The 140,919-nt window shown below is 39.0% G+C and overlaps 13 protein-coding genes across 24 annotated transcripts; 7 read left to right on the top strand and 6 right to left on the bottom strand.

The window, feature by feature from the left end:
• Positions 1-20,432: 20,432 nt before the first annotated feature.
• LOC124051993 (GTPase IMAP family member 7-like) lies at positions 20,433-21,821 on the bottom strand. Its single transcript, XM_046375838.1, has 2 exons — positions 21,775-21,821; positions 20,433-21,655 (listed from the first exon to the last, which is right to left on the bottom strand). The coding sequence occupies exons 1-2, from the start codon at positions 21,800-21,802 to the stop codon at positions 20,865-20,867; spliced, it is 819 nt and encodes a 272-aa protein (XP_046231794.1). The 5' UTR covers positions 21,803-21,821; the 3' UTR covers positions 20,433-20,864.
• Positions 21,822-21,946: 125 nt separating this feature from the next.
• On the top strand, positions 21,947-28,877 carry LOC124051992 (GTPase IMAP family member 8-like). 2 transcript variants are annotated; one of them, XM_046375836.1, is made up of 6 exons: positions 21,947-22,023; positions 23,741-24,284; positions 24,701-24,739; positions 25,153-25,190; positions 25,656-25,736; positions 25,961-28,877. In XM_046375836.1, exons 1-6 carry the CDS (start codon positions 21,999-22,001, stop codon positions 26,599-26,601), a joined length of 1,368 nt encoding a protein of 455 aa, XP_046231792.1. In that variant the 5' UTR covers positions 21,947-21,998; the 3' UTR covers positions 26,602-28,877. The 2 variants fall into 2 exon arrangements, with proteins under 2 accessions (XP_046231792.1, XP_046231793.1); XM_046375837.1 differs by lacking the exon at positions 24,701-24,739 and having other exon boundaries at positions 25,961-28,875.
• Positions 28,878-36,897: 8,020 nt separating this feature from the next.
• LOC124051994 (GTPase IMAP family member 7-like) lies at positions 36,898-38,622 on the bottom strand. The gene is made up of 2 exons (XM_046375839.1): positions 38,512-38,622; positions 36,898-38,393 (listed from the first exon to the last, which is right to left on the bottom strand). Exons 1-2 carry the CDS (start codon positions 38,537-38,539, stop codon positions 37,603-37,605), a joined length of 819 nt encoding a protein of 272 aa, XP_046231795.1. The 5' UTR covers positions 38,540-38,622; the 3' UTR covers positions 36,898-37,602.
• Positions 38,623-38,683: 61 nt separating this feature from the next.
• LOC124051990 (GTPase IMAP family member 8-like) lies at positions 38,684-45,410 on the top strand. 3 transcript variants are annotated; one of them, XM_046375833.1, is made up of 7 exons: positions 38,684-38,759; positions 39,556-39,651; positions 40,473-41,016; positions 41,433-41,471; positions 41,918-41,955; positions 42,421-42,501; positions 42,726-45,410. In XM_046375833.1, exons 1-7 carry the CDS (start codon positions 38,735-38,737, stop codon positions 43,364-43,366), a joined length of 1,464 nt encoding a protein of 487 aa, XP_046231789.1. In that variant the 5' UTR covers positions 38,684-38,734; the 3' UTR covers positions 43,367-45,410. The 3 variants fall into 3 exon arrangements, with proteins under 3 accessions (XP_046231789.1, XP_046231791.1, XP_046231790.1); XM_046375835.1 differs by lacking the exon at positions 39,556-39,651; XM_046375834.1 differs by lacking the exon at positions 41,433-41,471.
• Positions 45,411-53,623: 8,213 nt separating this feature from the next.
• On the bottom strand, positions 53,624-55,237 carry LOC124051936 (GTPase IMAP family member 7-like). The gene is made up of 2 exons (XM_046375739.1): positions 55,205-55,237; positions 53,624-55,080 (listed from the first exon to the last, which is right to left on the bottom strand). Exons 1-2 carry the CDS (start codon positions 55,230-55,232, stop codon positions 54,290-54,292), a joined length of 819 nt encoding a protein of 272 aa, XP_046231695.1. The 5' UTR covers positions 55,233-55,237; the 3' UTR covers positions 53,624-54,289.
• Positions 55,238-55,375: 138 nt separating this feature from the next.
• Positions 55,376-62,314, top strand: LOC124051933 (GTPase IMAP family member 8-like). 2 transcript variants are annotated; one of them, XM_046375735.1, is made up of 6 exons: positions 55,376-55,451; positions 57,159-57,702; positions 58,119-58,157; positions 58,604-58,641; positions 59,107-59,187; positions 59,412-62,314. In XM_046375735.1, exons 1-6 carry the CDS (start codon positions 55,427-55,429, stop codon positions 60,050-60,052), a joined length of 1,368 nt encoding a protein of 455 aa, XP_046231691.1. In that variant the 5' UTR covers positions 55,376-55,426; the 3' UTR covers positions 60,053-62,314. The 2 variants fall into 2 exon arrangements, with proteins under 2 accessions (XP_046231691.1, XP_046231692.1); XM_046375736.1 differs by lacking the exon at positions 58,119-58,157 and having other exon boundaries at positions 59,412-62,313.
• Positions 62,315-69,758: 7,444 nt separating this feature from the next.
• On the bottom strand, positions 69,759-71,302 carry LOC124051935 (GTPase IMAP family member 7-like). Its single transcript, XM_046375738.1, has 2 exons — positions 71,259-71,302; positions 69,759-71,130 (listed from the first exon to the last, which is right to left on the bottom strand). Exons 1-2 carry the CDS (start codon positions 71,284-71,286, stop codon positions 70,340-70,342), a joined length of 819 nt encoding a protein of 272 aa, XP_046231694.1. The 5' UTR covers positions 71,287-71,302; the 3' UTR covers positions 69,759-70,339.
• A 94-nt stretch (positions 71,303-71,396) lies between these two features.
• Positions 71,397-75,460, top strand: LOC124051934 (GTPase IMAP family member 8-like). The gene is made up of 4 exons (XM_046375737.1): positions 71,397-71,506; positions 72,308-72,839; positions 73,321-73,358; positions 73,989-75,460. The coding sequence occupies exons 1-4, from the start codon at positions 71,482-71,484 to the stop codon at positions 74,630-74,632; spliced, it is 1,239 nt and encodes a 412-aa protein (XP_046231693.1). The 5' UTR covers positions 71,397-71,481; the 3' UTR covers positions 74,633-75,460.
• Positions 75,461-80,309: 4,849 nt separating this feature from the next.
• On the top strand, positions 80,310-87,614 carry dnajc25 (DnaJ (Hsp40) homolog, subfamily C, member 25). Its single transcript, XM_046374954.1, has 5 exons — positions 80,310-80,723; positions 82,502-82,654; positions 84,173-84,543; positions 84,668-84,767; positions 85,906-87,614. The coding sequence occupies exons 1-5, from the start codon at positions 80,376-80,378 to the stop codon at positions 86,026-86,028; spliced, it is 1,095 nt and encodes a 364-aa protein (XP_046230910.1). The 5' UTR covers positions 80,310-80,375; the 3' UTR covers positions 86,029-87,614.
• A 2,074-nt stretch (positions 87,615-89,688) lies between these two features.
• Positions 89,689-103,865, bottom strand: LOC124051520 (spindlin-Z). 3 transcript variants are annotated; one of them, XR_006841837.1, is made up of 8 exons: positions 103,710-103,865; positions 95,890-95,995; positions 95,033-95,081; positions 94,700-94,835; positions 93,909-94,026; positions 93,225-93,458; positions 91,974-92,924; positions 89,689-91,559 (listed from the first exon to the last, which is right to left on the bottom strand). XR_006841837.1 is itself a non-coding variant. In XM_046374956.1 (7 exons), exons 2-7 carry the CDS (start codon positions 95,927-95,929, stop codon positions 92,725-92,727), a joined length of 777 nt encoding a protein of 258 aa, XP_046230912.1. In that variant the 5' UTR covers positions 95,930-95,995; positions 103,710-103,865; the 3' UTR covers positions 89,689-92,724. The 3 variants fall into 3 exon arrangements, 1 of the variants encoding a protein (XP_046230912.1); XR_006841838.1 differs by having other exon boundaries at positions 89,689-91,404; XM_046374956.1 differs by having other exon boundaries at positions 89,689-92,924.
• A 1,829-nt stretch (positions 103,866-105,694) lies between these two features.
• On the bottom strand, positions 105,695-114,403 carry zmp:0000001301 (acyl-CoA-binding domain-containing protein 6). 4 transcript variants are annotated; one of them, XM_046376130.1, is made up of 19 exons: positions 114,218-114,403; positions 113,542-113,630; positions 113,284-113,353; positions 113,146-113,188; positions 112,604-112,682; positions 111,407-111,495; positions 111,162-111,308; positions 110,967-111,018; positions 110,724-110,824; positions 110,470-110,555; positions 109,256-109,337; positions 109,085-109,170; positions 108,906-108,993; positions 108,480-108,528; positions 108,240-108,330; positions 107,779-107,879; positions 107,438-107,541; positions 106,566-106,670; positions 105,695-106,193 (listed from the first exon to the last, which is right to left on the bottom strand). In XM_046376130.1, the coding sequence occupies exons 2-19, from the start codon at positions 113,601-113,603 to the stop codon at positions 106,084-106,086; spliced, it is 1,545 nt and encodes a 514-aa protein (XP_046232086.1). In that variant the 5' UTR covers positions 113,604-113,630; positions 114,218-114,403; the 3' UTR covers positions 105,695-106,083. The 4 variants fall into 4 exon arrangements, 2 of the variants coding, with proteins under 2 accessions (XP_046232086.1, XP_046232087.1); XM_046376131.1 differs by having other exon boundaries at positions 107,438-107,522; XR_006841945.1 differs by lacking the exons at positions 105,695-106,193; positions 106,566-106,670 and having other exon boundaries at positions 108,193-108,330.
• Positions 114,404-116,672: 2,269 nt separating this feature from the next.
• On the top strand, positions 116,673-131,368 carry mfsd14ba (major facilitator superfamily domain containing 14Ba). The gene is made up of 12 exons (XM_046375074.1): positions 116,673-116,986; positions 121,113-121,211; positions 121,751-121,813; positions 122,198-122,325; positions 122,762-122,876; positions 123,548-123,766; positions 124,160-124,273; positions 124,690-124,761; positions 125,150-125,262; positions 126,251-126,348; positions 126,756-126,919; positions 127,505-131,368. Exons 1-12 carry the CDS (start codon positions 116,912-116,914, stop codon positions 127,775-127,777), a joined length of 1,533 nt encoding a protein of 510 aa, XP_046231030.1. The 5' UTR covers positions 116,673-116,911; the 3' UTR covers positions 127,778-131,368.
• Positions 131,369-131,861: 493 nt separating this feature from the next.
• On the top strand, positions 131,862-140,597 carry LOC124051575. 3 transcript variants are annotated; one of them, XM_046375073.1, is made up of 8 exons: positions 131,862-132,705; positions 133,616-133,735; positions 133,825-133,886; positions 133,968-134,184; positions 134,325-134,438; positions 135,297-135,839; positions 137,064-137,180; positions 137,414-140,597. In XM_046375073.1, exons 1-8 carry the CDS (start codon positions 132,576-132,578, stop codon positions 138,019-138,021), a joined length of 1,911 nt encoding a protein of 636 aa, XP_046231029.1. In that variant the 5' UTR covers positions 131,862-132,575; the 3' UTR covers positions 138,022-140,597. The 3 variants fall into 3 exon arrangements, 2 of the variants coding, with proteins under 2 accessions (XP_046231029.1, XP_046231028.1); XR_006841849.1 differs by having other exon boundaries at positions 131,864-132,705; positions 133,825-134,184; positions 137,414-138,360; positions 139,666-140,597; XM_046375072.1 differs by having other exon boundaries at positions 131,864-132,705; positions 133,825-134,184.
• Positions 140,598-140,919: the final 322 nt, after the last annotated feature.

Below are 140,919 nucleotides of genomic sequence, written 5' to 3'. Positions count from 1 at the left end.
GGTTTAAAGAGGTGTTGACGAAGCTGTTGATCAATTTGGAGACTGCTGTTCAACTGTATTTCATTATACAAAAGGTGTTTCTGTAATTAAGTCTATCTTCACTGATATAAATTGGTTGGACAAAATAATGGAAACACAATATATTTTATAACCACTACGGACTTCAAGTTTAAAAAAAAAACAAAAAAAACCCAACATACCCTTAAAGGAAGACAGTAGTTATTGCAGTGCAGTTGTGTTAGAGTGAATTAGTTTTTGCAAGGTTTAACTTAAAAACTTTGCCAGTTTTTTTGAGCACATATTAGAGGTGGACTAGATCTAATGGTAATTCAAGAACAATGCTGGACCACTTGTACGGCACATTATCAGTCAGTTCACAAAGGCAGAAATAAAAACAGATGTGGAAAAACATTCTTACAGGCACCTGAATTGTTTAACAGTATAGTTTAGTTTTTGTGAAAATTAAAATAAAGACAAGATTTTTTTATTTTTTTTTAAATTCATTTTTACTTTTTAAAGAGTTGCAGACAGCCTGCGCGCACACAAAAAAATAAACAGTTTTGGTCCTTACGTGGGCAGAGCGCTCTTCTCTACTCGTTCCTGCTCCAGCTGCATCTTCTGCCCATATTCTCTCTCTCTGATCTCCCAGACATTCTTCATGATGGAGGCGTTGCAGCCGACCACCTCAGGGTTCTTCTCACTAGACATCTTCAAATTCCTTGCATACACAGATAAAAAAGATGAAGAAACTTGTGAATAATTATTATTATGTTCACATTTTATGTCATTTTGGATGCTGTGTCATATTCTGAACCCTGTGGACGTGGAGGTGATCTACCTTATAGTGGTGATCATCCGCTGTGAGATGCTGCAGGCAGCTCTGCTCATATATACTGTTACTCCAAGAGTCATTAACCAGCTGTTAAATGTTAGGGGCTGTCCTAAAAATATGACACTCTCTAACACACACACACACACACACACACACCTTCTGCTCCAATCTGTGTAGGTTTGCTTCATGCAAGCAACAGCACAGTGAACCAAGCAGACGGGCCATAACAGAACCTAGTTATGCATGTAACATATGTATACTATCTATCTATAACAATCCCATAACTCATAACATGTGACCTTTAATTTTTTAAGCAGATGAATTTACTGCAAAAAAAAGAGAAAAATAAGATATCCTATGCCTGATGTGATATTTGTCACATTAACACTTCTTCAAATGCAGGTTTTAACTTTATGCAAAGGAAGTTGACCTTTGTCTGGAAGAAAAGAAGAAAAAAATGGTGAAAAAGTGATGCAGTGGTGGGGTCAGAAAGTTAAGGATAAATGTCTGTAGAGGAGAAGGTCATTGAAGTTTCAGAGATCTTTCTTAAGCCACTTGCTCTAAGAATACTGATAAAAATTAAGCTCTGCTTGAGAAAACCTCACTTAAATTTTCTGAGAAAGATGTAGGTTGCTCATTTACTTGAAGTTTATATTAAGCAAGCTACTCACTAGCTTTTGCCCTTAAAAATGGCCATAGTGACAATCGAGAAGTAGTGGTGGAGAAATTTGTTCATTGTTACCTGATTTTATTACCACTAGGGGCAGGAAGAAATGCACGAAATGCAATTCTGGCATATTATCCCGTTACAGAGTTGTTCTGGCTTACATGAACAAATAGCTACCTACATCCACATTAGGACTTAAAATTTTGAAAGTTTAAGCTTAAAAGTTGATCAAGTTATATCACTGTAATAGCAGCTACGTCTATGACAGTATCGCAGAAGCATAAACAAGGTTTGGTGTCTTTGTTTCAGTACATACAATACAGAGATTTCCTGTTACATTTTCTTCACAAGAATTTTCTGCAGGCTCAGTACTCCAAGATACACCTGTCTTTTGAATGATATAAAATATTGATTTACGTGCCCCTAAAGCAGATGTCTTTTCCTGGCAAACTATCCTTAGATATGCTAAGCAAAATTTATTAGTCGCATAACCAAAATACTCTGCTGATGGTGGTTGATGAGAAAAAGTGAAGTAAGCCTTAAACTTTGCTAGGGACTGTGAATGTCTACAACAAATTTCATGGAAATCTCATTAGTACATTGTGAGATCTTAATTTAGCGCCTTCATTAGTACAATGTTAAAGAAGGTTCTCTAAGCCTGAACTGGAGCAGTGTTGTCATACATGTAGCTCATACCCTAAAGCTAACACCTCCTGTTGTAAATATGTAAGCCCTGTAGAATGGCATGCAGGGAATGTCTGCCCTCTGCCCTAAAACAGGGACACGCTGACATTAACCACAGCCTCTTTTCTGTTCTACCAGAAATATTTATTGCAATCATCTGTTTGACTCAATCACAAGTCTTGCTTTATTACATGCTTTTTTGGGCTGTTTATAAGTGACTTTATTTATCTGGAGATGTGCAGATCATTGTATTGTTAGTAGTTTCTCCTGTGTTGAATAAATGCAAATGTCTAAGGGACACAAAAACATTTACTGCACCTACTGTTAGGGTGTGATCAGTGACACCTGACTTTCCCTCACTGCTTGGTTGTCTGCCTGGTTTGAGGTGTGAAACTTTGTTCCTCACGTCCGGTATGCAGATCCCTTCTGAGAATGGCATTTTCATATTTCAATGTCCTAAAATAAAATAGGTCGCCTAAAATCAACAACAACAAAGCTTACATCCACAGCTAAGAAATAATTTCAAGTTCAGTAAAAATTAATGAGACGGACTTGTTTGCACCATGACTGGTGGGTTGTCTGCTGGTTCAGCAATTTCATCAAGATATCCAAATGTGTTAAACAGTATTGGATTAACTCAGATATTAATAGTCTCCAAAGAATAAATGCCTTGCACCACCAACAGGTCAACGTCAACGAGGTATTTTAGTTTTATTGTGTATATAAGCTGTTCCAATCAGTCAGCTATTAGCAAAAAGGCTCTAAGTCATCATCTGATACATCTCCTATGTCTTACTGTGGTTTCTTTTGGAGTTTCCTGTTTTTTTATTATTATTTTTTAATTATTTATATTTATTTACACATATTATTTCTGCAGGTCAGTAAGTTTGTATCATAAGTTTGCATACTAGTATCCTGGTAATGATGATTTTTTTTTTTTTTTTTTTTTTGAGTATCATGGCTATGTATTGTACATATAAACTACTTCAGTACCCTTTGAGAAGTGATGTGGCATGTCATAACCTTTTCCAGGATTCTGAACCATGTCATACTGGTGAGAAATTAAGACACACCGGCAGGCAGACAATCATCACAATCAAAGACACACCCCAAATACTGTTATGGTCATGTACACAGGGACATGAATAACTAGTTTTCACATGTTCCTAGTAAATTCCATATCCATAGTTAAAAACAGAAGAGGCTCAAAAAAGAAAGGACTCAGGAAGTTAATACTGTTACATTTTATGCAGCCTAGTCCTCTAATTCATTATACTGACTTGAATTTCCTTAACGGATAATTAAGTGCTGTAATCCTTCATTTATTCCCTGACATGGACATAATTCAAGTGGCAGCAAATGAAGTTGAAAATATGGACTAAACTGATAACATCAAGGTGAACCTTAATAAATAGACTTTTAGACATTTAGACTCAGTTTGAAAACTGAGTCTAAATGCTTAATGTCTATTTTACATTTAAAGCTTTTATATTAAAGTTTTTATATTTGTATTTCAGCAGGAGGAAGTTTAAATACAGTCACTGAAATGCTGATGGACTGTCAGTGTGTGCTTTGATACTGAGTGTTTGAATGAGGAAATGTGTGTCAGAGAGCTGCTTCAGCCTCTGAAGAAGGAGTTACTGAGAGTTTGTTGAAGAAAATCTGCCAGCGAGCAGGTCAGCTTCACAGAGTGCAATATATTACAGCAAACACATCCCGAGTTTAAGTTATCTCTCTTTCTGGAACAAAACACCCAAACTTGAGCCCATCTCATGCTTAACCTACTCAACGGTTTTCACATAACCCAGTTTCTGATATAGGGTCCAGGATACTAACTCACATGTGAACGCAGTCACTGTGGCAGGTGAGTATAAAGAGATGTGACTTCATCTAGAGCATCCAAGGTATGTCTAAAGTATGCAGAACTGTGATGAGAACAACATTCTGGGAACTCACTGTCTCAGCTGGGTCTACAGCTGTCTCTGAGGGCTCGTGCGGGACCACATGTTATTTAGCAGTGTGAAAATGATAAGAGATGTGTGTGGATGATAACAGTGTCATCGGCCTCGTCTGACATTTTTTTCTGACAGTCTCTGCTTATCATCTGTGTCCTGAAACTTGTACAGATTTCTTCTGTGATTTCTCTCCATTTTGAAGACAGTTTGTTGAGGTTTCTTATCCGGGCACGCATGTTCACTAGGATTTTCATTCAAGAACGGACATCTTTTGTGTCAAAAAGTATCCACATAATGCTGATCAAAGCTGGAATTACATGACAACAAAGTCTAAGGTGAATCGTCACACAGCAGGAGGATGGTATTGATATTCTATCGTAGGCTGTGTTTATTGAACTGCATTGCATTTCATCAGGCAAAGCAATGGAAGCACAAGGCACAACAAAAATATGTTCAAAACTCATATTACAAGATGGTGATTAAATCAGAATCATCTAAGTCACAACACAAAATAATAAGATACTGTCTAAGAAATGTTTTTGTTTTGTTTGTGGTTGTTTTTTTTATTTAGTTTATTTTTTTATTTTTACCTAGTCAGACAGACATCAGCATGTTGTACCTAGCTATGTATGGCTAACTCGTATCCTCAGTGCAGGGGGTGAGTGAAAGGAAATATAAGCTTAAAAAGGAGACTGAACAGCATGTTCAAAAGTGTGACCCATCTCCTCATACACTGGACCTCCAGGCTGCTTTACAGCACAGACGTTTGTGTGATAGACGGGTATACTGGCAGCATATGGTGGCGGTGCTGGCGGTAAAAATAGAGCCATACGGTCTGTACACGTCTCATCTGTGACACTCCGTCATGTTACATGTATACATTTCAGAGGAGAGCATATGAGTTATCCTAAGAATTTCAACACGAAACATTCAAAAGATGTTTTACAGATGACTAACACTATTTTTCCACAATTTAAGAGCCACTTAAGTATTCGTGTTTGGTGAATTGTGTATGTTATACAGTTATACAGCAAGTGACAACATAGAAGCACATACAGTACAATAGTTGTATACCAAACACTTATTTTTATAATTACAATTATGCTATCCTCATGTGTTTATATACAAGTATACTGTTGTGAAAAAATTCTAAAGATGCTGATGCTGATTTGTCAATGCAGTCATGCAGGTTATAAAGTACTTATTTGCATTCTTAACATGGGACCACTAAAAAAGTGGAGGGTGGTTTATGAACATTATGATTTTATAGTACATCTTCCCACCCAATTATATCATATGCATGTTATTCATAAAACAATTTTGAATAATCAGCTTGCCCCACATTAACAAGCCCATGTCATGGAAAACTGCACACTTGAACTGTGTAACTAATTCCCCACTGTCAGTCTGTGTTTTGTATGACAAAATATTAAGACACACCTTGATTGAACAGATTTCAGAGCCCTGTCAATAGCCAATGCTGTAGCTCTCTGTCTCTGTCAAGGCCAAATCTGACCTGGCAACTCATTTTTATTTGGTTGCAAAATTGAGAAATGTGCAATACCTTTCTTTGATTTGTTACAAATATACAGAATCCAGCTGCTTGATGTAAGTATACCCTTCACAGCTTTTTAATAACATATAGCCAATTCTACCAGTGGCATTCCAAGTCATTGAAGCTAGTAACATTAGTAGTAGCAGACAGAAAAAAAATGATGCAGCAGTGAAAGGCAGCTTTATAGTGACTGACCAAATCAAATCAATCAAAGTATTTTTCAAAAGGTGCATTTTAGTCCCAGTGTATACAGAAGGTATGCTGAACAGCTGTACAGTTGAATGTTGGCTTCAGCTGAAGGTTACTGGTTGAGTATATGCAGAGTATATGTCAAAAAGGATTAGCAAATTATTGGATTTTGTTTGATATTTGTTCTACAAAGCTATAACTATAGTGTCTTAAATTTCTCCAGTACATGTTGCATCATCTTAACTTTGGCTTCATTTATGTCTGTGGTGTCAGGTTACACCTGTCCAGTCATTTAGGTGTAATCTCTGCTGTCTACACTGTTCAGTTGTGTCTGTCCTGCTGTTATTGTTAAAATGCATTCAGCTGTAAAATATAGGTTACAGGAACTAAGACTGTGTTAATAAACATATTGATTTACTGGCAAAAGGAATTTATATGTCTGTGGAATAAGATGTTAGTTTTGTTCTGGCAAGAGTGAAACAATGTGAAACATCCTGCTGAACGGCTCTTGTTTTATCCTTTATGTACAAAAGGTCAGGGGCATTGAAATGAAAGAATGAAGATGTTGGCAACCAGATCGCAGATAATTTTTTTTTTTTTGAATTTTGCATTTTGCAATCTTTATGCTGTAAACAATTTAAGTTCAGATCCTGAATAAAAGCAAAATGTGTAAAAATAAATCTTTATGAGTAAAAGTTCATTCTAAATATTACTTTTCTACTAAACAGAGCAGTTTGTCTGAATCACAATACAGCTTTCCTTAATTACTGGCCTAAATACTGTATTGCAGTCAGTTGCATTTAGTGTAATAGTAACTACATTACATATCAATAAAGATCATGATTTACACAGAGTAGTTCCTGAAAAGCAATCTACCATATTTACAGTTATTGAGAATTGAGCATTTTAAGAACAACGAAGTGTACCAAATGTTTTGTTTTTATTTCCTGTCTAGTGTGAATGTGCTGCTTTGTGTAGACTGACTCATAGTATGCTGCTTTTGATCACCTCATGCCAGCATTTTAGCACACTGACAAGTTTACAGTCAATAGCAAACTCAATTTTTTCCCTACATCAGCATTTTGCTTGCCCCCAAAGGGCCAGTTGTAAATCGTATAAATGTATCTGCTTGTTATATTACATAATTGTAGCTTCATTCTCTTATTATTGATTCTGTAACAACGTAATGATCAATGACTAGCTCTGAAAGCAGAAGTCTAGCAAAATCCCTTAGCCATAAACTAGTGAGCAACATCAGGCACAGGGGTGTTTGTGTCAACATGTTTGAATTCAGTTCAACCTTTGACTGAACTCAGCAATCTGGTCTCTTCTTTTGCCCCTGTCCTCCCTGTACATTCATGAAGTATATTTCCCTTCAAGTCAGTAGTCAATTTTTCAATGTGAAATATTGTATATGTAATATTACAGTATTACATACATATACAACTGACAGAAGAGGTCTGGCCAGCACCTCGGCAGTTCACTGCTGCAGTAGGCTGAGACGGAAGAGTGAACATAAATAGACTTTTTTAATCCCAAGAAGTATTCACGAATTTCACAGCCAGAATACCTGGCTTTGGAAATACTGCATGTCATTTGCATGTATTTGTGTCTTTGTATTGATGTTGTTTGTAATCCATCCATCCATCCATTTTCTATACCGCTTATCCGTCAGGGTCGCGGGGGAACTGGAGCCTATCCCAGCTGACTACGGGCGAGAGGCGGGGTTCACCCTGGACTGGTCGCCAGTCAATCGCAGGGCCAACACACAAAGACAGACAACCACACACTCTCACACTCTCACCTAGGGGCAATTTAGAGTAGCCGATTAACCTAATGTGCATGTTTTTGGTATTGTGGGAGGAAGCCGGAGAACCTGGAGAAAACCCACGCAGGCACAGGGAGAACATGCAAACTCCACATAGAAGGGCCCAGACCGGGATTCGAACCGGGTACCCTCTTGCTATGAGGCGACAGTGCTAACCACTGCACCACCGTGCCGCCCTTGTTTGTAATCACTCCACACAAAAAATCCGCCGTGTGTTTGGTGTGAACACATCGTTAGTATGATGTAAGGTTATAATTTACTGTTTTGAGCAGTGGGGTGAAGTTATGTCCGAACAGCTTTGACCACCTAGAGAAATATTAATACCTAAATATGCATGTGATGTGATATGTACATAAAAGAACGTAGAACGCAGCGTGTGAGCTACCACATTCCAGCTGTTACCAAGTAATGAACGGATGGAAGATTTATGCAGCTGACAAAGGGCAGGAGGCAGGGTACGCACTGGACCGGTCGCCAGTCAATATGCAAACTCTGCATATCCAACCCGGAACTCTCTTGCTGTGAGGCAACAGTACTAACCATCACACCGCTGTGCTATCTGCCATCTTCTATATATATTGGTATATGTTTTAGGAATATTATTTGCAGTTTTGCAGTTTAGTTTTGCAGTTGCATGCAATTATAAGATTGTTCATTGATAGTGGTTACGACATACTGAAAAAAATCTCAGCACAAACCTAAGTAGAGCTGTGCATCTGGAATGGCTGATGTGTATTGAAAGTCATGTTCACACAGCACAGTATCACAGCATTTTGTGAAATAGAAACTTTAATCTATAGGATTCACGTACATGGGCACAAGCTGTCCTTTTTTCATGATAGCTGGCAGTTAAAAATAGAGAAATCATGTGCATGTTCACAAATCCGACAGATTAAATGATGTTAACTGATTCTGGTGTGGCAGTCCTAGATATTGTGTGACCATTTTCTCGAGTCAAAGGGAGATCTCATCTGACATTTTGTTCATTTTTAAATTACTCTGGCAAATTAAAAGCCAATGTGTCATGCCTGGTGTTTTTTGGTTATGCTTTGTCTTTTGATTTCTGTCCATGTGCCATGTTCCATGTTTGTCTTGTGCTTCCATGTATTATGTTCAAGGTTTTTGTCATGTCCTGTTTTATTTTGAAAGTGTCTCTTCCCCTGTGTGTCCTGTTTTCATGTAGCTTTGCTTTTAGTTTTCCTGATTGCTTTCTCCCTCCTGATGTGTGTCACCTGTGTCTCGTTGTCTTGTCTATTTAGTCCTTGTGTTCCCAGTCACTGTTGTCAGAGCGTCTGTGTTTTTTCCCCCACGTCATGTCAGGATCTTTTTGCCTTGCCATGCCATGCCATGCCATGCCATGCCATGCCATGCCATGCCTTGCCATGTTTTTTTTTGTAGATCTTCTGCCACAGTAAGAGTGCGCTACTAAGTTGTTTTTTGTTATAATTAATAAAAGACAATTGTTTTTGGACCTCCACCTTGCCTGCCAGCCTATTTGACTCTGCATCGGGGTTCAGCTATTTTCTGCGTCAGCGACGCTAACCCAAACGTGACAGAACGCTCTGACCACAATGAACCCCGCAGAGTCTCCGTTTTGGGGCACCAGACTGGCAATCAGGCCCCCTCCCAGTCTGGGCCACCTCTGGAAGTTGCACATGCACCGCTTGAGGTCCAGGGGAGGTCTGCACCCAGCGACAGGCTTCCCACAGCCGGTGCAGACTCCGCAGACTGAGCCGCCTGCCGTCACGGAGGTCACAGTTCCTGTCCCTGTTCCTGCTCCGCGGACCAGGCCGCCTGCCGCCGCGGAGGTCACAGTTCCTGTCCCTGTTCATGCTCCGCGGACCAGGCCGCCTGCCGCCACGGAGGTCTCCGTTCCTGTACCTGTTCCTGCTCCGCGGACCAGGCCGCTTGCCGCCGCGGAGGTCACAGTTCCTGTCCCTGCTCCGCGAACCAGGCCGCCTGCCGCCGCGGAGGTCAAAGTCCCTGTCCCTGCTCCGCGGACCAGGCCGCCTGCCGCCGCGGAGGTCTTTGTTCCTGTCCCGGCCCCACGGACCAGGCCACCCGCCGTCTCAGGACTCCAAGCTTCAGCTGATGGACCGCAGCCCACTGTTCCAGGACTGGGTTCACCAGCACCCCAAGCTACGCCAGGGCTCTATGCTTCAGCTGATGGACCGCAGCCCACTGTTCCAGGTCTGGGTCCACCAGCACCCCAAGCTACGCCAGGGCCCCATGCTTCAGCTGATGGACCGCGGCCCACTGTTCCAGGGCTGGGTCCGTCTGCCTTCACGCCTCGTCTCACCCGGTCTCCTCGTCAGGTCCCCAGGTCTCCACGTCTCGTCAGGTCTCCACGTCAGGTCACCAAGTCTCCACGTCTCGTCAGGTCTCCACGTCAGGTCACCAAGTCTCCACGTCTCGTCAGGTCTCCACGTCAGGTCACCAAGTCTCCACGTCTCGTCAGGTCTCCACGTCAGGTCACCAAGTCTCCACGTCTCGTCAGGTCTCCACGTCAGGTCACCAAGTCTCCACGTCTCGTCAGGTCTCCACGTCAGGTCACCAAGTCTCCACGTCTCGTCAGGTCTCCACGTCTCGTCAGGTCTCCATGCCTCGTCGGGCCGCCACAGAGGCGGTTCTTTGTTCGGCCGTTGGCCCTGACCCAGCACTCGGGCAGACCGCCTGAGGCCTCATGTTGGGTCCTGGCCCAGCATTTGGGCAGACCCCCTGACACGTCACACCCCACCTGGGTGTTGAACTGGGGCCGCCCGCCTGAGACTTATTGCCTGAATGGCTGTGTCACTGACTATGTTCTTCCTTGATTTCATGCCCTTTGGTTTTTCCCTCCTTCCTGGTCCCCCTCCACCTGCCCAGCCTGGTTTAGAACTGTTTTTTTCTTTTTAAGGGACATCTGGGATCTGTCCCTTAAGGGGGGGGTTCTGTCATGCCTGGTGTTTTTTGGTTATGCTTTGTCTTTTGATTTCTGTCCATGTGCCATGTTCCATGTTTGTCTTGTGCTTCCATGTATTATGTTCAAGGTTTTTGTCATGTCCTGTTTTATTTTGAAAGTGTCTCTTCCCCTGTGTGCCCTGTTTTCATGTAGCTTTGCTTTTAGTTTTCCTGATTGCTTTCTCCCTCCTGATGTGTGTCACCTGTGTCTCGTTGTCTTGTCTATTTAGTCCTTGTGTTCCCAGTCACTGTTGTCAGAGCGTCTGTGTTTTTTTCCCCCACGTCATGTCAGGATCTTTTTGCCTTGCCATGCCATGCCATGCCATGCCATGCCATGCCATGCCATGCCTTGCCATGTTTTTTTTTGTAGATCTTCTGCCACAGTAAGAGTGCGCTACTAAGTTGTTTTTTGTTATAATTAATAAAAGACAATTGTTTTTGGACCTCCACCTTGCCTGCCAGCCTATTTGACTCTGCATCGGGGTTCAGCTATTTTCTGCGTCAGCGACGCTAACCCAAACGTGACACAATGAGCAAACTCGTATATTTTTATCATTAAATATTATTATTACTATTATTAATATCTCTTATATATCACTAATAGATAGATTTAAATCACTGTACTATAGCATAATGCTGAAATATACTTTGGATCATGAACTGTGAACATGAACTGTATGTAAATCAGCCATTTTTGAAAATGTTGGAATGTGTTAAGAGCTGAGTTTTTGGTTTGTTTTTTTTTTTTTTTTTGGTGTTTGGAAAGCACCTTTTCAATTCTTATCACATAACCTGTGTTTTACCAGCAGACAACTGTATATATATATTTTTTTTTCCTCAAGGATTTCTGTTTTTTCAGTGCATTTATTTCTCTTGTGATGCTCCAAGGCTACCAGTTCACCCTGCTTCCTCTCTCTTTGTGATAAGGTAGGCTAAACATGTCTCGAACCCACTGATATCCATCTTCTCATCTTACTCTGGAGAAAACACAACTTCCCAAATGTTAGACTGTTTCAGCTGATGACTGTATTAAAAGGACTCATCATTTGTTAAATATTTAATTTGTTAATAATTTTTGTTTACAATAACATTTTTTTGCTTTACCATAACCACTAACTGGATGTGCTGATGATTACTGGGCACTGCTAATGTTTTAACAATTATATCTGTGTTTCTGATGTTTTGGATTAATTTTACTGCTGCAGATTTTTCAGGATGAACTCATTCAATCTAAAACAACACATCATATTTTCATTTATTTGTAGTGCAGCTATCCTATGAGAACCATGTATCTCTAAAAAAGTTGCTTGAGCTCAGTAAAGCAGACCTGTTTTCAGCTCAGCGATGATGCATTTTCCAGCTAATCCAAGAAGATTTTTAAAGAGTTTATTCAGCTTCAGAAGGAGAAGAATTTTTTCAGCACATCAACAGACACTACCTTCTTCTGTTTATCAGAAAAATCCAAATTCAAAATCAATACATTTGGCAATATATGGTTTTCACTGAAAACAAAAAGTAATCTGGAAATAACTAAAGCTGTCAAACAAATGTAGTGTGTAAAAAGTAAAAGAGTAAAAAGAATGATATCTGCCTCTGGGATTTAGTAAGAACAGAAATTCTCAAGTAAAGTAAAAGTATCTCAAATTTGTACTGAAGCACAGCACTTGAGGAAATAAAAAACAGAAAAACAAATTTTCCTCTATTTTCTTTTTGTTTTCTTTTCCATTACAATATCATGTTTTGTCGTTTTTGTCTGATTTGTTTTATAGTGTTACACACATTTCAGAAAGGCATTGTGTCTCACATTATCAAACAACTACCCACATCCAGCAGAAATACAGTGCATCCAGAAAGTATTCACACCGCTTTGCTTTTTTCCACATTTTGTTTTGTTACAGTCTCATTCCAAAATGGATTAAACTAAATTTCTCCCTCAAAATTCTACACAAAATACCTCATAATGACAAAGTTAAACAAGATTGCTTGATTTTTTTTTTTTTTTGCAAATTTATTAAAAATGCAAAACAAAAAATGTAGCATGTATTCACACCCACACATTCACACCGTGACACTCAGAATTGAGCTCAGGTGCCTCCTGTTTCCATTGATCATCCTTCAGAGGTTTCTGCAACTTGAGTTCAATCCACCTGTGGTAGATTCAGTTGATTGGGCGTGATTTGGAAAGGCACACACCAGAAGGACAACCATTTCTGCAGCACTCCACTAATCGGGCCTGTATGGTAGAGTGGCCAGAGGGAAGCCACTCCTAAAATGCATATGGAAGCCCATCTGGAGTTTGCCAAAAGGCACCTGAAGGACTCTCAGACCACGAGAAACAAAATTCTCTGGTCTGATGAAACAAAGATTGAACTCTTTGGCATGAATGACAAGCGTCATGTCTGGAGGAAACCAGGCACTGCTCATCACCTGACCAATACCATTCCTACTGTGAAGCATGGTGGTGGTAGCATCGTGCTGTGGGGATGTTTTGTGGCAGCAGGAACTAGGAGACCAGTAAGGGTCGAGGGAAAGATGACTGCAGCAATGTACAGAGACATCCTTTGCTGACCACCTGCTCCAGAGAGCACTGGACCTCAGACTGGGGTGAAGGTTTATCTTCCAATGGGATAGTGACCCTAAGCATACAGCCAACATCACAAAGGAGTGGCTTCAGGACAACTCTGTGAATGTTGAGTGGCCCAGCCAGAGCCCAGACTTGAACCCTATTGAGCATCTCTGGAGAGATCTGAAAATGGCTTTGCACTGACGCTCCCCATCCAACCTGATGGAGCTTGAGAGGTTCTGCATTGAAGAGTGAGAGAAACTGCACAAAAATAAGTGTGCCAAGTTTATAGGATCATCCTCAAAAAGACTTGAGGCTGTGATTGCTGCCAAAGGGGCTTCAACGAAGTATTGATCACAGGGTGTGAATACTTATGTACATGTAATAATTTTGTTTTTTTATTTTTAATAAATTTGCAAAAAAAGTTCAAGCAATCTTGTTTCACTTTGTCATTATGAGGTATTTTGTGTAGAATTTTGAGGAAAAACATTACTTTAATCCATTCTGCAATGAGACTGTAACATAACAAAATGTGCAAAAAGCGAAGCGGTGTGAATACTTTCTGGATGCACTGTTATACAACATGACGATCCCATTGATAGAGTCAATTACTTGTGAGCTCCTTCGCTGTTTCATTCTTGGTCCTTTATAATTTCCAGATATGTCGCTTAATTCATTTTTTTACCCACTTGGGTGCAGCATAACACTGAGAACATCTTTCACTTGTTAGTTGTCATAGAATTACTGTGAGTTGAAAGCTCCAGGAGAGAGATAGATCGTCATTTAACCATTTTGAATTTTTCAGCACTTGATCTAAAGCAACACAATGTCTCTGATTCCACATAGTGGACAGCGGAAATGATATTCATCTCCTTTGTGAAATGTTCCATATTTATTAAAATGTGCATGCACTTCAGGTGATGCCAGTTAATGTGTGAAGCATTAACAACTCACATGATTTTCACCAGCTACTGGCAACAAGAAGAAAAGCCTGAATAGAACGCAGAATTCACTGAATGTGTACTAAGGTCCAACATGTCATCTCTCATCTCTGTGTGAGCTGTGTTGGCTGATTTCTAGCAGCAATACCAAAGCTCCCATTCACCTCATCTGTGTGGGAGGCATGGAGTCTGCTCAGTCCTGCTTGCATCTTTAATTGTCATTATTATCAACAGTTGGTGAGTCTGTGGCAAAATTAATGTATATTCTGGGACAGAGTTAATTAGTAACAGTCTGGAGGATTGTCATATTCTGAAATACTGAACTAAATCAACAGAAGGGAAAGGTAACAAAACATTCTTTGTGTTCAGAGAAATTCAAAAGGTGAGCTTTTAGGAACCAAGGGATCACTGGCAAAGTTTCACTAGACCAGGTACAGGAGTGAATTTGGATTACATTTGGAATAAGGCAATGTTTTTCTGTTAGAAGTGTCTAAATATGGTGATATTAGTTCATGAGGCTAGTGAAAATAGCATAAAAATATAAATGCACTAATTAATAAATTGTGTTCTTAAACTGGCCATACATTCATGTTCACAAATTAACATAGCATTACATCAAGCACTATTGTTAGAATTTAATAGGTTTAGGTGATGTCAGATAAAGAACGACCACAAATATCACATCTGTCAGGCCATGGCTAATCATAACTACGTAAGCCATTTGGATTCACTGCTGTTGTTCTTTTATTTGGGTATACTTAACATACTTCATACTTTGCCTGTTTCAAGTTTGAATGAATTAGGATTTTGAGCTTGCATTTGCAGACAAAGTGCTACAGGACACTCTGAAGAAGAAAGACAGCAAAATAAACTGAGGATATACACAAGAACAAAGAAGAGACTACAAAAGGCACTGAAATTCAAAGGATAAAATGGAATGTATAGTTTGTAGAATATTAAGATGCTGAAGTGAATTTCATCTGTGACTGTTTGTGCATGTCTACATGTCACTTTAGTCTGACAGCTGCCTCTGAAACATATTTCACAATCAGAAAACACAAGAGCTGTTCAACAAGATAGTTCACATTTCAGTGTGGCAAAGCTGATTAATTGTCACAAGGTCTCTATCATTAAGGCTTGAAGTTTACTATCCTGACATTAAGAAGGTTTCTCAATCCGCTTCTAACTGGAAATGTAGTAGGACTACATTACATGAATACATAATGTTCCATAGATATATAGGAAGTAAAGTTAATGGGAGAGCTGCATCTTTTTTTCGATAAAAACTATACTATACATATTGTACTATACTATATTAACTGTACTGTAATACTCACATCATTCAACCAATTTCACTGATGGCTGCCCACCCACAGCTGGCATCTGGCTTTGGTTTCTGCCTTCTAAAAGGAAGATTTTTCCTTGCCACTGTGACCAAGTGCTTGATTCCATTTGTAAAACCAATAAAAGTGGAAAAGATCCAAGGGGTTAGGGTTAGGGACAAACAAAATAAACAACAAAATAAAAACAATCAACAAAATAGTAAGTAGTAAAACAGTTATTATTTTAAATACATTGGCAAATTGCTTATTGCAGCAATTATTGCCTAATGTGTGTCGAGTTGCTAACTAACGGCAGAGGTTTTTGTACTCCACATAGATGGTAAACAACTTCTTGAAATTGATTAAGAAATGTTGTTATAGTGCGCCTGATGAAGGAAATAGCTGTCATCTAGTGTGGGCAGGGGAAGTCCCCTGATCTTCTGAGACGTTGAATGGCTCTGAAGAGTTTTCTTGTATATTTCCCATTGTCCAAACATCAGTCCTTTATCCTGACAAGAAGCAATGAATATGGATTGATACAACTTAAAAGAGTTATCAGGTGTGTATTTTTTTCCTGTAAATGTGTGTTTGTAACAAGAAAGCTATTTAACTATTTAGGTGTGACAGATGCCTAACCGGCAGGTGTTGTTGTTGCTTCTGATGATAGATGCCTGTTAGGCAAAACTTCCATCTCAGTTACAGGAAAGCCATTGTCTGACAGGTTCTTCAGCCACTTATTATGAATCCAGGTTAGTTCATCTTTTCTCACTGTGCTGTAATGTTGAGAATGTCCATGTGATGTGTATTTGTAGAGCAACTCATTGATGTTTTTCCCTTAGATCTGCAGCTGCAATAAAAAAAACACTATGACGAAAAAAGTATTAATATGGAACGCAAAAAGAAAAAGTAGAAACCTAATTCATGACATTCCCATATTAATAAAACAATTACCTGTTGATGATAAACTACGCCCTCGAATTCTACTAGAACCTCCCGGCATATCTGCTTCCTGGGCAAACCCAGCTATGGTAAGACCTGTCTGACAGGTTCTTCATCCCCTTACTGTAATGTCATGCTGTCATGTTTCCCGCCTTCAGTTTAGTTACTCAGTTCTCATTTTGTTCTTCGCCCATTGCAGTAATGTCTGGAACATCAATGTGATGCATATTTGCAGAATATTTTTCTGTTCTAGCAGTGATAAAAACTCGAATCTATGACTAAAAGTATATAAATATGGGAATGCTCATTAAGAAGAAGAAATCTAAAGGCAAGTTGCCTTTATACTTTGTCATTCACTTCTCTGTTAATTTTTTTTTTTTTTAATTCTTTCTTTTTCTGTATTTCCTTTACAATTTTAGGGCCCATACCAGATATCATTTTTTAAATACTCGAAACATCTTAATTTCAATAAAGCTTCTTTTTTTTTTTTTTTTTAAATATGCATTGTGTTTTTTCAGCAATCTGTTTTCTGGTCTGGCTTTAAAATCCTACCTAGCAGCATTTTCAGCTGTACACGAAGCAGGTCGTTCACTGTTTAACCCGAAACCTGGCAGCTCTCAGCCTTCACAAGTGCATGTTTCATTTAAATGCTTGTGTGTGAGTCTTGAACGCAGTTTTAGTTTTCTGACACTCACTACAGAAAAAATCTGATCACAAAGTAGTTCCAAACATATCCATTTGCAATAAACAAATGTAAATATGACCATCATGAACTCCAGCAAGAGTGAATGCCGCTCATGCACTATTCTATGTCACACAAATTCATAACATTGTATTGTATATGTAATATTTCGTTGTTGGTATTCAAAGCATGAAGCTCAGGTTAAATGCACTTCATTACAGATTCAGTGGTGGACCTTATTGTATAGCCTAATGAAAAGTCAAAGTCAAAAAGACAGCCCCTGGTTTGTCAACAGACTCACCCCAAGGTATCATGGGATTGTCAGTGGACATTAATGATCATGCTAACAACATCAACGACTGTTGTCAACATGGATGTTCAGTAAAACATTGCAATAGGAAAAAAACAAATATTCTGATTGGTATAAACGAGGAGCAGACCTGATGCAGGTTTAACTCTTGTGCACCGCAGAATTTGCGGTTCAAAGTCTGTGACAGTAAATTCCTGTATTTGTATGTTTCTCTCAAACAGAGGTAACATTGCGTCTTGGCCCTTAAGCAGAGATGCAGTGTTACACACCTGCTATTGATAGCTATTTCCAGTGTCACTTGTGCTGCATTCATGTTTCCTAATTTTTACAGATAAATGTTTCAAACACATATGGGAAATTCTGTCATTGGTCAACACAATCAACATGATTCTGCTGCTGCTTTATGTTCCACTAAAATTTCAAATAATCTGTTCTAAGGAATTTTTTAAACAATAATTCTCTTATAGTTTTTCTAAAATGTATGAAGGGTTTAACCCCTTTAGCCCATTTGTACCAGCTTTCCCATGTCTTCAGTGATAGGCCATGAGTGATGTCTTTGTCAGTAAGAACACTGTGAAACTGATAATGATTCAGACCTCTGGCTTGGATGAAATTAACTATTCTGAGTAGCTCACTACATTCTTAATGGCTTACTATACATTGCTTCCTGGTGCAAAATACAGTGAAATCCAAACATTATGCCCTCCATTTGTACTCGGTACATTATCTCTGAAAAACCCAGTCCACCTGTCCAGACCTCAAAAGAGAGAGCTCGCTATTGTGATGTACATCATCTGCACCCATTCAACAAAATCCACAGGTGCATTCAAAGTTACAAATAAATATGGTCTGTTGAGCGACATCTGTAATGCCCTTGCTCTAATCAGTTGCAACCAAAAGTGCAAAGAAATTACACAACTTCAAGCTTAATTTCTTTTCTTGTCAGAATGATGTTGGCTGTTGTTGGGACAGACTATTGCTGCAGCTTTCAGCATATGTGTCTTCACAAACTCATCCTCAGAGTAAGTTTTAATGCTGACACTATTTTGTTAGCAATGAGGCACAGAATCTTTCCTAAAAACTAAACACCGTTGTTTCCAAAAACCCTGCCAATAATTTGTCTGTTTTGTTTCGTTTTGTTTTCAGTTCCTAATTCTTCACAGAGGAAAATGTGTGTACTAATAGAAAAACTTACAAGGACAACTGAAAACAGAAAAGACACTGTGTGAACAGTAACCTGCTGCTGGCAACGTTGTGTCACGTAGCCTTTATGTAAGCATATGGGATCTCAAAAGCATAGTTTCGTGATGGATGCTAGAACATCCGTCTCACTTGCAGTAAGGACCCCGTCTGTCAGGTTCATCAGCCACTTACGATAAATAAACTGTGAAGTCATGCTGTTCCTTTCTTTCCTTTCTTTCCTTGCTCTGGGTGTGTTCATGACTGTAATGAGGAGAGGTGATGCACATTGGTGGAGTTTAATGCTCCCATTGGCATTATTCCCTTAAAATTGTAGGTGTGAGAAAAAAGCAGCCCTTTGATCTAAAATGAAATTAATATGGGAACACTAACTGAAAAGAGGAAACGCTGCTATAATGCTGTTACACTTTGTATTTCATTTTCTCTGATTCTCGATGTTTTCTTTTTCATATTTCAATTCTGAATTCAGTCAGTCCCATTTAAGCTTTTAATTAAAGATTTTCAATGGTAACCACATCCCCAAATTCTCAGTGTAGTGTGATACAGATTTATTGGTTATGTTTTTCCCCCTCTCCCTAATGTAAACAGCCATAATCTGATTTCAGAGGTGATTTCATTGTTATTCTGTTCTTATCAGACCTTCATCTATTGAAACATCTATCGAAACATCCATCGACCAGCCTTGAAATCTTTGAAGAGCTATGATATGAGATATGCAAAGCCCCAAAGGTGGGAAAGGCCTTGGGGGAAGAAGGAAGAGTGTCCAGAGTGTACCATTTCTTTCTTCTGATCACGAATCAGAGAAACCTGATGAAACTCTTGGACTCTTTACAGTGAGCCCAAAAATGTTACTAATGTGGTACATCAGCACAGACTCCCCACCAGAACTCTGTGCTTGTATGATGCAGTAGTGGGCCTTCCAGTGTGGCACCAACTTTATGCAGCTCACATTTGCTTAATCACAGCTCTTCAGTGGAGACTTTCCTCTTTGATATTGGAAGATTTTCACATTAAATCTCTATTCTTTTCAAAGTGAATGATACTCCTGACATTGCAAGAGGCACCCTGTGGGACGTAAGGGAAGTCTACTTGTGGACACCGTCTCTTCCTATATCTATTCATTTGAAAAGAGCACAACTGGCCAGGCTGGTCGGGGTCTCAGATCAGCTCCTAAAGATTGATACATAATACATTACTACCCCGACCCCTACACTTTACAACCAATACCTTAAGCTTCACACTGAGTTTGATCTCTTGTCAATATCTAACACTGAAAGGCAGTGTTACTTTGGGAGAAAGAGCAGGTAAACCTCTCACTCACTGGGCCATGACTGGAGTCTGCAATCCTTGAGGCGCACTGAGGAGTGGAGTGGTCACAGTCGTCTGGAGATGATCAAATATTTTCCCAATTGGTCCCCAAAAGTTTGGGCCGTATTTTAACTTGTGTGAAGTGTTCCTCACATCTGTAAATGAATATCGCGTGTTGTTTCCTGAAATCTCTTCCTCAGATGATGAATTGAATTATGATGAATTAATTAATTGGGATTAATTAAACTTGTCATGCGACATGACATACAAATGTCGCACTTTTTAAATAAATCTATAACTTACTAAATCTAAATGAATCTATAAATAGGATTATGAAGTGTTGATAATGATTCCAGTTATGCACTCATGAACACTTTACACATCAACTGCTGGACAATGGACAATCAAAAAAAGGTGCGAATATTCCAGAACAGGAAGAGCACCAGTGACCTTATTTCAAACGTACAAACAGAGATTTTATGTATAATATGTTCAAGCAACACCTAATAACAAACACTGTATGTGGTCAAATATTTGGCTACTTGCATATAGTATATCTCTTTATTGTTAAATTACATGAAAAAGATTTAGAAAAAACAATAATTAGAGAGGATCATCATCCAAGAAAAAACAACAAGCAAATTCACACACTGACAAACCTGATACCTTTTGGTGATTTTACTGGACAAAGAAATAACTGACAAGTAAAATGTCACTGATCAGTCATTTATTCAGGACTAATCAATGACCACAAATGACCAATTAGGTTACTGTTTAATCACAAATACAATCACAGTATCTATAGTTTATTTGCATTAAACGTGTCTGATGAAAACCGGCATGTTTTTCTAGGCACTTTGGTGACAAAAACATAACAAAAGAACTAACCCGTAACTTTCCATCTGGACTGTAAAATACTTGAGGTGATGGAAGTGATGGCTATTTTTCATCAATCAACAGGACTCACATTGGAGTAGGATGTGGCGACGGAGTGGTCCAGGTCGTTGATGTTGTCCTGTGCGGTAGCAGCTAGTATGGCCTGAAACAGAAGGACCCTCCGCAGCAGCTCGGACATGAAGGAGAAGTCATAAACCCCCTCCTCTGCTTTGTCTCTTTCCTTTGTCTGCTGCTGCAGAGTCTGTTCTGCCTCTTCATACATTTCTTCACTGAAGTGCTTCCCTCCATTTGCTGCCACCATCTCATCTATCCTCTTAATCAGCTGAACCACTTGCCTTCTGTCCCTCCTTTTCTTGTTGTTGAAGACATGGTAGCGGTTACCACACCTGTTAATCACCTCTCGAAGTTTTGGGTGGCCTGTTTGCACATAGTCCCGAATGCTTCTGCCCTGCAGCTCATCCCCACGCGTGAATAGAACAATCATGTATTTTGATGCCTCGGGTCCAAAGATTTTCTCCAGGGCTTGGACGCAGTTCTCTTCCTCTTTGGTGAATCTGCCAATCTGGATGACTAGCAGGAAGGCATGAGGGCCAGGAGAGGACACCTGGATGCATTTTGCAATCTCCTTCTTTATGCTTTCTGCACTTTTAGATGTATCCAGAATCCCTGGTGTGTCAATCACATGGATCTTTCTGTGACTTTTGACCCGTTCTTTCTCACAGCTCTCTGTCACAGACTGTGCACTCGCTGAAGAGTGGAAAACCTTTCTACCAACAATGGTGTTACCAACAGCACTCTTCCCAACTCCAGTTTTTCCAATCATCACAATCCTCAGTGGAGGACCTGCAAATATATTGTGAAATACAAAAGTATTTTAACAGGTGAAAAAAAAACAGCACAGAATTAAGACAAACATTGTCTGCATTGAAAGGAGTTGAAAAGGACTGAAAAATCTATTTCACCTGCAGGGATTGATGAGCGGTTACCCATCGCTCTCTGACGTTGATTTTTTTTGGAGAGTGATCAAAACAGAGCTCACAACTGTTTTTGTGTGAAGCAGTTTTCAGCACTCCTCCCACAGGGCGGATCAGCCTATATCAATGGGACGCAGTCTGACAGACTTCCAAACTGATCCAGAGAGTCCAGTGAAACCTGCCTGCTGTCTGTGCTCCACTAAGAAACTAAAATGCATTCCATCAGACCTCCACCACGTAAGTGATACTTATTTCTTTTTATTTTTGATAAACAGTCTTGGGCATTTTGTTTTGCAGTTGCATGCAATTATAAGATTGTTCATTGATAGTGGTTACGACATACTGAAAAAAATCTCAGCACAAACCTAAGTAGAGCTGTGCATCTGGAATGGCTGATGTGTATTGAAAGTCATGTTCACACAGCGCAGTATCACAGCATTTTGTGAAATAGAAACTTTAATCTATAGGATTCACGTACATGGGCACAAGCTGTCCTTTTTTCGTGATAGCTGGAAGTTAAAAATAGAGAAATCATGTGCATGTTCACAAATCCGACAGATTAAATGATGTTAACTGATTCTGGTTTGGCAGTCCTAGATATTGTGTGACCATTTTCTCGAGTCAAAGGGAGATCTCATCTGACATTTTGTTCATTTTTAAATTACTCTGGCAAATTAAAAGCCAATGAGCAAACTCATATATTTTTATCATTAAATATTATTATTACTATTATTAATATCACTTATATATCACTAATAGATAGATTTAAATCACTGTACTATAGCATAATGCTGAAAAATACTTTGGATCATGGTGCTAACTTTCATTTGACTAGGCAGCCACTGTAACAAAACAATAGTGCATTAGCTTAACCAATTATAAAATCTTATTTGGTATTTCTTTACAAGTGGATGGAAATGCACTTAATGTCCTCTTTTCTACAAACATGAACATGTCGTACACACCATACATTATACACACTATATACACTCTCTTTATTTATTTGTTTTGTTTTTTTGCCTTTACTTAATAGGACTGACAAGCACAGTCAGGAAAGGGGGGAGAGAGCATGAGTGGGGAGGATATGCACAACACGACCATGGGTTGGAATCGAACCCTGGTCAATGTGGTGAGGACGGGGGGGGGGGGGGGGGGGGGGGGGGGGCACTCGACCATATGAGCTATCAGTGCTCCTATTGAAACCCTCTCAGTCATACACACTCTGTTTATATTGAGTGTTGCTCAACTAATTAAAGTGGGTCTCATTCAAGAAACACTTATATGCACAGATTTGGCCTTAATTTGTGTATATGATCAAATTAAGTCAAGTTCATTCTAAAATCACAAAACTGCATCAAAGAGTTTTGCAATCTGCACAACAAACAATACCTTCTTTCCTTAGAGACTTAATTCAGATGAGAAAAACGTTTGCAAAGCTGGTCTTATTTTTAGATTTTTTGAAACCTCTATCATTAACATCCATATTTACATCAGCTAGGAGTCCTCCTCATCGAGACATTTACTCTATGGCTCCACAAGAGAACAAAAGCTTAACAACATTGCCATATTTAAAACTGAAGAAAAATTGTAAAATATCAACTCAAGCACTGCCATATGATCTTATAGTTTAAAAATATTTGTCATGTTTTGGTCTCCTGTTTAAGTGCCTAAAGTCATACACAATCAAAAGGTATTTTGAGTATCAAATTTTTGCAAAAGTTTGAAAAGTATGAAGTTTGAAGTTTGAAGGATTATTAGCTGCAAGCTTAAATTAGGCATGAACAAGCTTGACACCGGTAGAGCAGGGCTTCCAGCATTTCAGTGGCATGTAAACTAGCCCTTAGATTTTGTACCACAGCTATGCAAATGCCTCAAAATTAAAATTGTGCATTAAAAGATATCACTGTTTTTTCTGTTTGTTTTTTGTTTTTTTTCTCTCTCTCTTTCTCTACAGCATATCCTGAACACTTTACTGTTGCTCTTTTTGGAAAGAGAGTTTTGTTAAAGAACATCATTGGAAATATGATCCTCTGTGATGGAAACTATTTTGTCAAAGAGTCAAACAGCTTTGTCGTGGAAAAGAACAACTCATTCAAAATCATCAATACTCCTAATTTCTTTGATGAAGAATGTCTGCATCCAGACCAGCAGATTATTGACTTCATGGCATTATCTTACCCTGGACCTGATCTGTTCATACTGGCAATAGATTCAGACAACACCCAAGAAGAAACAGTGGTGGCTCAAATCAGTAAACTTCAGCATATCTTTGGAGAAAACATCACAGCACATTTGGTTGTCACGTTACCAAACATTGAAAGCTTTCATTCACTTGGTCATCTGAAAGACCAGTTCAAGACCCGGTTGGCAACCGCCAATGAAAATCTGTCCAGTGATTGTAAGAAGTGGTGTTTGGGTCATCGTTCATTCCTGTATGACTACAAAAACTACAGTAAAGATGTTGTGATAAGAAGAAGGACAGTCTTGGAGAAGAGAAGGTAAAAAATTCATTTCATTACTGTTTCTCACCACATTTTCTCATAAAGGGTGTCTTTCATCAGAATTTGTGAAAAACTGAAATGTTCCTATGGTTTTATAATTAGTATTGTAAGATAAATGAGTATATACATCATACATCGTATGCAGACTTTTTTGTCTTGAAGAGAAATATGTTTCACAGTATGTCTAGCAGAGTTTGAAGGTTTACGTACCCCTTAATCAATAATCTATTTGTAAGTTCATTTGTTAAAATCAATCAACAAATTACGATAAATACCCAATCAGTGTTATGTTTTTGTTAAGATGAAGAGTTGCTTGTTATTTATTGTTCACTCATTTATTGCTCAAATTAATTTAGTTTAAAATAAAGCATTATCTATCCATCCATCCATTTTCTATACCGCTTATCCATCAGGGTCACGGGGGGGGTGAAGCCTATCCCAACTGACTACGGGTGAGAGGCGAGGTACACCCTGGACTGGTCATCAGTCAATCACAGGGCTGAAACACACAGACAAACAACCACACACTCATACAGTCACACCTAGGGGCAATGTGGAGTAGCCAGCTAACCTAATGTGCATGTTTTTGGGATTGTGTCAGAGTACCCGGAGAAAAGCCACCCAAACCAACGCAGGTACAGGGAGAACATGCAAACTCCACGCACTCTTGCTATGAGGCGATAGTGCTAACCACTGCACCACTGTGCTGCCCTACAGCATTATTGTGCTCAAGATTTCCAAAAAGTCCAATTTCGGAAATCCACTCTTAGAAATACAGATGAGCATAAACTAACCCAAAGTAGAATGGGCTGTAGCTATCATCTCTACAGCTATCAGCTTATAATGATTACAATAACTTTTTCAGGTCCATTGACTATCCTCTGTATCACCATGGGGGATCAGGTAAGTCTCTGGTTTAATGTCTTGTTGTCGGTTGTAAAATTTTGCCGTGGTGAAGCAGCGAATCATTAGAAAATACTAGCCTGATTCAAAACATGGGCAGAGGTTAATACCATGCTATGTGTAATCTTTTAAATTAGGTCAATCAGTTCACAGCAGTTACAGGGCTCTGCCTTCGCTGTGGCCTGCCATTGATTCTTTTAATGGACAAAAATTACAGACTTTAGTGACTATGATTTCAACTCTGAGAGATGAAATGCACTGGGCAAGGGAACTGGCCCCTTTGGAATAAAAGTGCTGGTTCTAAGAGATCCTGTAGGTTACCTTTTGTATCCATAGTTCTAAATCTGATGCTATCCAGATAAATCACACATTTAACCAATAAATTCCTTTCTGTGAAAAAAGTGTAAGGTGCTATGGAATTTTGTTTTAAATGGGATCAAGGAATTTACATTTACATTTTTATAGATGCTGACACCACAAGTCCACTACATACCTTTTCTGCACCTGCTGGAGCTGGACTTCAGCAAGACGCAAGACATCACATTGGTATGCTTTGGGAGATAGAGCACATATATAAGAGCGTAATATGACAAATTAATATTTCAGATCTCTCTGTGACCGTGTCCCTTTGTTAATAAAACATCGAGAGACAAAACTGCTGAGATAAAGTGCATAAGGTTATCGGCATTCCCATTTTTAGTCTGGAATCATTTGATTAAAATTTTCTTTACCAAAAACATTGATAAATTAGCTATAACCTTATTCTCCAGGTAGCAGTGCCAATGGAGTGCCAGAAAACACATTTAACATTGTTCTGCTGGGACTAACAGGGACCGGAAAGAGTGCATCTGCAAACACCATTCTGATTGCTGGGAACCCTGAGCTGGATCCCAGGCAGCTTTTTAAATCTCAGCCAAGCTCCTTGCCGATCACCACTCAGTGTGAGGTCAAAATGACGGAGAAACCTTTCGGGGTGCCAGTAAGAGTGGTCGACACTCCCGATTTCTTTCATGATGAACTCAATAACTCAGAGCAACAGATAAATGAGTGCAAGAAGTACCTTCAGCAAGGTCAGTGTGTGGTGTTGCTCGTGTTACAGTTGGGCAGGTTCACGGATTATGAGCAAGGAATATTAGAAAGGCTGGAGGACAAGTTTGGCTGGACGATCAGAGACAGCACAATCGTTCTGCTGACACATGGAGAGGACCTGAAAGGAGACCTGGAACAGTTTATTAAAGCATCTGCTCCCCTCAGGAACCTTGTTGAACTGTGTCACCATCGTCATCATCTATTTAACAACTCCTCCAGGGACTCTAAGCAAGTCATAAATCTCATCAAGAAAATTCCAGATTGTAAAAATATTTTCCCAAAGTTTATGAAAAGAAGTGGCACACAGTGCTGTGTGTGTTAGCTCTGTTACAGCTGATTGGCGGATTTAAGTATTCCACAAATACAGCATTGCACTCCTGTAACGTTATCATTCTGACAATTCATAGTTTAGAAAAAAAACTTAAATTAATGCAGCGGAACAGTAAATATTGCCTTTTTAGTTTGACACATTTGTCTTCTTTGTCAAAACCTGGTGTCCACTCTCATCCCATCTTTGTAAACTCCACCTGCCATCAACCTACTGTCGAAATATTTTTACAGAGCGCTCATGGAGCTAAAGATTTATCAGGCAGCCTACTCCAAACAATTTCACTGTATGAACCAAGGCTATGCATGTCATTTTTGAATGTGTAACCGTACACACAAAAATAACTAACCTTAGATCCTGACTGACCTTGTCAGCATGTCAGGAGATTTTAACAAATCAAAAAGGTTAAGATGGCGTGCCTTGTGCATAAATGCGCACAGCATCTCCCCTCAATGAGGAGACAAATCCTGAAGTTTCACCTAGCTGCAACTCATTCACAATTAATTGATGGATTGACCACACTGCTTGTTCTTATAACTGTGATCTGCATATTGCTGGTGTTCACATTACCCCAGTTCTGTCTCAGATGCATTATGTTACTAGCGCTTAATAAAACCTGCAGTAGATATATGGAATGGGACCGAGAGGTAAACTTCTTTCTAACTCCACACCCTCGAAATCCTTTTTACTTCAGCCCCCACTGAAAAATTATTAGTCTTCACACTGTTTCCTCTACAGCCACAAAAGACATTGTACAACATTTTCACATATGCTGCATTAGCCAAGACCTGTCATAATATGATGTGTAAAATTGGATGTAAAATTATTTTGTGGCAAGTTCACGTAATCCTCTAATTTCTTTAACTTCTGTTTTACTGTATCATTGTGCTAATCTTTTATTGTTTTTCTTCATGAAAATGTCAGTTTCATCCCTATGTACGCTACAGAGACAGGCCTAGAATATTTATATTTCTACACCTGTCAGTTAACAAGAAACTGTATGTAAATCAGCCAACTTTGAAAATGTTGGAATGTGTTAAGAGCTGAGGTTTTTTTTGTTGTTGTTTGGTAAACACCTTTTCGATTCTTATCACATAACCTGTGTTTTACCAGCAGACGACTGTATATATATATATATATTTTTATTATTATTATTATTTTTTCTCTCAAGGATTTCTGTTTTATCAGTGCATTTATTTCTCTTATGATGCTCCAAGGCTACCAGTTCACCCTGCTTCCTCTCTCTTTGTGATAAGATAAGCTAAACATGTCTCGAACCCACTGATATCCATCTTCTCATCTTACTCTGGAGAAAACACAACTTCCCAAATGTTAGACTGTTTCAGCTGATGACTGTATTAAAAGGACTCATCATTTGTTAAATATTTAAATTGTTAATAATTTTTGTTTACAATAACGTGTTTTGCTTTACCATAACCACTAACTGGATGTGCTGATGATTACTGGGCACTGCTAATGTTTTAACAATTATATCTGTGTTTCTGATGTTTTGGATTAATTTTACTGCTGCAGATTTTTCAGGATGAACTCATTCAATTTACAACAACGCATCATATTTTCATATATTTGTAGTGCAGCTATCCTATGAGAACCATGTATCCCTAAAAAAGTTGCTTGAGCTCAGTAAAGCAGACCTGTTTTCAGCTCAGCGATGATGCATTTTCCAGCTAATCCAAGAAGATTTTTAAAGAGTTTATTCGGCTTCAGAAGGAGAAGAATTTTTTCAGCACATCAAGAGACACTGCATTCTTCTGTTTATCAGAAAAATCCAAATTCAAAATCAATACATTTGGCAATACATGGTTTTCACTGAAAACAAAAAGTAATCTGGAAAGTGGTAACTAAAGCTGTCAAACAAATGTAGTGTGTAAAATGTAAAAGAGTAAAAAGAATGATATCTGCCTCTGAGATTTAGTAAGAACAGAAATTCTCAAGTACAGTAGAACTATCTCATATTTGTACTGAAGCACAGCACTTGAGGAAATAAAAAACAGAAAAACAAATTTTCCTCTATTTTCTTTTTCTTTTCTTTTTCCATTACAATATCATGTTTTGTCATTTTTGCCTGATTTGTTTTATAGTGTTACACACATTTCAGAAAGGCATTGTGTCTCACATTATCAAACAACTACCCTCATCCAGCAGAAATACAGTGCATCCAGAAAGTATTCACATTCCACATTTTGTTTCGTTGCAGTCTCATTCAAAAATGGATTAAACTAAATTTCTCCCTCAAAATTCTACACAAAATACCTCATAATGACAAAGTTAAACAAGATTGCTTGACTTTTTTTTTTTTTTTTTTTTTGCAAATTTGTTAAAAATGCAAAACAAAAAATGTAGCATGTACATAAGTATTCACACCCACACATTCACACCATGACACTCAGAATTGAGCTCAGGTGCCTCCTGTTTCCATTGATCATCCTTCAGAGGTTTCTACAGCTTGAGTTGAGTCCACCTGTGGTAGATTCAGTTGATTGGGCATGATTTGGAAAGGCACACCCCAGTCTATATAAGCCCTCACAGTGCATGTCAGCCTTCAAGAAGGATGATCATCTCTGCAGCACTCTGCTAATCAGGCCTGTATGGTAGAGTGGCCAGAGGGAAGCCACTCCTAAAATGCATATGATGGACCTCAGACTGGGGTGAAGGTTTAACTTCCAATGGGATAATGACCCTAAGCATACAGCCAACATCACAAAGGAGTGGCTTCAGGACAACTCTGTGAATGTTGAGTGGCCCAGCCAGAGCCCACACTTGAACCCTATTGAGCATCTCTGGAGAGATCTGAAAATGGCTTTGCACCAACACTCCCCATCCAACCTGATGGAGCTTGAGAGGTTCTGCATTGAAGAGTGGGAGAAACTGCACAAAAATAAGTGTGCCAAGTTTATAGGATCATACTCAAAAAGACTTGAGGCTGTAGTTGCTGCCAAAAGGGCTTCAACAAGGTATTGATCACAGGGTGTGAATACTTATGTACATGTAATAATTTTGTATTGTTTGTTTTTAATAAATTTGAAAAAAAAGTTCAAGCAATCTAGCTTCACTTTGTCATTATGAGGTATTTTGTGTAGAATTTTGAGGAAAAACATTAATTTAATCCATTCTGGAATGAGACTGTAACATAACAAAATGTGCAAAAAGCGAAGCGGTGTGAATACTTTCTGGATGCACTGTTATACAACATGACGATCCCATTGATAGAGTCAATTACTTGTGAGCTCCTTCACTGTTTCATTCTTGGTCCTTTATAATTTTTCACTTAATTCATTTTTTTGCCCACTTGGGTGCAGCATAACACTGAGAACATCTTTCACTTGTTAGTTGTCATAGAATTACTGTGGGTTGAAAGCTCCAGGAGAGAGATAGATAGTCATTTAACAATTTTGAATTTTTCAGCACTTGATCTAAAGCAACACAATGTCTCTGATTCCACATAGTGGACAGCGGAAATGATATTCATCTCCTTTGTGAAATGTTCCATATTTATTAAAATGTACATGCACTTCAGGTGATGCCAGTTAATGTGTGAAGCATTAACAACTCACATGATTTTCACCAGCTACTGGCAACAAGAAGAAAAGCCTGAATAGAACGCAGAATTCACTGAATGTGTACTAAGGTCCAACATGTCATCTCTCATCTCTGTGTGAGCTGTGTTGGCTGATTTCTAGCAGCAATACCAAAGCTCCCATTCACCTCATCTGTGTGGGAGGCATGGAGTCTGCTCAGTCCTGCTTGCATCTTTAATTGTCATTATTATCAACAGTTGGTGAGTCTGTGGCAAAATTAATGTATATTCTGGGACAGAGTTAATTAGTAAGTATCTGGTATCTGGTATCTGGAGGATTGTCATATATTCTGAAATACTGAACTAAATCAACAGAAGGGAAAGATAACAAAACATTCTTTGTGTTCAGAGAAATTCAAAAGGTGAGCTTTTAGGAACCAAGGGATCACTGGCAAAGTTTCACTAGACCAGGTACAGGAGTGAATTTGGATTACATTTGGAATAAGGCAATGTTTTTCTGTTAGAAGTGTCTAAATATGGTGATATTAGTTTATGAGGCTAGTGAAAACAGCATAAAAATATAAGTGCACTAATTAATAAATTGTGTTCTTAAACTGGCCATACATTCATGTCACATCAAGCACTATTGTTAGAATTTAATAGGTTTAGGTGATGTCAGATAAAGAACGACCACAAATATGACATCTGTCAGGCCATGGCTAATCATAACTACGTAAGCCATTTGGATTCACTGCTGTTGTTCTTTTATTTGGATATACTTAACATACTTCATACTTTGCCTGTTTCAAGTTTGAATGAATTAGGATTTTGAGCTTGCATTTGCAGACAAAGTGCTACAGGAAACTCTGAAGAAGAAAGACAGCAAAATAAACTGAGGATACACACAAGAACAAAGAAGAGACTACAAAAGGCACTGAAATTCAAAGGATAAAATGGAATGTATAGTTTGCTGAAGTGAATTTCATCTGTGACTGTTTGTGCATGTCTACATGTCACTTTAGTCTGACAGCTGCCTCTGAAACATATTTCACAATCAGAAAACACAAGAGCTGTTCAACAAGATAGTTCACATTTCACAGTGTGGCAAAGCTGATTAGTTGTCACAAGGTCTCTATCATTAAGGCTTGAAGTTTACCATCCTGACATTAAGAAGGTTTCTCAATCCGCTTCTAACTGGAAATGTTGTAGGACTACATTACATGAATACATAATGTTCCATAGATATATAGGAAGTAAAGTTAATGGGAGAGCTGCATCTTTTTTCGATAAAAACTATACTATACATATTGTACTATACTATATTAACTGTACTGTAATACTCACATCATTCAACCAATTTCACTGATGGCTGCCCACCCACAGCTGGCATCTGGGTTTGGTTTCTGCCTTCTAAAAGGAAGATTTTTCCTTGCCACTGTGATGGTGCTTGATTCCATTTATAAAACCAATAAAAGTGGAAAAGATCCAAGGGGTTAGGGTTAGGGACAAACAAAATAAACAACAAAATAAACAACAATCAACAAAATAGTAAGTAGTAAAACAGTTATTATTTTAAATACACTGGCAAATTGCATATTGCAGCGATTATTGCCTAATGTGTGTCGAGTTGCTAACTAACGGCAGAGGTTTTTGTACTCCACATAGATGGTAAACAACTTCTTGAAATTGATTAAGAAATGTTGTTATAGTGCGCCTGATGAAGGAAATAGCTGTCATCTAGTGTGGGCAGGGGAAGTCCCCTGATCTTCTGAGACGTTTAATGGCTCTGAAGAGTTTTCTTGTATATTTCCCATTGTCCAAACATCAGTCCTTTATCCTGACAAGAAGCAATGAATATGGATTGATACAACTTAAAAGGGTTATCAGGTGTGTATTTTTTTCCTGTAAATGTGTGTTTGTAACAAGAAAGCTATTTAACTATTTAGGTGTGACAGATGCCTAACCGGCAGGTGTTGTTGTTGCTTCTGATGATAGATGCCTGTTAGGCAAAACTTCCATCTCAGTTACAGGAAAGCCATTGTCTGACAGGTTCTTCAGCCACTTATTATGAATCCAGGTTAGTTCATCTTTTCTCACTGTGCTGTAATGTTGAGAATGTCCATGTGATGTGTATTTGTAGAGCAACTCGTTGATGTTTTTCCCTTAGATCTGCAGCTCCAATAAAAAAAACACTATGATGAAAAAAGTATTAATATGGAATGCAAAAAGAAAAAGTAGAAACCTAATTCATGACATTCCCATATTAATAAAACAATTACCTGTTGATGATAAACTACGCCCTCGAATTCTACTAGAACCTCCCAGCATATCTGCTTCCTGGGCAAACCCAGCTATGGTAAGACCTGTCTGACAGGTTCTTCATCCCCTTACTGTAATGTCATGCTGTCATGTTTCCCGCCTTCAGTTTAGTTACTCAGTTCTCATTTTGTTCTTCGCCCATTGCAGTAATGTCTGGAACGTCAATGTGATGCATATTTGCAAAATATTTTTCTGTTCTAGCAGTGATAAAAACTCGAATCTATGACTAAAAGTATATAAATATGGGAATGCTCATTAAGAAGAAGAAATCTAAAGGCAAGTTGCCTTTATACTTTGTCATTCACTTCTCTGTTAATTTTTTTTTTTTTTAATTCTTTCTTTTTCTGTATTTCCTTTACAATTTTAGGGCCCATACCAGATATCATTTTTTAAATACTCGAAACATCCTAATTTCAATAAAGCTTCTTTTTTTTTCTTTAAATATGCATTGTGTTTTTTCAGCAATCTGTTTTCTGGTCTGGCTTTAAAATCCTACCTAGCAGCATTTTCAGCTGTACACGAAGCAGGTCGTTCACTGTTTAACCCGAAACCTGGCAGCTCTCAGCCTTCACAAGTGCATGTTTCATTTAAATGCTTGTGTGTGAGTCTTGAACACAGTTTTAGTTTTCTGACACTCATTACAGAAAAAATCTGATCACAAAGTAGTTCCAAACATATCCATTTGCAATAAACAAATGTAAATATGACCATCATGAACTCCAGCAAGAGTGAATGCCGCTCATGCACTATTCTATGTCACACAAATTCATAACATTGTATTGTATATGTAATATTTCGTTGTTGGTATTCAAAGCATGAAGCTCAGGTTAAATGCACTTCATTACAGATTCAGTGGTGGACCTTATTGTATAGCCTAGTGAAAAGTCAAAGTCAAAAAGACAGCCCCTGGTTTGTCAACAGACTCACCCCAAGGTATCATGGGATTGTCAGTGGACATTAATGATCATACTAACAACAACAACGACTGTTATCAACATGGATGTTCAGTAAAACATTGCAATAGGAAAAAAAAAATATTCTGATTGGTATAAACGAGGAGCAGACCTGATGCAGGTTTAACTCTTGTGCACCACAGAATTTGCGGTTTACAGTCTGTGACAGTAAATTCCTGTATTTGTATGTTTCTCTCAAACAGAGGTAACATTGCGTCTTGGCCCTTAAGCAGAGATGCAGTGTTACACACCTTACCTGCTATTGATAGCTATTTCCAGTGTCACTTGTGCTGCATTCATGTTTCCTAATTTTTACAGATAAATGTTTCAAACACATTTCTGTTCACAATTCTGTCATTGGTCAACACAATCAACATGATTCTGCTGCTGCTTTACGTTCCACTAAAATTTCAAATAATCTGTTCTAAGGAATTTTTTAAACAATAATTCTCTTACAGTTTTTCTAAAATGTTTGAAGGGTTTAACCCCTTTAGCCCATTTGCACCAGCTTTCCCATGTCTTCAGTGATAGGCCATGAGTGATGTCTTTGTCAGTAAGAACACTGTGAAACTGATAATGATTCATACCTCTGGCTTGGATGAAATTAACTATTCTGAGTAGCTCACTACATTCTTAATGGTTTACTATACATTGCTTCCTGGTGCAAAATACAGTGAAATCCAAACATTATGCCCTCCATTTGTACCCGGTACATTATCTCTGAAAAACATCTGCTTTTTTTTCCCAATAACTGTAACAAGACCGACAGCATGGGCCCAGTCCACCTGTCCAGACCTCAAAAGAGAGAGCTCGCTATTGTGATGTACATCATCTGCACCCATTCAACAAAATCCTCAGGTGCATTCAAAGTTACAAATAAATATGGTCTGTTGAGCGACATCTGTAATGTCCTTGCTCTAATCAGTTGCAACCAAAAGTGCAAAGAAATTACACAACTTCAAGCTTAATTTCTTTTCTTGTCAGAATGATGTTGGCTGTTGTTGGGACAGACTATTGCTGCAGCTTTCAGCATATGTGTCTTCACAAACTCATCCTCAGAGTAAGTTTTAATGCTGACACTATTTTGTTAGCAATGAGGCACAGAATCTTTCCTAAAAACTAAACACCGTTGTTTCCAAAAACCCTGCCAATAATTTGTCTGTTTTGTTTCGTTTTGTTTTCAGTTCCTAATTCTTCACAGAGGAAAATGTGTGTACTAATAGAAAAACTTACAAGGACAACTGAAAACAGAAAAGACACTGTGTGAACAGTAACCTGCTGCTGGCAATGTTGTGTCGCGTAGCCTTTATGTAAGCATATGGGATCTCAAAAGCATAGTTTTGTGATGGATGCTAGAACATCCGTCTCACTTGCAGTAAGGACCCTGTCTGTCAGGTTCATCGGCCACTTACGATAAATAAACTGTGAAGTCATGCTGTTCCTTTCTTTCCTTTCTTTCCTTGCTCTGGGTGTGTTCATGACTGCAATGAGGAGAGGTGATGCACATTGGTGGAGTATATGTTTAATGCTCCCATTGGCATTATTCCCTTAAAATTGTAGGTGCGAGAAAAAAGAAGCGCTTTGATCTAAAATGAAATTAATATAAGAACACTAACTGAAAAGAGGAAATGCTGCTATAATACTGTTATACTTTGTATTTCATTTTCTCTGATTCTCGATGTTTTCTTTTTCATATTTCAATTCTGAATTCATTCAGTCCCATTTAAGCTTTTAATTAAAGATTTTCAATGGTAACCACATCCCCAAATTCTCAGTGTAGTATGATACAGATTTATTGGTTATGTTTTTCCCCCTCTCCCTAATGTAACCAACCATGATCTGATTTTGGGAGGTGATTTTATTGTTATTCTGTTCTTATCAGACCTTTATCTATCGAAACATCTATCGACCAGCCTTGAAATCTTTGAAGAGCTATGATATGAGATATGCAAAGCCCCAAAGGTGGGAAAGGCGTTGGGGGAAGAAGGAAGAGTGTCCAGAGTGTACCATTCCTTTCTTCTGATCACGAATCAGAGAAACCTGATGAAACTCTTGAACTCTTTACAGTGAGCCCAAAAATGTTACTAATGTGGTACATCAGCACAGACTCCCCACCAGAACTCTGTGCTTGTATGATGCAGTAGTGGGCCTTCCAATGTGGCACCAACTTTATGCAGCTCTCTTTGGGGTTGCTCAGTCACAATGTGCTCAACCAGAGCCTGGCTGACCGCAAAGACAGTTCCCTGCCTCAGACAACACATACCTCTGGGTAAAAGGGGGTAAACTGTGTGCTGGTATGTCTAGATGTGTTAAAAGCAGTTTGATTCACATAACTGTCCTATCCACACATGTGCAAAAGCAACATCTTCAAAAAGATAGTGAGCTAATGTGTGAGCTGCATGGTTTGGCAGGGCATACAGGTTAACAAACTTAGTGAAGAAGACCTCCATCAAACTGCACCTTTCCCCCGCGATGTCACAGGCAGCTCCACGTAACCCAAGCAGACTCACCCAGCCACCAGTCACCTGACTTTCACCATCTTCATTTCTCATGTTTCTCAAGCAAGAAAGGCTGAAAATGCGGCCAAATCTCTGCCACGGTCCAGACTTATTCTTTCTCTGCACGTGTTAGCAGGACTCCTCTAACACTCCTGCCACACAATAAACACAGGACGGTCAGTTACACAAGTATGTGCCAGAGCATAGTGATCTCAGATCATGCCCCCATGTCAGATGACAAACATCTGCTTAATCACAGCTCTCCAGTGAAGACTTTCCTCTTTGATATTGGAAGATTTTCACATTAAATCTCTATTCTTTTCAAAGTGAATGATACTCCTGACATTGCAAGAGGCACCCTGTGGGACATAAGGGAAGTCTACTTGTGGACACAGTCTCTTCCTATATCTATTCATTTGAAAAGAGCAGAACTGGCCAGGCTGGTCGGGGTCTCAGATCAGCTCCAAAAGATTGACACATAATATATTACTACCCCGACCCCTACACTTTGCAATCAATGCCTTAAGCTTCACACTGAGTTTGATCTCTTGTCAATATCTAACACTGAAAGGCAGTGTTACTTTGGGAGAAAGAGCAGGTAAACCTCTCACTCACTGGGCCATGACTGGAGTCTGCAATCCTTGAGGCGCACTGAGGAGTGGAGTGGTCACAGTCGTCTGGAGATGATCAAATATTTTCCCAATTGGTCCCCAAAAGTTTGGGCCGTATTTTAACTTGTGTGAAGTGTTCCTCACATCTGTAAATGAATATCGCGTGTTGTTTCCTGAAATCTCTTCCTCAGATGATGAATTGAATTATGATGAATGAATTAATTGGGATTAATTAAACTTGTCATGCGACATGACATACAAATGTTGCACTTTTTAAATAAATCTACAACCTACTAAATCTAACTGAATCTATAAATAGGATTATGAAGTGTTGATAATGATTCCAGTTATGCACTCATGAACACTTTACACATTTTAATAATTTTATTTATTAATTTACTTAATTTATTTAAGACAGAGTTTACAGGTCAAAGATAAATGTCCATTTGATGCACCATGTAGCTTCAAGATATTTCACATCTGCAGTCTCATCTTTGTCATGGACATAATCAACTGCTGGACAATGGACAATCAAAAAAAGGTGCAAATATTCCAGAACAGGAAGAGCACCAGTGACCCTATTTCAAACATACAAACAGAGATTTTATGTATAATATGTTCAAGCAACACCTAATAACAAACACTGTATGTGGTCAAATATTTGGCTACTTGCATATAGTATATCCCTTTATTGTTAAATTACATGAAAAAGATTTAGAAAAAAAAATAATGAGAGAGGATCATCATCCAAGAAAAAACAACAAGCAAATTCACACACTGACAAACCTGATACCTTTTGGTGATTTTACTGGACAAAGAAATAACTGACAAGTAAAATGTCACTGATCAGTCATTTATTCAGGACTAATCAATGACCACAAATGACCAATTAGGTTACTGTTTAATCACAAATACAATCACAGTATCTATAGTTTATTTGCATTAAACGTGTCTGATGAAAACCGGCATGTTTTTCTAGGCACTTTGGTGACAAAAACATAACAAAAGAACTAACCCGTAACTTTCCATCTGGACTGTAAAATACTTGATGTGATGGAAGTGACGGCTATTTTTCATCAATCAACAGGACTCACATTGGAGTAGGATGTGGCGACGGAGTGGTCCAGGTCGTTGATGTTGTCCTGTGCGGTAGCAGCTAGTATGGCCTGAAACAGAAGGACCCTCCGCAGCAGCTCAGACATGAAGGAGAAGTCATAAACCCCCTCCTCTGCTTTGTCTCTTTCCTTTGTCTGCTGCTGCAGAGTCTGTTCTGCCTCTTCATACATTTCTTCACTGAAGTGCTTCCCTCCATTTGCTGCCACCATCTCATCTATCCTCTTAATCAGCTTAACCACTTGCCTTCTGTCCCTCCTTTTCTTGTTGTTGAAGACATGGTAGCGGTTACCACACCTGTTAATTACTTCTTGAAGTTTTGGGTGGCCTGTTTGCACATAGTCCTGAATGCTTCTGCCCTGCAGCTCATCCCCACGCGTGAATAGAACAATCATGTATTTTGATGCCTCGGGTCCAAAGATTTTCTCCAGGGCTTGGACGCAGTTCTCTTCCTCTTTGGTAAATCTGCCAATCTGGATGACTAGCAGGAAGGCATGAGGGCCAGGAGAGGACACCTGGATGCATTTTGCAATCTCCTTCTTTATGCTTTCTGCACTTTTAGATGTATCCAGAATCCCTGGTGTGTCAATCACATGGATCTTTCTGTGACTTTTGACCCGTTCTTTCTCACAGCTCTCTGTCACAGACTGTGCACTCGCTGAAGAGTGGAAAACCTTTCTACCAACAATGGTGTTACCAACAGCACTCTTCCCAACTCCAGTTTTTCCAATCATCACAATCCTCAGTGGAGGACCTGCAAATATATTGTGAAATACAAAAGTATTTTAACAGGTGAAAAAAAACAGCACAGAATTAAGATAAACATTATCTGCATTGAAAGGAGTTGAAAACGACTCAAAAACCTATTTCACCTTCAGGGATTGATGAGCGGTTACCCATCGCTCTCTGTCTTTGATTTTTTTGGAGAGTGATCAAAACAGAGCTCACAACTGTTTTTGTGTGCAGCAGTTTTCAGCACTCCTCCCACAGGGCGGATCAGCCTATATGAATGGGACACAGTCTGACAGATTTCCAAACTGATCCAGAGAGTCCAGTGAAACCTGCCTGCTGTCTGTGCTCCACTAAGAAACTAAAATGCATTCCATCAGACCTCCACCACGTAAGTGATACTTATTTCTTTTTGTTTTTGATAAACAGTCTTGGGCATTTTGTTTTGCAGTTGCATGCAATTATAAGATTGTTCATTGATAGTGGTTACGACATACTGAAAAAAATCTCAGCACAAACCTAAGTAGAGCTGTGCATCTGGAATGGCTGATGTGTATTGAAAGTCATGTTCACACAGCACAGTATCACAGCATTTTGTGAAATAGAAACTTTAATCTATAGGATTCACGTACACGGGCACACGCTGTCCTCTTTTCATGATAGCTGGCAGTTAAAAATAGAGAAATCATGTGCATGTTCACAAATCCGACAGATTAAATGATGTTAACTGATTCTGGTGTGGCAGTCCTAGATATTGTGTGACCATTTTCTCGAGTCAAAGGGAGATCTCATCTGACATTTTGTTCATTTTTAAATTACTTTGGCAAATTAAAAGCCAATGAGCAAACTCATATATTTTTATCATTAAATATTATTATTACTATTATTAATATCACTTATATATCACTAATAGATAGATTTAAATCACTGTACTATAGCATAATGCTGAAATATACTTTGGATCATGGTGCTAACTTTCATTTGACTAGGCAGCCACTGTAACAAAACAATAGTGCATTAGCTTAACCAATTATAAAATCTTATTTGGTATTTCTTTACAAGTGGATGGAAATGCACTTAATGTCCTCTTTTCTACAAACATGAACATGTCGTACACACCATACATTATACACACTATATACACTCTCTTTATTTATTTGTTTTGTTTTTTTGCCTTTACTTAATAGGACTGACAAGCACAGTCAGGAAAGGGGGGAGAGAGCATGAGTGGGGAGGATATGCACAACACGACCATGGGTTGGAATCGAACCCTGGTCAAGGTGGTGAGGACGGGGGGGGGGGGGGGATACTCGACCATATGAGCTATCAGTGCTCCAATTGAAACCCTCTCAGTCATACACACTCTGTTTATATTGAGTGTTGCTCAACTAATTAAAGTGGGTCTCATTCAAGAAACACTTATATGCACAGATTTGGCCTTAATTTGTGTATATGATCAAATTAAGTCAAGTTCATTCTAAAATCACAAAACTGCATCAAAGAGTTTTGCAATCTGCACAACAAACAATACCTTCTTTCCTTAGAGACTTAATTCAGATGAGAAAAACGTTTGCAAAGCTGGTCTTATTTTTAGATTTTTTGAAACCTCTATCATTTACATCCATATTTACATCAGCTAGGAGTCCTCCTCATCAAGACATTTACTCTATGGCTCCACAAGAGAACAAAAGCTTAACAACATTGTCATATTTAAAACTCAAGAAAAATTGTAAAATATCAACTCAAGCACTGCCATATGATCTTATAGTTTAAAAATATTTGTCATGTTTTGGTCTCCTGTTTAAGTGTCATACACAAAGTCATACACAATCAAAAGGTATTTTGAGTATCAAGTAATTTTTGCAAAAGTTTCTAAAGTATGAAGTTTGAAGTTTGAAGGATTATTAGCTGCAAGCTTAAATTAGGCATGAACAAGCTTGACACCGGTAGAGCAGGGCTTCCAGCATTTCAGTGGCATGTAAACTAGCCCTTAGATTTTGTACCACAGCTATGCAAATGCCTCAAAATTAAAATTGTGCATTAAAAGATATCACTGTTTTTTCTGTTTGTTTTTTGTTTTTTTTCTCTCCCTCTTTCTCTACAGCATATCCTGATCAGTTAACTGTTGCTCTTTTTGGAAAGAGAGTTTTGTTAAAGAACATCATTGGAAATATGATCCTCTGTGATGGAAACTATTTTGTCAAAGAGTCAAACAGCTTTGTCGTGGAAAAGAACAACTCATTCAAAATCATCAATACTCCTAATTTCTTTGATGAAGAATGTCTGCATCCAGACCAGCAGATTATTGACTTCATGGCATTATCTTACCCTGGACCTGATCTGTTCATACTGGCAATAGATTCAGACAACACCCAAGAAGAAACAGTGGTGGCTCAAATCAGTAAACTTCAGCATATCTTTGGAGAAAACATCACAGCACATTTGGTTGTCACGTTACCAAACATTGAAAGCTTTCATTCACTTGGTCATCTGAAAGACCAGTTCAAGACCCGGTTGGCAACCGCCAATGAAAATCTGTCCAGTGATTGTAAGAAGTGGTGTTTGGGTCATCGTTCATTCCTGTATGACTACAAAAACTACAGTAAAGATGTTGTGATAAGAAGAAGGACAGTCTTGGAGAAGAGAAGGTAAAAAATTCATTTCATTACTGTTTCTCACCACATTTTCTCATAAAGGGTGTCTTTCATCAGAATTTGTGAAAAACTGAAATGTTCCTATGGTTTTATAATTAGTATTGTAAGATAAATGAGTATATACATCATACATCGTATGCAGACTTTTTTGTCTTGAAGAGAAATATGCTTCACAGTATGTCTAGCAGAGTTTGAAGGTTTACGTACCCCTTAATCAATAATCTATTTGTAAGTTCATTTGTTAAAATCAATCAACAAATTACGATAAATACCCAATCAGTGTTATGTTTTTGTTAAGATGAAGAGTTGCTTGTTATTTATTGTTCACTCATTTATTGCTCAAATTAATTTAGTTTAAAATAAAGCATTATCTATCCATCCATCCATTTTCTATACCGCTTATCCATCAGGGTCACGGGGGGGGTGAAGCCTATCCCAACTGACTACGGGTGAGAGGCGAGGTACACCCTGGACTGGTCATCAGTCAATCACAGGGCTGAAACACACAGACAAACAACCACACACTCATACAGTCACACCTAGGGGCAATGTGGAGTAGCCAGCTAACCTAATGTGCATGTTTTTGGGATTGTGTCAGAGTACCCGGAGAAAAGCCACCCAAACCAACGCAGGTACAGGGAGAACATGCAAACTCCACATAGAAGGACCCAGACCCGGATTCGAACCTCGAACCCTCTTGCTATGAGGCGACAGTGCTAACCACTGCACCACTGTGCTGCCCTACAGCATTATTGTGCTCAAGATTTCCAAAAAGTCCAATTTCGGAAATCCACTCTTAGAAATACAGATGAGCATAAACTAACCCAAAGTAGAATGGGCTGTAGCTATCATCTCTACAGCTATCAGCTTATAATGATTACAATAACTTTTTCAGGTCCATTGACTATCCTCTGTATCACCATGGGGGATCAGGTAAGTCTCTGGTTTAATGTCTTGTTGTCGGTTGTAAAATTTTGCCGTGGTGAAGCAGCGAATCATTAGAAAATACTAGCCTGATTCAAAACATGGGCAGAGGTTAATACCATGCTATGTGTAATCTTTTAAATTAGGTCAATCAGTTCACAGCAGTTACAGGGCTCTGCCTTCGCTGTGGCCTGCCATTGATTCTTTTAATGGACAAAAATTACAGACTTTAGTGACTATGATTTCAACTCTGAGAGATGAAATGCACTGGGCAAGGGAACTGGCCCCTTTGGAATAAAAGTGCTGGTTCTAAGAGATCCTGTAGGTTACCTTTTGTATCCATAGTTCTAAATCTGATGCTATCCAGATAAATCACACATTTAACCAATAAATTCCTTTCTGTGAAAAAAGTGTAAGGTGCTATGGAATTTTGTTTTAAATGGGATCAAGGAATTTACATTTACATTTTTATAGATGCTGACACCACAAGTCCACTACATACCTTTTCTGCACCTGCTGGAGCTGGACTTCAGCAAGACGCAAGACATCACATTGGTATGCTTTGGGAGATAGAGCACATATATAAGAGCGTAATATGACAAATTAATATTTCAGATCTCTCTGTGACCGTGTCCCTTTGTTAATAAAACATCGAGAGACAAAACTGCTGAGATAAAGTGCATAAGGTTATCGGCATTCCCATTTTTAGTCTGGAATCATTTGATTAAAATTTTCTTTACCAAAAACATTGATAAATTAGCTGTAACCTTATTCTCCAGGTAGCAGTGCCAATGGAGTGCCAGAAAACACATTTAACATTGTTCTGCTGGGACTAACAGGGACCGGAAAGAGTGCATCTGCAAACACCATTCTGATTGCTGGGAACCCTGAGCTGGATCCCAGGCAGCTTTTTAAATCTCAGCCAAGCTCCTTGCCGATCACCACTCAGTGTGAGGTCAAAATGACGGAGAAACCTTTCGGGGTGCCAGTAAGAGTGGTCGACACTCCAGATTTCTTTCATGATGAACTCAATAACTCAGAGCAACAGATAAATGAGTGCAAGAAGTACCTTCAGCAAGGTCAGTGTGTGGTGTTGCTCGTGTTACAGTTGGGCAGGTTCACGGATTATGAGCAAGGAATATTAGAAAGGCTGGAGGACAAGTTTGGCTGGAGGATCAGAGACAGCACAATCGTTCTGCTGACACATGGAGAGGACCTGAAAGGAGACCTGGATCAGTTTATTAAAGCATCTGCTCCCCTCAAGAACCTTGTTGAACTGTGTCACCATCGTCATCATCTATTTAACAACTCCTCCAGGGACTCTAAGCAAGTCATAAATCTCATCAAGAAAATTCCAGATTATAAAAATATTTTCCCAAAGTTTATGAAAAGAAGTGGCACACAGTGCTGTGTGTGTTAGCTCTGTTACAGCTGATTGGCGGATTTAAGTATTCCACAAATACAGCATTGCACTCCTGTAACGTTATCATTCTGACAATTCATAGTTTAGAAAAAAAACTTAAATTAATGCAGCGGAACAGTAAATATTGCCTTTTTAGTTTGACACATTTGTCTTCTTTGTCAAAACCTGGTGTCCACTCTCATCCCAGTCTTTCTAAACTCCACCTGCCATCAACCTACTGTCGAAATATTTTTACAGAGCGCTCATGGAGCTAAAGATTTATCAGGCAGCCTACTCCAAACAATTTCACTGTATGAACCAAGGCTATGCATGTCATTTTTGAATGTGTAACCGTACACACAAAAATAACTAACCTTAGATCCTGACTGACCTTGTCAGCATGTCAGGAGATTTTAACAAATCAAAAAGGTTAAGATGGCGTGCCTTGTGCATAAATGCGCACAGCATCTCCCCTCAATGAGGAGACAAATCCTGAAGTTTCACCTAGCTGCAACTCATTTACAATTAATTGATGGATTGACCACACTGCTTGTTCTTATAACTGTGATCTGCATATTGCTGGTGTTCACATTACCCCAGTTCTGTCTCAGATGCATTATGTTACTAGCGCTTAATAAAACCTGCAGTAGATATATGGAATGGGACAGAGAGGTAAACTTCTTTCTGACTCCACACCCTCGAAATCTTTTTTACTTCAGCCCCAACTGAAAAATTATTAGTCTTCACACTGTTTCCTCTACAGCCACAAAAGACATTGTACAACATTTTCACATATGCTGCATTAGCCAAGACCTGTCATAATATGATGTGTAAAATTGGATGTAAAATTATTTTGTGGCAAGTTCACGTAATCCTCTAATTTCTTTAACTTCTGTTTTACTGTATCATTGTGCTAATCTTTTATTGTTTTTCTTCATGAAAATGTCACTTTCATCCCTATGTACGCTACAGAGACAGGCCTAGAATATTTATATTTCTACACCTGTCAGTTAACAAGAAACTGTATGTAAATCAGCCAGCTTTGAAAATGTTGGAATGTGTTAAGAGCTGAGGTTTTTTTTGTTGTTGTTTGGTAAACACCTTTTCGATTCTTATCACATAACCTGTGTTTTACCAGCAGACGACTGTATATATATATATATATTTTTTTTTATTATTATTATTATTTTTTCTCTCAAGGATTTCTGTTTTTTCAGTGCATTTATTTCTCTTATGATGCTCCAAGGCTACCAGTTCACCCTGCTTCCTCTCTCTTTGTGATAAGGTAAGCTAAACATGTCTCGAACCCACTGATATCCATCTTCTCATCTTACTCTGGAGAAAACACAACTTCCCAAATGTTAGACTGTTTCAGCTGATGACTGTATTAAAAGGACTCATCATTTGTTAAATATTTAATTTGTTAATAATTTTTGTTTACAATAACGTGTTTTGCTTTACCATAACCACTAACTGGATGTGCTGATGATTACTGGGCACTGCTAATGTTTTAACAATTATATCTGTGTTTCTGATGTTTTGGATTAATTTTACTGCTGCAGATTTTTCAGGATGAACTCATTCAATTTACAACAACGCATCATATTTTCATATATTTGTAGTGCAGCTATCCTATGAGAACCATGTATCCCTAAAAAAGTTGCTTGAGCTCAGTAAAGCAGACCTGTTTTCAGCTCAGCGATGATGCATTTTCCAGCTAATCCAAGAAGATTTTTAAAGAGTTTATTCGGCTTCAGAAGGAGAAGAATTTTTTCAGCACATCAAGAGACACTGCATTCTTCTGTTTATCAGAAAAATCCAAATTCAAAATCAATACATTTGGCAATACATGGTTTTCACTGAAAACAAAAAGTAATCTGGAAAGTGGTAACTAAAGCTGTCAAACAAATGTAGTGTGTAAAATGTAAAAGAGTAAAAAGAATGATATCTGCCTCTGAGATTTAGTAAGAACAGAAATTCTCAAGTACAGTAGAACTATCTCATATTTGTACTGAAGCACAGCACTTGAGGAAATAAAAAACAGAAAAACAAATTTTCCTCTATTTTCTTTTTCTTTTCTTTTTCCATTACAATATCATGTTTTGTCGTTTTTGTCTGATTTGTTTTATAGTGTTACACACATTTCAGAAAGGCATTGTGTCTCACATTATCAAACAACTACCCTCATCCAGCAGAAATACAGTGCATCCAGAAAGTATTCACATTCCACATTTTGTTTCGTTGCAGTCTCATTCAAAAATGGATTAAACTAAATTTCTCCCTCAAAATTCTACACAAAATACCTCATAATGACAAAGTTAAACAAGATTGCTTGACTTTTTTTTTTTTTTTTTTGCAAATTTGTTAAAAATGCAAAACAAAAAATGTAGCATGTACATAAGTATTCACACCCACACATTCACACCATGACACTCAGAATTGAGCTCAGGTGCCTCCTGTTTCCATTGATCATCCTTCAGAGGTTTCTACAGCTTGAGTTGAGTCCACCTGTGGTAGATTCAGTTGATTGGGCATGATTTGGAAAGGCACACCCCAGTCTATATAAGCCCTCACAGTGCATGTCAGCCTTCAAGAAGGATGATCATCTCTGCAGCACTCTGCTAATCAGGCCTGTATGGTAGAGTGGCCAGAGGGAAGCCACTCCTAAAATGCATATGATGGACCTCAGACTGGGGTGAAGGTTTAACTTCCAATGGGATAATGACCCTAAGCATACAGCCAACATCACAAAGGAGTGGCTTCAGGACAACTCTGTGAATGTTGAGTGGCCCAGCCAGAGCCCACACTTGAACCCTATTGAGCATCTCTGGAGAGATCTGAAAATGGCTTTGCACTGACGCTCCCCATCCAACCTGATGGAGCTTGAGAGGTTCTGCATTGAAGAGTGGGAGAAACTGCACAAAAATAAGTGTGCCAAGTTTATAGGATCATACTCAAAAAGACTTGAGGCTGTAATTGCTGCCAAAAGGGCTTCAACAAGGTATTGATCACAGGGTGTGAATACTTATGTACATGTAATAATTTTGTATTGTTTGTTTTTAATAAATTTGAAAAAAAAGTTCAAGCAATCTAGCTTCACTTTGTCATTATGAGGTATTTTGTGTAGAATTTTGAGGAAAAACATTAATTTAATCCATTCTGGAATGAGACTGTAACATAACAAAATGTGCAAAAAGCGAAGCGGTGTGAATACTTTCTGGATGCACTGTTATACAACATGACGATCCCATTGATAGCGTCAATTACTTGTGAGCTCCTTCACTGTTTCATTCTTGGTCCTTTATAATTTTTCACTTAATTCATTTTTTTGCCCACTTGGGTGCAGCATAACACTGAGAACATCTTTCACTTGTTAGTTGTCATAGAATTACTGTGGGTTGAAAGCTCCAGGAGAGAGATAGATAGTCATTTAACAATTTTGAATTTTTCAGCACTTGATCTAAAGCAACACAATGTCTCTGATTCCACATAGTGGACAGCGGAAATGATATTCATCTCCTTTGTGAAATGTTCCATATTTATTAAAATGTACATGCACTTCAGGTGATGCCAGTTAATGTGTGAAGCATTAACAACTCACATGATTTTCACCAGCTACTGGCAACAAGAAGAAAAGCCTGAATAGAACGCAGAATTCACTGAATGTGTACTAAGGTCCAACATGTCATCTCTCATCTCTGTGTGAGCTGTGTTGGCTGATTTCTAGCAGCAATACCAAAGCTCCCATTCACCTCATCTGTGTGGGAGGCATGGAGTCTGCTCAGTCCTGCTTGCATCTTTAATTGTCATTATTATCAACAGTTGGTGAGTCTGTGGCAAAATTAATGTATATTCTGGGACAGAGTTAATTAGTAACAGTCTGGAGGATTGTCATATTCTGAAATACTGAACTAAATCAACAGAAGAGAAAGGTAACAAAACATTCTTTGTGTTCAGAGAAATTCAAAAGGTGAGCTTTTAGGAACCAAGGGATCACTGGCAAAGTTTCACTAGACCAGGTACAGGAGTGAATTTGGATTACATTTGGAATAAGGCAAAGTTTTTCTGTTAAAAGTGTCTAAATATGGTGATATTAGTTTATGAGGCTAGTGAAAACAGCATAAAAATATAAGTGCACTAATTAATAAATTGTGTTCTTAAACTGGCCATACATTCATGTCACATCAAGCACTATTGTTAGAATTTAATAGGTTTAGGTGATGTCAGATAAAGAACGACCACAAATATGACATCTGTCAGGCCATGGCTAATCATAACTACGTAAGCCATTTGGATTCACTGCTGTTGTTCTTTTATTTGGATATACTTAACATACTTCATACTTTGCCTGTTTCAAGTTTGAATGAATTAGGATTTTGAGCTTGCATTTGCAGACAAAGTGCTACAGGTCACTCTAAAGTAGAAAGACAACAAAATAAACTGAGGATACACACAAGAACAAAGAAGAGACTACAAAAGGCACTGAAATTCAAAGGATAAAATGGAATGTATAGTTTGCTGAAGTGAATTTCATCTGTGACTGTTTGTGCATGTCTACATGTCACTTTAGTCTGACAGCTGCCTCTGAAACATATTTCACAATCAGAAAACACAAGAGCTGTTCAACAAGATAGTTCACATTTCACAGTGTGGCAAAGCTGATTAGTTGTCACAAGGTCTCTATCATTAAGGCTTGAAGTTTACCATCCTGACATTAAGAAGGTTTCTCAATCCGCTTCTAACTGGAAATGTTGTAGGACTACATTACATGAATACATAATGTTCCATAGATATATAGGAAGTAAAGTTAATGGGAGAGCTGCATCTTTTTTCGATAAAAACTATACTATACATATTGTACTATACTATATTAACTGTACTGTAATACTCACATCATTCAACCAATTTCACTGATGGCTGCCCACCCACAGCTGGCATCTGGGTTTGGTTTCTGCCTTCTAAAAGGAAGATTTTTCCTTGCCACTGTGATGGTGCTTGATTCCATTTATAAAACCAATAAAAGTGGAAAAGATCCAAGGGGTTAGGGTTAGGGACAAACAAAATAAACAACAAAATAAACAACAATCAACAAAATAGTAAGTAGTAAAACAGTTATTATTTTAAATACACTGGCAAATTGCATATTGCAGCGATTATTGCCTAATGTGTGTCGAGTTGCTAACTAACGGCAGAGGTTTTTGTACTCCACATAGATGGTAAACAACTTCTTGAAATTGATTAAGAAATGTTGTTATAGTGCGCCTGATGAAGGAAATAGCTGTCATCTAGTGTGGGCAGGGGAAGTCCCCTGATCTTCTGAGACGTTTAATGGCTCTGAAGAGTTTTCTTGTATATTTCCCATTGTCCAAACATCAGTCCTTTATCCTGACAAGAAGCAATGAATATGGATTGATACAACTTAAAAGGGTTATCAGGTGTGTATTTTTTTCCTGTAAATGTGTGTTTGTAACAAGAAAGCTATTTAACTATTTAGGTGTGACAGATGCCTAACCGGCAGGTGTTGTTGTTGCTTCTGATGATAGATGCCTGTTAGGCAAAACTTCCATCTCAGTTACAGGAAAGCCATTGTCTGACAGGTTCTTCAGCCACTTATTATGAATCCAGGTTAGTTCATCTTTTCTCACTGTGCTGTAATGTTGAGAATGTCCATGTGATGTGTATTTGTAGAGCAACTCGTTGATGTTTTTCCCTTAGATCTGCAGCTCCAATAAAAAAAACACTATGATGAAAAAAGTATTAATATGGAATGCAAAAAGAAAAAGTAGAAACCTAATTCATGACATTCCCATATTAATAAAACAATTACCTGTTGATGATAAACTACGCCCTCGAATTCTACTAGAACCTCCCAGCATATCTGCTTCCTGGGCAAACCCAGCTATGGTAAGACCTGTCTGACAGGTTCTTCATCCCCTTACTGTAATGTCATGCTGTCATGTTTCCCGCCTTCAGTTTAGTTACTCAGTTCTCATTTTGTTCTTCGCCCATTGCAGTAATGTCTGGAACGTCAATGTGATGCATATTTGCAAAATATTTTTCTGTTCTAGCAGTGATAAAAACTCGAATCTATGACTAAAAGTATATAAATATGGGAATGCTCATTAAGAAGAAGAAATCTAAAGGCAAGTTGCCTTTATACTTTGTCATTCACTTCTCTGTTAATTTTTTTTTTTTTTTAATTCTTTCTTTTTCTGTATTTCCTTTACAATTTTAGGGCCCATACCAGATATCATTTTTTAAATACTCGAAACATCCTAATTTCAATAAAGCTTCTTTTTTTTTCTTTAAATATGCATTGTGTTTTTTCAGCAATCTGTTTTCTGGTCTGGCTTTAAAATCCTACCTAGCAGCATTTTCAGCTGTACACGAAGCAGGTCGTTCACTGTTTAACCCGAAACCTGGCAGCTCTCAGCCTTCACAAGTGCATGTTTCATTTAAATGCTTGTGTGTGAGTCTTGAACACAGTTTTAGTTTTCTGACACTCATTACAGAAAAAATCTGATCACAAAGTAGTTCCAAACATATCCATTTGCAATAAACAAATGTAAATATGACCATCATGAACTCCAGCAAGAGTGAATGCCGCTCATGCACTATTCTATGTCACACAAATTCATAACATTGTATTGTATATGTAATATTTCGTTGTTGGTATTCAAAGCATGAAGCTCAGGTTAAATGCACTTCATTACAGATTCAGTGGTGGACCTTATTGTATAGCCTAGTGAAAAGTCAAAGTCAAAAAGACAGCCCCTGGTTTGTCAACAGACTCACCCCAAGGTATCATGGGATTGTCAGTGGACATTAATGATCATGCTAACAACAACAACGACTGTTGTCAACATGGATGTTCAGTAAAACATTGCAATAGGAAAAAAAAAATATTCTGATTGGTATAAACGAGGAGCAGACCTGATGCAGGTTTAACTCTTGTGCACCACAGAATTTGCGGTTTACAGTCTGTGACAGTAAATTCCTGTATTTGTATGTTTCTCTCAAACAGAGGTAACATTGCGTCTTGGCCCTTAAGCAGAGATGCAGTGTTACACACCTTACCTGCTATTGATAGCTATTTCCAGTGTCACTTGTGCTGCATTCATGTTTCCTAATTTTTACAGATAAATGTTTCAAACACATTTCTGTTCACAATTCTGTCATTGGTCAACACAATCAACATGATTCTGCTGCTGCTTTACGTTCCACTAAAATTTCAAATAATCTGTTCTAAGGAATTTTTTAAACAATAATTCTCTTATAGTTTTTCTAAAATGTATGAAGGGTTTAACCCCTTTAGCCCATTTGTACCAGCTTTCCCATGTCTTCAGTGATAGGCCATGAGTGATGTCTTTGTCAGTAAGAACACTGTGAAACTGATAATGATTCAGACCTCTGGCTTGGATGAAATTAACTATTCTGAGTAGCTCACTACATTCTTAATGGCTTACTATACATTGCTTCCTGGTGCAAAATACAGTGAAATCCAAACATTATGCCCTCCATTTGTACCCGGTACATTATCTCTGAAAAGCCCAGTCCACCTGTCCAGACCTCAAAAGAGAGAGCTCGCTATTTTGATGTACATCATCTGCACCCATTCAACAAAATCCTCAGGTGCATTCAAAGTTACAAATAAATATGGTCTGTTGAGCGACATCTGTAATGTCCTTGCTCTAATCAGTTGCAACCAAAAGTGCAAAGAAATTACACAACTTCAAGCTTAATTTCTTTTCTTGTCAGAATGATGTTGGCTGTTGTTGGGACAGACTATTGCTGCAGCTTTCAGCATATGTGTCTTCACAAACTCATCCTCAGAGTAAGTTTTAATGCTGACACTATTTTGTTAGCAATGAGGCACAGAATCTTTCCTAAAAACTAAACACCGTTGTTTCCAAAAACCCTGCCAATAATTTGTCTGTTTTGTTTCGTTTTGTTTTCAGTTCCTAATTCTTCACAGAGGAAAATGTGTGTACTAATAGAAAAACTTACAAGGACAACTGAAAACAGAAAAGACACTGTGTGAACAGTAACCTGCTGCTGGCAACGTTGTGTCACGTAGCCTTTATGTAAGCATATGGGATCTCAAAAGCATAGTTTTGTGATGGATGCTAGAACATCCGTCTCACTTGCAGTAAGGACCCCGTCTGTCAGGTTCATCAGCCACTTACGATAAATAAACTGTGAAGTCATGCTGTTCCTTTCTTTCCTTTCTTTCCTTGCTCTGGGTGTGTTCATGACTGTAATGAGGAGAGGTGATGCACATTGGTGGAGTATAATGCTCCCATTGGCATTATTCCCTTAAAATTGTAGGTGTGAGAAAAAAGCAGCCCTTTGATCTAAAATGAAATTAATATGGGAACACTAACTGAAAAGAGGAAACGCTGCTATAATGCTGTTACACTTTGTATTTCATTTTCTCTGATTCTCGATGTTTTCTTTTTCATATTTCAATTCTGAATTCAGTCAGTCCCATTTAAGCTTTTAATGAAAGATTTTCAATGGTAACCACATCCCCAAATTCTCAGTGTAGTGTGATACAGATTATTGGTTATGTTTTTCCCCCTCTCCCTAATGTAAACAACCATAATCTGATTTTGGGAGGTGATTTCATTGTTATTCTGTTCTTATCAGACCTTCATCTATCGAAACATCTATCGAAACATCCATCAACCAGCCTTGAAATCTTTGAAGAGCTATGATATGAGATATGCAAAGCCCCAAAGGTGGGAAAGGCCTTGGGGGAAGAAGGAAGAGTGTCCAGAGTGTACCATTTCTTTCTTTTGATCATGAATCAGACAAACCTGATGAAAAACCTGATGAAACTCTTGGACTCTTTACAGTGGTACATCAGCACAGACTCCCCACCAGAACTCTGTGCTTGTATGATGCAGTAGTGGCCCTTCCAATGTGGCACCAACTTTATGCAGCTCTCTTTGGGGTTGCTCAGTCACAATGTGCTCAACCAAACCCTGGCAGACTGCAAAGACAGTTCCCTGCCTCAGACAACACATACCTCTGGGTAAAAGGGGGTAACTGTGTGCTGGTATGTCTAGATGTGTTAAAAGCAGTTTGATTCACATAACTGTCCTATCCAAAGCAGCATCTTCAAAAAGATAGTGAGCTAATGTGTGAGCTGCATGGTTTGGCAGGGCATACAGGTTAACAAACTTAGTGAAGTAGACCTCCATCAAACTGCACCTTTCCCACGTGATGTCACAGGCAGCTCCACGTAACCCAAGCAGACTCACCCAGCCACCAGTCACCTGACTTTCACCATCTTCATTTCTCATGTTTCTCAAGCAAGAAAGGCTGAAAATACTGCCAAATCTCTGCCACGGTCCAGACTTATTCTTTCTCTGCACGTGTTAGCAGGACTCCTCTAACACTCCTGCCACACAATAAACACAGGATGGTCTGTTACACAAGTATGTGCCAGAGCATAGTGATCTCAGATCATGCCCCCATGTCAGATGACAAACATTTTCTTAATCACAACTCTTCAGTGGAGACTTTCCTCTTTGATATTGGAAGATTTTCACATTAAATCTCTATTCTTTTCAAAGTGAATGATACTCCTGACATTGCAAGAGGCACCCTGTGGGACGTAAGGGAAGTCTACTTGTGGACACAGTCTCTTCCTATATCTATTCATTTGAAAAGAGCAGAACTGGCCAGGCTGGTCGGGGTCTCAGATCAGCTCCAAAAGATTGACACATAATATATTACTACCCCGACCCCTACACTTTACAATCAATGCCTTAAGCTTCACACTGAGTTTGATCTCTTGTCAATATCTAACACTGAAAGGCAGTGTTACTTTGGGAGAAAGAGCAGGTAAACCTCTCACTCACTGGGCCATGACTGGAGTCTGCAATCCTTGAGGCGCACTGAGGAGTGGAGTGGTCACAGTCGTCTGGAGATGATCAAATATTTTCCCAATTGGTCCCCAAAGGTTTGGGCCGTATTTTAACTTGTGTGAAGTGTTCCTCACATCTGTAAATGAATATCGCGTGTTGTTTCCTGAAATCTCTTCCTCAGATGATGAATTGAATTATGATGAATGAATTAATTGGGATTAATTAAACTTGTCATGCGACATGACATACAAATGTTGCACTTTTTAAATAAATCTACAACCTACTAAATCTAACTGAATCTATAAATAGGATTATGAAGTGTTGATAATGATTCCAGTTATGCACTCATGAACACTTTACACATTTTAATAATTTTATTTATTAATTTACTTAATTTATTTAAGACAGAGTTTACAGGTCAAAGATAAATGTCCATTTGATGCACCATGTAGCTTCAAGATATTTCACATCTGCAGTCTCATCTTTGTCATGGACATAATCAACTGCTGGACAATGGACAATCAAAAAAAGGTGCAAATATTCCAGAACAGGAAGAGCACCAGTGACCCTATTTCAAACATACAAACAGAGATTTTATGTATAATATGTTCAAGCAACACCTAATAACAAACACTGTATGTGGTCAAATATTTGGCTACTTGCATATAGTATATCCCTTTATTGTTAAATTACATGAAAAAGATTTAGAAAAAAAAATAATGAGAGAGGATCATCATCCAAGAAAAAACAACAAGCAAATTCACACACTGACAAACCTGATACCTTTTGGTGATTTTACTGGACAAAGAAATAACTGACAAGTAAAATGTCACTGATCAGTCATTTATTCAGGACTAATCAATGACCACAAATGACCAATTAGGTTACTGTTTAATCACAAATACAATCACAGTATCTATAGTTTATTTGCATTAAACGTGTCTGATGAAAACCGGCCTGTTTTTCTAGGCACTTTGGCGACAAAAACATAACAAAAGAACTAACCCGTAACTTTCCATCTGGACTGTAAAATACTTGAGGTGATGGAAGTGATGGCTATTTTTCATCAATCAACAGGACTCACATTGGAGTAGGATGTGGCGACGGAGTGGTCCAGGTCGTTGATGTTGTCCTGTGCGGTAGCAGCTAGTATGGCCTGAAACAGAAGGACCCTCCGCAGCAGCTCAGACATGAAGGAGAAGTCATAAACCCCCTCCTCTGCTTTGTCTCTTTCCTTTGTCTGCTGCTGCAGAGTCTGTTCTGCCTCTTCATACATTTCTTCACTGAAGTGCTTCCCTCCATTTGCTGCCACCATCTCATCTATCCTCTTAATCAGCTTAACCACTTGCCTTCTGTCCCTCCTTTTCTTGTTGTTGAAGACATGGTAGCGGTTACCACACCTGTTAATTACTTCTTGAAGTTTTGGGTGGCCTGTTTGCACATAGTCCTGAATGCTTCTGCCCTGCAGCTCATCCCCACGCGTGAATAGAACAATCATGTATTTTGATGCTTCGGGTCCAAAGATTTTCTCCAGGGCTTGGACGCAGTTCTCTTCTTCTTTGGTGAATCTGCCAATCTGGATGACTAGCAGGAAGGCATGAGGGCCAGGAGAGGACACCTGGATGCATTTTGCAATCTCCTTCTTTATGCTTTCTGCACTTTTAGATGTATCCAGAATCCCTGGTGTGTCAATCACATGGATCTTTCTGTGACTTTTGACCCGTTCTTTCTCACAGCTCTCTGTCACAGACTGTGCACTCGCTGAAGAGTGGAAAGCATTTCTACCAACAATGGTGTTACCAACAGCACTCTTCCCAACTCCAGTTTTTCCAATCATCACAATCCTCAGCGGGGGACCTGCAAACACAAATATATTGTGAAATACAAAAGTATTTTAACAGGTGAAAAAAAACAGCACAGAATTAAGATAAACATTATCTGCATTGAAAGGAGTTGAAAACGACTCAAAAACCTATTTCACCTTCAGGGATTGATGAGCGGTTACCCATCGCTCTCTGTCTTTGATTTTTTTGGAGAGTGATCAAAACAGAGCTCACAACTGTTTTTGTGTGCAGCAGTTTTCAGCACTCCTCCCACAGGGCGGATCAGCCTATATCAATGGGACACAGTCTGACAGATTCCAAACTGATCCAGAGAGTCCAGTGAAACCTGCCTGCTGTCTGTGCTCCACTAAGAAACTAAAATGCATTCCATCAGACCTCCACCACGTAAGTGATACTTATTTCTTTTTGTTTTTGATAAACAGTCTTGGGCATTTTGTTTTGCAGTTGCATGCAATTATAAGATTGTTCATTGATAGTGGTTACGACATACTGAAAAAAATCTCAGCACAAACCTAAGTAGAGCTGTGCATCTGGAATGGCTGATGTGTATTGAAAGTCATGTTCACACAGCACAGTATCACAGCATTTTGTGAAATAGAAACTTTAATCTATAGGATTCACGTACACGGGCACACGCTGTCCTCTTTTCATGATAGCTGGCAGTTAAAAATAGAGAAATCATGTGCATGTTCACAAATCCGACAGATTAAATGATGTTAACTGATTCTGGTGTGGCAGTCCTAGATATTGTGTGACCATTTTCTCGAGTCAAAGGGAGATCTCATCTGACATTTTGTTCATTTTTAAATTACTTTGGCAAATTAAAAGCCAATGAGCAAACTCATATATTTTTATCATTAAATATTATTATTACTATTATTAATATCACTTATATATCACTAATAGATAGATTTAAATCACTGTACTATAGCATAATGCTGAAATATACTTTGGATCATGGTGCTAACTTTCATTTGACTAGGCAGCCACTGTAACAAAACAATAGTGCATTAGCTTAACCAATTATAAAATCTTATTTGGTATTTCTTTACAAGTGGATGGAAATGCACTTAATGTCCTCTTTTCTACAAACATGAACATGTCGTACACACCATACATTATACACACTATATACACTCTCTTTATTTATTTGTTTTGTTTTTTTGCCTTTACTTAATAGGACTGACAAGCACAGTCAGGAAAGGGGGAGAGAGCATGAGTGGGGAGGATATGCACAACACGACCATGGGTTGGAATCGAACCCTGGTCAAGGTGGAGGACGGGGGGGGGGGGGATACTCGACCATATGAGCTATCAGTGCTCCAATTGAAACCCTCTCAGTCATACACACTCTGTTTATATTGAGTGTTGCTCAACTAATTAAAGTGGGTCTCATTCAAGAAACACTTATATGCACAGATTTGGCCTTAATTTGTGTATATGATCAAATTAAGTCAAGTTCATTCTAAAATCACAAAACTGCATCAAAGAGTTTTGCAATCTGCACAACAAACAATACCTTCTTTCCTTAGAGACTTAATTCAGATGAGAAAAACGTTTGCAAAGCTGGTCTTATTTTTAGATTTTTTGAAACCTCTATCATTTACATCCATATTTACATCAGCTAGGAGTCCTCCTCATCAAGACATTTACTCTATGGCTCCACAAGAGAACAAAAGCTTAACAACATTGTCATATTTAAAACTCAAGAAAAATTGTAAAATATCAACTCAAGCACTGCCATATGATCTTATAGTTTAAAAATATTTGTCATGTTTTGGTCTCCTGTTTAAGTGTCATACACAAAGTCATACACAATCAAAAGGTATTTTGAGTATCAAGTAATTTTTGCAAAAGTTTCTAAAGTATGAAGTTTGAAGTTTGAAGGATTATTAGCTGCAAGCTTAAATTAGGCATGAACAAGCTTGACACCGGTAGAGCAGGGCTTCCAGCATTTCAGTGGCATGTAAACTAGCCCTTAGATTTTGTACCACAGCTATGCAAATGCCTCAAAATTAAAATTGTGCATTAAAAGATATCACTGTTTTTTCTGTTTGTTTTTTGTTTTTTTCTCTCCCTCTTTCTCTACAGCATATCCTGATCAGTTAACTGTTGCTCTTTTTGGAAAGAGAGTTTTGTTAAAGAACATCATTGGAAATATGATCCTCTGTGATGGAAACTATTTTGTCAAAGAGTCAAACAGCTTTGTCGTGGAAAAGAACAACTCATTCAAAATCATCAATACTCCTAATTTCTTTGATGAAGAATGTCTGCATCCAGACCAGCAGATTATTGACTTCATGGCATTATCTTACCCTGGACCTGATCTGTTCATACTGGCAATAGATTCAGACAACACCCAAGAAGAAACAGTGGTGGCTCAAATCAGTAAACTTCAGCATATCTTTGGAGAAAACATCACAGCACATTTGGTTGTCACGTTACCAAACATTGAAAGCTTTCATTCACTTGGTCATCTGAAAGACCAGTTCAAGACCCGGTTGGCAACCGCCAATGAAAATCTGTCCAGTGATTGTAAGAAGTGGTGTTTGGGTCATCGTTCATTCCTGTATGACTACAAAAACTACAGTAAAGATGTTGTGATAAGAAGAAGGACAGTCTTGGAGAAGAGAAGGTAAAAAATTCATTTCATTACTGTTTCTCACCACATTTTCTCATAAAGGGTGTCTTTCATCAGAATTTGTGAAAAACTGAAATGTTCCTATGGTTTTATAATTAGTATTGTAAGATAAATGAGTATATACATCATACATCGTATGCAGACTTTTTTGTCTTGAAGAGAAATATGCTTCACAGTATGTCTAGCAGAGTTTGAAGGTTTACGTACCCCTTAATCAATAATCTATTTGTAAGTTCATTTGTTAAAATCAATCAACAAATTACGATAAATACCCAATCAGTGTTATGTTTTTGTTAAGATGAAGAGTTGCTTGTTATTTATTGTTCACTCATTTATTGCTCAAATTAATTTAGTTTAAAATAAAGCATTATCTATCCATCCATCCATTTTCTATACCGCTTATCCATCAGGGTCACGGGGGGGGTGAAGCCTATCCCAACTGACTACGGGTGAGAGGCGAGGTACACCCTGGACTGGTCATCAGTCAATCACAGGGCTGAAACACACAGACAAACAACCACACACTCATACAGTCACACCTAGGGGCAATGTGGAGTAGCCAGCTAACCTAATGTGCATGTTTTTGGGATTGTGTCAGAGTACCCGGAGAAAAGCCACCCAAACCAACGCAGGTACAGGGAGAACATGCAAACTCCACATAGAAGGACCCAGACCCGGATTCGAACCTCGAACCCTCTTGCTATGAGGCGACAGTGCTAACCACTGCACCACTGTGCTGCCCTACAGCATTATTGTGCTCAAGATTTCCAAAAAGTCCAATTTCGGAAATCCACTCTTAGAAATACAGATGAGCATAAACTAACCCAAAGTAGAATGGGCTGTAGCTATCATCTCTACAGCTATCAGCTTATAATGATTACAATAACTTTTTCAGGTCCATTGACTATCCTCTGTATCACCATGGGGGATCAGGTAAGTCTCTGGTTTAATGTCTTGTTGTCGGTTGTAAAATTTTGCCGTGGTGAAGCAGCGAATCATTAGAAAATACTAGCCTGATTCAAAACATGGGCAGAGGTTAATACCATGCTATGTGTAATCTTTTAAATTAGGTCAATCAGTTCACAGCAGTTACAGGGCTCTGCTTTGGCTGTGGCCTGCCATTGATTCTTTTAATGGACAAAAATTACAGACTTTAGTGACTATGATTTCAACTCTGAGAGATGAAATGCACTGGGCAAGGGAACTGGCCCCTTTGGAATAAAAGTGCTGGTTCTAAGAGATCCTGTAGGTTACCTTTTGTATCCATAGTTCTAAATCTGATGCTATCCAGATAAATCACACATTTAACCAATAAATTCCTTTCTGTGAAAAAAGTGTAAGGTGCTATGGAATTTTGTTTTAAATGGGATCAAGGAATTTACATTTACATTTTTATAGATGCTGACACCACAAGTCCACTACATACCTTTTCTGCACCTGCTGGAGCTGGACTTCAGCAAGACGCAAGACATCACATTGGTATGCTTTGGGAGATAGAGCACATATATAAGAGCGTAATATGACAAATTAATATTTCAGATCTCTCTGTGACCGTGTCCCTTTGTTAATAAAACATCGAGAGACAAAACTGCTGAGATAAAGTGCATAAGGTTATCGGCATTCCCATTTTTAGTCTGGAATCATTTGATTAAAATTTTCTTTACCAAAAACATTGATAAATTAGCTGTAACCTTATTCTCCAGGTAGCAGTGCCAATGGAGTGCCAGAAAACACATTTAACATTGTTCTGCTGGGACTAACAGGGACCGGAAAGAGTGCATCTGCAAACACCATTCTGATTGCTGGGAACCCTGAGCTGGATCCCAGGCAGCTTTTTAAATCTCAGCCAAGCTCCTTGCCGATCACCACTCAGTGTGAGGTCAAAATGACGGAGAAACCTTTCGGGGTGCCAGTAAGAGTGGTCGACACTCCAGATTTCTTTCATGATGAACTCAATAACTCAGAGCAACAGATAAATGAGTGCAAGAAGTACCTTCAGCAAGGTCAGTGTGTGGTGTTGCTCGTGTTACAGTTGGGCAGGTTCACGGATTATGAGCAAGGAATATTAGAAAGGCTGGAGGACAAGTTTGGCTGGACGATCAGAGACAGCACAATCGTTCTGCTGACACATGGAGAGGACCTGAAAGGAGACCTGGATCAGTTTATTAAAGCATCTGCTCCCCTCAAGAACCTTGTTGAACTGTGTCACCATCGTCATCATCTATTTAACAACTCCTCCAGGGACTCTAAGCAAGTCATAAATCTCATCAAGAAAATTCCAGATTGTAAAAATATTTTCCCAAAGTTTATGAAAAGAAGTGGCACACAGTGCTGTGTGTGTTAGCTCTGTTACAGCTGATTGGCGGATTTAAGTATTCCACAAATACAGCATTGCACTCCTGTAACGTTATCATTCTGACAATTCATAGTTTAGAAAAAAAACTTAAATTAATGCAGCGGAACAGTAAATATTGCCTTTTTAGTTTGACACATTTGTCTTCTTTGTCAAAACCTGGTGTCCACTCTCATCCCAGTCTTTCTAAACTCCACCTGCCATCAACCTACTGTCGAAATATTTTTACAGAGCGCTCATGGAGCTAAAGATTTATCAGGCAGCCTACTCCAAACAATTTCACTGTATGAACCAAGGCTATGCATGTCATTTTTGAATGTGTAACCGTACACACAAAAATAACTAACCTTAGATCCTGACTGACCTTGTCAGCATGTCAGGAGATTTTAACAAATCAAAAAGGTTAAGATGGCGTGCCTTGTGCATAAATGCGCACAGCATCTCCCCTCAATGAGGAGACAAATCCTGAAGTTTCACCTAGCTGCAACTCATTCACAATTAATTGATGGATTGACCACACTGCTTGTTCTTATAACTGTGATCTGCATATTGCTGGTGTTCACATTACCCCAGTTCTGTCTCAGATGCATTATGTTACTAGCGCTTAATAAAACCTGCAGTAGATATATGGAATGGGACAGAGAGGTAAACTTCTTTCTGACTCCACACCCTCGAAATCTTTTTTACTTCAGCCCCAACTGAAAAATTATTAGTCTTCACACTGTTTCCTCTACAGCCACAAAAGACATTGTACAACATTTTCACATATGCTGCATTAGCCAAGACCTGTCATAATATGATGTGTAAAATTGGATGTAAAATTATTTTGTGGCAAGTTCACGTAATCCTCTAATTTCTTTAACTTCTGTTTTACTGTATCATTGTGCTAATCTTTTATTGTTTTTCTTCATGAAAATGTCACTTTCATCCCTATGTACGCTACAGAGACAGGCCTAGAATATTTATATTTCTACACCTGTCAGTTAACAAGAAACTGTATGTAAATCAGCCAGCTTTGAAAATGTTGGAATGTGTTAAGAGCTGAGGTTTTTTTTGTTGTTGTTTGGTAAACACCTTTTCGATTCTTATCACATAACCTGTGTTTTACCAGCAGACGACTGTATATATATATATTTTTTTTTATTATTATTATTATTATTTTTTCTCTCAAGGATTTCTGTTTTTTCAGTGCATTTATTTCTCTTATGATGCTCCAAGGCTACCAGTTCACCCTGCTTCCTCTCTCTTTGTGATAAGGTAAGCTAAACATGTCTCGAACCCACTGATATCCATCTTCTCATCTTACTCTGGAGAAAACACAACTTCCCAAATGTTAGACTGTTTCAGCTGATGACTGTATTAAAAGGACTCATCATTTGTTAAATATTTAATTTGTTAATAATTTTTGTTTACAATAACGTGTTTTGCTTTACCATAACCACTAACTGGATGTGCTGATGATTACTGGGCACTGCTAATGCTTTAACAATTATATCTGTGTTTCTGATGTTTTGGATTAATTTTACTGCTGCAGATTTTTCAGGATGAACTCATTCAATTTACAACAACGCATCATATTTTCATATATTTGTAGTGCAGCTATCCTATCAGAACCATGTATCCCTAAAAAAGTTGCTTGAGCTCAGTAAAGCAGACCTGTTTTCAGCTCAGCGATGATGCATTTTCCAGCTAATCCAAGAAGATTTTTAAAGAGTTTATTCGGCTTCAGAAGGAGAAGAATTTTTTCAGCACATCAAGAGACACTGCATTCTTCTGTTTATCAGAAAAATCCAAATTCAAAATCAATACATTTGGCAATACATGGTTTTCACTGAAAACAAAAAGTAATCTGGAAAGTAACTAAAGCTGTCAAACAAATGTAGTGTGTAAAAAGTAAAAGAGTAAAAAGAATGATATCTGCCTCTGGGATTTAGTAAGAACAGAAATTCTCAAGTAAAGTAGAAGTATCTCATATTTGTACTGAAGCACAGCACTTGAGGAAATAAAAAACAGAAAAACAAATTTTCCTCTATTTTCTTTTTCTTTTCTTTTTCCATTACAATATCATGTTTTGTCATTTTTGCCTGATTTGTTTTATAGTGTCACACACATTTCAGAAAGGCATTGTGTCTCACATTATCAAACAACTACCCTCATCCAGCAGAAATACAGTGCATCCAGAAAGTGTTCACATTCCACATTTTGTTTTGTTGCAGTCTCATTCAAAAATGGATTAAACTAAATTTCTCCCTCAAAATTCTACACAAAATACCTCATAATGACAAAGTTAAACAAGATTGCTTGATTTTTTTTTTTTTTTTTTTTTTGCAAATTTGTTAAAAATGCAAAACAAAAAATGTAGCATGTACATAAGTATTCACACCCACACATTCACACCATGACACTCAGAATTGAGCTCAGGTGCCTCCTGTTTCCATTGATCATCCTTCAGAGGTTTCTACAGCTTGAGTTGAGTCCACCTGTGGTAGATTCAGTTGATTGGGCATGATTTGGAAAGGCACACACCAGTCTATATAAGCCCTCACAGTGCGTGTCAGCCTTCAAGAAGGACGATCATCTCTGCAGCACTCTGCTAATCAGGCCTGTATGGTAGAGTGGCCAGAGGGAAGCCACTCCTAAAATGCATATGATGGACCTCAGACTGGGGTGAAGGTTTATCTTCCAATGGGATAGTGACCCTAAGCATACAGCCAACATCACAAAGGAGTGGCTTCAGGACAACTCTGTGAATGTTGAGTGGCCCAGCCAGAGCCCACACTTGAACCCTATTGAGCTTCTCTGGAGAGATCTGAAAATGGCTTTGCACCAACACTCCCCATCCAACCTGATGGAGCTTGAGAGGTTCTGCATTGAAGAGTGGGAGAAACTGCACAAAAATAAGTGTGCCAAGTTTATAGGATCATACTCAAAAAGACTTGAGGCTGTAGTTGCTGCCAAAAGGGCTTCAACAAGGTATTGATCACAGGGTGTGAATACTTATGTACATGTAATAATTTTGTATTGTTTGTTTTTAATAAATTTGAAAAAAAAGTTCAAGCAATCTAGCTTCACTTTGTCATTATGAGGTATTTTGTGTAGAATTTTGAGGAAAAACATTAATTTAATCCATTCTGGAATGAGACTGTAACATAACAAAATGTGCAAAAAGCGAAGCGGTGTGAATACTTTCTGGGTGCACTGTTATACAACATGACGATCCCATTGATAGAGTCAATTACTTGTGAGCTCCTTCACTGTTTCATTCTTGGTCCTTTATAATTTTTCACTTAATTCATTTTTTTGCCCACTTGGGTGCAGCATAACACTGAGAACATCTTTCACTTGTTAGTTGTCATAGAATTACTGTGGGTTGAAAGCTCCAGGAGAGAGATAGATAGTCATTTAACAATTTTGAATTTTTCAGCACTTGATCTAAAGCAACACAATGTCTCTGATTCCACATAGTGGACAGCGGAAATGATATTCATCTCCTTTGTGAAATGTTCCATATTTATTAAAATGTACATGCACTTCAGGTGATGCCAGTTAATGTGTGAAGCATTAACAACTCACATGATTTTCACCAGCTACTGGCAACAAGAAGAAAAGCCTGAATAGAATGCAGAATTCACTGAATGTGTACTAAGGTCCAACATGTCATCTCTCATCTCTGTGTGAGCTGTGTTGGCTGATTTCTAGCAGCAATACCAAAGCTCCCATTCACCTCATCTGTGTGGGAGGCATGGAGTCTGCTCAGTCCTGCTTGCATCTTTAATTGTCATTATTATCAACAGTTGGTGAGTCTGTGGCAAAATTAATGTATATTCTGGGACAGAGTTAATTAGTAAGTATCTGGTATCTGGTATCTGGAGGATTGTCATATATTCTGAAATACTGAACTAAATCAACAGAAGGGAAAGATAACAAAACATTCTTTGTGTTCAGAGAAATTCAAAAGGTGAGCTTTTAGGAACCAAGGGATCACTGGCAAAGTTTCACTAGACCAGGTACAGGAGTGAATTTGGATTACATTTGGAATAAAGCAATGTTTTTCTGTTAGAAGTGTCTAAATATGGTGATATTAGTTCATGAGGCTATTGAAAATAGCATAACAATATAAGTGCACTAATTAATAAATTGTGATGGCCATACATTCATGTTCACAAATTAACATAGCATTACATCAAGCACTATTGTTAGAATTTAATAGGTTTAGGTGATGTCAGATAAAGTACGACCACAAATATCACATATGTCAGGCCATGGCTAATCATAACTACGTAAGCCATTTGGATTCACTGCTGTTGGATATACTTAACATACTTCATACTTTGCATGTTTCAAGTTTGAATGAATTAGGATTTTGAGCTTGCATTTGCAGACAAAGTGCTACAGGTCACTCTAAAGTAGAAAGACAACAAAATAAACTGGGGATATACACAAGAACAAAGAAGAGACTACAAAAGGCACTGAAATTCAAAGGATAAAATGGAATGTATAGTTTGTAGAATATTAAGATGCTGAAGTGAATTTCATCTGTGACTGTTTGTGCATGTCTACATGTCACTTTTGTCTGACAGCTGCCTCTGAAACATATTTCACAATCAGAAAACACAAGAGCTGTTCAACAAGATAGTTCACATTTCACAGTGTGGCAAAGCTGATTAGTTGTCACAAGGTCTTTATCATTAAGGCTTGAAGTTTACCATCCTGACATTAAGAAGGTTTCTCAATCCGCTTCTAACTGGAAATGTTGTAGGACTACATTACATGAATACATAATGTTCCATAGATATATAGGAAGTAAAGTTAATGGGAGAGCTGCATCTTTTTTCGATAAAAACTATACTATACATATTGTACTATACTATATTAACTGTACTGTAATACTCACATCATTCAACCAATTTCACTGATGGCTGCCCACCCACAGCCGGCATCTGGGTTTGGTTTCTGCCTTCTAAAAGGAAGATTTTTCCTTGCCACTGTGACCAAGTGCTTGATTCCATTTATAAAACCAATAAAAGTGGAAAAGATCCAAGGGGTTAGGGTTAGGGACAAACAAAATAAAGAACAAAATAAAAACAATCAACAAAATAGTAAGTAGTAAAACAGTTATTAGTTTAAATACACTGGCAAATTGCATATTGCAGCGATTATTGCCTAATGTGTGTCGAGTTGCTAACTAACGGCAGAGGTTTTTGTACTCCACATAGATGGTAAACAACTTCTTGAAATTGATTAAGAAATGTTGTTATAGTGCGCCTGATGAAGGAAATAGCTGTCATATAGTGTGGGCAGGGGAAGTCCCCTGATCTTCTGAGACGTTTAATGGCTCTGAAGAGTTTTCTTGTATATTTCCCATTGTCCAAACATCAGTCCTTTATCCAGACAAGAAGCAATGAATATGGATTGATACAACTTAAAAGAGTTATCAGGTGTGTATTTTTTTCCTGTAAATGTGTGTTTGTAACAAGAAAGCTATTTAACTATTTAGGTATGACAGATGCCTAACCGGCAGGTGCTGTTGTTACTTCTGATGATAGATGCCTGTTAGGCAAAACTTCCATCTCAGTTACAGGAAAGCCATTGTCTGACAGGTTCTTCAGCCACTTATTATGAATCCAGGTTAGTTCATCTTTTCTCACTGTGCTGTAATGTTGAGAATGTCCATGTGATGTGTATTTGTAGAGCAACTCATTGATGTTTTTCCCTTAGATCTGCAGCTGCAATAAAAAAAACACTATGATGAAAAAAGTATTAATATGGAACGCAAAAAGGAAAAGTAGAAACCTAATTCATGACATTTCCATATTAATAAAACAATTACCTGTTAATGATAAACTACGCCCTCGAAATCTACTAGAACCTCCCAGCATATCTGCTTCCTGGGCAAACCCAGTTATGGTAAGACCTGTCTGACAGGTTCTTCATGCCCTTACTGTAATGTCATGCTGTCATGTTTCCCGCCTTCAGTTTAGTTACTCAGTTCTCATTTTGTTCCTCGCCCACTGCAGTAATGTCTGGAACGTCAATGTGATGCATATTTGCAGAATATTTTTCTGTTCTAGCTGTGATAAAAATTCAAATCTATGACTAAAATTATATAAATATGGGAATGCTAATTAAGAAGAAGAAATCTAAAGGCAAGTTGCCTTTATACTTTGTCATTCACTTCTCAGTTATTTTTTTTTTTTTAAATATTTCTTTTTCTGTATTTCCTTTACAATTTTAGGGCCCATGCCAGATATCATTTTTTAAATACTTAAAACATCCTAATTTCAATAAAGCTTCTTTTTTTTTCTTTAAATATGCATTGTGTTTTTTCAGAGATCTGTTTTTTGGTCTGGCTTTAAAATCCTACCTAGCAGCATTTTCAGCTGTACACGAAGCAGGTCGTTCACTGTTTAACCCGAAACCTGGCAGCTCTCAGCCTTCACAAGTGCATCAGTATTAGACGTCAAATTGTGAGCTGTCGCCAGTTTCAGAATTTCATTTAAATGCTTGTGTGTGAGTCTTGAACACAGTTTTAGTTTTCTGACACTCATTACAGAAAAAATCTGATCACAAACTAGTTCCAAACATATCCATTTGCAATAAACAAATGTAAATATGACCATCATGAACTCCAGCAAGAGTGAATGCCGCTCATGCACTATTCTATGTCACACAAATTCATAACATTGTATTGTATATGTAATATTTTGTTGTTGGTATTCAAAGCATGAAGCTCAGGTTAAATGCACTTCATTACAGATTCAGTGGTGGACCTTATTGTATAGCCTAGTGAAAAGTCAAAGTCAAAAAGACAGCCCCTGGTTTGTCAACAGACTCACCCCAAGGTATCATGGGATTGTCAGTGGACACTAATGATCATGCTAACAACAACAACGACTGTTGTCAACATGGATGTTCAGTAAAACATTGCAATAGGAAAAAAAAAAATATTCTGATTGGTATAAACCAGGAGCAGACCTGATGCAGGTTTAACTCTTGTGCACCACAGAATTTGCGGTTCACAGTCTGTGACGGTAAATTCCTGTATTTGTATGTTTCTCTCAAACAGAGGTAACATTGCCTCTTGGCCCTTAAGCAGAGATGCAGTGTTACACACCTGCTGTTGATAGCTATTTCCAGTGTCACTTGTGCTGCATTCATGTTTCCTAATTTTTACAGATAAATGTTTCAAACACATATGGGAAATTCTGTCATTGGTCAACACAATCAACATGATTCTGCTGCTGCTTTATGTTCCACTAAAATTTCAAATAATCTGTTCTAAGGAATTTTTTAAACAATAATTCTCTTATAGTTATTCTAAAATGTATGAAGGGTTTAACCCCTTAAGCCCATTTGTACCAGCTTTCCCATGTCTTCAGTGATAGGCCATGAGTGATGTCTTTGTCAGTAAGAACACTGTGAAACTGATAATGATTCAGACCTCTGGCTTGGATGAAATTAACTATTCTGAGTAGCTCACTACATTCTTAATGGCTTACTATACATTGCTTCCTGGTGCAAAATACAGTGAAATCCAAACATTATGCCCTCCATTTGTACCCGGTACATTATCTCTGAAAAGCCCAGTCCACCTGTCCAGACCTCAAAAGAGAGAGCTCGCTATTGTGATGTACATCATCTGCACCCATTCAACAAAATCCTCAGGTGCATTCAAAGTTACAAATAAATATGGTCTGTTGAGCGACATCTGTAATGTCCTTGCTCTAATCAGTTGCAACCAAAAGTGCAAAGAAATTACACAACTTCAAGCTTAATTTCTTTTCTTGTCAGAATGATGTTGGCTGTTGTTGGGACAGACTATTGCTGCAGCTTTCAGCATATGTGTCTTCACAAACTCATCCTCAGAGTAAGTTTTAATGCTGACACTATTTTGTTAGCAATGAGGCACAGAATCTTTCCTAAAAACTAAACACCGTTGTTTCCAAAAACCCTGCCAATAATTTGTCTGTTTTGTTTCGTTTTGTTTTCAGTTCCTAATTCTTCACAGAGGAAAATGTGTGTACTAATAGAAAAACTTACAAGGACAACTGAAAACAGAAAAGACACTGTGTGAACAGTAACCTGCTGCTGGCAACGTTGTGTCACGTAGCCTTTATGTAAGCATATGGGATCTCAAAAGCATAGTTTCGTGATGGATGCTAGAACATCCGTTCACTTGCAGTAAGGACCCCGTCTGTCAGGTTCATCAGCCACTTACGATAAATAAACTGTGAAGTCATGCTGTTCCTTTCTTTCCTTTCTTTCCTTGCTCTGGGTGTGTTCATGACTGCAATGAGGAGAGGTGATGCACATTGGTGGAATATAATGCTCCCATTGGCATTATTCCCTTAAAATTGTAGGTGTGAGAAAAAAGCAGCCCTTTGATCTAAAATGAAATTAATATGGGAACACTAACTGAAAAGAGGAAACGCTGCTATAATGCTGTTACACTTTGTATTTCATTTTCTCTGATTCTCGATGTTTTCTTTTTCATATTTAAATTCTGAATTCAGTCAGTCCCATTTAAGCTTTTAATGAAAGATTTTCAATGGTACCCACATCCCCAAATTCTCAGTGTAGTGTGATACAGATTTATTGGTTATGTTTTTCCCCCTCTCCCTAATGTAAACAACCATAATCTGATTTTGAGAGGTGATTTCATTGTTATTCTGTTCTTATCAGACCTTCATCTATCGAAACATCTATCGAAACATCCATCGACCAGCCTTGAAATCTTTGAAGAGCTATGATATGAGATATGCAAAGCCCCAAAGGTGGGAAAGGCGTTGGGGGAAGAAGGAAGAGTGTCCAGAGTGTACCATTTCTTTCTTCTGATCACGAATCAGAGAAACCTGATGAAACTCTTGGACTCTTTACAGTGAGCCCAAAAATGTTACTAATGTGGTACATCAGCACAGACTCCCCACCAGAACTCTGTGCTTGTATGATGCAGTAGTGGGCCTTCCAGTGTGGCACCAACTTTATGCAGCTCACATTTGCTTAATCACAGCTCTTCAGTGGAGACTTTCCTCTTTGATATTGGAAGATTTTCACATTAAATCTCTATTCTTTTCAAAGTGAATGATACTCCTGACATTGCAAGAGGCACCCTGTGGGACGTAAGGGAAGTCTACTTGTGGACACCGTCTCTTCCTATATCTATTCATTTGAAAAGAGCACAACTGGCCAGGCTGGTCGGGGTCTCAGATCAGCTCCTAAAGATTGACACATAATATATTACTACCCCGACCCCTACACTTTACAATCAATGCCTTAAGCTTCACACTGAGTTTGATCTCTTGTCAATATCTAACACTGAAAGGCAGTGTTACTTTGGGAGAAAGAGCAGGTAAACCTCTCACTCACTGGGCCATGACTGGAGTCTGCAATCCTTGAGGCGCACTGAGGAGTGGAGTGGTCACAGTCGTCTGGAGATGATCAAACATTTTCCCAATTGGTCCCCAAAAGTTTGGGCCGTATTTTAACTTGTGTGAAGTGTTCCTCACATCTGTAAATGAATATCGCGTGTTGTTTCCTGAAATCTCTTCCTCAGATGATGAATTGAATTACAATACATATGCATACATACATACATACAAATGTCGCACTTTTTAAATAAATCTACAACCTACTAAATCTAACTGAATTTATAAATAGGATTATGAAGTGTTGATAATGATTCCAGTTATGCACTCATGAACACTTTACACATCAACTGCTGGACAATGGACAATCAAAAAAAGGTGCAAATATTCCAGAACAGGAAGAGCACCAGTGACCCTATTTCAAACATACAAACAGAGATTTTATGTATAATATGTTCAAGCAACACCTAATAACAAACACTGTATGTGGTCAAATATTTGGCTACTTGCATATAGTATATCTCTTTATTGTTAATTTACATGAAAAAGATTTAGAAAAAAAAATAATGAGAGAGGATCATCATCCAAGAAAAAACAACAAGCAAATTCACACACTGACAAACCTGATACCTTTTGGTGATTTTACTGGACAAAGAAATAACTGACAAGTAAAATGTCACTGATCAGTCATTTATTCAGGACTAATCAATGACCACAAATGACCAATTAGGTTACTGTTTAATCACAAATACAATCACAGTATCTATAGTTTATTTGCATTAAACGTGTCTGATGAAAATCGGCCTGTTTTTCTAGGCACTTTGGCGACAAAAACATAACAAAAGAACTAACCCGTAACTTTCCATCTGGACTGTAAAATACTTGAGGTGATGGAAGTGATGGCTATTTTTCATCAATCAACAGGACTCACATTGGAGTAGGATGTGGCGACGGAGTGGTCCAGGTCGTTGATGTTGTCCTGTGCAGTAGCAGCTAGTATGGCCTGAAACAGAAGGACCCTCCGCAGCAGCTCAGACATGAAGGAGAAGTCATAAACCCCCTCCTCTGCTTTGTCTCTTTCCTTTGTCTGCTGCTGCAGAGTCTGTTCTGCCTCTTCATACATTTCTTCACTGAAGTGCTTCCCTCCATTTGCTGCCACCATCTCATCTATCCTCTTAATCAGCTTAACCACTTGCCTTCTGTCCCTCCTTTTCTTGTTGTTGAAGACATGGTAGCGGTTACCACACCTGTTAATTACTTCTTGAAGTTTTGGGTGGCCTGTTTGCACATAGTCCTGAATGCTTCTGCCCTGCAGCTCATCCCCACGCGTGAATAGAACAATCATGTATTTTGATGCCTCGGGTCCAAAGATTTTCTCCAGGGCTTGGACGCAGTTCTCTTCTTCTTTGGTGAATCTGCCAATCTGGATGACTAGCAGGAAGGCATGAGGGCCAGGAGAGGACACCTGGATGCATTTTGCAATCTCCTTCTTTATGCTTTCTGCACTTTTAGATGTATCCAGAATCCCTGGTGTGTCAATCACATGGATCTTTCTGTGACTTTTGACCCGTTCTTTCTCACAGCTCTCTGTCACAGACTGTGCACTCGCTGAAGAGTGGAAAGCATTTCTACCAACAATGGTGTTACCAACAGCACTCTTCCCAACTCCAGTTTTTCCAATCATCACAATCCTCAGCGGGGGACCTGCAAACACAAATATATTGTGAAATACAAAAGTATTTTAACAGGTGAAAAAAAACAGCACAGAATTAGGACAATGTTGTCTGTAATCTAGTAAAAGGAGCTGAAAAAGGCTTAGAAACCTATTTCACCTGCAGGGATTGATGAGAAGTTACCCATCGCTCTCTGTCGCTGATTTTTTTGGAGAGTGACCAAAACAGAGCTCACAACTGTTTTTATGTGAAGCAGTTTTCAGCACTCCTCCCACAGGGCGGATCAGCCTATATCAATGGGACACAGTCTGACAGCCTTCCAAACTGATCCAGAGAGTCCAGTGAAACCTGCCTGCTGTCTGTGCTCCACTAAGAAACTAAAATGCATTCCATCAGACCTCCACCGGGTAAGTGATACTTATTTTTTCTCTTTTTCAATGCTTTTGGGAGGTGTAGATGCAAAAAAACTTCCCAGGACTTCCCAACACTCATATCAGAGATACTGAAGTTACAGACAGTAATGTAAATCTTTTGGTCACAAGATTTGTTAGATAGATTCAACAAATGTTTCATTCTTTGATAGTGGTACTTTTGGACATTCATAAGGCTGAATTTGTATCTTTGGGGGGCAGCTGTGGCCCAGAGGTTGGAGAAGCAGCTTGTGATTGGAGGGTCGCAAGTTCAATTCCCCCACTGAACAGGCAGGAAAAATTTGGGTGTGGTGGAGTGATTAGTTAGAAAACTGCTCCTGTGTGTTTCACTGCATTTAATTTGCTGTGTGTGTTCAACTAAGGATGGGATAAATGCAGAAGACAAATTCAGGGTGTGTATGCAAATATATATATATATATACTGCCAATAAAGCTGATTCTTCTTCTTCTGGAGGTAGTTCACTGGCAGGCAGGCTTACAAACCTTTTTTAAAAAAAAATAAATAAATCATTATACTTCCTACTTCTCTGGTCAATATTTTGTACATTTCTGCAAAAAAAAAAAAAAAACTTTTTTTTCATTTAAATCATATCATATTGTACATGTTTTTATGTTTTATATTTTATTGTCAATTTCTGTTTTCTATTTCTTTGCCTTGACTTGCAGTACTTAATTTTAATCTTTCTCTGTTTTCTACTATGTTTACCAAATACCAAAGTAAATTCCTGCTATGTGAAAACCTACTTAGCAATAAACCTGGTGTTTATTCTCTTACAGCATATCCTGAAAAGATAACTGTTGCTCTGTTTGGAAAAAGAGTTCAGTTAAAGAACAGCATTGGAAATATGATCCTAAATGACAACGCTTTTGTCACAACGTCACAAAATTTTGTTGTGGCACACGACGGAACGTTCAAAGTCATCAATACACCTGATTTCTTTGATGAAGAATATCAGCACCCAGACCAGCAGATTATTGACTTCATGGCATTATCTTACCCTGGACCTGATCTGTTCATACTGGTTTCAGACAACACCCAAGAACAAATAATAATGGCTCAAGTGCGTAAACTTCAAGATTCCTTTGGTGAAAACATCACAACACACTTGGTCATCCTGTTACCGGACCAAGAAAGCTTTGCTTCACTCCGTCATCTAAATGGCTTATTCAACATTTGGTTGGCATCCAATGAAAATCTGGCTCGTGAATGTAGGGCGTCGTGTTGTGGTCGACAGACGTTCCTGTATGACTACAAGAACTACAGCCAAGACGTCGTGATACAAAGAAGGACAGCCTTAGAGAAGAGAAGGTAGAAATTTCATTAAATCAGGGTTGTCATGTGTATTAAGAGCAAAAGTCCTAACCTACTTGCGGGCTAGCTTGTGGTTCTCAGTATAATTTCTCATAAATGGTTGCTTTCATCAGGCTGCTTGAAGAGCTGAAATGTTCCTGTGGGTTTTTTTTGTTTGTTTGGTTTTTTTTTGGGGGGGGGGGGGGGTATGGGCAATCTAAATGGACAAACAGCAGTACAGGTATGAGGAAAAATTTATACTTCTGATTTTGGGGTGAACTGTCTCTTTAAAAATAAAACTGTTTGCAAGTATGTTGATTTGTAAATTATTAAACAAATACTACTACATATTACAACTATATACTCCAGATTTCCAAAAAGGCCAATTTCAGAAACCCACTCTGAGAAATATGAATGAACATGAACTAGCCCAAAGCAGGACAGGACCTCTTTATTGCTATTATCTAGTGATTTATAATAATTATGATAACTTTTTCAGGCGTGATGGCCAGCCTCTGTGTTACTATGAGGGAACAGGTAAGTCTCTGGTTCTAATTACTTTCAGTTGCATTTGGTTATAAAATGTTATCATACTGAAGCAGCAAATCATTTGAAAATACCTGATTCAAAACAATGGTTGGGAAGAATATAAGACACATTAAATTGGCTACAGTGGGTTCAGCTGTTCTCAGCGGGCATTTCTTGAATGTGTATTTGGCTAGTGATGTAGCTGTATATAGCTTTACCTTACCTTCTTGTTCAAAGTTTATATTTTATATTTTATGTTTACTTTGCATGGTCTTTTTCAAATTGCCTATTTTGTTAAATTATTCTATCTTTTGTTTTAAACCTTAAACTTTTTTATGTTATTCAGTAGGGACAGCAAAGTAAGAATGTCATTATACAGCGAAACCTGTTTCCTTACTGTGCATATGACAATAAAAGCTTTGAAACGTGCTGCATGTGCTGGAGCAGGACTTCAGCAGATGCAGCAAGTATGGGAAATTAATATTCCATATCTGTCCTTGATCATGTCCCTTTAACTGAGAGGCAAAACAATGCTGAGATATCCAAGTGTGTAATTATCGGCATTCCCAGCTTTTATGTCTTTTGACTAAATAATTTTATCAGAACCATTGAAAATTTTGCTCTAACCTTGTCCTCCAGGTAACAGTGCTAATGGAGTGTTGGACAACATATTTAACATTGTTCTGCTGGGACTAACAGGGACTGGAAAGAGTGCATCTGCAAACACCATTCTGACTGCTGGGAACCCTGAGCTGGATCCCTGGCAGCTTTTTAAATCTGAGCCAAGCTCCATGCCGATCACCACTCAGTGTGAGGTCAAAATAATACAGAAACCTTTCGGGGTGCCAGTAAGAGTGGTCGACACTCCAGATTTCTTTCATGATGAACTCAATAACTCAGAGCAACAGATAAATGAGTGCAAGAAGTACCTTCAGCAAGGTCAGTGTGTGGTGTTGCTCGTGTTACAGTTGGGCAGGTTCACGGATTATGAGCAAGGAATATTAGAAAGGCTGGAGGACAAGTTTGGCTGGAGGATCAGAGACAGCACAATCGTTCTGCTGACACATGGAGAGGACCTGAGAGGAGACCTGGATCAGTACGTTGGCGCATGTGTTCCCCTCAGGAAGATTGCTGAATCGTGTGGCTATCGCTATCATTTATTTAGCAACTCTTCCAGGGATTCTAGGCAAGTCATAGATCTCATCAGGAAAATTCCAAATAGTAACAATATTTTCCCAAAGCTCTCTAAAAAAAGAAGTACTTCACAGTGCTTTATATGTTAGCTTGGCATATGTGCTGATGCTATATCCAATTGTGCAAATGACAAAGTGTTTTAATCAGAACTCCTTTGACATTATTTACCAGAGATACTGGTATAATGTTGATTAATGTTTTGTGCTCTACACATCCAAGAGGTTGACCCCAAAATTTTTTGCAGACTAAAGCAGCCATCTTCCTGATAAACCCTGAGTTCCATCAGAGTTGTCTAAATATATTTCTTTACTTTTTCCAGAAGCTAAAAGTCTCATTCTGTTTAGTTCCACACTGGAATCTCTGGATGTGTTAACAACTTGTGTCACTTGACCATTACCAAATTAACAGTGCACTGATCGGCCATGCTGTATGCAGTGCTCTGTGCCCTGTGTAATTTTGTTGTAAAAAAGAAAAAAAAAAGACAAAGAAGAAAGAAAAAGGGTTTCTTTCCCAATAGCTCTTGTTGTCTAACAAATATGTAGAATGTATTTTCTTCCTCGGTGTGTTACCACCACTAAATGTCAATCTCCACATGGTGAGGATGCGTCATGTCATTGTCTTTAATAATCCACAGTATGATGTTAAATACTTTTGTCAATATTATGTTTGTGCTGTAATGAAACAATGACATTTTGATGTGAAATTACTAATATACTGTATACTAATGATCCAAAAGAAATATTCATTGTCTGTGTATTGATTGGTGGCACTGATTTATTACTATCAGCCATTCTGGTGAGTTAATGATTGAGTTTATGCACATGCTATGTCACAGATGGTTCATAACAGGTGTGAAGGCATTTTATGAACCGTGTCTTTAGATATAACCTGAAAAACTCAAATAAAACCACAGAAGGAGAAAAAAAAAGACAGTGATGTTTTCCTTCTAATTCTCCTGTCAAGGTTGTTGCTGAAGTGCCTGGATTAAATATAGGAATATTGGGATTTCATGGGGCTAGTAAAAACAGTACTTGTTTTTTCACACTATATATCAGTTAGAGAGCAGTCCAGTAGCAGTCAATATTATATGTCTTCAATTATGTGATTACATCAGAGTCAAAAGTCAAAACAACTAAGTGAATGTTCTACATTTAAAATCGTCAAACGGCGATGAAATCAATATTGTCTGCTGATCCATTACTCAGTCCAGTGGTGACGCCTGCAGACCAGTTTGTGTCATGATTGAACAGTAACATTTCTCCCATTTGCTTAGATCAGAAGCAGGCATCCTGAACAAAGGGCACAGGTTTTATTGCAATAGTAGGGGGAGCACATGTCAAGCAGGAGTCTGGAGTCCTTCCCAGTTTTTCCCAAATTTATCTTTATTCCTGCTTACACAAACCAATCTGACTTCACAGTAATACTGGACCACTCCACAGTGTGGCACAATAACTTACAGGAAGTTCAGATGTAGCATTTCAAAATAAAGGTCTTCCAAAATCCCATATGTCAACTAGTTTTTACTCTGTGCTGTTTAAAGGAAACTTCCTGTTGCCACTGACCACACAATAAATTGCAGGAAGTTCTGATTTGACAATTAATGTAGCTTTAATTTTAATTTCTATGCTATGTTGTTAATAAACTTAGATTTGAACCTGCAGTGGCCAGATAGACCCTCGGTTTCCTGGAATGTACTTTCTTTTATTACCTTAAGTGGGCCATTTCCATCGACACATTTCTGTCATCTCTTTTATCACTGGACGATCTCTTATGTGAAAATATATCACTGGTCATTAAAAATGTGTGTTTTCAACCATAACAAATTGTTATTCGTGGGTTATGGCCTGTGTTGTCTGAATGTGGACCTCTGTCAGTTTGGATGTTTCTTCTTTGCCATCCATCAATTGCAATTGCCAGCTCTGGCAATTTGTTTATCGGTTTTGTTCATTATTATTATTTGCTGACTATACACACAGCACAGAGACTATACAACAGTATGCATACTGCACAAACACTATAGGTACAACAGCAAGGACCAGCACCGACCAGAGCATGTTCCTTTTATGGAATGTTTGAGACAGCCATAAAGTGCAGATAGGGACACCTACTGTAAACATTACAAAGGTATAAGGTGGCAGTGTACATGTTTTGTTGTGTAGTCAGAAGCTGTTGCACACTCTGGTTGTAAGAGCCTGAATGCTTTGAAAATTTCCTTGCAATCTGCTGTGGTGCAGTTACCATACCAGGCAAGTACACAGGATTCTCTCAGTGGTCACCCTGTAGAATGTGGTGAGGATGAAGGCAGGAAGATGGGCTTTCCTCAGCTTCCTCAGCAAGTGGAGCCACTGCTTGGCTTTCTTGATCGTGAAGCTGGTGTTGAGGGACCAGGTGAGGTCATCCACCAAGTGAACACAGAGGAACTTGATGCTCTTGACAATCTCCACGGTGGAGTCATCCATGTTCAGCGGAGTGTGGTCACTCTGTGGTCTTCTGAGGCCCACAACCATCTCTTTGGTCTTGTTGACATTCAGGAACAAGTTGTTGACTTTGCACCAGTCCGTTAGATGTTGCACCTCCTTCTCCAAGCTGAATCATGGTTCTTGTTGATGAGACCCACCACAGCCAAACAGAGGACTATGGAGCAAAATCAGCCAAGCATGTTGGTCTTTACCTTTACCTACCACACCATTCATGTTTTAGGCCCTCTATCTGAAATGCTAAATATTGCTGGTCTTTTCTCAGAAACATGGGCCACAGCTGCCACCATCCCCTCTGCAGGCCTTGTGCGTCCACACACACACACACAACCCCAATTCCCAAAAATTTGCGACACTGTGTAAAACATACATAAATATAAAAAAATATTTTCTACTGTGAATAAAATATGGGTTTAAGGGATCTGCAAATCATCAAATGCGCTTTAAACAGCATGCCATTCTTTTTGGAATTGGGATTGCGTGTGTGTTTTTAATTTAAAAGATGAACACAGTTAAATGTAATTATCTGGTTATACTAGACAACTTTGAGTAATGAGTACACTAATTGATCACATACGTGCTACTCTTATGACAGAGCAATAGCACCGTAAAATTTTAAACTTTGTTTGGGACAGCACTTCAGAAGATGATGGGTTTATCAAGATCACAGTCCCACAGAAACCGTCATACTTTTTCATTGACAGTAAAGACTGGGACAAAATTAACAACATCAAAAAACAGACTGAAATGGACCAATATAAATGCTGAAGGACTGGGGACCATCGTACATCATACATACTGCTCAATTTCATTTAAAAGACACAAATGGAAGACTTTTGGATCCTAAAAAGCAGGTCCTGTTTTAAGGTGCCTACGTTACTGCAGATTTAAGGACTGTCCAGTCACTCTTACTGTGACTATAGATAGTGAAGAGGACTTAAAGGCAACAATGGACTTTCAAGGCGAATCAAGCATCTACAATATGACTGAACTAAGTCAGACACAAAATAGGACAGGATCTACAGAAGCCGTTATCACGAGACATGTATCTCCAAAAGCTAGCTCAGATGGATGACAACATCATTGAATCTGGCTGTAGGGATGAGATTCCGACTCCACAGATGCTAAAGAACATCTCCTTAGAGGGCGTAACAGTCGTCAGCACAGTAGCGAGATCCACAGTCTTTAGATCATGCTTGGAAACAAAAGAAAAAGTCCAGATGAAGTCCTATAGAAAGTATCCCTGCATCCAAAAGGTGTCATGCTGTGGTCTTTACGTAGCATTGACATATTCCAGGGGCAATGCCATGAGGACATCGTATATCTTGATGCAACTGGCAGCATTGAAAAAAAGAGAAGGGCTGTCCTCCTTTCTGTGCATATGAGCTGGTCTTCAGGAGTCCAAAGAAAATCTCCTCTCAGTTGCAACATGTCTGACCTGTGACCACACCAGTGACATATTTCCTTGAGGCTTTTCAGACTGATGTAGCTAAGAGTTACAGAAGAAAGGGCATGCGGTCAGTCATCATGATCATCTGTGATGGTTCAATGGTTTTGATGCAGGCAATATGCTTAGTATTTGCCAAGAAAAATCTGCAAGATATCATGAACCGTTATTATTATATAGCCAGTGGAAGCGCGACAATGATTTTTCAGGTGTCCATTCTCCATCGCTGCCTCAGTCACGTGATGAAAAACACCAAGGAGATGTGCAGAAAGTAATTAGCACAAAATATTATGACTAACAAGTTTTTGTAGTATACATTAAGTAACAGAGTGCTGTGAGTGAAGCTCTACTGTTATTGGTTGTAGCGAAACTGAAGAAGAATGAATTTCTTACTCGTTCTAATGTAAGGGATTCTCTTTTACAAATGTTTCTAATGATTTGTATTGAAAGTGACTTAGATAAGGCATAAACAATACACAAAAAGATCTCAATCAAGAGAGAACAGAATAGGTCCCATGAAGTAAATTACAGGTCGTAGAAGACAGTGGTGCATGAGAAGTGCACTTATGTCGAACTCCTCAACCATTTCAAGGGAATGGGACATGCTGATGGTCCTAAGGTCAAAGGACAAACTTGGAATTTTCCTTTATTTTGTGTTTTATTTATTATTATGGAGACTACACTGTTATCTGCTAAGGTGTTTGTGGTCTCCAAGTTTTCAATATAAGACTTCTCAAACACACTAGTACAATTAATTAATAATATTTTGCAATTAATTGTAGGAAATCAGAGGAAACAATTCCTTGGCAAGACACTATAGGGAGGTGGTATCTGAAGCTCCACTTGAGACGGCCGGTGAGGCCAACTCTGTCTACTTTGTACAACCACTTTGTAACTTTGAAAGGAGCAAGTGTGTTACAGAATTGCAACTAAAGTGCAAAGCAGCGCTTTTGTTTAAGGTATGGTTACACTTTGTTTAAGATATAGTAGCAACAACTTCAAGTTATGTTAATTTGGTTTAAGCATGTGTCTATAGTGCTCAAGCCATGGGTAAAAACTGTAGTAACTTTGCCTAGCTATCTGGGAGATTGCTTTTCTTGTGAAATCGGTTCGAACCCTCTATTACCCTCGTGTCTTGTATATGGAGTTACTTGAAAACATAGTTTTAATATGCATTGGCAACATTGTATGGTATACAGACACGCAAATATATGCACTTAAACGGAGTCTGCCACGGTGTGGCACGTCATCGTTATGTCCACTACCCAAAGATCGCGTAAGGAAGGAAGATGAATTACTCCGTACTTTTATATCTGTCCTAGCGTTGTGCGACCGATCAGTCTTTCTTTTCCATTTTTCCTTATTTTAAAAAGTAGGATCGCACCTAAACATTCAACCTATCCACTGGCATAAAAACAGATATTTTGGTTTTACATTTCACTTTATGAAATGTCATAAGTCAGAGCTGAATGCTTAGTTAAGCTACATAAGCTAAGCTATATAATGCGGGCATACAGCGGCATCTTCGCATATACATAAGTTAAATTGACACAAGACAGAGAAGTCCCAAACAAACGATGATCGTGTCTCTGTACAGGCGATCTTTGATGCCGGCGCGTCTTGTTGATGTAAGCAACGTGCGACAGGACAGCCAGGGCTCCGGATACATTTTTTTCCCTAGGAAAACGACGGATTAACCCGCCCAACTCCGCTTCTGATTGGCTTACCTTGATATTTTTCCTTTAATTGTAACCAATCATCAGTCGTCATACCCAAATCAAACCAATCCAGCCACAGTCAACGAAGGAAACGACTACTAACCAATCAGAGGCACAGTAGAGCGGGTAATTCAGTCGCCATCCTAGGACAAGAAAATTTGCGCTCCGGAGTTGGCAGCTGTAGATAGACATGGCTGCGCTCTCGGAGCGGTGCTGCAGCGGCGGCGGAGGGTTTGCTGTGTGTCCGCGGACGATGAAGCCTTGGTGGCAGCTCGCGGTGCTCCTGTTTTCCGTGTCCTCCCTGCCGACTGTCAGAGCGTTGGTGGAGGGCCTGTATTGCGGCACTGAGGTCTGCTACGATGTGCTTGGCGTTACCCGGGAGGCCACCAAGGCGGAGATCGCCCGGGCTTACCGGCAGCTGGCACGCCGGTACCACCCGGACAGGTTTAGGCCGGGAGAGCCCGGCTTAGAGGGAGAGACCCACGATTCTGCCCAGAAGAAGTTCCTGCTCATTGCGACCGCGTATGAGACGTTAAAGGTCGGCCAAGTGTTTGTCAGCCACTGATACTTGAATATTCCAGCAGACACTCTTGTAAAAGATGTTTATATTCGTAATGGACTGTGTGTGCACTAATATCCGCGCTGTCCGCATTCTCATAATATTCATGAAATGCTGCCTTATGTGTCTGTGTGTTCACTTCCTGTCATAAGCATCCACGTAATGACAAATGTTTCCTTAAGATCTCATGTATGTTCTCTAGTCTTCTTATTATAACAACTTTAAAAATTTCTGATAATAATCATGAAAGGACTTGCCTAAATGGTACCTGTAATACCACTGTAGGTGTATTCCAACATCATGAAGTAGATATAGTTTTCTTTGGCTATTTACCTCCTAATATTCATAAAATGACATATATTATTCATATTCATATTATATTCATAGTATATGTCTACCTATTATACTTCAGTGTAATCCATGAAGGGACTGATGGTTCCCAGTGATACCAGTAATATTCCAGTTTGATTTTATGTTGTCCCTTAATATAAGACATCTTGGAATGAGACTGTAACATAACAAAATGTGGAAAAAGCAAAGCAGTGTGAATACTTTTGGGATGCACTGTATATTAATCCTTTATTGGCAGTATTTAAAGTTTACATGCTTACACCAATTTGTCACCAATGAAATAAGTAATTAATAAAATTAATATTCCCCTAAAGATTCAGATTGCATGTTTACAATATTCTTGCATTATCAGTATAAAAACTAATGGAGACTTATAATGCCAGTATACTGATCCCTGATTCGGAATTTATCTTTTCTTTTCTAGTACTAAAATTAGGGATGCATTATTTGGATTTTTTTCAACCAATTCCAGTTACTGATAATTACTTGCATATCATGGCTGATACCAATAGGATAATTGTTAACCAATAATTTCACATTTCACAAAAAATATTACTTCCATATTCTTAAACATCAGAAACAAGAAGCTCCACACACTCTCGTACAGTATCCGTGATGAGGGAGTTTGAATTGAAGCAGTCACAAATTAATCTTTAAAATGTTCAGCTTTTTGCCCAAAATGTTTTTGTATTTAAAAAAAGGCCCATGAGGTCAAGATGCAGGAACATTGAGATGATAAATATTTTGAACTTCATTTTTATTAGCCTTAACTACAGTTAATACACATCCTATAAAGCCAATGTATTTTCATTTAATGCTACAAACTCATAACTCTGTTTCCTTGTAACATTATGACAAATGCAACTATACTTTTGTCATTTGTCAACTTGCATTCACACAGTAAGCTCTTTCTAATACCCAACACCCATAGCACACAATATTTATTTTTGTAAGCACTAAAAGCACTAATTTGCAGTAAGATAAGGTGAGACATCTGAGTCCAGAGGAAAATGTGGTATGGGCAGATGTCCAAGTGACTGTTTGTATTAGTTTCTGTATCCAATGAGAAAGTGCCACATAGACATGTGACTCAACAAAGATGATTCCCTAATAATATTTGTACTTAAAATTTGATACTAGAAAACACAGTGTAGATGAAGTCAGCCTGCAGCTATTAACATAAATAACTCAACTGAAACAGAAACAGTGAGACTTAAAATACAGACGTGTCTGTTTTGTCAGCAACATCAACAGCATTCTAAAATATAAAAAATATTTTGCCTGTTGTTTTTTTTTTTGTTTGTTTTAATGTCACAACCAGGTTCATCTGAGCTCCTCCAGCAGGTCTTCATAGCAGAAACCTTCAAGTAAAAACAGAAATAATGTCTCGTTGTCTGGGTGTGTAGGATGAGGACAGTCGGCGGGACTACGACTACATGCTGGACCATCCTGAAGAGTACTATCAGCACTATTATGCATACTACCGCAGACAGCTCACTCCTAAAGTGGACGTCAGGATTGTCATTCTGGTCACCATCTGTGCAATATCCATCTTCCAGGTACGACCGCAGCCTCCTGCAGAGTCAGAAGCCACCATCATCACCATTAAGTCGCCTCCACTTTTGAAATAATTCACGCATAAACATAACACTTCTTGAAGGTTTCGCTTATGTCTCTCATATGTATCCTGCTCAGTGGTGTGAACTGTTGCAGAGCAGGCATAACAGTGGATGGTTGGGGTGATTGCAGCCTTTGATGAACTTGTTAGTTCCGCCAGGTGCTAAGATCCTCCAGGGATGGAGCTTTTTCTAGGTGATGTGCTGAGCAGTTTTCATCACCCTGTGTAATGCCTTATGATTGAAGGCCATGCTGTTACTGTCACAAAAGACAGCGAATTTGCAGCGAATCCTAGAGTTCATGGTGACCCTCCTCAGCCTGCAGAGGAAGAAGAGATGTGGTCTTTCTGCCTTTGTGGCAGTGTTGGTGCGGTGAGTTCAGGTCAGTTCCATGCTGATGTGAAGCTCAGGGAACCTAAAGCTGCTGACTCTCCCCATGGTAGTTCTGTTGATGGTGATGGGGAGCGTCCTTCCCTCTGCTGCTTCCTTTAGTTAAAAGTCAACTTCTTTGTTTTGCTGACATTGAGACAGATTTGCAGATAAGAAGAAAAAATATTGTATTATTGTTTTCAATATTTATTTATCTTTACACAAGTTTCCCTCTATTTAACAGATGCATTACACCAGTTAAAGCAAGAGTGATATGTCAAATACATGCAAAACCGAAAATGAAGTTGTACATTACATGAGACCAAAGTCTTATTCTTCAATAATTTCAGTAATGAATGACTTCCAATTTCATGCTGGCTTACTTTTTGTACTTTTGTTCTGATTATTTTCAGTATGACTAGTTAAAGATTGAAAACCTTTTATGTTAGAATTGGTTGGTAATTGAGACCCCCAAGGAGCAGACACTGAGAACAGAAACACAGTTTCCACAATACTGAAATGAACAATGTACTAGAAACTTCAGGCAGGGAAAGTTTGCTACGACGAGTCCAAAAACAAGCAGAACCAGGGGGCAGGTGAGTGTGTTTGGTCTAGCATAAAAAGAAATACGCTTGCTTCGTGGGACGGAGACTAAATCATGCAGGCAGGTCAGAAACTGGAGTAAAAACTGGGTGAGGCGGCAGACGGAGCAGTGAACCTGGACGGAGAAATTTTTAAGCAAAATACTCCTAAATGAGCTGACATGATACCGCAAGTGAGTAGAGACAATCTGGCGAAGAAGTACAGGAGAGCCGGTCCCTTTAAGCAACCAGACAGGAGAAGTTGAATGACTTGGGGGAGGAGAAAGAAACAGAAAACCTGCAAGCTGACCCTAACATTTTAACTGACTTGTGACATCATTGGTTATTGTAGCTTTTCTCAAGTTGTTTCAGTGAGACTCAGATTATTTATTTTCTGAAACTGTGACAAGAGCAAAGTAAGGACCGTGAGATATTTACTGTGGCTGAAATGATTTTACTAATTCCACTATAATGCCAGTAGTACACACCTGTCTTCCTGTCTCTCATCCAGTACTACAGTTGGCACAGCAGCTACAATGAGGCTATTAACTACCTGGTGACAGTCCCCAAGTACCGAATCCAAGCCACGGAAATCGCCAAGCAGCAGGGCCTCCTTAACCGCACCAAGGAGAAGGGCAAGAACCGCCGCTCCAAAGAGGAGATCCGGGAGCAGGAGGAGGAGGTGATCCGCGACATTATCAAAAATAAGATCGACATCAAAGGAGGCTACCAGAAGCCCAACCTGTCTGACATCCTGCTGTGTCAGATTGTGCTCTTCCCCTACTATCTGACCAACTATGTGACCTGGTATGTCTCCTGGGTTTACCGTTTCACCATCTGCAGGGAGGAGTATGGAGAGGAGGAGAAGCTCTACATGATCAGGTCAGTTCTTCCAGAAAGTACATAGACACAGTATACAGTGTTATAGTGAATGGATGAATAGCTAGTCTCAGTATGCTCTCAGGGTCAGGTTACCTCACAGCAAACTCTGTGTTTAAATTCTCAGGAGGTACATGAAGATGTCTCAGTCCCAGTTTGACAGTCTGGATGAAAACACCAGACAGACCTTCTTGGAGAAACAACTCTGGATCAAAGAAAATTATGAGGTTTGTCACTTAAAATTCTCTCTCTGTGTTAGACTTTCTCCTTCTTCGATTATCTTCTGTTGTTTCCCTTTCTCCTTTCTGCACTCCATTCGTCCTTGTTTTGATTGATCCTTATGGGTTTTCCATTCTTTGCTCTTAACTTGCATGCTAATGCTAGACTACGTTCACCAACTAACACTGCCTGGCAGGTGTTTTGCACTGAGCAGAATTGGATTTTTAGAAATTTTCATTGAAAAATAACACCAAGAGAGTGGTGACATTACTGTCACTGTATTTTCACTTTGTCATTTCATAAATTGATGTTAAAGATATCAATTACATCATACTTTAAGGAGAGCATAAATGTGTGCACTTGATTTGATGGCAGGGCATCCAAAATATTTCATCATATTTCACATGATATGTCAACCTCACGATGGAAAAGTCATACAATCACCAAAGTCAGAAGGAATCATCGTCTGAAAATGTGAAAAATGCTCTGCTCATTGTAAGTTCCCAGTGTGGCATATTCAGATTCCTTCTTTTGTTGGACCAACAGTCCAAAACCCATTCATAAATTCATAAATTCATAAATGACAAATCTTTCCAGTTAAGAAGCAGGAACCAGCAAATGTTTCACGTGAGTTCACGAGTTCATTTATCAACATCAACCATCAGTGATCAAAATAGAATGTCTTTATTGTCATAGTACAAAGTACAAGATTGAAATGACACGAGTACGTCAAAATAGTTTGCAATTAATTTTCTTTCTCGACCCACTTTACCTCCCGAGCCACAGCCGCCCAATGGCTCAATGGCAAGAAAATCCCATAGTTTTGAATTTATTGACAGGAACTAAACTGCAAAGTAAAAGATCAGTTATTTAGTGAATGAGAATCGTATTTAATAAAAACAACAATCTAAGTAGATTGGTATGACATGACTCTGTTGTTGTTGAACTCGTGCAATTAGTGCATTATACCAAATTGACTATGTGATATTATAGTAAAGGTACTTCCACCACATTGTGTTTTGATATCAGAATATTATATGCAATAGGAAAACTTGGACTGGCTGTCAGCAGTAAAGGGCCATCCAGTATCAAAGGCAGTGATTGTAGAATTTGCAAGTGTAACCGTCCCAGATCTGTGTCTTCCAGTTGTACAGAAAGGAGCAAGAGGAGGAGATGAAGGTAAAGATGGCGACCGACCCGAGGATGAAGAGGTACCGCCGCTGGATGAGGAATGAGGGACCTGGCCGGCTGACATTCATTGATGACTGACAGCCCCAAGCTCACATACCTGCTACATACCTGCCTCAGTGCCAACATACACGGACAACACACGCCATGCTGTGTGGAGAAGTACCTGAACAGAAAGATCAACTATGCCTGTTTATAGTTTGAGAGATATTTTCATAGGGATAAGGCCTCAGGAAGTGGCTGACAAAGTGGAATAAACTGTGAGCTTCAGATTTTTGGGTAATTTTTTACTTTTTTTTTTTTTCAACCACAATCATTTCATTTTAAAGAAGATTAATGGAAAATCTCTGTTGGTTAACCGACATCCAAGTGCAAGGTGATTGACATGTCACTTAGTAACCCCTGACTTCTGCAACAGCCAACAGTACTATCTAAGTGTCCTTGGGCAAGGCATCAGACCGCCACATGCTCTCTCTGTATGCTGCTTCAGAGCATCAGCTTAAAATGTATTAGCATTTATTGCTTTTATGATGAATAAACTAGAGCCAGAGAGTATTTTGAAGAGCAGCAATATTTTGTTAAATCCTCAGTTTTTCCCCCCAGGGTCAGATGAAAGACTGAAAACAGAGGGATCTGGTAGCCTGGAGCAGTTACATGTTAAAAGATAAATTCTATATCTGTGCACCAGTTAAGTTTCAGTTTACATCCATGTCTGTCCAGAAATATTTTTAATGAGTGACGGAGAGTTTCATCACATGGTGCAACAACTATCAGCCGAAGTTCATTATCATCAAAACCAATGAGCTTGTGTATGTCGGCTATAGTGCTTCAGATATGGATGCTGATGCAAAGAAACTATAGATTCTACATTTCAAGTTTCTAGATTCTGAGGTCACAGTGACCAGTGGCCACCAAAACCTAATCGGTTCCACTTTTTGTGCCAAATTTGAAGAAATTTTCTCAATACTTCCTGAGATACCAACTTCACAAGAACAGGACAAGCAGACAACCTAAAAATATATTGCCTCTGGCACAATGGCATAAAAAATGGTATCATCTTGTTTTGTGTAGAAATGTAAAAAAGGAGAAATTTGGTTATGATGACATTTGCTTGACATGCTTTCTATCTAAAAAGATAATACAAGGGAAGTGGTGAAAGGATGAAACTGATATCATCTGATCTGACTCGAAGGAAAACAGCAAACAGTGGGTTAAGTTGTTCAGACATGAAGATTACAATGTGAATTTCCCCTGTGCGGGACTAATAAAGGCCTATCTTATAAAATGGTTGGACATGGGTTGGTTCAGACTGATGATTTCCTCCAGGGATTTCCAGTCTTCTGATCTGTGTTGTTGAAGCTTTTCTATCAAAAAAAAAAAGCAGAAGCAACAAGAGATGAAGACATTTCAAATGGTTGTGTAAATGAGTCTTATTGTGTAAATGGAAGCCAAAGCTGTATGTATCTGAAAATTGTGCAACGGCAGATGTTCCTCACACAGGGAGTTTGTTATTGGGGTGTCCATTCTGTCTCTTAAGAAGTTCAGGTGGCTGCTTACTCTTTCCTGCAACTTGGTTTTACTTAATATTATTTATTGTTTCACATTTCACTGGTCTGTTTGTTGTCATTTTGGTCTTGAGGCATCATTAAATGAATATTGTAACTACAGTCACACAGTCTTTGATATGAACACAACAAAAATATTTTTAACAAATAAAAATGAAAAAAACATTTTATAATAGTTTTGTTTTAGCATATACGTTGAATGTTAAACCCAAACCCTCCAAACAGCGATTGGCAATTAAACTTAGTCAGGTCTGTCAACTTTATATCATCAATGTTGCCATTAATTGTATATTTAGCACATTTTCACAAGGTTATTGTTTAAAATGACTCAGCTGGAAAAAAAAAACGTTTTGCCCAAGACAGCGTGTTAACCAACTCAAGCCAATATTAACTTAGCCGCAAAGGTATTCATACTGTTGCATTTGTTGCACATAGTCGAAGTAAGGAAGTAGTTCTGTGAATAAGAACATTTCATCCAGAAATGAAAATTCAGTCATTATCCACTCACCCTCATGCCAATGGAAAGTTTGGTAAAGTTTCTTGGTCCACAAAACATTTCTGGAGCTTCACAGCGAAACAGCACAGCAGTATTCTCCTGAAGAATGGACCTGCTTTAAAACCAAAAAACATAACATACTCCATACAGCTTGACCAGTAAAGTCTCCAGAAGCCCAGAGATCCAAAATTGTTTTGTAAAGACATTATTTGCACATTTAATCCAAAATCTTCTCTGTAGCAGGGTGTACAAGCTCAAATGTGCCAATATGTGCCATGAATAATGTTTTCAAATCAGGCATCTCGGATCTTCTGGAAACTTTTTTCACCGGGGGAGCTGCATGGACCCATTTTATGCCTTTTTTCAGCCGCCTTTCCATTAACGTGGGGGAGGGTAGACAATTGCTGAATTTCATTTCTGGTTGAGGTTTTCCTTTAGGAAATAAATAAGAAACAAATTAACTCGTGCCTACTCTTATACCTGGCTAGTCCCTGCATACATGCGTATGTTTAAGTGATTAGACATTAGGGGGCATTTAATGTCACATTTTTCTCAAATTTTGTATTGAATCAGAAAGTCAGAAGCCAAAATCAAGGGTTTTTTAAATGTGTTTTTGTAAAATGATATTCTCCTACATTAATACCAGTCTTTATGACTAATGGAGCATCATTTAAAGAGGTCATATGCTATCTGTAGGTAAGTGTTATACTGACTCATACTAAAAAACATGCCATTTTAACCCTTATACTGTATATCCTTACTCTACAACCACCATAACCTGGAAACTAAAACTTGTTTTCAAGTCAGAATTGAAGTTACTATTGTTTTCCATTCTGCTTGAGGAAACAAAATCAATGTAGAATCTAACTGCAGGAGGTACATTTTTGATTTTCTTGTACATTCAATCATTTATCAAGCAAAAAATGCCAAACATTCTCCACTTCCAGGTTCTAGGCTCTCGGCTTCTGGGATCCAAACTGATCCAGAAATATCTTTTTTATTCAGTGTATTTGTTATCCTTCTCAAAACAGTTGCCTGGATTCACACTTGTTATGCTAGCAGAAGATAATGTAGACTTGAGCTGCTAGCTTTGAGTAGAGAAAGGAGCATGTTACAAAGGTCTGATAAGCTCACTCCTAACTCCACATAACCAGATTTTCTTTCATTTTCAGTCTTGACACTGACTCAAGTTCTCCCCAACACCATGAAACAGATTTCCCCCCTAAACACACAAATCTTCCAAAAGACTAAAACTGATCTTCTCATCTCACCCTTGCAAACCAGCAAACAAGTTTGTGTTCATTACTCATTTAGCGTGGAACATAAATACAGCTTCACTGATACTGGACTTTTTTGATATTTGAGATTCTAACAAATACAATAAAGACATATCAGCCAACATTAACACAATCACATTTTGGATAGAGGTTCTCTAGTATACAGGTATTAAAGAACTCTGACCAGAATATGTACTTATTAAATATTTTAAGTTGGTTCGTTAGTTAGTAGTAAGTAAGTTAAGTTAACTTGTGCTCCCTGGATAGACAGAACTTTGTGTTTCTTTCCTAAATTAAACTATTTCAAGCTCCCTCCCCTCCTTCCTGCTCACATCAGCAAAACAGTTTCAGATACCAAATACCTGAAAGGGAACGATGCTGGAAAGAAAGCAAAGCACGCATATCAGGTTTTCCATTAACAATAAAAATTATTAACATACATTTTAAAACATACAAAAACAAACGATACAAGGCAGAAGAATGATTGAAGGCCCATGTCATTCCAACAATAACAATAACCTGTTATCACTAACAGTGAAATGTAGTGACTGATTTGGACATAACCTCGCTGAGAATCAAGCCTTGGTAACAATGCTTTATCTTTTTAACTGACTAAAATAGTGCCTGTTGAGATGATCACAATCATACTTATCTTTACTGGAAAAAAAAAACATATACAAGTGCAGAAAACAACAGATCTCAGGAGAGTCTTTCTTCTTCTTCCTTTTTTTCTAGTGTGGTTATAATGATAGCTGTGATCTGCCTCAGCAACTAACTACATCACAGGAAGTACAAAGGCTGAAGGTTTTGCATAAATTACTCTGTTCTGTACACCAACCTGGCCAAGTCATATGATTGTACAAGAATGTAACGTATGCCTCATCAACCTGTACCATTTGTTTTCCTCTGGTTTCATTATTGTGTTCACTGGTTTTGGGTGAAAAAAATTATTTTACCAGTAACATTAGCTGCACAAAAGTTCCATCCATAAGAAATACCAAAAATTATGGATGCGTGCAATCTTACTAGAATAATTCTGATTTTATTTTGTAATTCTGTTGCAATAAACCTTAATTATGCTTTAAGAAACCAACAAGCTCTCAAACTGCCATTATTTTAAGTGCTCTCTTGTTTCGATAAAGGCTCTTTGAAGTTTCTTTTCTATTCTAGCTGGCTGACGTAACACTGAGTGGCTGGCCTTTACAAACAGCTCGATTGTAACCTTATGTTAAAATTTTGTTCCAATAAAGGTTAAAAAAAAGTGCAGAACACGTGTTTATGAAAAACCTTCAGTCTTGAGTAAACCCAAAGAAAATAAAATTTACATTTGTGAAAAAGGAAATTTAAACCTTCACTGGTTGTTAATCTCTTCATATAGTAAACACATCTTCTCATACTGCATACATACTGTGGAACAGACCAGATCGTCTGGCCAGTGAATCCGATCTACACCAGTCAATAATCTTTTCATTTGTGAAATTACAAACTTGGAGATTTTTGGTGACCAAAGTGTACGGGAATCAGCCTTAACAAACATCTTAACAAAAGATGAAAACTTTGTTAACTGTGTTACTAGAGTGGATTTGTTTCTCTTGTAGATTCTTTTGAGAAGTCCAACATACTCAATAACTGTCCAGGGAACCCTCTGCTTTTCAGCACTCCCAGGATTTAAGGTGCATTAGAACATCTTTTTGCCCCTTAAATAAACAATGTGAGACATTTATAATCCACCACTGTGTTCGAAGTTCAAATGGAGGAAAAAGAACCCAAGAAATCTCAGACACGTTCGTCAGTAACAAGATGTCTAACAATAAAATGAACTTTCAAAAACAGAAAAGGCTTTGGTCAAGTTACAGTTTTGTTTGTCTGTCCTTGTATTCCTTCACTGGTGACTTAGAAAAGACAACACAATACCAAATCCAAAGGCCTTAGTGAATTCACAAGAAAAAGCTGTGCGACAGTCTGTAACATTAAACAACTTCACTGCAGGAAGAGGTTTTGGCAATGAGAAAAGCAAAAGGCAACAACAAGTCCCCATCTGTTTTTTTTTTCACAATTTTTAGATGAGCATTTGTTGACCATCTTCATGAGCATTCAGTTGGAGTTGATGAAACGGAGCCTGTGTAAGTAGTACATTACGTGATGAAAGAAATGTCATCTTTTGCTCTGTACAACAGCCAGAACAGGATTCTATTTCAGTTAACCTTCATTCAAAACAATGGGGTCATAAATTAAGGGATGTGGGATATTTATCCCCTGTAAGTTATCCCTTCGCTCCATTGGCAAAAAAAAAAAAAAAACAATAAAAAAATATATTAATGCAAAACAACATGAGGCTTAATAAGTCAATATAATTAAACATTTTTACAAACTAAAGCCAAATTATGAGATTCTATCGAATTATGATTTTGTAAATCAAAATTCAGACAAGTAAAAACTATGAAACATTAAGCCAAATCATGTGATTCTTTATAAAGACAAATTCACACAAAAATTTAAATTTAGTTTTTAAATTAAGACACACTGTATGTAAAAACTGAGAGTAATTAAATCAAATTTTTGAAAAAATTATGAGCCCTAAATGGTCAAAACTATTAAATTATTACATTAAGTTGTCATTCTTTTGTGTTGGTATCATTTTGATTTACAAAGTCAGAATTTTGACTTAATAACATCATTTTTACTTACCATGTTTATTTGTTTTGTTTTCATCACTACTAACCATCCATTTGGTTTTTCTTTTCTTGTCAGAAATAGTCTTCCATAGTTTTGTGATGCTGGTCCTAAATGGGTGATGACAGGATGGCGAAGATTACAGCACTGATCAACGACAATGAGCTGTTATTTGTTCCTGTTCCAAAGAGCCCCAAAAACAAACTCAAGCTCTTTCTCCTTTGTGATCACATTGGTTTGTTTATCCATTTCGGAGCATTGTCTTCTCTTTTGTCTTCCTTTCTGAAGTGCTTTCCACCAACAAGCTCTCAATCTGACTGATTCGCTGGGAGTCTGCTAATTTTTCGGTGGCCAGTTGTGTTAGTTCATGTGGGAAACATGACAAGAAATCTTTGAAGATCGTTTTCTCGGGTTTTGGATGCCTTTGTCCTTAGGGATATTCAAAATGTTTTGAATCCTGTAAGGGTAACATAAAACCATGGCCATATTTTTTTCTATTTTAAGCATCTTAAGAAGGTCATAGAAGAGTCTTAAATGTCACCACGATGTTTTTTTTCCCCATCTTAACTGTTCTCAAACGCAAAAACAAGGAGATTCTCAAGGAGTATATATCCACTTTTTCCCGTGTGAGAATTATTTTTTTGAGTATTTATTTTTGTCTTTGATGGTCTGAGGAATAAGCGCTTGATCAAATGCTTCAGATGTATTAACATGTGCTGCATTTTGTTTCTGTCGTGTGGGAGGGAGTCAGAATGTCCACAAAGTCTTATGACGTTTTAACCAGGTCATACACGTAAATGAGGAAGTCGTCATCAAACTTGATGAAGTAGACGGAGGGCTTGGCCTCCACCTGGTGGATGACCATGCCCGTTCGCTTGCCACCATCCTCTTTGGCGTACTCGACCTGTTTACCAACAAGGCTGTCCACCACCTCGCCAGGTTCCCTCTCTGCTGGGACACTGTCATCTACACAGGGACAGGGAGAGTGATGTCAGCACTTACTGGTATTAATGCATTTCTTATTTTATCTGGTTTTTATAAGAGTAAAAGGCAGATAGCTAAAAAGACTTTTGTGACAGTTTTTGACAAAAGGAAAATTCTTGCCATCAGAGACACGACTTTGATCAAAAAGGATTAGCAAATTATCAAATTCTGTTTAATTTTTTGAAATTGGCTCGTATGCTCAAGGCACACACAGTGCAGGGAGGTTCCTCATAAAAATTCCCACCAGTTAAAATAAAGTCTGAATAAAATTACGCCACTCACTGGAGTCGGGCATGATGCGGAGGTCTCCCTCCTTGTAGTCGTCCAGCAGCTGATACATGTAGAGGACAGGGTCTTTCTCGTAGGTTATGTAGAACCAAGTGGTCATTATGGGAGCCCGGGCTAGCACCATCCCCCTCCATTCCTCCTTTGGACCCTCCTCTGTCTCAAACATGTGCTCCACAGCTTTACCTATCATGGTGTCTGCTAGGTTGACGTCTGTTAGACGGGATTTAGCTGCAGGGATAAAAGTTAAAATCGCTTTCCACTTAATTATATGTACATTTTAAGAATGACACTAAACTAAACAAGGGGATGTCGTACCCTTCTCACTACCCACTATCTTGCCAGCCTCTTCAATGTTGACTGTCTAATAAAAGGTAAAAATACGCTTAAAATAAATTAAATAAATTACCTCAAAAAACAACCCTGCTTATTGTTATGATGTTTTCTTCTGATGAAATTAACACTACTAAATTAAACTAGGATGTTACACCAACATGCTAAACATTAGCTTGTTATTTTGTTATTAATAGTAACGACTAGCAGCTAAATGCGAATATGTTGTGCCGACAAAATCTAAACGTCTTAAGTAGAGGTGAAATACAATTTTTCTGGTTAAAAATTGTGCAGCCATCTATCACCATATTGTCAACGAGTGTGATCTTGTCCTATGTTCAGTCTTACCCAGTCTATCAGGAAGCACTTCCAGCCCCTGAACCCTCTCATCTTTATGAAGCTCCAGACCATAAACACAGTCAAAACCGTCGTACTTTATCAGATAGAGAGATGGGTTCACTGGCACCTGGTGGACACACATACATTTCAAATATAGTTTTTTCTGTTGTTTTGGTGCTTCTCTCCACACATCCTGTCAATGCAAAGTTAGGTGAAGTTTCTTACTCCACAAATCATTTCTTGAGTTTCACAGCAAAACAAGGTTGCAGCATTCTCCTTATCAACTAAAGCAGATTGGTACTTGTTTTAAAATGCACAAAAGAAAACATAAAATGAATCCATCATGCAGCATAATCCAAATCTTCAAAAGTTCTGAAATCCCAAAGTGACTTGAAGATGTTATTTACACTGCATGTACAGGTGTTTGAGCTCCAGCCACTTCCGTTGTTTACGAGAATGCTGCAACGCTGTTTTGCTGTGAAGTTCCAGAAATGTTTAGTGGACCAAGAAACTTAACCCGATAATGATTGAATTTTTATTTCTGGGTGAACTGTTCCTTTAAGGTAGGACCCTCACATCAATAATAATACACATATTAGTTTGCTGGAAACAGGAAACAGTAAGGGTGCAGAGCTCAGCAATAGTGTAGATAGAATGATTATTATGGACTCTCTATAGTACCAGAAGGCCTACACGTTATCAGACATTATATGGAACTATAAATCGACTTTGGTACCTGCCTCAACTACTGCTAGGCTTCACTGATTCCTCACTTAGTAATTACATGACCGTCTGCTTACCTGGTCCAGCACTGTTCCTTTCCAGATCACATGTCCTCCTCCTTCCTTCCAGACATGTTGGATCCTGCAGCCGACGATGTTGCGTCGAGGCTGCGACAGAACTTTGGTCGTCGTACCCAAACTGCTCTTGTGTTTTCTTACAGGAGACATGAAACAACACAGTAAACATTATCTACACTGAGGTGGCGTTGTTAACACATCGAGTTGCATTTGTTGCATTCCCTAATGTGAAAACAGAAACTGATTTTTCAATTTGTGTTATGTATTCTGTATGAGTCCAATTACTTTTGCCATAACAAAAACATAAACAGGTTGCAGAGCATCCTAACTCACTTGTGGGGATTCTTTTTCTTCATCATACTTGCAGAAACACCTGCATGCCCTAAGGAGAGAAATAAATCAGAGCACATTTATCAAACGCAACTTCCTGTTACAATAAAATGGCGATGGCTTCATGAGTTCCAGTGCATTTACTACAGATCCTGCATACTTTATATGAAAGCTGACCATTTATAGAAGCATGTGAAGGAAAGTAAAAAAGACATCACATTCCCTGTGTGTGTTGTAATCTGAGCTTCTGTTTTTTGTTTTAGTCACGGGGCTGACCACCCACGTATGGGAGTACATGTCCATCATTGTCTTTCCCATGCTCATTTTCAACATGTCAGCTCGATAAGAAACTTTTCTCCCATAGCTAAACAGTACAGTAAAACGTGTTTCTGAAAACATTTGAGGTGAAAGAAAAGACTATGCAATCAATAACAATATAATAATAATTTGATCAGCACTGCCTAGTTTTACAGTTTGATCTGAGTTCTGTGAGCAGTGTGTCTTCACATGTCACCTTCTTTTTTCCAGCTTCACTGAATGAACAATGTTCAGCATTTGTTTTGGTCTAAAATGATGGTGCCCTGGTGTGATATCATATATTCCACCTGTAGAAAAGGCCTTGCTGTTTCAAAAATGTGCTTCATACGACCTCAGACATCAGCTTCCAGAGATGTAAGTCTTGTTGCTTATGGATTATCCATCATCGTAAATGTTTAGTAACACGGTCTTTCTGTTATCGTATCGCTGACTTTCAAAAACTTTCAAAGAAATGAACTGCATCCAGTAGAAAACAATTGTACGTAATAACATAACATTATATAATAGGCATGTGTATCATGGCAGGGAGGATGACTTCTGACCTGCATCAGCTGTGTCTCTGTGCCCCGGAGTGCTCTTCATTCATCTGGAGGCAGGGAGGCAGCCAGGCTATCCGGCCACACAGCTACAACACAAACCTGTCCGGAGCTTAAACAACAGGAGGGGGAAAGTGGGGAACAAAATATTTCCCGTGAGGAAAAACAAAATGACTAGCAATTAAAATATTCAATATCTGTTCATGGTTTTCTCCGGGTACTCCGGCTTCCTCCCACAATACCAAAAACATGCACATTAGGTTAATTGGCTACTCTACATTGCCCCTAGGTGTGAGTGTGAGAGTGTGTGGTTGTCTGTCTTTGTGTGTTGGCCCTGCGATTGACTGGCGACCAGTCCAGGGTGAACCCCGCCTCTCGCCCGTAGTCAGCTGGGATAGGCTCCAGCTCCCCCGCGACCCGGACGGATAAGCGGTATAGAAAATGGATGGATGGATGGATGGATGAATATCTGTTCATGGATCCACACACTATGCTGCAGGGTTAGAATAAAATCACATATGACTTTTACTGATATCTACTGGTGAAAAGCAGGACAAACTGCTGCCAAGGCTGATACAGATCATCCCTTTGTGTCACCACATGTGACTATTACTGGTCACAGACATTTAGCTTGATATTAAATACCATGAGGTCCTCCTGATTTGTCTGAAGCTAGATGGTGGAAACCCTCCATGGAAGCAGGGGGAAACCTTACAGTCTAGTTCCATTCCAGGCAAAAACTACAGCTTCCAACTCAAAGACATCTGATTTAGACCTGCTGTATGGACATCAGCTTGTTACATCAATGCGTTCACTATATTGGAAACAGCAAAGCTGTCCTGGAAATAAATACAAGTACCGTAAATGAGGGAACTGCTGTTCATATACTTACATTATACTATTAATTATTCTATATATGCAATTTACTATAATTAATCCAGTATTATTATTTAGTATTACCATAATATTATAATCTACTAATACTACACATGATTGCATTTACAGGCCATTAACAATAGCAATAACAATAATAATAATAAACTGCTGTGCTATACCATATATTGTTGTACTACTGCTGGGGCCTGCTACATCTCGCTTTATACTGTATTAGGCTTATACTTCTTTCCGTGTACATTAAATTATATAATGACATCTCCATAATAGTTAATCAAGGAAAATAAGTCTGCCTATGCTTAATTAAGTGAGTTTTCACATTTCATTTATTATAACAATGAATTACTTTCCACCCTGTATGTAATTCAGTTCATGTAAGCCTGACTGCGATACACACTCCTCTCTTGAACACCTAGCAGTGATTATAGACTGTCTAGATTCTAAGTGACTGGAGACAGTTGATTTATTGTACTCGTATACCTATGTACACACAGGTCATAAACAGCGAATTTAACATCATATAATTGAAATCAGTTGAAAAATGTAAAGGTTATAGTTACGGATGTGCACCATTAGCCTTTCCAATATGGTGACAACACTGACATATGATCCAGCCAATGATCCAGCTAATGAGGTATCTATGTTTTATATCTATGTATGAAATATCTTTGAATGTTTGATACTAAGTGCTGACTTTTGGGATATAATATATAGCATGTTAGCTATGTCATGTTTTGACAACATTAACATTCCAACATACTAGCTAATGATTAGCATGTTACACTAAAATGCTAAATGTTAACATGCGAATATACCAAACAATAGCATGCTAATAGTAAAAATTATTATCAAAAGATCTCTTTGTAATAAAAGTCAGCCACGATATTGGCAAGTTTCAATCCAGATTCCTACTCTTCATGGTTGTGACCCTATGACCATATGTATAAACACAATTCGAGATATTATTTGATTATTTCAAAATGGCACTCAGAGTCAGTCCCACACCTTGTGCACTGTGTTCTAAAAGTAAAAGATAATGTAGCCTTAACAGTGCGGTGACAGTGCTCATCTGTAGAGCTAAACCAGGGTTAAACATGTGACAGGAAAACACAAAGTCAAGAGATTAACTAATTAATCTGAAAACAAGACGTGACCTTTAGCGAATGATAATGGTAAATAAAGAAATATTCTAAATTTGTAGTTAAATGAGTGACATATACAAATCTAAATACAACAAATTGTCACTGTGAACTTTCATAGCTTGGTCACATGATGACAACTGATTTACCATGACTCAAGAGGAGGAATATGAGATGTGGTTGAAAGCTAAAAAAAAGCTATTACTCTAACTTTTTGATCAAGCTAAATAAATCTGTTTAGTCAAATCTTGTCAGTATTACTGGTTGTGAACAGCAGAGGGCGACATGCAGCCTGTCCAGCTGCCTTTTACAGTCAGCCACTCCACTCTAACAGTGAGCGTGTTAGATGAGCACTGATGCGGTTGCCTTGGAGTGTCAACACCACATTCTGCCCTGAACTTTGTCTGCAGGCAGCATTATTCATCAGCAGAAATCACACTCTGTGTTTTATTTATCACAGGAGCACTGCGGACTGAAGCTTCAGTCATCAGCTCAGTTTGTGACAGAACAACCACTCACGAGAAACCTCACAGAGGTGGGTGGCAGTTCATGCTATGCTTACATGCTCTTCGTGACATCCAACAGCTTCAGACAAATAGCAACATATGCCACATATATAGCTGTAACGACAAATGAAGCTCCTTGAATCCTTGAATCATGCATGTGTTGCATTAATGTTAAATATTTCTTGTAAGGCTTTCAGCTAATACTTTCTTTTAGCAATTCAGCCATTCAAAATTATGAAAAAACCAGACCAGCTAGGTCAGGTGTTTGGTTAGACCTAACTGGTCTCGTGTTTAGCTTAATGTCTAACTGCTAAGTCCTTATTGGGTTCCAAACTATCTGTGATATGTGATATGTGTCATAAATCACCATCATCATTTTCACTGAGCACAGTGAAAATTTACACTTTCAGCAACACACACGTGAAAACAGCCTTCTAGTGTCTACATGCATCATTCTACACAGTGAAGCTCAAACTGCAACAAGAGGAAAAACCTTAAAAACATCACAAACTAATTTCAGATACATTAAATGCTATTATTGTATAGTATTAATGCGAGTATTCGGATAATATGCCATCATCAGGATTTTGGACAGCAGACATTTAAAATTCAAACAGACTCCTGCTCACTGCTGGTCAAATCCAGGAGAAACTAACCCCACCAGAAACACTTGAGACATTTTGCAGCATTTGGCTGCAGCTGGTGGTGATTTCCCCTTCTATTGACCCGAGCTACACATGATTAGGAAAAACTCAACATCATTCTGTCCGAGACATAACTTCAACATACTGAAACCAGAGACATGGAGCTCAGTCTGAGAGTTTAAGTATGTCCACACACACACACACACACACACAGGTACTGTAAAGAACTGAAAAAGTCTATCAAACCCTAAACATGTTACTCTGTTCTCCCCCTAAACATCTGGATTATATCAAGTCCCGGCACTCCCCAAACTGTGAAGAAATTCAGACTTCAAGTTCCATGATTCAACAAGAACAATAAAGCTTAAGTTTTCCTAACATGTGGTTTTTAAAAACTAGTTCTAGTACATTGACTCTGCCAACAAAACTCTTTTCAGTAGGTTTCTGTATTCAGAAAAATAAAACTTTTATGCAAACAGTGCTCCCAACCCAGACTGTTTTCTCATGTTTGTCTTAATGTCAAACTGTTTTCTCTGAGTTGTGGACAGGTTTTCAGGATTAAGAAAAAATAACATCTCAATCTTAACTTCATGGAAACTACTGAAGTGTGACAGACTTATCTGGTTTTAATTTAGCAGTTTTAAAATGATTTGTAATTCAGGTGTTGAACAGTTGACAAAAAAAAAAATTCAAGTAAATTGGAGCTAGAAAACTGAAATATAAAGTTTGATCCTGTCAAGAAAAAATCACTTTCTGTTGTTTTAACAGAGCCCAAACAATAAATAATCTGAGCTTAAATATAAGTGTATCTATTGGCAAGTATTAAATGTCAGAAATATCAAAGATATTCTTATCAAAAATATTTATCTTCTATATTCATGTAAAAAACAAAAACAAACAAAAAAACCTACTGACCAGTAAGTCATTTTCTGACTCATCAAACTCTCAAACGATATCTGTAACAGCCTCAAAAACCCAGTTATCATTCTGTCTATAGATTTTGGGTTAAAACATTTCACACCAGAGATGCTTACAAGTTGTTTTTGCAAGTCCGAGTCACACGTCTTTTAGGGGCAAGTCCAAGTCAAGAGTCAAGTCTATTATGGTTGTCATAAACATTCCATAATCTGTGAGGAGCAGAGGGGGGGAAAGGCAACATGGTCTACTGTACGCAAGGAACTGTTATGAAGTTAAATCAAAAAATTCTAATCAGAACAACTCCCACTCTCGAGGAGCGCTCGTGAGGTCGTCCAAAATGAATCGGGGTAAAATGAATGTAACTTTTATGGTCTGTCAGTTTCATGTTTTTGGTATAAGCGGTAAAGACAATAAATATAGTTCCATTACATTAGAGTTTCGCAGCTTTTTGTAACCAAATGCCTTTCTGAAGGTGCTTTCTGCAGTGCACGCCACTTTACAGCATTCGCTATTTTGGTTTCACACATCAATCAAGCACTAAGTTTGTGTTTTGTTTTAACCAGGCTTCTAACATCTGCTGCAGCTATTGTTAGAAAAATACATAAAGACTATAATACCGAAACTGTATTATTGTAGTTATGCTCATGTAACGGTAATTGAACTTAACCTACCGTAATGTAACGTTGCTAGTTGTAAAACTTTAGCCGACCAATCAGCATACATTAGCAGAATGTTAGCACTTTGTGGGCAAAACCGTCTGCAGTGTAAGAAAAACGAACAGGCGTTGGAATATTTTCTTTTCAGTTCTGATATATTATGTATTTGCAGAAACTAAAATAAAAAATCTGGGTGTTTTTGTCTAGAAGCAGGTTTAATTAATTATTTTAGCCACTGCATTCACTCTCGTTCATTGAGGACTACCTTGCGACTGTGAACTGCAGCCAGTTTTCAGGGCAATGGCATTACTAGGGGGTGGACAAGCTGTCCTTAGAAGGGCTGTGGTTGAATTCTCCATTTTATAATGCTACTGCCTACCTGCACATGAGCTACACTAGTATTTGAGAGATTTGTGATCACTTCCATGTCCAGCACAGGATTCTGCCCTAGAGGATGGGAAGAATCAATGCCTGGTGGGACAATATCATCAATAAAGGTGTGGATCCTGAGGAATGACAAGAACATTTCTGAATGTCCAGATCGTAATAAGAAATACATTGAAGAAAAGGGCTGATTCTACTGGAAAGCAAATACAACTCAAATTCAGTTTAAGGAACAGCACAACTAAAACTGTACACGTATGTGTAATCTAAGCACGTTATTCGCAAATGTGAGTTTGGAGTGTATGTTGTGATATGAAGTATCTGAGTTTGTACAATGACAGAACAGAATATACTGTATTTAAAAAAGGACATAAAGAGCATTGAAAGTACAAGCATGAAAAAGAAAGACAAAAGTCCAATGGTAACGACAATGTTTTAATAAAAATATTGTTGTCCAAAAGGATTGTGTAAAGAGCAGTCACTTTTCCCTCCTTCATTATTTCTGTCCTGTTTTCGATTCCAGCCCTGGTAATATATATTAGAAAGTAAAAACTGAAGTAAGGGTGAACCAGCCAGTAAGTAAAGACAAGTTTAAGGAATATTTTTAGTAGCATTTTCTGCAACCGATCAACCAAAGACAGAGTAGACAATCTGCTTCCTGTTTCCACCGGCACATGCATGTCAAATGAACGTGGATGGTCATGTGATATACGTTTTCTGGAGCGTCGGTACGGACAGAACACAGATCTGAAACACAGCTAAAATACTTGACTGGATGGAGATCACTTTTGTCCTAAGGCGCTATTAATATTAAAATGTAACAGTGTAGACATAGCAAAAATTATTAGTTAGTTAATTAGTAGTTTGTTTGCTTGAAAAGCAGGAGAATTTTTTCTCAACCCATTCAGGAAGGCTTAATCTTTCAGTTTATCACAAACTTTCACTTTAAAATCACCAAAGTTGGTGTTACATGATTTTCACTGGACAGGAAGGGTGTGAAAAATCTGAACAGTACAGTGTTGGGCCTTATGATTCTTTTGTTAATCGCTTCATCTTGTTGCTTTATCATCACTGATTAAACATAATGGTGACATTCTCTCTCTCCACATGAATACACTTCTACCTTGAGTGTTATACATCTGACAAGAGACAAGACACAATAAACAAAGCTGAACATGAATTTGACTAATAGCTTTTGTTTTAATTGTTCTATAGGTATCACATTAATACTGTTAGCTGTTAGCCAAACAGACCATAGGACTCTGCTGCTAATCAGCTGCTAACTGCTAACTAGCTCTCCTCTTGGCAATTTCAATGCACATTTACTGTGCCCTATTGGTTTAACCTTTTCAACAAATGTCCTGCAAGCAAGGCCTTTATGACTGAGGAAATAGATGATCCTGTGCCACAGGAACATTTCACAATCTTCATTTTTTCAAAGGCCTCATGCTGAGTAGTCTGCCAATGACAGTAATTATAGTAACAGCAGAAGGCATGTTCTGTTGTGCTCAGTGCTCGGTTCAGATTTGTCATTTGCCAAGCAACACACTTTAGGTAGCCTGGTTGGCTAAGAATTCTGTCGGGGAGGACGGACCATCGTTCAAGCCCTGCAGTTTACTACGGCATTTTAGAGGCGCCCAGACAAACTGTCTCGCAGATTCATCTGATCAGCTCTTTTCATCAGCCTTTCTAGAGAGCACCAGTCAAAATATTTATAAACAACAACAGCCAAGAGTGAAAAATATAATGAATCCTGAAATCTGTCAGAGGCACTAGTTGAGATGTCGTGCAATGTCCATGCAGCTGCGGGTCTCCAAATAATAATAATAATAATTGAAAAAAATCCAGTATGAGTGGATAATTCTACATGCGGATTCGGATGAACCCAGACCCGATCCGCACATCAACAGTGGAAGATAAGCCTCAGCAGGTGGGTTGTGGTTTCACCTGCAGGACCAGACTCTCAGCTGACTTTTGATTTAACTGGGTTACAAGTTGTTAATGGGGTGTAGCTGTCAACAGAATCAAACATTCAAGCCAGCTTTCATGAACTTGAGCAAAAAGTCCCGCGTCTGCACACACCATTACTTTATTGACAGAATGAGAAAACACAACAAATCTGTGAAAGGTTGACAGACTGGAGCCAGTGTTCAGGCTTGAACTGCTTTCAGCCTACGCTTTACAGCTGTTTTAGCCGCATTTCTTGTGCGTCTTTGATTAGTTCTGTACTGTTAGTGTGACGTGATAACCACCTCTTAACTAAGAATTTATATATATATATATTTATGTAGCTATGAGCTGCACTGACAAATGAACAAGCAGGTTCTGCAGAGCCAGCGTCAGCCATGTTGTTTGCCTTTTTTTTAACTATTATTTACAGCCCCAGATCAGGTGAAAAGGGGGCGTTTAGGGGCCTCCAACGAGGACACAATGGACGGACTGTCCGACAGCATTTCTGCGGAAAAGGCAGAAATATCCCAGACAGAAAGACAGCAGCAGACTGGGTTAGGTCTCTGGCTGTCTGCTGCTGCTGCTGCTGCTTCCCCCGCCCCTCCCCCTCAAGACCAACCGTCGGCGGGAGAACGCCACTGACAAAACGAGCACTCAGTGTGTGTTGTTTTTGGCTGTTTACCTGCGGGCTGACGAGCAAGCTAAGAGACAGGTGCATGTTTGTTTCTGTCTTACCGTTATATTTTTTAAAAATGGAGGTCGAAGGGGACTGCGGCGGGTTTTCTCGCCTCCTGCTGTCTGTCCACAGAGCCTGTTTCGACTTCACAGGAACCAGCAGAGACTCCACGGCCATCTCACCATGGAAAGTGAAGTTAGACACGAGGAAAGGTGTGATGTCCGGTTATGCTTTTCACAATAAACGCGCTGTTGACTGAGATTAGACAATGACGAGATGAACGTATTTTTCCAAAATATACGAAATGCAATGAAATGTCTATTAATAACATCACATTTAGACTGACCTAAAAGAACAGTGGATCAGCCTACAGAGCAGAGAGGCTGAACCCGATGCTCAGTGAACCGCCTGCACCTCAATGCATCAAAGATCAAAGAGTTACTCATCCATTTTAGAAGATCACAGAAAGACAGCAGAGACGGAGTGGAGCTTCAAGGACCTCATGTGGTCCACTAACACTGAGGAAGACAGCTGGTCTGTCCCAGCAGACTCCACTCCAGCACAGAGAGGATCTTAAAATACCACCCTTAATTGTGTAGGAAGCTCTCTAGAGGTTTGTCTCCAACTCACAGAAGATCACTGGCATACAGCGTCCAGGTGTGGAGAACATACTGCCAGCATCTACAGGGACTCCACTCATCCATGCCACTGTATGTTTGAACTCCTTCCGTCTGGCAGGTATTAGAAGGCCTTATATTCCCACACCTCCAGACTGAGAGGTATCTTCTTTCCTGGAGCCATACTCTGTCCAACAATCAGGCCCTTAAATTGTTTGTTATAGCGTTGTGTACAGAAGCTTTATACAATGACAACAAAGATATTCTCCTCAGTTTTATCTCAGTTTTCCCAGTGCACTTTCCAGCAACTCCAAATCCTTGATTTACGTGTTGCATCCTGAGAATGCAAAAGTGTAGAAATAGAAATGCAAAATGAGACACTGTGACTGTAGAGATGAAATAAGGACAGTCGATGCAGTGGCAAAAATGAACAGCATACATTAAATCATATTGTTTATTGTGGAAATGCTTTACAGATGCAAAGGTGATGGCTCACAGTTTCAGCCGTCTTTGGTTTTTTCTTTGTTCTTTTCAATTCTGAGCATTTTTATGACCTTAGTTTTATTTTAACACCCTTTATTCTATCTTTTTAAATAACAAACTTTTTTGACCAAAAAACGAAATCTTAAAATAGAATCAGTGTTAAATAAACGCTGGGTAAGTAAGGGTTACAAATCACATCTGACTCAAATCCTGAGAATAAACATTGAAGATGTGAGAAAATATTTGCTCATAAAACGAAGTCAAACACACAGCTCTTATTTCTTGTTATCGCCTCATTTCCGGTCTTATTGCTACGAACTCGACACTTCTCACTCTCTCTCCCCGCCCCTCGCTTGTTTTGCCAAATAGTGCAGCCGAGAGGAAATACAAGGACACCGACTGGCGCATTACGCTGTTTTTCCTTGCGTAATAGTGATCCCGTCCTGCTGTTGAATGCGACAGTGGAGGAGACAGACACAGAGAGAGAGAGACAGGTATATATGTATAGAGAGAGACAATTAGACAGAGAGAGACAGAAGAACAGACAATGGCAACCAGACACAGACAGATGTAACAGTTCATCTCTTTACGTCAGATCATTTCATCCTAAAATGAGCTATGATAAATTCTGTGTCCTGGCAGTTATTAAAGCAACATTTTCTGTTTCATTTTGGCCAGTCCAAGCAGTGATGCTGCCTTCCCCATTCTGTTGGATTAATCAAAATCACATTTTTTTTTTGTTCAGTCTGAATAATGTGAAGTATGCAGTGTGTGTTTGTAAACTGAAAAGACAAACAAATGTGATTGTGGGAAATGTCACACAGCTGAGCAGTGCGTGCTGATGTCTGAGTGTATGAAACGCTGTCCGACATGACTGCTGTTGGCTTATGCCGACGTGGATCAGTCACATGTGATGTGCTTTACACATGCATCTTATTCTGCTTCCACCACTGCTTTTATACACAGACAAAACAAGGAGAGAAATGCAACGTGAACATTCAGATGTACCGTCTGCTCACCTGACATCAGGACAACATCACACTGTTGAACAGAACTGCATGCAGATGGAGACACGGCAGAACTTTAAGCCTGCTTTTGTTGCAGTGCAATAGATTTTGATTTTTTTCATATCTGTTCCTCTTATAGTTGGAATTTACCTTATAAAAGAACAACAACAGGTCATTTAGACAATCAGTGATTCAGCTCCTGTTTATTATGTTATGTTCTCACATCACCGATCTATCAATTCATCAATGAAATTAGGCTTTTAATTATAATCCAATAGTATTATGACCAGCTGTCATCATCATCATCATCATCATCTTCATCATCATCATCTCACATTCCTTTGAACTGCTGCATGATGGACAGAAGGTGTTCGCTGCGTTTCTGGATGCTGCTGTGCTCCTCCTTCAGCCTCTCCTGCTCCTGCAACACCTCCTCCTGAGGAGAGACCCAACACACACAAACACACACACACACACACACACACACACACACACACAGATAACCCCAATAATGAAATCAGCCTGCATGTGCAGCAGTACAGCAACCACACAGAAAGTCTGTACAACACGTCCCATCCACTTTTTAATACGACTATTGTGTGAAAAAAACAAAAGCTTTGATGAAGTGGTGTGTGTGTGTGTGTGTGTGTGTGTGGATGCGTATTCCTGTGCTCGTGGAGTACAAGTAATTGTGAGGACCTGCCTTACTTATGGGGACCAAATGCAAGTCCCCACAGTGTAAATGGATTAATATTAGGGTGAAGACTTTAAGGTTAGGGTTAGGTTATGTGTGTGTGTGTTTACTGACTCTGAGTCTGCACAGCTCCCTCCTCTCGCGGTCGTTCTCCTCTGCTCTCGCTCGGAGCCAGGCTTCGTTTTGACAGCGATGTCTGTCCAGCATTTCCTGCAGCTCCTGACATTCACACACCGCAGTTATTTCTCAGACTACAACAGAACATGAACATTATGTTCAGATTAGGGCCGTCACCGTATCAGATCTTCACGGTAAGTGTGACCCAAACAACAATATCTAAAGGGTTTTTGAATTTATTTATTTTTTTATGAACAAAGACCTTTCTTTTGTCTTTTTTTGATAAATGTCTCTTTTTCTTGGCACAGTGTACAAGTGTAGGGCGTAACTGTACAAAAGCACACAAAAATAATCACACTTACTGAACAGTAAAAAGGCAGCCAGATTAACTGATAAGCACAAGATCCGTATTCCCCAGCACCTGCACGGCACTATTTACACCATATAATCACATGAGTATTTATATCAGTATTTCATTTTTAACATCAGGGTCATTATCAGTGGTGACATACCTCAAAACCCCTCACTTAAATGCCCCATTTGCCAAATTTAGCATGCTAACATGCATTGTACAACAGTATTAAGCCATGCTAATTTAATAGTCTTAGCGTGCTTATGTATTATTGTTGTTGCTGATGATGATGATCATTATGATGATGATTAGATTAGATTAGATTAGATTAGATCAGAATCAGTTTAACTGCCAAGTAGGCTTAATACTCAAGTTTGTTAGATTTGTTGAGTTTGGACGGGTTAAAAAGTGATCGTTTACAGTAGGTGGGATTAGAGATGAATTGATTTGATTTAACTGGATTTTATTAGACTGTGTTCAGTGAGTTGGGATTAGACTGACATAACGTAAAATAAACCTGTTGCTGTTGTTGTCTGTGGACTTGGTGAGCTTCTCTCTCTCTTTGCAGAGCAGCAGCAGCTTTGGACAACTCTGACTTCTCCCTGGAGGAAAGAAATGTAGCTGTGAGGAAATGAATACAAGCTTGTTATTGGTGTGGACATGCAGGAAGTCAGTCAAACAATCAGTCAACCAGCTGAGCTCCTCAAAGTGATCCCAACTGTATCAGTCTCCCCCCTGAACTTTTACAAATTTGTGTATGGTTCATGTGAGACATGTTTATGGCTTGCGCTGACATTTAAGTTCTGATGTAAATATGTGAACCAAGCCGGTCAATGGGAAACAGCCATGTACACGTACCGATCCAGTTTCTGGAACTCCTGGTCCAGCAGAGTGAAGGCTGACTGGATCATTTTCATGGCCTGATCTCGTACTGTACCGAAGTCTCTGTGGACAGACACCTACAGGAAGACACCAAATGACCTTCAATATGTATATCAGCTATCATATCTACTGCTACCACTGCACAGCTACCACAGGTACTACTTATAAGCACAGTCATTCATATTCTTGTACAACTGGTCCCCAAATATCAGCAGTATTTGCTGTCAGTATTCATATATTTATAATGCTGTCTTATAAGCACTGTTTTTTTCCCACATCTCTTGTTTTCAACCTTACTATTTATCTTTCTGTTTTTTCATCAGCGTTTGCATTGCAGAGCATTTTGTAACTCTGGTTTTGAAAGGCACATTATAAATCAAGTCTATTTACTTAGTTACTGCTATTCCGTCGGTCCGGTCTTGCCCTGTGTTCATCACCTGTGTGTTAGCTGCTGTGCTCCTGGGCTGACTGGACGGAGCCGAGTCGCTGAGCTCGTAGCGGACGTTGGGAACCTTTGTGGGAGCGAAGCTGTTAACAGTCAAAACCAGAATGAAGCCACCGTGTTAAAACCGAGAGACGAGACTCAAACGGAGCGTGACATGAGGCTGAAACTTCGGACTAATAGACACACAAGCGAAGATGAAACAGAAACACAGGTGTGTGCAGCAGCTGCCGACCTGTGGCTGACTCCCTGCAGACCAAACTCTGACAGAATCTCCTTCATCACTGTGGAGAAAAGAGTTTTGGGTTTTGTTTTTTATTATCTTCTCACAAATACTTTTATCATTTTCATGTATAATACAGAGTGCAACACCGAGGCTGGCTTACTCTAAAATGTGCTCTTTTGAAAATGTGTTTCCACTGTCTGTTGTTCTATTTGTGTAAAATAAGATCAGTCCGTTGTGTCATTTCAGGGTACTTTCCTCTTCCCCAGGCCATGAAGTGACAGCCTTTCCTCTAGCACCACCCTCAGGACAAACTTTACACCTTAGCTACACTATAGGACGGCCTGTCCAACACTATGACTTTATTGCTGTAATGAGCACTCCTCTAGGCCCTCTTGTTAATGTTACTATAAAACAAAATGAATCTGAGTAAAATACCTGGTTGTCTCTCTGAGGGATTAATGAGTTTCATGGCCTTCAGGTCATTAAACTCCTGCTCTTCATTCTTCCCTCCAAATACAAACAGCTGTGTAACACATAGAGAAAGTATATTTTATAAACCATGACAATCATGAAGATGATAATTTAATCTTAAAGCCATTCTGTGGCACGCTGACGTGGCTGTGGAGGATGAAGGCGGTGTGTCCATGGCGACGGGCCGGAGGAATCCCGACGTACAGAGGAACCTTCCACTTCATTTTAGCTGCAGAGACACAGTGTGAAATATCTGAAGAATATAACTCAGCCCTTTGACTCTGTTTAGAATGACTCGGCGTTATTGCACTCACCGATGCTGAGTTTATGGATTTCATTGGAAGACGTCACCGCGCCGTCCTCATTTGTGTTTTTGCCACCAAAAAGATAGATGTCCTAAAATGGGGGGTGAACATTCGGTATAATGATTCATTTGGAATAATTATTGTATTCTACAGTATAGACTTCATGCTTCTGACTTGCTGTCTAAATGCAAAATATAGTTGAAGTAAAATGTGCCACTGGTCTAAACAGACTTTTCGGGGACTAAATAAAGTATATTAAATAACTGAAGCATTTTTAAAATCACGAATAAAGTGTTGTTTTGTGAAAACCACAGCGGCCTCGTGGGGCAAAGTGAGGAGTGTTCAGCATAATCACAACAACAAAGAAATGATGCATACATGTGATGAAAATTATTTTCACCACAGATTCTTCTAAATTCGATGTGAAACCAGTCTTTTGGATAAATATAAATAAATAAAATGACTTACATAACAACACGCAGTGTTTGCTCATGGGGGTCTGCTGGCTCTCTCTATATTAAAGACTGTCCCGAGATAACTGTTGATGTGATTTTCATTCGTGCACACGGCTGTATATGCACACAGTCTATACCCATCACCAGCTATATATATAGAGACAGATACACATATATTATAATTAAGGAGCTCTCAGACAGCTGCTGCCTGGCAGTGTCCATGTTCTGCAGCAGCTCCGGGTTATCTATCCTGCAACCTGCACACCACAGGTATAATCTCATCATGCAGGTTGTAGCTAAAAATAGAGGAAACAGTTACCAATGTGACAAGGTTAACACGGCAAGTTTAGCTAACTAATCAGACTTTGAAGCCGATGTTGCTCCACCACTGTTTCTTTTCACCGATCAGTCTGTTCTCTGTGCTCGTGAAGACATGTATAATTCAGGAAACAGTAACATCAGCTCCTGTATCATTCCCCTCGCTGTAGTTTTCTCTGGTTGCCATGCTCACGCAGCGAGCTGCAGAGACAAGTTGATAAAAAAAATAAAAAGAAACTGAACCATTACGAAATCTGAACACGCCGGCACAGACGTGTGCGTGTTCATGAGAGTGGCCCCCACCCTCCCACTTCGCTGCCATCAACCTCCAACTGCCACTGGCTTGGCAATGAAAACAGTAGAATTTAAAGAACACCTTTAAATTCAAATACTGACAGTTCAGTTTCCTCTAATTATAATGACAATAAAGCAGTGCATGTGTGTGTGTACTTTATCATGGTGTGCAGTCAGTGTTTGCCCGGTGCAGCCTGCAGGCGATTCTCCCTTCACCTCCCATTTGTGCCACGCCAGGTTCTCTAAGAACAGAAAAAAACACAGACGTCAGAGTCAGAACGGTTTAACTTAGGACTTACTGATTGTGTCAAATATTTAAAGAACTACAGGACTGACATCAGTGTTACACTGTGCACAGGCACTAAGGCTCAGAGAAAAGCAGCTCAGAGAGAGTCTGAATCAGTTTTCACCTGTGTTGAGAACGTGGAGGTCTTTACAGAAGTCTCCACCTTCATCATAACCTCCAAACATGAACACCTGATCTCCAACCAGAGCAAAACTCTGACCACTCCTACAAACACACACACGCATTAAACACATAATTGCTTAAAATGTGACACACGTCAGGTATTATTTAACTTGTACTTCACCAGACTAAGAAGAACTCTGTCATTCTCATAAATCCTCACTTTGTGAAAGTACTAATGTCTTACAGGGCAGGAGGTAGTGACCCATTAGTTCTCACTGGTGTCCAGGTGAGAGACACTGAAAAAGAGTCAGAACTGTGTGAGAGGTAAATACAGAAACATATTACACTTTCGTCATTTCTATGTAAGGTGACTTTCATAGAAATGACGAAAGTGTAAAACCAGAAGCATGATTCTTTAATCAAAATGATGATGATGAACCTGTGTTGAAAACCATGAGATCGTTGGTTGGATTCCCTCCCACAACGCCTCCGTACACATAGATGCTGTCTCCCACAGCCACAGAGCTGTGTGTGAGGGTTCTGAGGGCCACACCCCCGACCGCCAAGTAATCCCAGGTCAAAGACACTGACAGAAAATGGAAACGCCATCACAGAGTTGTTTGGCTGGAGCAAACCAAGCTGAACACGTTCCTCTTTTCGCCCCACCTATGAAAACATCCTCACCGATATCAAAGCTGTAGACTCCCGGGAGACACTCAGTGGCGTCAGGGCTGGATGCTCCTCCAAACAGATACAGCTTCCCTTTCACAACACTCCCAAGGAAACAAGACAGAGTGCATTTGGTAACACTTTAGATTACAGCCCACAATGTAGCATAAGTATCCCAAGGTTAGGGTGTGAGATTATAGAATCAGTTACAGAATAAGGGGGTAACAATTCACGACCGTACAAACTGAAGGTACGCATTCTGCTTCTATCAGAGCGACACGAGGGTTGTCGAAAATACTTTTTCAAATCCACGCATGTAAAACAACAACAAACAACTTCTGTCTTTGACACTGTCAGTATTTCACTTTGATATTTTATGAAGTGTATACTACATTTAACTCACAATGTACAAATCATTTTTATTTTATTTTTATTTTATCATAAAAGCCTAATGATGGTTTCCAAAGTATATATTTTTATATACATGACCAAGTAATGTTGCATCTGTTGTGTTATTTGTCACAAATGACCACATATACTTTCCAATGAAAAAAAGGGAAAACAGCATTTTAAATTCCAAAAACAAGACTAATTATTTACCAAAATCATGAGATTTCGTGAGATTTCAGAGCGAGACTTCTCCCTGAGCGAGACTGGTGTCTCTGGTTAAAAAGTTTGAGTTTGCTCTTTAACAAAAAGGTCGTCCTTTCTGTAATGTTGTTAGACGCTTACATTAACAACCTGTGAGTGGCTTTGATGGTCAGAGTTACCCTAAAGGTTACCTGTGCAGGAGTGCCACAGCTGTCAGCTCAGGTGAAAATCATTTACACACAAAATATAGAAATATAGGGCCCTGGTTTAAAAAAAATAGCAGAGTTCCCCTTTAATTTATTGTTACCTTGTTTCTTTAATTGAATCGTACTATAATTATCACACAACCCAACCCGGGAAGCAACAAACAGTAGCTGTTTGCTTCTCACTTTGCACCAGAGCTCTCACCATCTAACTGTAGGCCAACATGTGAGCAACTGAACATTACTGCCCCCACAGGTCATATGTAGAACTACGCTGATTAACCTTCCAGTAAAATATGATAAGAAGACAATGGAAAAAAATACATGCATGCATTTTTTTTTTTTTTTTTTTTTTTGGTTATTTCTCAGGTATCCACGCCGAGTAACAAGCTAACTGACTCTCTGCGCTGTAGTTTACCACAGAGTGTGTCCTTCTCTGGCTGAGGGAACTTCTCCACTCTGAGGAATCTCCTCCCATGTCACATCATCAGGAGAAACTGCAAACACAAACACTGTGTGTGTGTCCTTTGGTCGTTGTATTTTATTCCTCCTAAGAAATTAGTTAAAATTTTGTTTCATAACATTTTAAATCCTCCATTGGTTTTTGCTGGCTGGCAGTCTTCTTCTTCTTCACTGCCTTTTGCTAACACATCTCTTGCTTGCTAAAACTTTTTTTTCCAGGGACAATACTCATACTAATTATTAACAATCAAAAAGACCGATATCTGATAACTGCAGCTGAAATACATTTGCATTTAGAATAGCCAGTGATGTAATGTAGCTAAGTGCAGTTCACTCAAGTACTATACTACAATTTTGAGGTACTTGTATTATGTTTGAATAGTACTTTCACTCCACTGAAGGCAAAGCCAGGCTAATAATCAGTCTATCCCAACTCCACAGGTACCATAAATATCTTCTGCATGCAAGATAAAAAATACTTTCATCCTTAATTTGTACCTGTCAGCATGTAGAAGTCATTATGGTAAACAGGGTCGTCCTCCTAAATACAGAAAAACAACGAGCACAGATCAGATCATTAACATCCAGATTCTATGTTTGACTGTGTGTTTTTAATGTGTGTGAATGTGAAGTGACCTCTTGTGAACTGGAGGCTCCTCCAAACAAGAAGGCCATGTTTCCTGCCACAGCCAAGGCGTGGCCATGTCTGTGAAAGAAGACATAGGCCATAAGAACTGGTCTGACCATGTAGCAATGACCACACAAAAAAATAAATATCCTTTCCAGCACATCTCTGTTAAAAGCATTGAATGAGTTTACGTCACGGCTCAGACCCGCTTTGCAGAGAGGATGAATCACCAGTCTGGTCTGTGACACACAAGCAGGGTGACCCACCTGGGACTCGGAGCTTCTCCCCTCATCTCTTTCTCCACCCAATGACCGCTGGCTAATGCCATCTTCACATCAGATGTCTCTCTCTCTCTCTAACACACACACACACACACACAGTCTGAGTCATAGAAGTAACCACTTGCTCTACAGGGGACATTTTATTTTTGGTCCGCTCTCTTGGTCAGGTGTCTGAAGGTTCACACAGGTTCACAAATAAAAAAAAAGGTGAATTGCTTTGATAAGGACAAAGCCTCTAAACTGGGTAAATAGAATGATTAAATGAATTGTTTGGCTCATATGATTCATCAACTGTGAGTCACAGAAACCTACAGATTTCATCCAGTCTTCATCATGCTTCATAAGGTTTTTCAGGTACCTCATACTGCGTTCTGGTTGTCAGGTGACTAGTTTCGCATAATAACCGTTGAACATATAGTGCAGACTGCAACTGTATTATCACATGATATTAACAGTCAGTATGTGATGCCATTTCACCTCTAAGTGACACCACAGCAACACGATACATTCAAATGAGCATCAAGACGAATAAATTCTCAACAAGTTTTGTCACTAACCAATTAACACATTAAGAGGAGTGTGCGGCCTTGCTGGAGGTATTCACTCTCTGAATGCTTTCTATTTAGATTTCCAAAAACGACACGAGCAGGATGAGACCTACCTAAAGAGGTTTGTGGCTGCTGGGACGTGGACTTCTTGGTTTTTCTAGTTCTTTCGTTGATTTAAAGAAGCTGCCCTAAACCAGGGATGAGTCATCCCGGGGTCCAACAGCTGTCCTCTGCGTCTCAGCTTACAGGTAAGATACACTTTCCTCTGCAGGTACACTGTTGCCCGGCAACATTTCCAAACATACTGCCGACCACAGCAGGTCAGCCTTTAGCAGGACACAGTGATGATGATGATTTCTTTTGTATCTATATATGTATGTGTGTGTGTATATGACATATTCTATACTATACTGCAAAATACATGCTATGTACACACTGTATCATCAAATAACAAATAACATATCGTCATATCATAACAAGTAATCATCATAGCAACAGCAGCAATACCGAGCTGTCGAACGTCTGACTTCATGATGAGAAGAAACAAATAAAAAAAATCATTTACCACGAATCATTCGTCCAGTGTATTTGCATTAATGGCAGCTGAAAGCATCCAACATTTGGCTCGTGACCACATCAGAATCAGAATCAGAATCAGAACATGCTCACTCATTTCACGTGGACTCTTTTCTTACAGTTCAGGTGTAACCCTCAGTGAAGACAGAGGCAGTGAGGAAAGCTGTGGGTATGAAGACAGATAAGCTCTCACCTCTGCTGACACTGTGTCACGTCTGATGTGTGTGTTCCAACGTGATCACACATCATGGCTGCTATTCACATTAGTACTGCTAGTGAAGGCTACTGAAAATACTATTCTTTATCCTCACTGGGTAGATTAATGCACTACTAGTGGAAGTGTTGCGTGTTTTTGAATGTTCAATGTTTTCCAATTCCTGTGACCTCAAAAGCATCAGGGAAAGGATGAAAAATGACATCATCAAAATGCTGCTTGTGATTATCAATGTACTGAGAAAGAATAACAAACAGGAAACGGAAATTATTCTAAAAGAAAACAGTGTGAACGTGCTGATTTGGCCCACATCGTCTAGTTCTCCGTCTGATTCTCTCCTGACTGATGATGTAAGTCAGCTGGTCACGTTTTCCGCTCTTTTTGATCATGTTTTATTCACACACACACACACACACACACACACACACACACACACACAACCACACAACCACAGCCACTGACACGTGAGGTAGCCGTGTCTTCACCAACGTCTGCTACTGTCAACCCAACCAAAATACAGCTTCATTTTCAAAATAAAACCAGATGTTGACAAATTCGCAAACGCAATATTTTGATTTTAGCCCTAATCGCATAATTTATTTTTTTTAAGATGTACATCTTTAAAGGGGGTTAGTAATTTTAAATAAAATAAATTATGCTAGAAAATAGGTTTGTAGCGTTTTTGCCAAGCGCTTTTATTGTGAGAGCAAGATCGTATTTCCCGTTTGTATTGCCTCCACATGCTACACTTGACAGTACGAGCTGCAGGCAAAGATGCTCTCACAGACACGTTCATGTTGTCAGTACGTTATTTTACTTCCTCCTTTCGCTTTTCCGAAATCAAATGCACACATGTTTGTGTCTGTTTTATGTACCGTTCTGGCTCTGATCTTTAGGTCCACCCCCGGTCCAGGTCTTTATAAACCTTTAATGGATCCTACCGGACTGCAGTGATTACATAAAGTTCAGTCGGTTAGACGGGAAGTAGAGCGATTTGGCTTTCAAAATAAATGTCAGACGTGGCAAAGGAATAAAAAGGATGGGGTCATTTCAGGTTATCTGATTTTGGTCTATGAATCTAGGATCCAGGGTCCTTGATCTGACCCTGAGGGAATAGTTAGAGCTGAATTTATTGGATATTTATATATTTTAATGGTACCTTAAAAAGCTTGACCTCATAAAAAAATCCTCAATTAGATTAGAAGACGTAATGTGATGCTATTGTACGCTAATAAAGAATAATTGAAGACATGGGTGTTTTCTGTGATATAATTTTGCACATTTATACATTTTACAAGCTTCTTCATGTCTTCAGAAAACTCATTAAAATACTTAGTATATTACAGTTAATTAGTGAACCCCTTGCAATGTGTTTAAATTATTAATTAAGTGCTTTTAAATTTAAATTTAGCTTATTCTTGCTAACAAACACTTTGATTTAAATTAGCCAAGAGGAATTAAGGAAAATTAAAACAACAAAAACATTAAGGAAAAGCATGAAGCAGTGGCAGGGCAGTAAGGGGCTGTAAGTAGAAGTGATGACAATGACGTACATGCTTTGGATCCCTTAGAAACAGGTGCATTGTTCTAAACAGCTTGGACGGCATGCAGCCGGACCAGTTTGACATGCCTGCAGTATAACAACACTGTCAACACGGAGACTTGAGACTCGCTGGTGATAGGCTGGTTCAAGAGTTTGTGGGCAACAGGCCATTTGTGTGTTGCGGAATTGAATAAGCTTTTAATCTGAAAAGAAGCGCAACCCAAACCGGAAAACGTCTCCTGCTTCTGTCTAGCTCGACAATTTACCAGGCAAGCTGCGGACTGACTTGGCGACGGATTTAACAACATTGTGGATGTTGTATCTCAAGACGGTTTATATTATTGTTACTATTATTATCATTTAGTTCGACTTGGCCTCTTTGGGGCTCAATTAAGCGGCATCCTGGAAGTACCCGGAGAACCGCGGATATCTACGCAGCATGGATGCTTCGTGACCCGCGGCAGGTGTGAAGAGATGCCCGGAGAGCCGCCGGCGGCCACCGGCCGGGTAGTGCTGGTCAAAAAGATCGTCATGAAGGACGGAGCCGCGGTGGGTGGATGACCCGCCATTTTATTCATATTTTATTATTAATTTGTCAACCTGTGCGATTGTTCTGCTGTAGTCCAGGAGCTTTTATATTGTTTTCAAACCCCGCTGGCTGTATAAATTGCTTCAAATTCAATTCAAATTCAGCTATATTTCACATTTCCATATCTAGAGTTAGTACAAGCTTTGTTTTGTGTATGTCATTATAGGATATTAATTAGGACTCATATATTTGGTGACGGACATTTCTGTTAATTTCACAGCAGAAATAACCACAATAACTCGATAAGTCGACATGGTAAAACCGCTCTGGCTTTCTCTGTCGACGGTTCCCAGCAGGAGCAGGGAGGCCTACGGGTTAATGTGAATGTGGATGTCCGTTTCAAAAAAATCACAATTGATCAAAAAAAAAACCTTTCAGACGTTCATTTGAATGAAAGAAAATGACCACAGCCAAAATGAACCGGAACAGAGCAGTTCTGGTCCAAAATGGCAGTTGGCTGTCGGATGGCGAGGTGTGTGTGTGTGTGTGTGTGTGTGTAAGTGTAAGTGTGTGTGTGTGTGTGTGTGTGTGTGTGTGTGTGTGTGTGTGTGTGTGTGTGCGTGTGTGTTTGAACGGAGGCACAGGCACAGCGGCAGACAGCTCGGCTTAGTGAGAGGATGATGTGGTCAGGATGGATCCATTATGTGTTACATAACATCTCTGTGCCTGAAATCCACTGAGGGCAGGCAGACACCGCAGACTCAACAGCCCACAGCCTCCATATCTCCGCGAGCGTCCATTTTAACATCCTTTACTACTCACACACATTTCTGTTATGTTAAGAGCACACTCGGCGTAGTTTGCAGGTTGCTTTCCAGCAGGTATAAAATGTCTGAGGAACAAAAACATGCTGTTAAAACGACCTTTATGAGGCACACTGTTGTTAGAGCACCAGGCTCATATGTCAAACGTTGATCCACTATGAGCATTTTGCTGCTTTTCTCTTTTTGGTATCATTTGCTTAAACTGAATATATTTGGATTTTGCACTGTTGGTAATTCATTTCACAAATTTTAGCGATTGAACAATAGATCAGTTGAAAAAAGAAACCAAATTATTGACACATTAGGCAAAAAGAAAAAGATTTTTTCAGCCCTACAAACAGCATGAATATTTCATAGACCAAATGATTGATTATAAAAATAACTGGCAGATTTAATGAAAGCAATCTGTAGTTCATTCTCACCTGAGGATAAGTAAAGCTAAGATGTGAGCAAAGATGGATGATTTAATATTTCAGAGCTCTAATAAGTAGATTTTTCCCTCCTCTCTGAACCCTTATGGAACACGCATTGCAAATTAAAATCAGATTATAGCCAATAAATAGCCTGTAGAATACATTTGTCATTATCAAGCCAATAACTTATTGTCCTGATATACTTCATAAGTGTGTGTTTCGTGAAATACCTCTCCTCTTTTTGCGCTGAAATGTGTTTATTTTTTGTAACTGATATATAACTGTTCTAGTGGATGCTAGATGTATGGTTCACACATGCAGGCTATGTTGAGATTATACAGACATCTTATAGAGCTGGAATTAATGTCGTCTTCACTCCCAAAAGTCTCCCTGGCATCAAACACAAGTAGCCAATCACAGTTCTTCTTGCAGTCTCCATGTGGAACCTCTGTCACCGCAGTAGCCTCGATGTGTATTTAGATTTTACTGGACACCAGATGTAATAATTTTCACTTTTCTGGATAGGTTTAGATACAAAAGCTCCTGGTTAGTTTTAGGAAAAGGTCATGGCTTGGGTTTAGTTACACCCTTTCACAACATTAACTGTGTTAGAAAGACTTTCTGGCAGAAAGCTCTACTGTCTCCTAACCACTACGCTTACTCTTAAGATAAAGTATTCATTGTTATTTTTACCTTTTTTCTTTTATTCTGATAAAATCCTTACAAAATGATGGGGTTAAAACAAATTCAGTTCAGTTCAATTCAGTTAAACTTTATTGATCCCTGAGGGGTGGGGGTAAGTTTGTCCCAGCATCACAGGAAATATAAAGGTATATACAGGTATATAAATAGACAGATAAAAAGAAAAAAAAAGGTTTTTCAGGAAACTGAGAATCAAATTTTGATGTCAAGAATCTTCACTCTGATGGGATGATCAAGGTTTCACGCTCATGAAACATTCATGATGATGTGATGCCAGCCATGAATATTTCAAAAAAACACATCATACACCATAGGTGCTACGTAACCCCTCAACACAGGGTAGTGTAAATCAGCTTTAGTCCAGCAGAAGCTTTCCAGTAAAGTATCAGTTTTATCACATTCACTCCCTGGATCAGATCTTACAACTGCTTTGTCATGACTGTTTCTCGCAGGTTTGACTTGTTCCGTGTAGGCAACAGGTGTCAGTAATCCAGCTTCCCAACAGCAGCTGTATAGACAGGGTGTTTGTTACACTTCATATTGGTGTGCCAAGGTGCTTCGTTTAAATAATAAATAGAGTGAAGCTGTAAATACACACATACATGCACTCATGTGATACATAAGTAAGTGAAGAAGTGTATCATGCACGTATTCAGTATGTAGTAATACAGCATTATGAAATTAACACTATTTAGAACGCTACAATTAAAGAGATCCATCTGCATGCTGGGCTAAACGTCAAACCTCAAATTTTTTGAGTTTTGGTGTCTCTTTTTTTCTTTTTTCTTTCTTTCTTTCTTTTTTTTTTTTTGCAACAACCAAAATGTAAACTGTCATACTGCAGTCTTGTTTACTTGTTCTTTGCATTGACAAAATTGTACATGTTTCAGATTAGGGTATTAAAACTATATCGAAGTAAAGATAAAAGCTATGTCACTGTGAGATAGATTTATAGATGTGTGTATGTATATTTAAAGGTGTTTTAGCCTCTTAAAAAAGGTGTTTTGCGATAAAGTAAATGCTGTGCTTGAGCTAAATGCTAATGCTAATGCGCCCTGGTGTTTAGCAGGCATTGTTTAACATGGTCACCTTAGTTCAGCATGTTAAAATGCTAGCATTTCCATATTAGCCCCAAACAGCCCAGTCTCCACAATTCAGTATTAGAAGTAAGTCTGCAAACCATGGATGTGTTTCTTTAGTATGTTTTCTTCGCATCACAGCAACATTTCTACCTTACATATAACGTTATGATCTGATTACATGTATATGAGCTGAATATCTCGTCCAGAGGTTGAGGAGTTGGCAGAGACGTAACTCCTCCTGAGTGCAAGAGCTGCCATGCAGGAGACCACTGTTCAAGACCACCTCAACCAAGCAACAAACCAGCTTGTTTTTAGTGACCGACGTTTTGTAGCCTTCTTTGTGCTGGCGATAAACTTTGAAGGACCTGTCGAGAGATTTTCCAGCTAGGATTGGGATGACAAAATCAAATATTTTAAGGCATGATGTTCCCTAACCCTAAACAAGTACTTAAGTGTCTAACCCTAAACAGGCCGTAAGCAAAACTGAAAAGTAAAACGGAAAGAAATGTCACTTGTCCTTGGTTTATAGAAACATACAATGATATTGTATTGAATTTTTTTTTATCAAACTGAATGAAATCAATAAAGAAAAAAATAATTTCAACATTAAATTACGAAGGTGAACAAAAACTGTGATAATGGGTAATGGAAATCTTCACCTTTGTAATGGCTCTTACCACCTGCTGACATGAAGCTTAATATTGCAGGAGAGCCATAAAGAATAGCTTGTTACCTCATAACCTTGTTAGGAGTGTTATTATTAAGGCTAAAGATAGAAAGTAGTCCATATCACAATCTAAATCCTGCGTATCTGTGTCAGCAGGCTAACTGTCATTTCATGCGCAGTGTTCCAGTTTAATACTCGTTCTAAAGCACGGTTGTGTTAGAAAGAGTCTCTTTAGTTCACTTTGTTCACTAGAGGCCTTTTTGCTTGAAAATGACGTTACTTGGGTAGACCGCAGCAATTAGAGTTTCCTTGTTTGCGTCATGGGTGTGATTTTTAAAGCCAAGTTTTTCCGTGCTGGTCAGCAATGGTCCAAACAGTGAGGATGTGTGTTTTTCATGCTTCTTGAGAAAAGAAATTAAAGTTGTGTGTATGTGCGTGTGTGTGTGTCTGTATTTCAGCTCCATCAGGGTATCGGCAGGCCCAGTGTGTACCATGCAATAGTGGTGATCTTCCTGGAGTTCTTCGCCTGGGGTTTACTCACCACGCCCATGCTCACTGTGAGTAACACAGAGCACTACTATCAACGACAGCAGCTTCATTGTAAAGACTCATCAATAGCTCATCGTGATGGCATCGGTGTTCTCTGTTCTCTTTTGATCAAGTCATTATTTAGTTTATTTTCTAATGTATTTTGTGGACCGGGTTCTTGTGCAAGTGTTCAAGTGATCAAAGTGGTAGATTCCATGTACAGTCACAGCAGCATCTCAGCACCACAACATACCAGTTTTGTATTGGAACCAAAACTCAGATATAGTATGGACATCAGTATGGAATGATACAAACACATTTTCAAACATATTTACTGAAAGTGTGTCTTTTAAATATCAGCACTCGACTACTCATGTCTTGAAAACAGACCGGGAAGTTTGCAAGATGGGTTTTTATCTTGCTAGGTGCAAGGACTAAAAACATTATCTTGTGCAACATGAATGAGTTTTTTAACCTTATGATGATTTGGATTTTGCAACAGTTTTTTTTGTTGAAACTGTGAGATCTGTGTAGGTTTTATAAATACTGGTGTTGTGCCTCCTTTTAGGTTTTACATGAAACATTTCCCCAGCACACTTTCCTGATGAACGGACTCATTCAGGGTGTGAAGGTAAGAGCTTCAACGTTTTACTTTTGTGACTCATTCTGTACAAGTCGATCCATTTTGAAGAGCTCCAGTGATGTTAGAATTACAGCTCTACAAAGTGGGGTGCACAAGAGACAGATTAACATTAATGTCAACATAGCACAGGCCAAGCTCCCAAAACATTAGAACATACATTTCATGCAACTCTGCTTGGTAAACATCCACATCTTTCAACCCTAATAGGCTGTCACTGTGCTGTTTTCACAAGCTAAAAGGTACAATCAAGTAAAATTACCTTACCGTCTAAAAAAGATTGATCAATGTGGACTCTTGTTTGGTATAAAACAACATCAACACTTCTGTTAAATGTTGTTTATATTCACATTGACTCCGCTTTTTCATGTCAAGGGTCTGCTGTCATTCATGTCTGCTCCTCTGATTGGTGCGTTGTCGGACGTGTGGGGAAGGCGGTCCTTCCTGTTGGTAACTGTCTTCTTCACCTGTGCCCCAATCCCTCTGATGAGGCTCAGCCCCTGGTAGGTATCACTGTTCTCTCACAATAATGTTGATGTTAAAAGAGATACAAGTACAGATAAAGTAGCGATGCCAAGGGAGAGAGTCACTTGGATGACCACACTACAGGGTTATGATATGTGACATCAGACTTATCAACCCCCCCCCCAAAAAAAAATGAGCTCATCTATTTCAAGCATTAGTGAGGTAGGAAACTGATGATAAGCTCTGACTGGAAAACTGAAGGCAGTTAAAAAACATCATATGTGAGTGGACTGATGAGGAGACTGTAAATGAATTGAATATAAATGCCACATGTTCATTCCGTTTTCCTCATGGTTTTCCCATTGTAGAGTTTGTCCAGTCTTGGGTTGGACAGTGATTATTATGAGCTAATGGATCAAACGCTGTCTGCGTGAAAGCTGCTCAGAGTTGCTCTCTCGCCCGCTCGTCCTGTAGGTGGTACTTCGCCATGATCTCCATGTCCGGAGCTTTCTCGGTCACCTTCTCAGTGATCTTCGCCTACGTCGCTGACGTGACTGATGAAAGAGAGAGGAGTACAGCATACGGTCTGGTAAGGACTCCTGTTTGATGCGTTGTCTCAGAACTGAAACAAAATATACATATATATATATATATACATGTGTATATTGCCTAATTGCCTTGTGTATGCTATATATATATATATACAACAGACATAAGGCAATTAGAGCAGTAGAGCTGTTAGTCAGATCAATATACATTGTTTTAATTTGTCTGAAAGAGTTAAACAAATTAAAATAGGTGCACATGCATGTGGATACAATGTTTTACCAGTCAAAGGGACAAGTTAACGACAGGCACCATGTGAGTATCCAAATAATAAAACTTTAAAGGATGGCCAGATGTGTACAGCTTTCCAAAATGCACGTGTATGGAAAAACTGAAAGGATGAGGGTGTCTGTATCACACAGTATTCACTCAGGCGGTGACATAATGGTGTTGAATGACTGACACTGAGTCTGACACTGACAAAGAACATTTTACCTGATAATACTTAACTAATTTTATTTAAGTAAGATGTGATTGTCCTCAGACCTTCATCAGGTTGTTCACGTGGAAGTCCAGCTACATAGCCTCAACATCACAAAAAACTCTTCCAGCATTTTCACGTTTTGACTTAAGCAAATAAAATGCAGCCTTCTCTAGGTTTTCCATCCTCTAAATTCAGTCCTCTCAGTGTCCTTCTCTCCTCGTAACTCCTAGGTGTCAGCTACTTTTGCAGCAAGCCTGGTGACGAGTCCAGCCATCGGGGCGTACCTGTCGGCCTGGTACGGAGACAACCTGGTCGTTCTGGTGGCCACACTGATCGCTCTGGCCGACATCTGCTTCATCCTGCTGTCTGTCCCCGAGTCTCTGCCGGAGAAGATGAGGCTCAACACCTGGGGGGCGCCCATATCATGGGAGCAGGCCGACCCCTTCGCTGTTAGTAACCAGTCGTGTATTGCACACTGTCTGATTGGTTGGTTGAATAATAAAGTCATTGCAGATGGATTTGTTATGGTTTGTAGTTGCAAGTCTTTTTTGCAATGATTTTTGGATACAGTATGTGGAGTGGAGATGTGGGACAAGGCACCTCAGTGTTTCTCAATACACTAACACTATGTTGGTAATGTTGGCAAATGATAGGATTTCACTATAAGTGGAAGCCTCTTACTGCTAGAAAATTAATAAAATAAAATAGAATACAGATCAGTCGCTGCTGCAGGATATTAACTGAAGACTAACTGGTCATCTGACAGTAGTGTTGTTGTATTTCCTCTCTCTCTCTCTCTCTCTCTCTCTCTCTCTCTCTCTCTCTCTCTCTCTGTTTTTCAGTCTCTGAGGAAGGTGGGTCAGGACTCAACCGTCTTGCTGATCTGTATCACTGTGTTCCTGTCTTACCTGCCAGAGGCCGGACAGTACTCCAGCTTCTTCCTCTACCTGAGACAGGTCGGACACACATGCTGCCTAATGCGAGGCATTTCCACAAATACACTAACATCATTATAATAATAACAGTAGTACTAGCTATTATAGTAATAATTTTACATTTTTTTAAAGCCTCTCTATAGAATCAGAAATATTTCATCCCAGTGCAATGCAATAGCATATATCTAAAGGATGTCAAAGATAACACGACAGAGTTTTTACATCTGTATGAGTAAATCTGCAAATCGAATCAAATCGAGTTAAGCTAAATGAGCTGCTTGGATTTATTGCCTGATTGTTTTGACTTGGGACAGTGATGCATGTGTATACAGGGGATTTTACCTTTTAAATAATGTTGTGGTGACATTTACATCCATTTAAAAATATGTTCTTTTAACTGTTCTTTTTCACATGCAAATTTCTGTCTGTCCTTCCAGGTCATTAATTTCTCATCCACAACCATTGCTGTTTTTATTGGAGTGGTGGGAATTCTGTCTATTGTAGCACAGGTAGCCTCCACAAACACTTCAGACTATTTTTACCACATTTACATTTGTCATTTCAAGTATTGCATGTCCTGATTAAATGTAGATGTGATTTAATACGCTTTTATATATACATATGTAATATCTGCATCTTGGTTAGCCACATCACAAATCTGATCTGGGCTTCACACAATATATGAAAATCACTCAAACACAAGGACACCTTGTTCTCTGGCTGTTGAAAAGGCAAAAACAATATTTAAGTTCAAATGGGCACAAATAATAAGATATTCTTTTACTGGTAAAACTTTAACTAATTGTAATAATAACGATTGTTAATGAATTCTACACATTTCTTACTTAAGAACAAGTTTTGAACAAATTAAAAAACTCCCTGTCCCTCCCTCCTCAGACTCTCTTCCTCACTCTGCTGATGAGGACTCTGGGGAATAAGAACACTGTTCTGCTGGGTTTGGGCTTTCAGATCCTTCAGCTGGCCTGGTACGGCTTTGGATCAGAGCCATGGTGAGTGTGTGTGTGTGTGTGTGTGTGTGTTTTCTGTTTTTGCATATGGCTACAGTAATTCTGTTGGTGTCAAGCTGCTTTCAGACTACTTAAGATCCTCCCAGTGACCAGTACAGTCTACAGATGCTCTTATTCACCCACTCTAGTCTCATCCATCAAGCTGAACAGAAGGGAATTTGACTGAACAAACTGATTTGGACAATTGAAATGTGAACTATTGCTAGCAGATTTTATCAGTTAGCTAATTAATGTAATATTAGCTCCATGTGTTGCTTTTAAAGTCTTTGTCTTTGTCAATATGCACTGTATGGCTACGTACTTGATTACATGCTAAAAGGCCGATGCTAATCTACATACCCAATATGTCCAACTTACATTTGTGTGGATAAACAGTGGTATGTATTGTTTGAGACACATTGCTTAGCGTGTCTTACATCACTGTGGACACATAACCATGGTGGCCCTTGACAAATATGAACTAATTTAGAAAACATATTCCACCCAACAAAGCAAAATCTTACTTGCAATTAACATAAAGTGTGACTGATGTTACACTAGAGCTTTGTCAGCGTTGTGTGTTAGGCTGTTGGTGTGGTGATCACTGCTGCATTGCACTGTGGGATATTTATGCCAGCATATGTGTCCACTGCTTGCATACTGTAATTTTACCCCGGAGACAGGATGTACGTCACCAGTGGTACCAGTGGCATGTTAATTTTGGAGTAAAGTATGGTTAAAAAAAGTGGGGGGCATTAGTTGATATATGTATTGTCTTCCACTCAGTGGATAAATATTGCACAGTTGGCAAACTAGCTGGGAGGGACCTTTGATTTCTCTCGGCCGTGTAAATGCTCAGACTGGTGTCAGATACTCAGCTCGCTGAAAGACAATATGGACAATATCATGCAGAGATCTGACATATACACGTTTAACCTTGTGTGTGTGTGTGTGTGTGTGTGTGTGTGTGTATCTGTTTGTGTGTTAACAGGATGATGTGGGCGGCTGGTGCTGTAGCAGCGATGTCCTCCATCACCTTCCCAGCTGTATCTGCTCTGGTGTCACAGTCTGCTGATCCTGATAAACAAGGTGACAAAGAAAATCCCTCCCTGCCTTCTCCTCTCATTCTCTCTCTTTCTCTCTTCCTCTGTATTCTCGCCTCTCATCTATTTCCTTTCTTCTCCTCCTTCTCTCTTTTCTCTCTCTCGTCTCCCATCCTCCTCTCACCTCGTCTCACTTCTCTATTTCTGCTCCTCCCTCTCTCTCTTGTCTCCTGCTCTGGCCTCTCCTCTTCTCTCTTGCTTCCCTTCCTACTCAGATCAATAGGTCAGTGTGTTGCTATGGATTTTTCAGATGGAAGTTTGTATTACTAAACCAGGCAGTGAAATCAATCCACTGCCAGCTAAATATATCAGCAGATGCGGTTTTCACTGTGTCAGCAGTAACATGTGCCCAGTAACAGGACCAGTTACATGACCTGTCTCCTCCTCCTTCAGGTGTGGTCCAGGGGATGATCACAGGCATCAGAGGACTGTGTAATGGTCTGGGACCAGCTCTGTATGGATTCATCTTCTTCCTCTTTAACGTTGAGCTGAATACCATGGACCCCATCCAGGGAGACTTCAACATTGACCCCCTGCCTCTGCACAGTCCTACTGAGGTGCCTTATACATTCAATGACACTCCAACTGTCCTTTCTGCTGCACACTTTCTGTTCAGCTCTTCAGGCCTACGCCTCACCGACTTCAAACGCGTGTGGGTCTGTCTTTTCATGTCAGAACCAAACTATGTTTGTCAAACTCCAGTTGTCAGTCCTTAGTGTATTCTGGCCTGCTCTTAGTGCTCATGCATAGACAGTGACAATGTCTATGCAATGTTTACAGTCGTTCTTCTGAAAATAAATGCTTAAAATGTCTGAATCTTTCTGAAGGTAAACTTCAACAAGTGAGGAGTAAAACAGTGGTTAAGAAGTCCAACAGGGGTTGTTGTTTCAACATTAAAAACGTTTTATTAAGAATATTATGAAATATTATGGCTTAATATTGGTGGTTTAATTGGTGGTATTAATGGTGCTGGTTGGTCACACATTAACTAATAATACTGGCTAAAATCTTCTTAAAGTAAAGCACATTGAATTTGCTTGTAAACGGATGTGTTATTGATGGTGTTGAGCTTTAGTTGTTTTCCAGTTGAAAGAGGAGAAAATAAAAGGAAACATGTTTCTTTCTCTCTCTGACTCTCTCAGCGAGCCCTCATCCCTGGCCCACCCTTCCTCTTGGGGGCATGCACCGTGGTCGTAGCCTTCCTCGTCGCTCTCTTCATCCCTGAGAAACCCTCCTGCTCTTCCTCTTCCTCCCAACTGTCCCTCAGCGACAAGCCCCATGCAGACAGCAAAGAGTCGATGTCCTCGCTGGCTGGCGTCCACATCAACACGCCCCTCCCTGGCAGCGACGAGGAGACCCCTCCCGCCGCCAGCGACGAGGACTTTGAGCCGCTCCTGCAGGACAGTGTTGTTTGAAGGACAGGTGGAAGGACCACAGACGGTGGGGCTTACATCATGGTTTGATAGATTGGCAGAACCAGCAACACCTTTTCTTTGCTGCAGGGCAGGACTAAGTGTACTCTTATTGTCAGAAGATTGCTATTGACAGCAATAAGCAACAATAGCACTGTTTCTTGTATCTCTTCTTGTTTCTTTCGCGAGGGGGCAGCAGCAAAGAGCTGCAAATAAGATGTCACTGTTTGATTTGACAGAAGAGACAGAGACGATTATTTGATTGAGAGAAAGATGGGGCCAACAGGGACAATGCAGTTTAAGTGGAAACCATCATTTGATTGACAAGAGGAGGGACGAACTGTCTTTTTTATGGAATGGGTATACCCAGTAAGGGAAAGAGAGGTATTTTTGTGATTTTAATGGAAGGATTATTGTTCATCTTTAAGCTTGAAGTTGTTGATTGTTTTTTTGTGACAAACCAGAAAAGGTGTTTTTACCTTTAGCTGTATCATTTTGAAGCTGTATTTTTAATGCTGTGATTATTTCTTATTGTCTGCAATGTATTTACAGCAGCCAAAACATCAGTGTTGATTTATACTCTTTTTTTTTTTGTTGTTGAAGAAGAAGATTTTTTCTTATACTTTTTTCCTTCTCAACAAGATTAAGGGATTTTTATTCTTTTTAAGTGTACAGTATCTTACCAGCTATGAGCTATCAGTCGCCAACAAGTTACGAATGTGACAAGCTGAGAGAAGAGTCAGCAAAAAAGAAATTTTAATGGTCATTTCCTCTCATTTTCATGGCTTCATTTTCTCTTACATTTGTATTTCCATCATCCAGAACAAGAAAGAGGCGATGTTTTAGACAGTGCATTGGTAAGAGGCCCAAAGTTATCTCAACTGTATTTCTGTGAAACAAAAGAATCCTGAAAGATTCCTCACTGGATCATTTTTACTTTTAATTTCATCACTTAGTGTTGTTTTGTCACTCTACCTCAAAGCAGCATGTTGCCTGGATTTACTCATGTTCCTTCACATTTTATTTTATTTTTATATCAGTCACTTTATGAACGTGCTGCTGGCTGCTGGCAGTGGGAAAACCTCAGGGCTGCAACTTCAGTATTTAGCAGTTCAAGCATCAATGGGGTTTGAACCACCTAGTTTATGGTTCTGCCATTGCTCGGATTTTCAAAATTGAGAAGACTGCAGTTCAGATCATGCATCGTGGCCGCAATTAAATAAAACGTGATATTAGTCTTTTGGCCAGATTTCCCAGCCCTATTTTTATTTCAGGAATGCATAATAACCAGTTTGGGTACAGTATATCCATTTAGTACTAATAAAACAATAATTGGCAGGGTTATGCATTTTTAAATATGTAATGATAATATTAGTTAATTCTTAAAATTACACTAAATATGGTGTGCACATTATGTTTGTGCTCTAGATTGGTATGATATACATATATGTGTGTGTGTGTATATACAATGTTGTTGTGATGCTGTAGCTCACCAATGCATTGCTTAAATGTCACAACCTGTACATCTTCCAGTATTATCAGCCCCGTCTCCTACAAATTATATTCATACACAGCAAATTTGAAACAGCAAATAAGGTTAAAGCATATTGGTGACCAATTCTGTTTTCTTTAGCATGATGAGGAACTGTTACTAACTAAAGTCACAAAAATGTTGACACAGTATCTGTACTGTATAGTAAAATAGTAAAGTATAGTAAAATATTCACTGATAACTTCAAAAATGATGTTCTCCTAACTATAACCAACATGCTTTTGTTGCCTAAACCTAACCACTTACCAGAGTCTACACTTGAAACTGTGGTTTCCAGTTTCAGTCTTGCACTTTGTATACCTGCCATCCACCCTAAACTCCTACTTGCCCCTTTATGCCCCTGGAGGCACAAAAATCTATTTGATTCAGTAAAATAAAAATTTTCTCAAAAAAACATAATCTCTAGGAGGGTGGGTATTGTAAGACCAAACTTTTAAACATCTTTCACACAAATGCTAGTAAGTAACATTGCTTACCTTTCTATGGTGTCACACGTGCTGCCGTTTAGAGGTCCCCCGGAATGTAGGTGTAGAACCACCACTAGCTGGCAGCATGACACCATGAAGTTGCTCCAAAATACTTCTCGATCTGGCTAGGTATACTTCCATCCTAGTCCAGATTTCATGCCAGCTGTGAGATCAGCTGGTCATCTGTTGTGTTATAGGTGTCTCATAGCCCACAGGCTTTCACTGTATCATTTTAAAAACACATGGAGCTCAGCTGGAAAAGACGTCTGTCTGATTTTAAAACAGACATGTTGCAGATATGAGGTTTTTTTCCCTGACTGCAGTGCTGTTCCTGTGAATGAACTTATACTTGAAGCATCCAAAAGAGATTTTATGAAGCTTTAGAGAAGATTTAGGTAACAAATGTTGAAGAGTTTAACAGTCTAACTGGCAGTTGTTTGCTTTATGACCTTAAAATGTAAATGTACATGTGAATGACATTATGGTTTGTATATAGTGTAAGTGAAGCGTGGGATTGGTTTGGTTATTGTGGTTGATTTCCCCCTGTTCCCCTCTTATTCACTCCTGAGTGTGTCTACATGCACAACAGTATCCTGGTAACAAGGGCGTAGGTTTGGTCTCCTCACTGGGGGGACATTGCAGGGACACAACAAGGCACCCTCTTCCTGTTACATAAACACTTAATTTTCGCCCATGCTCGAGGTATGAAGTGACAGCCCTGACTATTTACAGTTGTCATAACACTGATTAGTTGGCAGATGATATTTCAAATATCAAATCTGCATGTAACATGAGGTAATCAATAAAGAGCATAGTGTGTCTAAACTGGTCGTCTTGGAAACGCAGCCTCTGGGAGGGCACATCTCAACTATCTAATTTGACTTATTTCCATTATGCAAACATGTTAAATGAAATATTGAAGGGGACAAAATAATGGCAGGGACATTGCCTGGTAATACGTCTTTTTCAGTTTTTGGTCATATTTGGTACACAAAGTCTTTAAATGTGACAGGTGCTAGATCAGATCGACTCATCTGCAATTTGTCTTGTACAAACAGATCTGCATTTCAATGATTTTTCCAGTCTAACCCCATCTGTTTTAGCCAGTTTCATGTTTTGAAGACAAAATTTTTTATTTCATTATAACAATTGCAAAGGTGGCTTTTTTTGCTGCCATTATCATTCAGGATTGAATGCTTTTCACAGATTTACTGCCAAATCACATCATTTAGAGTTCCCAGAAACAGGATGAGTAACAATCTTTTTGTAGTTTTTGCAGTCGGGATATAATGTCTGTTTGAGGTTTTGTTTACTCCAAAACCCGGATCATACGTAGAATATTGCTGTGAATGTGTACACAGTTGTTTCATTGAATTCTGCACCCACTCAGTTCAGCATCAGACTCAAACTGACTCAACAGTGTAAATATAGTACATGGATTGGATGTCTGTGTATGTGAAGAAATGAAATGTACATGGGATTCACTGTAAATACACTTTGTCTGTTGTCTTGCCTGGACGTGTATGAGCCAGTTGTTGGTTAATGGAAATTAAAACAGAACAACGCCTGGCATTACCACTGCTTTTGTTTTTTTGTTTTTTTTAATTCTAGGTGGTTGGTGTTTGCTGCATTCTCCAGAGAACCAGAATAAAGTTGCACCGTGTTGTGTTATGTTGGAGAACGAGAGCCAGGCCTGTTCTGAGAACCAAACAGATAGGAAACATCTGGAATATAAGAGCCAGAGTGAGTGCCAGGTCACAATGGCCCGGACTGATGTTGAATTGGCGTCACATTTGGGAAAGAGCAAAAGCACACACCACACACACATACACAGGGATAGGTTTTGTAATACCCTTGTTGCCGAGCTGTTGCCTAGAAATGGCAATGTACTGTACCATATTTGGGAGTGTTTACTGCAAGTGTTCACCTCTGATCTCTTGGCCATAGCTCAAGATAAACGAAATTGAGTAAAGATAAACCCCCCTTCTTTAGATTTTGGGAGCCAAAGAGTCTGATAAAATTAAAGCCTAGCCAGCACACACACACAGACACACAGAGGCTGTTACAGTATAAAAAGGGATGTCTCATTGTGTGTTGCTGGAAGATTCTCTGACGACGTTGCTAGAGGGGGCGCTGTGAGTAAAGACAATCCAACACCTGTGTCTCGACCATCTGATTCCTCTGTTGATCCGTCTCTTTCTGCCACAACAGTTATTATATGACAACTGGAAGCCTAATCTATTATGGATCAATGGGAACCAATAGAAAACGTTCTTGCAAAGCTGCTAAGCTAAGAAAGAGTTACATGATTAGCTAACAGTTTGCCTCACGCACGTGTATTTTGGGGGGCAAAACACAGCATCTCCTGTGATTCGTTTTGTTGTTTGAACAGGGTATAAGGACGTCATTGTTGAAATAACATTCGTAGTGCATTTATGTAACTGTACACACATTTTAATGTTTACTCCCTACGTTTAGTAAAAGAAATTCGAATTGTGTAATAGTATAATTTGACTTACCCATTAATAGTTACTAAATATATAAATCTGAATCTTAGTCTAAAGCTTAATCAAAACTATCAATTCAACAAACCTGAAATAAAGCGATGTAAAATTAAATACAACATTTAAGCCAGCAGCGCCTGTGTGTGTGTTAACATTTATGCAATTGCATCCTCATTGGGAAGTCAAACATTAATCAACAGCGGCCTCTACTGGGCAATGCAGGTTAATGCCCAGGGGTGTCCAGGACTCGTCAAATCAGAGCCTGGATTGTGTGTCATATGACCCAGCAGCCGCGTAAAGGAGGAATTGAACGGCAACAACAAAATATGGAGGCGTCTCCGGTCAGCTTATCACCGGAGAGGTACTGGACGGAGGAGAAAGAGAGAGTGCTCATAACGTTTTTTTCCAGTAAGTCAAATGCTCTGCACCGGTAACTTTTCGTTACCTTGAAGTTGCTGTTTTCACCGATGTGTTGTCGGGAGATACTACATTTATGGACAACCGTTGCTCGACTAGACCGATGGCTTTTAGCAATGGGCGATACGTATAACAAATTACAGCAATGGCGACGAGCAACTGAGGTCAAGTTAGCTTTTATTGTCCACAACTACGTCGAAAACGGCATCTTAGTTTCAGGTTTACAAATGTTTCCCCTGTAGTTCTGAATGTAAATAGACGAAGTTAACTAAGTTTGTTTCCTTTCTGAACGTTGTCAGCTTCATATTTCAAATTGACACGTTTGTCATTTTTAGTAGATAAATTTTCTAGACATTTTAATATTGTCTTAAGCTTAAATGAACATTATACAGTAATTTGTCAGAAACCTGTTGAGTGAAATCGCCCTTTTAAAGTAATGAAGACTCAGACAATACAGTGACACTTGAAAGAGTCATGATATAAATGCCATAAGATTTTCACAATGCTAGAAATGTGTCAGGACATTTCACAGTTATATGGTATTACACAATTTTTATTATCAGTTACAATAACCCTTAACGGAACAAATGCTTAATAATTATAATATGATGAATGATGAACTTGGATTAAACTTGATATGTATTTATCATAATTCAATACAATAAGATAAGCAAATGTAGATGCTATGGTAATAATGTAAATTTTCGTGCCAGGGTGTGCCTGTATATGACTCCAACCCTTCCAAACCCACCACAAATGATTAGCATCCCCCAAACCTCCACTGTTGAAATAGCAGCATCATGCCACAGGTCGTTGGGAACTGCTTTTCTGCAAAAGTCTGAAGGATTTTTTTTTGTCTAAACAATAGTGGACGAGCATCCTGTTTGTTTTAATTTCTCAGAGCACAGTTGCCTGTGGAACCACAAGTCAGAAAGCTACAAGAACCGACAACTGCGATGGAAAACACTGGAACACCTGAGACTCCTTCTGTCAGCTCATCCCCCACCTGTCCATTTCACAGGTAATACTGTGGTCATTGTGGTGACCCACTCAATTTTATAGCTGTATATTTTCTTGCAGAAAGATTACGCTCTCTGTTTTTCTTTCCAGTGGAAGATATTAAGAACAAGTTCAAGAACCTTCGCACCACCTTTCAGCGTCAGTACAAAATGGTAAAGGCAAGCAAGGAGTGCAGGTCAGAGGAGGTTTTCGTGCCACAGTGGAAGCACTACCAACAGCTGATGTTCCTGCAGGGCTGCTGGGACCTGGACGATGGCCCCGATGAGGCGCCTCTCTCGCCCCTGGTTTCGCAGGAGGAGAACCAGTCTGACCTCACCTCACCGGGGCCGATCATTTCCTTCCTTCCCGCCTTGTCCACCTCCTCCCTGTCCCTCTGTGTCCCCTGCAACATGACAGTTAAATGTTACTGGACTGAGGAGAGGGAGCGCGCACTGATAGCTTTCTACTCTGGTAAACATAACACTGATTCCACATTTAAAATAATTAAGATATAGGGATGGGTACACAGGGACAAATCTAATGCTAGTTTGAATTCTCACATCAACAGTGTTTCAGATCTGATGGGCCGTGTTGTGTGTTGTTGTGCACAGAGCATAAGTGTCTCTGGAACAGGAGGTCTGAAAACCACAACAACCGTCAGCTCAAACTGAGGCTGCTGGAATCTCTGAGGAGCCAGCTGTCAGACCACTCAGTATCTTTCTCAGGTAAGTATCACCTGATTATACACAGCGGCACATCAACACTGTCAGGGCCTCAGCTTTGCCTGGTGCTGGGGGTTATACGTACGATATCATAAATATTTGCACATTCAGTAATTCTAGGCCAGTGGGTTACAACTCATGTTGCTATTGCATGTTTCATATATTGTTCTCATTTCATGAACCATCCCATCCAAGTCCTTTGCTTTATAGTAATAGTGCAGCATTTGGGTAAACACACTTACTTGCTTTTGTTCCAAGCGTGAGATTAGAGCATTTTACAGCAGCTAGAATGTCATCTCAGTGACATCTCAAAATTCAAAATATCTGCTTACACTGAGACATTTTTATGATGACAATGTTTGGGAAATATTCAAGCAAAAACACTTGAGCTGTATGAAGGGGTTTTTGACTGATGGGAGACAGACAGCAAACTAAAATAAACACAACACTTACATACCGTCAGCTAATAATTTGTGGCAGACAGCTGCCGCCTTACACATCCAGCAGACACAGAAAAACATTACATTCCACTGGAGTTTCTTTCTTCCCCCTTATAAATATGAGTCCAGTATTCACTCACCTTTTAGCTTAGGTTTGATCTCCACCAACTCCTGAGAAAAAAAACATCTGGCTCTTTAGCTGCCAGATGTTTCACTTCAGTAATTGTGCTATAAAACTACAAAAATAGCCAAAAATAGACTTAAAAGCTCCACAGAGCTGGAACATTGGTGATATTTGTCAGGTTGTGAAGTCACAGAGACTCATGATAGAATTTCTGCGACAGAAGGAACAGACAGCATTATAAATTTAAGAAACAAAATGGGAGATTTTAATATTTGTTTTTCTCTTGCTGTTTTGCAGTCGTAGACATAAAGTGCAAGTTCAAGAATCTTCGCACCGTTTTCAACCGTGAATACAAGGCGGTGCAGGCTAGCAGGGCAACTGACAAACTCTACGTGTCCAAATGGAAACACTACCAGCAGCTGCTTTTCCTCTGCGAGTCCTGCTATGAAGATGACAGCCAGGATGACCTGCAGATACTGATGCCACAGGAAGACAAGGATGTGGATCTTGGAAACCAAACACCGTCCTCCACCTTGAGCAGCTTCTCCTCCAGCTCCACCCAAAACAGTAGCATTAAGTTCAGCAACTCCTCCGCTGCCCCCAGCAACATCAGAAGCAACACCAACACTGCATATCACGTCTTCCTCTCTGCGTCTCCAGAACATCTTAAACAAGCTCCCACACTCCCAGTCTCTCCATCCACTTCTTTACCAGACACCAAGTCTGGTAAACCCTCTTCTCTAAATTTCAGTTCAGTTCAGCCGGACAGCAGACCGAGTACCGACTCCTGCTGCCACTGGAACGAGGCCAAAGTTCAGCAGCTCATATCGTTTTACTCTGGTTGGTGGCATTGTTTATGTGGTTGTTGTGCTTTTTAAGATTAAGCACTGTGTTGGTGTGTTTTGCTTCATTTGATAATAAGAGCCAGCTTTATGTTCTGCATCAGTGCTGCAGTGAAGGAATTTGTAAATATGTCCCTAAGAGCATCAGCCACAATCAGCTTTTCTTTGCAGACAAACTAAACAGTTAGGCTGTTAGGTCATTAGGGGCTGTATTGTCAAAATATTGTTTAAGGTTAAAGGTTCTTAGGAGTTTCCTCTTGAGATCCTTTTCACTCTAAGGAACTGGTACAACTCCTAAAGAGAAGGAGCAGGGTTGACATAATTGAACCATATCACTATGTCTACAGTGGTCGGTGATATAAGTTTAAGGCAAAATTAGACTTTTCACGTCGGTAAACAGGCAAGAGTCCTCTAGAGTCTGTGTGACATAAATTCTGTCAATAAAGACGAACACGTCCTTCAAAAACAGACTCTACAATGTAGTATAAACAGAACTGCTACACATCTTAGTTGTCTGTGTGGCAGTACATTCAGGCTGTTATTAGTCTTCTTGACTGCCTCTAACTTATCTCAGCCTCAGGAGCTGGCCTTGGTGATAAAATGCTTTGTGAATTACTTTTTAAACTTAGAACAGATGTGTTGTTTATTTTAGAAACTTCTCCTACCTCCTTCAGGCATGAGCAGCTTGTGCCTTTAAAGAGTTCTCCAGTGATTTACCATTGCACTGCTAGTTTATCGCTGAGCTCACGATGGGTCAAAATCAGTGCAGCAGGACCAAAGATGTCATCTTTATTTCGCATTTTGTCGCTTGTCACACAATCCAGCTTGACTGCCAACAGTTCAGAGATTCAGGTGTGTTATGCTTGTAGAAGCTAGTGTAGTCTGGAGCCTCTACTCTCAGAAGAGGAGTTACAGAGGCCTGGTAAATTCATTTCTCTATAACTCCACACATCCAAATTTGACATCACTTGAGGACATTTATCAGCGACACAGACTTTATACAGCTTTTTTCATACATGCAGTAACATTCCCTAAAATTACTAAGATGTTTTATGAATGTGGCCCTATATCAGTTTTACAAGTGTCTGGTTGCTAGATTCTGAGGTTGTTGCTGTGTTATGTAAACAATTATAAGTGATGTAGGAGGACTAATACAGGAGGATGATTCCCTTTCATAGCTGTATATCTATTGTGTTAATCTGAGACTTTTTTTTCCCCCTAGAGAACAGCTGTCTGTGGAACCACAAGTCTGAGAGCTACAGGAACAGGCTATTGAGACAGAGTCTGTTGGAGACGCTGAGCAGCCACCTGTCTGACAGCGAGCCAGTTCCGTTCACAGGTAACAACGATGGTATCTCATCTTCTGGTGTTGTCAGTAGGTGAGCTTTGTTTTTCACACCAAGAAAAATATGGAGACTTTACAAGAGCAGAACAAAAAAGAAGAAGAACTGATGGTGGCATATTTTAGTTGATTGTTTTCAGGTTTAAGGAGCTATAAAATGATTCCTCACACCATTTCCCCAAAGTTTTATGTGTCAAGGCTGACAGGTTCTGTACTTCTTCATTCTTTAGTGGAAGACATCAAGACAAAGTTCAGGAACTTGCGAACCATCTTCCAACGTGAACACAAAGCAGTCAGCTCAAACAAAACATGTGGCTCGGAGGACTTTTACCTTCCAAAGTGGAAGCACTACCGCGAGCTGATGTTCCTCTGTGACTCCTGCGATGAGGACGAGCGACCTGAACTCCGGCACTTCCAGGAGCAGCAGCAGTCCGGCCTTCTCCAGCTGGAGTGCCAAGGCCCGCTCTCAACTTTACATTATCATGGTGCTACCCAGACCGCTACCAAACTGAACCTCACGTCACGGAGCCTCGAAGCCCCTCCATCACCTACACCCCCGGACTCCCAGCGCTCCTCCCCCTCCTCCTCCCCGTCCACGTCCTCCTCTCACACAAACGGTAGAGTGTCAAGACGCAAGCGAGCGAGCCGCCGCCTGCCGCCCACCAACGGCGAAGTGCTTGACTTCATGAGGACATTCTATCAAAGCCAAACGGTGTCGCCGCACGCGGGCTTCCTGAAGTATGTGGAGGAATGTCTGAATGAGACACCACCAGACAAAGTGAAGAAACTGAAGAAGAAAATAATTGAGACGATCCACAGGGTATCAGAAGAGGTTTAATATTTCACTGTTAGTTTGAGTCACTCTCACTGGGTTTTCTTTATCTTGTTCCCTTTGCCTCCCAACAGCTCGGATAACATTACTCACTAGCATTTCATTCCAAGCTGGACCTTGTTACCTGAGGGTCTCTGTCTCCAAAGTCAAAATCTCTGCAGTCCCACCCAGTGAAGAGTAAACGTAAGAAGTTTAGGTAAAAAGTAAATGTAAAGCCTTCTACATATACAGCTGCTTTTGCTCTGTCAGCTGTAGATTTACTGTGAATAGAGCAAATACACCAAACCTTTGAGCAGTGCTGCCTCTGCTGCGTAGCTTGGATTCTCCACCTCACAGCTGCACACGGTCAGTTTTACCAAGTCGTCACATTGCCAACATATGTTGCACTCATATGTTCCCTACTTTGTCTTACAATCTTCTTTTATATGTAATATGATTGAGATGTAAGGGATGACAGTGTATTAGGGCAGTTATTAGCTGACGGTATGTAAGCGTTGTGTTTATTTTAGTTTGCTGTCTGTCTCCCATCAGTCAAAAACCCCTTCATACAGCTCAAGTGATTTTGCTTGAAGTGGGGTGGGGGGTAATATTTTGAGAAAAAAAAACAAAAAAACAAATGTAAGAAAACAAGCTTCTCTGACATTATATGCATAACCGTAAATTGATGAGATAAAATAAGTTTTTTCCAGCTTTAGTCATCATTTTAGCCCACAATCAAAATTACATATTTATCTTTGTAAATTTGTTCCTTTATTTCTGCGGTTTTTCTCAGATAATTACCCTCATTGCTTGGCTCTGCATTTGCCAAAGTTAGTACCTTAATGATAGCACCAAACAACAGCACGTTAATAAGATTAGATAGAACTTTATTTATGCCGAAGGAAATTCTTGTGCCAGAGTTTGCTTAAAAGAGCACATTACAGTACACTACCTACAGGTTACAAGACAAATTAAATTGCAAAACAAATTACTAAAACAGCAGTGTATTTCACTGGTCGGGGCCACACACTGATCCTAGTTATTAAAGAAAATGATGGTAAAAATAATAAAATGGTGGAAATACAAAATGCTAAATATAACGTAATGTGTATAAGGTCAGCATCTCAGTCATATTATGGACATCCTTGCATGAAACAAAGTGTTTGATCCATGGACATTGTTTTCTGTTGGTGGCTGAGGTCAGGTGATCACCTTGTGTCAGTCTGGGCCTTGTTGGACTGACTGACATCTTTGTATTGATGGCTAAACCACATCTGAGTTTTTACTTAAGGAGTCTTCCCAGAAAAACAAAACATATCACATGAGGCTTGGAAAGACAGAGAAAAATGTAAACTTCAGCTATATTCACTAGGCCCAAAGTACTTCATCCCTTTCATTTCAAAACGACGTACGCACCAATTCAAATCACAGTTTATATAAGTGTACTTTTGAGGGCATTTGTGTAATATTTAGGTCTGCATTTAGAGAAAAAACAGTATGATGGTAATGGTAATTGGGATAAGCTGGTGGTACATTATTACGTTTACGTCATTAATTTAATGCTCAGATATTACCCAGAAATCTACATTTGAGTGCTTTGTGTGTTCTGCAATGAATATTTCTGTTCAGAGGCATTTCATCAAATCACACAAGTCATCTGTGTCTGTTCAGAAAAGCCATAGGACTGAGTGTCTTTTTACTCCTGACTTCTGTCCGCCTCAGGATGGGAAATGACACTGCAATGCCACATACTAGATATTCTACCAGCCTTCACTGAAGGTAACAAACATCTAGTTTTGTTGTGAAGTCAAGACTTCATTTTGATGCTTAGAGATCAATGTGGTTTTCAAACTTTAAAGAATTCAGCCCTGAAATAATCTTTTCATTTTGTTTTCTGAGATCCTAAAATTTAGCTACATTTTTTTATGTGTAATGTACCTCTTTAATTTATTTTAACTTAAGCACTTACATTGTCACCAAAACAACTTTGGATATGTTGAGTTGGAAGACCTGCACAATCAGTAGGAACTGATAAAACTGTAATCCAACGTAATATTTAATGTTTGTCTTCATGATTTAACATCTAATGGTGTTATAATATATATAACATACATAATATAATAGTTTATTTTAAATTTAAGTTTAAAAATGTTACCTTTAGCTTATCTTGATAGTCAACTTTTTGTTTTGTTACAATTTAGGTTTCTGTTCTTGTATCAGCTGCTGTACAGCTGTGGAAATAAATTTATGGGCTTGCAAATAGTCATCTTTCAAAAAAATCTATGCATGTAAAGACTTTTAAGTGTTAAAAAAAAAATTCAGTGCGTATTCAGTGTTAAGCATTTAGCTTTTGGTTGCATCAAATGTTTTGAAGCAATAATACTTATTTTTAGCACCAGCTTTGATTGACAGTGTTTTTAAACCTGTTTTTAGAATTGCACATTTATATATGAACAATTTATATCCTTCTTCATTTGGTGTTTAAATTGTGCCTTATCAGAATCACACTAACTGTATTTCCTGAAAATGTGGAGAAATGTGTGTTTTTACCTTTGGACTTTATATTAAATTCAGTGTATGTGTATAAAGAACCAGCACGAGGAGTTTTGATTCAGTTGTTTTGTTTCTCAGTTTATCCTCTAAAACTGTTCACAAGGTTATCCCCACTGTTTCACCAGGGTTAAAGTGTACTGATACTGAAAATATGGAAAAGTAATCATTAAAAGGAAACTACAGTAGCATGTGGAAAAGTGAGAAGATGAAAGTCACTCATTTATTATTTTAAGCATTGCAGTGTTATTTTCAAGTCTTTAGGAAAAGAGTGTAATTCTCACATTTACCTCTAGATGGCGAGCTCTGATCACGTACTGCATACTGAGCTAGTGTCTCCTCAGTGCTGTATTTCAAAAGGAGAACTGCTACGCA

This window comes from Scatophagus argus, chromosome 20, assembly GCF_020382885.2.
Source record: "Scatophagus argus isolate fScaArg1 chromosome 20, fScaArg1.pri, whole genome shotgun sequence".
In the NCBI taxonomy this organism is placed as follows: Eukaryota; Metazoa; Chordata; class Actinopteri; family Scatophagidae; genus Scatophagus; species Scatophagus argus.
This window is presented reverse-complemented; position numbering and strand designations above follow the sequence as displayed.

What these genes read in the sequence shown, in the direction of transcription:
- zmp:0000001301 (XM_046376130.1), bottom strand. Translation starts at nt 113,603, where the DNA reads ATGGCATTAGCCAGCGGTCATTGGGTGGAGAAAGAGATGAGGGGAGAA. An exon ending in TGACTTCTACATGCTGACAG is followed by an intron (nt 112,683 to 113,145) that starts GTACAAATTAAG and finishes TTGTGTTTGCAG; the next exon opens with TTTCTCCTGATGATGTGACA. An exon ending in AGTCTACAGCTTTGATATCG is followed by an intron (nt 111,309 to 111,406) that starts GTGAGGATGTTT and finishes ATTTTCTGTCAG; the next exon opens with TGTCTTTGACCTGGGATTAC.
- LOC124051990 (XM_046375833.1), top strand. Translation starts at nt 38,735, where the DNA reads ATGCATTCCATCAGACCTCCACCAC. An exon ending in CCTATCCCAACTGACTACGG is followed by an intron (nt 41,472 to 41,917) that starts GTGAGAGGCGAG and finishes TAACTTTTTCAG; the next exon opens with GTCCATTGACTATCCTCTGT. An exon ending in AGACGCAAGACATCACATTG is followed by an intron (nt 42,502 to 42,725) that starts GTATGCTTTGGG and finishes CTTATTCTCCAG; the next exon opens with GTAGCAGTGCCAATGGAGTG.
- LOC124051992 (XM_046375836.1), top strand. Translation starts at nt 21,999, where the DNA reads ATGCATTCCATCAGACCTCCACCAC. An exon ending in CCTATCCCAACTGACTACGG is followed by an intron (nt 24,740 to 25,152) that starts GTGAGAGGCGAG and finishes TAACTTTTTCAG; the next exon opens with GTCCATTGACTATCCTCTGT. An exon ending in AGACGCAAGACATCACATTG is followed by an intron (nt 25,737 to 25,960) that starts GTATGCTTTGGG and finishes CTTATTCTCCAG; the next exon opens with GTAGCAGTGCCAATGGAGTG.
- LOC124051933 (XM_046375735.1), top strand. Translation starts at nt 55,427, where the DNA reads ATGCATTCCATCAGACCTCCACCAC. An exon ending in TTCCATCAGACCTCCACCAC is followed by an intron (nt 55,452 to 57,158) that starts GTAAGTGATACT and finishes CTTTCTCTACAG; the next exon opens with CATATCCTGATCAGTTAACT. An exon ending in AGACGCAAGACATCACATTG is followed by an intron (nt 59,188 to 59,411) that starts GTATGCTTTGGG and finishes CTTATTCTCCAG; the next exon opens with GTAGCAGTGCCAATGGAGTG.
- LOC124051935 (XM_046375738.1), bottom strand. Translation starts at nt 71,286, where the DNA reads ATGGGTAACTTCTCATCAATCCCTGCAG. An exon ending in CTTCTCATCAATCCCTGCAG is followed by an intron (nt 71,131 to 71,258) that starts GTGAAATAGGTT and finishes TTGTGTTTGCAG; the next exon opens with GTCCCCCGCTGAGGATTGTG.
- LOC124051520 (XM_046374956.1), bottom strand. Translation starts at nt 95,929, where the DNA reads ATGAAGAGCACTCCGGGGCACAGAGACACAGCTGATGCAG. An exon ending in AAGAAAAAGAATCCCCACAA is followed by an intron (nt 94,836 to 95,032) that starts GTGAGTTAGGAT and finishes GTCTCCTGTAAG; the next exon opens with AAAACACAAGAGCAGTTTGG. An exon ending in CCGCATCATGCCCGACTCCA is followed by an intron (nt 92,925 to 93,224) that starts GTGAGTGGCGTA and finishes GTCCCTGTGTAG; the next exon opens with ATGACAGTGTCCCAGCAGAG.
- LOC124051934 (XM_046375737.1), top strand. Translation starts at nt 71,482, where the DNA reads ATGCATTCCATCAGACCTCCACCGG. An exon ending in TTCCATCAGACCTCCACCGG is followed by an intron (nt 71,507 to 72,307) that starts GTAAGTGATACT and finishes ATTCTCTTACAG; the next exon opens with CATATCCTGAAAAGATAACT. An exon ending in ACAGCCTTAGAGAAGAGAAG is followed by an intron (nt 72,840 to 73,320) that starts GTAGAAATTTCA and finishes TAACTTTTTCAG; the next exon opens with GCGTGATGGCCAGCCTCTGT.
- LOC124051993 (XM_046375838.1), bottom strand. Translation starts at nt 21,802, where the DNA reads ATGGGTAACCGCTCATCAATCCCTGCAG. An exon ending in CCGCTCATCAATCCCTGCAG is followed by an intron (nt 21,656 to 21,774) that starts GTGAAATAGATT and finishes ATATATTTGCAG; the next exon opens with GTCCTCCACTGAGGATTGTG.
- LOC124051936 (XM_046375739.1), bottom strand. Translation starts at nt 55,232, where the DNA reads ATGGGTAACCGCTCATCAATCCCTGAAG. An exon ending in CCGCTCATCAATCCCTGAAG is followed by an intron (nt 55,081 to 55,204) that starts GTGAAATAGGTT and finishes TTGTGTTTGCAG; the next exon opens with GTCCCCCGCTGAGGATTGTG.
- LOC124051575 (XM_046375072.1), top strand. Translation starts at nt 132,576, where the DNA reads ATGACCCAGCAGCCGCGTAAAGGAGGAATTGAACGGCAACAACAAAAT. An exon ending in CCCACCTGTCCATTTCACAG is followed by an intron (nt 133,736 to 133,824) that starts GTAATACTGTGG and finishes TTTTCTTTCCAG; the next exon opens with TGGAAGATATTAAGAACAAG. An exon ending in ACTGATAGCTTTCTACTCTG is followed by an intron (nt 134,185 to 134,324) that starts GTAAACATAACA and finishes TGTTGTGCACAG; the next exon opens with AGCATAAGTGTCTCTGGAAC.
- dnajc25 (XM_046374954.1), top strand. Translation starts at nt 80,376, where the DNA reads ATGGCTGCGCTCTCGGAGCGGTGCTGCAGCGGCGGCGGAGGGTTTGCT. An exon ending in GTGCAATATCCATCTTCCAG is followed by an intron (nt 82,655 to 84,172) that starts GTACGACCGCAG and finishes TCTCTCATCCAG; the next exon opens with TACTACAGTTGGCACAGCAG. An exon ending in GAGAAGCTCTACATGATCAG is followed by an intron (nt 84,544 to 84,667) that starts GTCAGTTCTTCC and finishes TTAAATTCTCAG; the next exon opens with GAGGTACATGAAGATGTCTC.
- LOC124051994 (XM_046375839.1), bottom strand. Translation starts at nt 38,539, where the DNA reads ATGGGTAACCGCTCATCAATCCCTGAAG. An exon ending in CCGCTCATCAATCCCTGAAG is followed by an intron (nt 38,394 to 38,511) that starts GTGAAATAGGTT and finishes ATATATTTGCAG; the next exon opens with GTCCTCCACTGAGGATTGTG.
- mfsd14ba (XM_046375074.1), top strand. Translation starts at nt 116,912, where the DNA reads ATGCCCGGAGAGCCGCCGGCGGCCACCGGCCGGGTAGTGCTGGTCAAA. An exon ending in TCACCACGCCCATGCTCACT is followed by an intron (nt 121,212 to 121,750) that starts GTGAGTAACACA and finishes GCCTCCTTTTAG; the next exon opens with GTTTTACATGAAACATTTCC. An exon ending in TTCTGTCTATTGTAGCACAG is followed by an intron (nt 124,762 to 125,149) that starts GTAGCCTCCACA and finishes CTCCCTCCTCAG; the next exon opens with ACTCTCTTCCTCACTCTGCT.